Genomic DNA, 121,896 nt, shown 5'->3' on the forward strand with positions numbered 1-121,896 from the left:
ATAAATAATAATAATAAAAAAGCCTTCATATTAGCTACAGATATAATAACACTTAGTTCTTAGTCCTGAGACAGAGAATACAAATATCTGACAGCTACCGGCCACAACAGTGTCTGCAGTAGCAATAAAAAAAAGGGCTAATAAACAGGTTTCAATCGTTAGATAACAGATAAAAACAGTGCAGGGACACTACAGGGGCATTTTTGCCCCATAATGCAATTATGTGGCATTTTTGACCCAAGCTTTGGTTAATTTCTGACTGTGGTTCATTCACATATGGACTGTCACAAACACAGCACCCAATATGGGCAGTACTTTCCAGCAATACAGACTGGCATCTCTCCCGATGAGTGTGTAAATGCGTGCAAATGTGTCACATCTGTCATCATTAGCTATCTAAACACTGAATGCACTTGTCACCACTCAGTTCATGCAAAGCAACTCTTCTAAAACACAGAATGAGTGGCATTACAGTTAGGCTATTGACTCTCAGTCAAATTAATCAGCCAACTTCCTCTCTCAGCCCACTACATGAATCTCTAGCGCTTAACTTAATAGCAGGGCAGGTTGCAGGACATGCTGGGTTGCCATGGAGCTCTAATGATACGATATTGATGGGTGAAAACACAGCAGTGTGGTCTCATGAGCAATGGGATTAGTCCATTGATTGTCAGAGAGTAGCTTACGCCCTTCTCCATGGGTCACTCCGACATAAGGGGATGTTTGCGTGTGAGTTTTTGGATCTGAATGCATGTGAATAATCAAATAAATGTTTCAGGCCACTATACGTGATATTATCAACATATAAAATTAATTATTCTATGAACGTTTTGGAGGTTATTTCCTCCTCAAGGTCACCTTGTGTGTCGGTGGCTCTCTCCAGGCTTACAGAGTCGTTTGGAAAATTTATTTAGTCACCGGTATACCCCTAGTGTAATGCACCTGTTTAACCTGCGCGGACCCGGCGAGCTCTAGCAGTGTCAGCGATTGTAAAACAACTAAACTGTTGGGACAGTAGAGGAATACACAACAACAACATCCTTGTACTACTGAGCAACTGACAATGGACATTTGTTGGTTGTCTTTGTGTTTAAGAATCTTAAATGCTTAGCACAAACGCTAATGAATTTTTAAACACACCATCAGTCACAGAGCATAGCAAGATCAATGGAGAACATCGGTGGATTTCAGGGGAACTACAGCTCTTAACATCGCCATAGGCACATTTCACGGTTTGAGGCATTTCTTTTTTTGATTTGTCTTTGTTTACTCCCCGTTGGAGCTCAAGACTCGCGTCTGATGCCATGTGTTTCACAATTTGAGCTGGGCTTAATGAAAGCTGAAGTTGAGCATATGCTCAAAACAAACACCGTTAAACATCTGATAGCAAGAATAGGTGAATTATAGGGATGGTTGATAATATTTATTTTGTTTTCAATCGGACTTCAGGACAGGTACTATCAAGGTCAATTTCACAGATAGGTACAGATACCAAAACCAAGACTACAGTAATTTTGTTTTATTTATTTATTTCCATTTCTAAAGATTAAATAGGTAATTATTGAATGAAAGCCATCTTTATACTGTGAACATTAAAAGTGCATTCAGTAATTCACTAAATAAATAAATCTTGCCTGACTGTGAATACCACATTTCTCAGCCTGATCTCATGAAAATGATGTGGCTGTGATGACATTTTCACAAAATGATATTACGTGGTTCCTTACATGTATTACGGCAGTTCCGAGGTGAAATGTACATTGTGTGGTGCTAAAAGCTAGCTAAATTTTCTGCCAAACAGAGGAGGCTTTTAAAGGGACAGTTCACCCAAAAATAAACATTCCCTCCTCATTTACTCACCCTCATGCCATCCCAGATGTGAATGACTTTCTTTCTTCAGCAGAATTCTTCAGAGATTTTTTGAAGATTATGTCAGCTCTGTAGGTCCATACAATGCAAGTGGATGGTGATCAGACCTTTGTAGCTCCAAATATCACATAAAGGAATCTTAGAAGCAATCCATAAATCTCTAGTGGTTAAATCTATATCTTCCGAAGTAATATCATAGTTGTGGGTAAGAAACAGATTTTAAGTCAAAATTTAAGTCCTTTTTTTACTCTAAATCTCCACTTTTACTTTTACATCTGAAAGTAATTCTCCCTGTACCACTACCATCTCACAGGACCTGAAGTGGGAGACCCACACTGACACATTGTGAAAAAGGTCCAGCAGAGGTTGTACTTCCTTCACCAGCTGAGGAAGTTGAACCTGCCATAGGTGCTGCTGATACAGTTCTACTCAGCAGTCATTGAGTCTGTCCTCTGCACTTCAATAACTGTCTGGTTTGATTCAGCTACCAAGTCAGACATCAGAAAACTTCAAAGTATGGTTTGGACTGCTGAACGGATTATTGGTTCTCACCTTTCCACCGTCCAAGAACTGTACACCTCCAGAGTAAGGAAAAGGGCTGGAAAAATCACTTTGGACCCCATTCACCCAGCACACTACCTTTTTGAACTGTTGCCCTCTGGCCGGCACTACAGAGCACTGAGAACTAGAACAGTTTCTTCCCTCATGCCATTCACCTTATGAACATTTAAAACTGTCCCCAATACTCTCCATTGTGGCAGTACAATCATGTGCATATTCAACTATTCATTCATATTTATATTCCATTTATATTTATTTGACATATCCTACCTCTTCTGCACAATACATTAAATCACCTGCACATAACTGTATATCTATGTATAACATATTTGAACAACATTATTGCCCTACTGTAGTTTCCTCTATATAAACCTTTTTCAGGACACTGTATTTTAAAGATAATTTTTAAAAAATTCAAATAATTTTAAAGATCTTTATTGTAAAGGGTTTAAACAATGTTTTCCATGCTTGTTCAATGAATCATAAACAATTAATGAACATGCACCTGTGGAACGGTCATCAAGACACTAACAGCTTACAGACAGTTGGCACAGTTATAAAAACTTAGGACACTAAAGAGAAATTTCTACTGCCTCTGAAAAACACCAAAAGAAAGATGCCCAGGGTCCCTACTCATCTGCGTGAATGTGCCTTAGGCATGCTGCATGGAGGCATGAGGACTGCAGATGTGGCCAGGGCAATACATTTCAATGTCCATACTGTGAGACGCCTAAGACGGCGCTACAGGGAGACAGGAAGGACAGCTGATCGTCCACGCAGTGGCAGACCACGTGTAACAACACCTGCACAGGATCGGTACATCCGAATATCACACCTGCGGGACAGGTACAGGATGGCAGCAACAACTGACCGAGTTACACCAGGAACGCACAATCCCTCCATCAGTGCTCAGACTGTCTGCAATAGGCTGAGAGAGGCTGGACTGAGGGCTTGTTGGCCTTGTAGTCCTTACCAGACATCACCGGCAACAACGTTACTTTTGATAAAGTAACAGTCACTTTATCCCCCTCCCTTCTGAAAATATGGATTTAAACACTAGAGTCATATGTATTACTTTTATATTTTCTTGATGTGATTTTTGGAGCTACAAAGATCTGATCACCATTCAATTGCAGTGTATGGACCAACAGAGCTGAGATATTTTTCTAAAAATATTTGTTTGTGTTCTGCTAAAGTTAGAAAACATACACATCTGGGATGGCATGAGGGTGAGTAAATGATAAGAGAATTTTCATTTTTGGGTGAACTATTCCTTTAAGTTTAATACTCCACCGTGTTTTAAATCAACAAAACCTACACCGTACCATAAACCTTAAACCTAACAAAGGTATCATAAAATGAAAATGTGAGATGAAAAGTGCAACAGCTGAAGCAACCATGTAATTTTGTGGTGCTTCTATGACACTTTCGGCTTACGCGTTGAAGTGCATGCTCTGCAGGACTCGTACTCCGGTCCTTTGCATTGCAACTGCCACTGTGCAAATTGAACACTGAACACTCGCTAATAACTCTGCACACTGGTTAACTGATCTTAACTGACTGAACTGGAATTAGTTGTCATCCTCAAAGTAAGTGGAGCTCCAGGTCACACCTACCGATGACGTGGACCAACAACAGCAAGAAGGTGTTTAGGAGCCGTACAAAGTTTTCCTGAATGTTCGTCCTGGTGAGCTGTTACAAACCACCGAAACAAACTCAAAAACACTCTTTTGCCAGATTTTGTTCAAAATGACATCACACCCATTCGTTCTTTGATTTCGTGGGAAGTGTGCAGGGGTCTTTCCAAGTCATGCAGTATAGTAAAAGTGTTAAGATGTCATAATACAGCATTGTGTGAGGAACAGGGCAAAAAGTAAGTGTTCATGAACTGATAATCTGCTGTTTTACTCGTGATTTGTGTGAAAGTCATTGTTGTTGTTCCCCCTCTAGTGTTCATTTCATCAGGAAAGGGCCATGACACATATAATAAGCCATGTTAAATTCATTTAGCTAAAATTTTGGTATAGTAATGTGATTATATGAGACCAGGTTGACATTACAGGTAACTGTAACCGAAAACCATTGTTTTTGCATGATACATCTTACGTCTCAGTTAAACACAACGTCATTCGGCAAGCGCAACATAAAAAAAATATTGCAGCTTTAAACAAACTGCAAATTATGAGAATTTTTGTTTATCATTTATTAAAAGTTACAAAACATGATTGTAGGGGGACTGTGTGCCTTACGATTAGCGGAAAGAAATATAGCTCCAATCCTAAACAATTCTAGCTATTTGCAAACACAGTAAAAAAATAAATTTCACTTCAAAGTTATCATACACTTTCAATGTCATGGTAAACAAATAAAAAATCCCTTAAAAAAAAACACATTAATTTTGAGGATCAATCCTACTTTTAAAACATCAGTCTGGAATGTATCAATACTTCACGATTGCTCTGCCCATCCGTAGTGAATCATTTGCACTGTGACAACCAATGGCTTGATAAATTCAGGTCTTTGGTGGACAGTAGTTGTAACTGCCGTAAAAATAAAGAAATAAATACATTTTTTAAAAATGATTCGTAATCATCAGGTATGACTGAATTAAAGATAATTATAGGAGTAAATGACAACAGTCCCTCCTGCACAGCCTCGCCTAGCTTTCCTACATCTATTACAAGCCTTTTGCTTTCTGTCATCCATCTGCTGTTTAGCAGCTGAGCACGAGTGGGTTGAGTGGTGAGGAAGGAGGGTGTAGAGGGGTCAGAGGAGCCAGGTAAAGACTGAAAACACTCACACAATCAGTGGGAGAGATGATCAACAACACTTTATGAATCATTGTTTCCAGAATGCTCTCAGTGTTTATTATTCCCATGGAGTAAACACAGCGAGGGGTTCACACAGTGTCTTTCACCTCACAAGTGAATGGTGACTGAGACTGTCATTCTGCCTAAGATCTCATTTTGTGTTCTACAGAACAAAGTAAGTTATGGGTTTTGAATGACATTGAGTGAGTAAAATAATTTTCATTTTTGGGTTAACTTCCCCTTTAATGGGAGGAAAAGTGGAACACTGAACAATTTCCATTGAAATGATTTGTGTGTGAGTGTGTGAATACACATGGGAATTGTTAATTGAGTGGACTGTTTGACTTAATTATCTGCTGGTCCCAGAAGATTAGCGGAGTTGGTTAGCACTTCAGTGGGGAAAACTCAATTTGCTTTTATGGTGCGAGTCGTTGTAAACACACATTTCAACCACTATGCACTGCAGCCTAAAAAAAACAAAACAAAAAGGTTCAGATCGAAAAAACATCTTAAAATGTTCACATGTGCTAAGCTGGTCTACCTGACTGGCCGAGCTGGTGCTCAGCCTGTTTATCTATGAGGCCAGTTAAAAAGTACCTAAAACCCAAACTAAAACCAGGCCAAAAGACCAGCTTAGAGACCAGCAAACCAGCTTAAACTGGAATAAGTTGTTTTTCTCAGTGTTTGTCTCAGATGTTTTAGAGTGGAAATGATCAAATATCAAAAGGTCAAGAAACTTGAACTCGGCTACATGTGATGCATGTCATCAGTCGAACCGTTAATGAATGGTGTCACCAGTTTATCGTTCTCGGTCAGGGTGCATGGTATTGATCGAGTGTCTGGTTTGATTGGGTCAACTGAGCTCTCTGTTGAGTGGAAGTGGTTGTCAGTAAGGTCGATCTCTTGACTCGACTACTGTATCTTTATCCTGTTGACAGCTTTTACTGTCACACTTCACCACACAGGCTTCTGAACCCCCAGATCGACTGCAACGACTGCAACCAATTTGACAGCTGAGCACCCTTTTTATCTTAACACAATACCGGAGGAAAACAACACTGCCTTTCATCGTGGGACGCAGAACACATTCAACCTTTGAATGTACCAAATTCAGTGGCTGAGTGGCTGTCGGGAGCACCGGGCGCTTTCCCAGTGGGCAGCTTGGTAATTTGGGCCGGCCCGCAAGTACCGGCCTGTCCTACATGCGATATAAACGGCCACCCCGGGTTCCATAATGCCCGCGCAGACCCCATTACAGAGTGAATATTCAAAATGTATTTGTAAGGTAAAGCCAATAGAATAGCTTTTACTTTGAAAAACTGAAATTACTTTTATTTTGAAATTACTTTCAGAAAGTAGCGCGTTTCTGTATATGCGCAATAATTACATACCTCGAGTGGACCTCATTGTTTGACATACAAATCATACAAGACAACATATTAAGTATAATATGAGCTCTGAATAATCACAAAATAACAAATAACTGAAAATTACAAAAAATACAATAACAGCAGCATATATCAAATCTGCAAACAGTAAAGCTGTTTTTTGTAAAGCAGTGCATAGTCATTTGCATAATTTATTCATACCGCAAAGCATTAGTGGGAGCTGAAGTGCAGCTGGCTGAATAATGCTCACGCCTGATAAAAATTTAGAAAATAAGTCATGAAAAATATTACTTTGAGGCAATTTGAGTCTTTGAGGCTTATTTTGTTTAAAAGATAGCAGAAACAGCACTTGTCAATGTATAGGGCTTTTCTTTTTTTCTCAAGAATAATCTGGGGAAGGAATTAAAACACTGCAGATATAAAGATGCAACAAACTCACATAGAGTGAAATTATGACCAATTAATCTGAAAAATAACTTGGAGGTATGTTTATTTTGTTTTACATATATTTATATTTGTTTATATTTACATATTCTGGCCAACTTTGTTTTAATTTATTTATTTTTTAAATAAACATTTACACATAGTTATGTGTGTAATTGATATGAAATTTTAAGCATTGTCATCAGTGTCCTGCTGTGTAACACTTTCTTCATTTAACTATTTTAAACAACATTTTAAGATCTTGTATAGCTATATATACATATATAATATATTATTATTATACCTGTTGTTTCCACAACCTCATATTAACTAAGACAATAGTTTATTTGCACTTCTAGAAAAAAGTTGAAAGGTGATTAAGATCTTTAAAAACTTTTTAGAAATGCTGACTTGTCACAGCACCTAAAATACACACTTTCCCTTTTACTATCATGTACATTTTAACTGAACATCTATATGTTGGGAAAAAATTTTTTCGGACTTGTTATTTGTCTGAGCTATAAAGTACTTATTTTAGTGCTTTCTCTAAAAAATCCTCTCATCACATTTACAGTGGTTTTATTTTTAAAGTTATGACAATTTTTGGACTGTGGGGCCCGTTGTCATGATTACCATTGTTTTTTTTTCCAACACAGAAATTTGAAATTGAGCCAGAAAATCAAATCAATGAGCTGGTATTTTGTGTTATAGTGTGGTGTGTTGCGGGCCGGGTTTGGTGGGCCGCTCTGGGCCAGAAAGTCCAGGGCCACTTTTTAGTCCCAGTCTGCCCCAGACCAAAATGATCCCAAAACAACATCAGAATTTCTGTCTCAAAACTGTTTAAGATAAAAGACCTTTCTTAGGAGTGGGATGTCTGTTAAATATAATTTGAAATGTTCAAAATGTACTGTATACCACAAATGCACTCTAAGTCGCTCTGGATAAAAAGACAAATGCATTAATGTAAATGTTTTTTTGCTGCTCAAAGGTGTGCCCTTATGTGTATATTATTCTGATATTCTGATCAGTGGAGTTGGATCCACCCACACGAGTTTTGTTCTTTGGGCATTTTTAATAAGTATGAAGAGCTGTTTCAGTGTCATTATTAGGTCATTGAAAGCTTTGAATTACACCTCATTTTTAGTCTTCTCAAAGAGAAATTTGAGCACAAGGGGCACGTTCAGACAGAACACGTTCTTGCATTAAAAAAAAAATGCAAGACATGCTTTTAAAAGTTTAAGGGCCGTTCATACAGAGCGCGTTTTTGCTTCCATCTGTACTTTTTATTTTTTTTAAAGAAAAGCAGGGACGAGTTGAAATACATTTTAAATATTATGCCACAAATGCTGTCGACTGAGCTTAACTTGTCTTGAACCCGGAATATTCCATTAATGTTTAAATATTGTCCCCCATTCACTTCCATTGTAAGTGCCTCGCTATAACCAAGATTTTTGCTTTTTTTTGTTTTTTTAAAGAAAAGGAGGGGCAAGTAAAAAATGCTGTCATTTGAGCTTAACTTGTCTTGAACCCGGAATATTCCTTTAAGATGCTGTGTCAAGTTAAAAGAACTTGAACATTTAAAAACACATCTCTGTACTAGGGATGCACCGATATGACATTTGTTGGTAGATACCTAAACCGATTTTAACAAACATCTATAGGCCAATACTGACATTTTGCCACTCACCTTATTTTATCATCAGATCACTGTTTTGTTTTTTATGCCTTTAAAATGTACAAAGAGGTACAAATGTTTTTTTACTGTTCTAACAATAGTAATCTTTTTAATTGAACATGGATTGGTTCTTTTAAGGCATTTAAAATTTAGTTATCTCGCAAGGCCATATTGCGATTTCAATCTTAACTAAGCCAATCATGCAGCATTAATGGATATTACACCGATGTGTCAGAAGTCAAAGTCTGCTGGTTTTAAAGCATTTTGGATGGTTTTCCTCATCATGTATCCTATAGGTAAGTGCTGCTTTCACAACTGTCATGTCTGTTTATGATGGTTTTTCCACATTAACATGAGAATGAGAAAGGAGTGCCAACCCTTGTACATATTGTGAGTTTTTACAAAGTGTTTTACTAATTAATTATAAATAAACCATAATTTTTTCATACTGCCTTTTTCATGCTTTTAACCAATATGCCGAAGGTTTTCATTTGGTCAATAACTGGCAGATAAATATTGGCAGCCGAGACACTGGTGAATCCCTACTCTAGACACCTGCGTTCTGTTTCATTTGTTGTGATGAATCTAGCTGTTCGGTCTGAATGATACCTAACTTGACACAGTGTCTTGATGTGGCACTCCTGCGCAAGACTCTAGCTGCGTCCCAAATTGCATACTTCTGCACTATTCTACATCATTTTGTAGTGTAAGCAGTGCGAGTAGTGCATTCATGTTGGACACCTCATGTATTAAGCAGTCGGGCCTTCCCCTGTGTGGCGGAAGCGGCGGAGTTACCTGGCCGCGATGCTAGCCTGACAAAACACTTGTAATTAATAGGGAATATAACAACTACCGAAACTTCTGTGAAGGTAGCACCTTACAACTGTGTATTGAATGCTTTATTATTACCCCACACTGTGTACTGTGTGTATGTTATTTGAGATATTTAAGTGCTGGACTGGAGTTGGATAAAGCATTTTAGCTAGCGGCAACACATTGCATACGTTTGAAATGTCACATCCGTCAGCTGAAAAAAAGCGAATGCTTCTGTGAAGTAAAAATCCCCTAGTGTTCTATTTGAGATGATACTTCTCTTTGGAAGTTCATACACTGGATAGCCAACTACATAGTGTAAGTTCACAGTTTATAGTGCTTCATTTGGGACACAGCTGCTGAAAAAAACTGTGAGATGCGAGACTGGAGTTAGGGGCTTGAACACCATTCTTATCAACCTATCATTGATGTTAGGGTGGTTAGATTGTTTAAAGGAACACATCTTACTTGGCAAAATCACAGTGACCTCGCTACTTCAATACACACAGACACGCTTCTTATCACGGGCTCCATGAAATTCTTGCCAGTGGCTGTCTTTGAATTATAATGATGTACTGTTAAGACTCTTAAAGAGAGGCTTAGAAATCAGAAAATGCAAATGCTTTCCGTGACAATCAGGCTTAATGATTCTCTTTATGCTTGCCATTCTATATGTAATAAAAGGAATGCAAACAACCTTATAGAAGATAGTGCCTCTGGCAAAAGTAGTCAAAGTAATGAGGGGATTCATTCATTAAACTGGGAACTCACAGTGTGACAGCTTCATACCAACCGAGCTGTTTCCCCTTCTCCTCCATTTGCATGCAGAACATGAGCAGACTCTGTTGCTGGGTATCTCTGTGTATTCCCACACCATGGCATGCCTGTGCTGTAATACAACTGCTGCCAATGTGAAAAATCAGCTCTGAATTTGCAGGACTCGAGAAGGTGCATGAGATGTCTTTGTCCCTGCGGAAAAACACCAGCTTAAACAGCCTTGAATTTACTTGCTGGAAATCATAGCTGCTTATGCTTATTTTTGTTACTAGTTTTGGAAAATTACTACAGTCCAAGAACTGAATATAAATGGTACAAGAAAAAGAAAAAGTATGAGAAGCTGTTGATGGGTTAAAATGTTGAGCAGAGAGACACTACCAAGGCCTTTCACTATGTCTTAAATTTGATGTGCACCAACAAATTCAGTCTACCCAACAGCAGCACTGGCCAAAATGAAGAGTTATATAGAAAGACCAGTAAATACAATCATTACTAGGGCAGATTAACCCTCCCAAAAACCCTTGTGGTCTCGTTAAGCACTTTAACAAAAGCCTCTGCATCGCGCTCCAAGAGCCGCCATTCCAATCATGCATTTAACAGATTGAGCCATGTGTTAAAGTGTAGAGGAAGAGGAGGAGTAGAAATGGACACATTCACTATGACTTGTGTAATTTACTCCGCACAACATGCAGGCAATATCAAATATCAAGGAGAGGAGAAAAGCTTAAGACTGCAGCCTCAGCATGCAAGGCTTAGAGTAGAGCCACGCTTAATGTACCAGGAAAAACAACAGACACATGCAAAAACATGGATGAAGGACAGCAGATTTATCTGCAAACAAGAAAGGACAACCTTCGATTTGTGATGGTGAATGATCCATTACACAGCAGATTATACAAGCATGCACTCTGGCTAGTGATGCATCCAAGAGGTAAAACAAATAAATACAATGTAAATTAATGGTGACCAGAACTTTGAGGATCCAAAAAATCACATAAAGGCAGCTAAAAGTAATCCATAAGACTCCAGTGGTTAAATTCATATAGTCTTAAGCGATATGATAGATGTGGGTGAGAAACAGATCAATATTTAAGTCATTTTTTTTACTGAATATCTATACTTTCACTTCCACATTCTGCTGTGGAAGTGACTCACTTTCAGCCACCTACTGGTTGGGGCTGGTCAAAGGTGGATACTGATAGTAAAAAAGAACTTAAATATTGATCTGTTTCTCACCCACACCTATCATGTCACTTCTAACAGAGCTGAAATATTGTTCCAAAATTCTTAATTTGTGTTCTGTAGAAGAAAGAAAGTCATACACATCTGGGATAGCACAAGGGTGAGTAAATGATGAGAGAATTTTCATTTTTGTGTGAACTATCCCTTTAAGGCCGATTATAACTTATTTTACTTCTTGTGCTGTGTGGTTATGAAACCTCGTGGAAAACGTCCAAATGACTATGAAAGTAATAGCTTCTCATCAGGCAGCTTATAAGACCTCTTAATTGAGGAACATCATTTACAAAATCATTTATTGCGAAACTGCTAAAAAATGGATAAGATGGCTTAAAGATTCTCCAAAGAGGATGTAGCATTCAGTCTGCTTAATCCCTTTCCTTTTATGTAAACAGTAAACAAAGATGGCAGGAAATCCAGGGGTGCAAAGGCACAGCAGGTGGAAGACAGGTAAATAAAAACCAGGCTGAGAAAGAGGAACAGAGATGGTAGAATTGTGCATCAATCCTTCATTTTGTATTCCTGCCAGGATCAGGGCTCAATGTCACCATTGATTGTAGCTGTTTTATTGCACCTAACACCAGATGAGAGAGTATGTGTGACACCGGACAGCATGAAAGCACTTCTTCTCAAGAGTCGCACTTCAGTCTGATGGTCACGACGAGAACTGAGTTTCAATTTGCTGGTGGCCCTTGTACACAGCTGTGACCTTCAACTCTATATAATCCAATCCTTCTAGTCTTCAAAAAAACAACATGTCTAATGCACCTATTATTTTGAGGGAGCACAGGCACTAGTGGCAGTCCTGGTTCACTTTGTTGTAACCTACTTTGTGACCAAAGAAGGAAAAAGTGTTTTTAACATTAGGCCTAATTAGTTCTCAATTTAAGTGACAGGATAGACAGGATAGTTTCATGTTACAGTTTTTGTTTAGTGTGAAAAGTGTCAGGTTCAAACACAGACCTATATTTTAAGGAAACCAAGAGAAATTGCAACTGAAACTGACAGCCAGTGATCACCATGCATTTCCACTGTAGCTTTGACATTTTGTTCCAATGGGGGAAAAAAATAAAACTCATATGAGTTTTGAGCGACATGAAGATGACAGACATTTTCCGTATGAACAGAATGATCACTGCTTTTGTTGTGTGTATTGATGCTTTGCCAATTATGTGTAAAACAATCAGGCTGTGATTGAGAGCTAAGGAGCAGTGTCCTATCACAGAATTTAAATTGTGCAAGGATATATTTATTGTTTTAGTCACCTTTTCATTGGGGTTTGCTGTTAATTTCCTGTTTTTAGCGTAGAGTGGGCGTAATCATTAGTGAAGCGCACACCTAATGTGGAAGTGTTCATTTTAGCTATTTAATATGGTAACCGAGGTGCAAAACACAACCAAATTAGCAAAGAAAATAAAAAATGAAAACACAACAAAATTAAGCCACAACACAATGCAAAAGCCACAGCACAATGAAAATAAACCATAACACAATAGAAATGAGCCACAACACAATGAAATTAAAGGGATAGTTCACCCAAAAATGAAAATTCTCCCATCATTTACTCGCCCTCATGCTATCCCAGATGTGTATGGCTTTCTTTATTCTGCAGAACACAAACAAAGATTTTTAGAAGAATATCTCAGCTCTGTAGGTCCATACAATGCAAGTGAATGTTGAAGCTCCAAAATGCAAATAAACAGCATAAAAGTAATCCATAAGACTCCAGTGGTTAAATCCATATCTTCTGAAGAGATATGATAGGTGTGGGTGAGAAACAGATCAATATTTATGTCCTTCTTCTTTTGTTTTCGGTGATTTGCATTCTCTGTGCATATCGCCCCATACTGGGTGGTGGTGGTGCTGGTTATGGTAAAAACGGACTTAAATATTGATCTGTCTCACCCACACCTATCATATCACTTTAGAAGATATCGATTTAACCACTGGAGTCTTATATATTACTTTAATGCTGACTTAATGTGCATTTTTGAGCTTCAAAATTTTGGCACCCATTCACTTGTATTGTGTGGACCTACAGAGCAGAGATATTTTTCTAGGAAATGGTGATAAGGTTATCTGCAATAAGAGTATGCCCAACCAGGTATCTTGTCCAGAGCACTTCACGAAGTGAGCCAGTACGCACTGGCAACCATGCGAAAATGACGTCACAGTACTGATCAGACGCCAAAATTAACCCCCATCAACCCTCTAAAGCCCCCCACACTGACTTCAGGACAAATAAGTACTGAACATTTATCTTAAGATAATTTTGTTTTGTTGTGGCTTTCCATTGTTTTTGTGGCTTTTCTGTTGTGTTGTAGCTTAATTTCATTCTGTTATGGCTAAATTTATTTGGGTTTGTTTTCATATTATTTGTTGTGTTGTGCACCTCTTTTTGTTTGTGTCATCTTGGACTTACAGTGACACCTGGTGGTGTGGATGGAGCATCATTCAAAATCAATAGTTTTCAGTTACAGATGCCATTGTAGAAATTCACTATTCACAGTGAGCCATGATTAATTTAATCCAAGAGTGAAAGTGTCCAATAACAAGACGGTTACTGAGATTAAGCGAGCAGTATTCTAAAATGGCGGCCCCCATGAGGGCGCCCCTCTCCCATGTAGAATAAAACAGCTTTTATAAGGTTACTGATATGACTAGAGTCCTCATCTCATGTGAGTGGTCATGATTTTATACATATATTTCAAAATTACAATTCATTTCTTTAGAAGTCAACTTTTTTAATGGGGAAAAAATTACTTAGTGCACCTTTAACTGTTTGAATGTGCAAATAATATGTTCATTTCATCCATCCTGTTTATTGTTAATTGATTCTCATTTTAACTCTTGTTCTTAATCATTATTTATGTTCATATAATTTAATATAAGAATAAGGCAAGAGTTAAAAAACCATTTTATTTAATGGTTTGTTCCAATCAATAGAGGTGGCAGAATTGTTTATTTAAGCACACCCCACCCCAACTGCCCACCCTAAAGGTCAAAATGCCCCTTAGTACCAGCCCTGTGTAGAGCAATGAAAAAAAAAAAAAAAAACACACATTACAGTTTAAATATAAAAATTGACTTGGCTCATAAATCTTTGATGAACATGATTCTTATTCTGGTATGAACCCACAAAAGTAAAAACATGCTGAGGGTTGGAGAAATTATGTTTGTGTGTGTGTGTGTGTGTATCCACACTGTCAGAAACTCATTCAAGAGCTTCTGTAGTGGAGTTTTGATCACTTGCACATTAGATAGAGAGTCTCTCAAGAGGTTTAATTTAGTCTGCGCATGGTCCTTGAGGTCCAATATTCAGGGCTTATAATCAATACAGAATAAATTTCCTGAGTTTGGAGGCATTATTGATTAGACATTGAATTGTATGGAGCTATCCAGTCTCGCATTTTCACTGTCTTTTTCTCAAGCATACACAAGCACACTGAATGAGGCAGCAGCCCGAAGGCTATTCAGGGCTCGCTTTAATGCAGAACCCGTATTTTCCCTGAGGTTTTTTCCCCCCTTGTCCTTCTAAAAATGCCAACCTGCAATAATTAGTTAAACATTCTTAGTCAATTAGCACTTCAAGGACGGGACTGTATTTTTTAGTTTAGGCTGTATAGAATTCTCCTTTACCGTTTGTCATATCCACTCACTCAACAGTTACAGTATATAACACATTAAAGACAAAGAATTGAAGAAATAACAACTATCATAATGTTTTGTATTCAAAGCACTTGGCATGGCTTGGCAAACAGCGTGCTTTTGTTAATGTAGCCTTAGCGAGCATTGTGAAGCCATTCGTCTAGAAGAATACAGTATAAATACAAACAAATTCTTTCAGTCACATTCCTTGATTAATACTCACAGGGTCCTGCTCTCTACAAATGCATTGGTTTGTCACAAAGATCATGTGCAGCTCATGTCACAAAGATCCACAGTACTCTCGTAATTCTCCCTGTGAAGTTGTGCTTCTATAACGCTCTGAATTAAATAATTAAACTAAGGTTATCTTGTAAGCTGGTTCTCTGAGAGACAGACTCTACCATCTGTGGCGGTGATGAATTCACCTGTGTGTGTGAATGTGTGAAAAGGCTGTGACATGTTATGAGTGGAGGCTGCAAGGCAGTGCTGCCATTTACATCAATTCTTTACTTGGACACAACATAATAACTTAAATAACTCTTTACATGCTTAACCCTCTCATTCTGTTGAGATTGACTATACTGTTTTAACGGGGTCCCAGAGAACCCAATGCTATACATATAGAAATAATAATACAACTTTCAACGTTAACCTCTTATTTTCCCTTTAAAATGATTTAATATGTGCCTCTGACCTAATTCAAACCCATTAGGCAGATATTATTAAAGCTTTATCCCTGTGTTATCACAATGTAGACATGCACTTTCCAGAAATGTGACTGACATCCATTCTAGTAACTTTGTGTCAGTTTGGGGTCAATTTGACCCCCAGTAAAACACATTGTAGAAAAATTCAATAAATCTAAATGGCAGGACTGCAAGAGTGTGTACACCAGCCACAAATTAACTGGATTTATTCTTGTTTTATATCTGGGTCTCAGACTCAAAACAGCATTTTTCATGGAGGGCATTTCAGGCGTGTTATCAAGTATGGAACTTTGTTCATGATCAGTTCTCATATGATTAGGAAAAGTCACGAAATATCAAACAGATATTTTTCAAGCTATTAAAATGGTCTTGGGTCTCTCACATTTCAATACTCCACATATTAGCTATTAACAGGGTAGAAATAATCAAATCTTCCCCTAACATGACTAGATTTGATCAGTACTGCCTTACATCAGCAGTGTGTGGTTATTATTTTTTTCTCTCTAATTTTGTCAACCAATGTTCCAGTAAAGATCCAGTGGTGATTTTACATACCTCTGATTTTCCACTTCACTTGTTCCTTTCTCTGCCAAGAGCATTTCCTCCAGCTCCGCAATACTCACTGCCATTGATACACCACCCAGATAAACGTATCTTAAAACACAGGAACTGTGGAGCAATGGTGGTTTTAGAGATGCTTTTTAAAATCAGTAGATAAAAATAAGAAAAGTTGCTTTTGAATGGTGTCCTAAAGATGCCTTTGCTTCAAAAGTAAAAACATCCAAAGGCATGACACAAATAACAAATTTGCTTTACAAAAAATCTTTTTAGAATCATTAAAGTGTTGAAGTTATAATAACACCTGCAAAATACATTGAGGATGAAATACTGGGTGACCCATTTGAGGGACTTGTTCTGGTAAATATTTGTTGCATTATTTCACCACAGACTGGAGAAAAGACAGACTGACATCTTGTGGTTTAAGATTGAATGGCATGAATTTACTTTCAACCAAGAAATTCTAATGTTCTGGCAGCATATTACTATGGGACAAACACTACACATTCATACCTCTGAAAATACACGTGCATACATACATACACATTCATGTGTTATTTGTAATATTGTTGACAGCTCTTACTGTATAGTCACATGAAAGAGATCAGAATCACATAACACTGTATATTATTTATATGATGTACTGCCAGTGGCAGTAGTGCACTTAATATGTACACAAATTATCGCTTAATTAAAGAGCAATTCACTTTCCATGGTAAATCTTGCATTAACATAGCTCTGTGGACTTAGTGAAAGGCCTCCATTTGTTTCGACAGATACATGAAGTTTCACAATTAGTGTTTAAAGCATTATAAGATCATAGTTCGACAGCAATATGATTAAAACAATTAAAAAGAAAAAACATATTTATAATTCATGCTTACTGACATACTGATTTTTTTTTCTTCTATACTGTTCATGTTATTCCCAAACTGAACACTTCAGCATACTTTAAACATTTGTTTAACCAAAGGCTACTAAAGTATAAAGCATGAAATAGCTACTGCCTAGGTAGGGGTTTGTCTTTAAGAAATTTCAGACTGTACATATTAGTGTTATAAATATGACATTGAAATATAAAAAAAGGCTTCTTTAAAAAGTACAGGAAAAATACAAACATTTTTAGTAGATAATTACTGTAAGTGAATATACAGATTGCAGATGCAAGAGTTCTTTTTGTTTAGAAGAGGCCTTTGCTCTTTTTCAGATTAAGCTGTTTCCAGTTTGGGAGAGCATGAAATTCATCCCGTGTCATCTCCAAAACACTCTGCAAAAACAAATAAATCTGTCAGCTTCAATTATTTTAGCACTATGTTAACACAGAACTATGCCGACATCAGCAAACTCTTGCAGAGTCTGTTAAAATGAGTCCGTTTTCAGAAAGTGGGCCTAGGTTAATTTGGCTGGCTGACAATGAAAAGACACATTGGAAAACCATTAAACCAAATTGAGAGTTTGCTGGCCTTTATTGACAAACCGCTGGGTTTTATAGATTGAGCTCATGCAAGGGGACTCACTTTTTATGATGACCATTTCAGACTGAACTACTGACCCCTAGAATGGGTGACATGCATAAGGGATAATTACAGTCAGCCAGTCGTTATAGCAACATAAATCCTGACAGGGTGATCAGGACTCTGATGCAAAGCTTCTTATTTTCTTATTATTATGTGAGAAGAAAGAGGTCATGGACTGATTTGAGAGACATAAACTAGCAAAGCCATGTAGGAAAACATATACAGTTTAGCGGTCATTATACAAAATTATTTGACCGCACAATGCAGTGATTGAATCAAGTATTCTAGAGAACTGTGTAATATGTTTGTTTAGTAAAGGCCATGTATGAGCATACAGTAAGTAGGTGATGCTGGTACCTGGAAGTCTTTATCGGACAGGTAGTACTCAAGGTGCAGAGGATCCACTCCCTCTGGCAGGGGTTTGGAGGTGAGCTCCTCCGGGGTGTACTGTTGTCTGCTGAGTTTTGACAGAGCATCTTTAACCAGGATCACTTTATTACGGGGTCCCTCTACCTATTTAATCATATACAAGGGATAGGTCAATCATCCATAGATTTAGATAATATCTAAGAATTAGAGGTAGACAGATTGCCGATACTTAGAAGATAACGATAACTGAGGAGGATAGAAAAGGCTTTTAAAATCGATTTATAGAATGTTTTAAAAATTCTTAGCCATTCCTTACTATTATGGGCACAGACAGAGACTACAAGGACAAAATAATAAAATTCCAGATTCAGTTAATTGTGCAAAAGAAATACAAATAATAACTAGAAAAAAAATGAAGATTTGGCGAATAAAGCGGGACTTTTAACTATAAACGAGAAATACATGTACTTATTTTAAGGATTCTTATTTTAAAATGTTAGAGACTTGGCTCTGAAAAAAAAATTCTCTATATTTAAGTATTTACCAAATTAAGCTTTCTAAAGCCTAAATATTCACCAGATGAGGTTTTGTATGATTATTCACAAGGTGTAGAGTTGGAGATACGATGTGCTAAAAGGGCACGTTTACATATAGTCACATTTTTCTTTGCATTTCTTTTGCTCGCTGATTGTTTTTATTTCACCTCAAGTGGCCGCTGATATACTGTAAAACCAAGGAGTTCTAACTGTAGAATCATACGGAGGAATAAAAAAAAAATAAAAAAATATCGGCAACTATTGCCACAGAATTTTCCCAAAAAGCAACTATCGGCACCAATTCATTGGAAAAACCGATATATCGGTTTACCTCTACAAAGAATATTTAATCATGACTAATCTTTAATTTCTGATGTGCTTATTGTTGAAATGGATCATCAGAGTATTCATACATGATAATTTACCTGTACTTTAATATTTGGGTCTTTCTCCCAATAAGGGAATATGTTAGTAAAGGTGAGAGGTTCTGCTCCAGCCAGGATCAGGTAAGCCTGAGGAGGCCGTCTGGAGTTCTTCCCTGAAGCACAAACACAAAATGCTCATTATTATTCAACAAAGCATAAAATAGGCACTTAGATAAAAACTCTGCATGAACAAAGCTGACTGAAAGTCAGTCGATTATCATATAAACCCATAAAATAGGTTTTTTAAATGAGAAGCACTTAATTTGCTTTGCAGTCAGAGTTGGTTTAATTGTGTTGGCTTGACAAAGCCAAAATACCGTTATTCTACAAAATTTGTTTAGGTTTTTTTTTTTTGCTGGTTAGGCCTTGTCTCTTTGTTGACTTTGATTCGTCTACTCCAATTTGATGAATCTGCACTTCTTATCTTCAACGTAGTGTTTTTAAATTGTGATTAGCCAGTGAATGAAGAACATGTGGTAGTCACGTGCCAAACTCTGCCCTAACAATTCCAGTTTGTTCTTTGTAATTTACTAATTTACTTTACTTTTAATAACAGATTTTTCTTTGTACTATACCCCACGTGAGTGCCTTCGATTTGTTTTTCCTTCATGAATACTCCCAGAGCTTTCAAGCTACCTCCACCAAACTCGGCACAGACCTTCTGACTGTTCTGACTCGGTTTGCTACAATCCCAAATAGACTTACATTGGGCCAAAAATGGGCCAACAGAATGCTTGTTAATTCAAACTCCACCCATCAAAAATTCAAATGTAAACAAACCTACAAAAGGCCTTTGATCTGCTTCAAGTTGCGCGCGCGCTCTCTCTCTCTCTCTCTCTCATGGTTTACCTGACTATCTATAGCAACCTTTACACTGCAAAGGTGGCACAGAAGCTGCACCTAAAGTGGCATTTACAGTAGGTGTATATACACAGACAGTTTAATGCTGCTCAGAGCAGCCATACATGCATTTACACAGCATTTACAAATTTATAAATAATGTTATGAGATGAATATTTAAAATATACAATTATGAATATATGAAGTTATACTTTTAAATATGAAACTAAATTATGAAATATATGCTCTATCGTGACAACAACAAAGTTTAAGGCTGCTCTGATGCTGCACTTCATTTACACAGAACCAAAGCAGCATCAGAACTGCCTTTGATATTAGGGACTGAGGTGGGTCAGAGCAGGCATCATTTAGTCTGGCTTTTGCGTCTTAGAGCAGGCTTAACTCAGCTGTGTAAAGATGCTTTATGTGACAGTCTTTCTGACTATAATAAGTCTTGTCTTATTATAGTGTCTGTACAACCATCAAACTCAAAAATTTTAAAACTAGTTTAAACTTTCCGATAAGACTTTACCTAGCTAGACTTTATTTTCTTTCAAGCCAAGAGGGAAGTTTCTCAGGAAACCTTGGTGCAAACATTCGGTATTAAAAGGCAAAGCGGTAAAGAATTTTTGTACCACTAGCGATATCACCTGGAATTGAAAAAATAATGACTGTTGTTAAACAGGTTTCCTAAAGACTCCTCCCATCTGTCTTTGCTTGTCCAAACAGAACATCAACATCACAGCACTGGTTGAGTCAATGTTGCTGTCAGGCTGGTCAAGCAACTCAAACAAATCACAGAGCCAAAGTGTTTACACTTTTCAGGGAAATCAATCTATGAATAGCTTTCTTATAGTCGTCTCTGCATATTAAGCTGAGAAAGTATTTTAGCACAAAGTACACACTTTTACACTTTTTGTACTGTGTATAAAAGCAATTTGTGTGTGTGTGTGTATCTATATATTTATATATATATATAGAACAATAACTGAAGTAAAATAGGTGTGCATAAGTCAACTGGTGCTGGTGCAGTGTTCTGTAACTTTCAAGTGAACTGTGTGGCATTATTAAATATTTTACTGCTGTTAGGAACCTTCCAGCTGAAACACTTGATGTGACTGAATATCCTTTATTAAACTATCCCCGAGCACAGAACCCCATTCCCTGACCATTACCCTGCATGAAGAAGCCAATTTCTGACCTTGGCAATACTGTAGCACTGTCTCCATGGCACACTTCCTCTCACTGTCCCAGCGGATCTTGGCTGAGCCAGTACATTCTGCATCTTCTGGCTGCTGTCCTTGCCACAGGTACACTTCCATCCTGTTATCCACCAAGAACAGAGCTACAGAGAAAGACACAGAAAGCTGTAAAGAAAATACAAACAATCGGCACTGTAAGACCCCGTATATAGCTGATATAATAATGGGTTTCATGTGATCCGATCAATGGTGGACAGCGCTAAATACTGATGTAAACGGGGTCCCAAATGTTTTGTGATCGGTTCACAAAAAACACATACAAAGGTAGTCAAAAACGCATGTGAGTGTAAGCGCTAAACCATCCTGATGGGCCCGGACAGCAGAGAAGCACCACACACAAGCACATCTGAAGCTCAGTTAATACAGGTTATGTACTAAATTAACTAAAGATTCTGCTAGAAATGTCAATACATGTACATGTGTACACGTAATATAATTTGAATTCACATTATATGTGGTCAGTGTATATCTGTAAAAAGCCTATTTACCAGGCTGAGGGGCCAAATACAAGTTCTCCTGCAGGAATGGCATTGCCATGACAGCACCTGTCACTTGGGTGGGGCCGAACTGCTCCTCTCCCTGAAAAGTCCCACCGCTGGCACTCAGACCGAAAAGACGTGGCGTGAAATTATACTTCCCTGGATCTATAAGCACACACACGTGGTCTGTAATCACTTGTGGATATATGCTGAATCACATCACATCACAATCACACAAACACATGGACTCTGTTCCAAAACCTAGTGAGTTGCCTATGAAGGCAGTATTTTAGGGCAGCTCCCATTGCAAAGGCTGTTTTAGCAAGAGTTGCTGCTTATATAGAACGTTCCAAATTGGTCACTTGTGAGGTTCCATTGTGTCATTTGAGAGGCCGCTGCTTATGAAAGCAGTAGATTTTGGAACTGAGCCATGGTGTTACAATGACATACCCAAGTAAATAACATGCATTAATAAATATGTCCTATTTGTACCTTGTAGCATGCAGTCATAGGCTTTCCTGTCTAGCTTGCCAAGAGCATCCCAGAATTCCTTTGGCTCAGTTCCCTCCTCTATCTCATGCACCTTCAAACTGCTGTTACTGTTCAAACCCAGCTCACGAGGACACCTGTAATACACATATACAATCACCACATGCTCAGCAAGCCGCATTCTTTGTATTTAGGTAGTTAATGCAAAACATGTACAAGACATTTTTATTTTTATCAACATTTAGATTTAGGTTAAAACTTCTATGAATGCATTGCATTTTAGTTGCTGTGACAAGTTACCATTTATTTTAAGTTTTTCAATATTTGAATCAACTTCTTACAACTTGCCTTCACTAGTGCATTTAAATGGTCCTGCAGTGCCAATGAATTTCTAAAATTCTCTCAATTAATTTGGAGGTCATATAACTGTATGCATAATGATTATACAAGAATTAACAAAATGCTATTTAAAATAGATTAGGATGGAGTATAGCATGTTACGCCACAGGCCATGTCAACTTTTCAAAAGTGTTGGATGTGAACACTGCAAAAAAATCATTTTCTTAATTAGTATTTTTGTCTTGTTTTCCAGTAAAAATTTCTAAACATTCTTAAATCAAGATAAATGAACTTGACAAGCAGAATTTCATGATTGCCTTGTTTTCAGAGAAATCGAACTAAATTTTGTCACTATGCAAGTAAATGGTGACCAGAATCCATAAAACTCCAGTGGTTAAATCCATATCTTCTGAAGCAATATGATAGGTAAAGGTGAGAAACAGATCATATTTAAGTCCTTTTTTACTGAAAATACACACTTTCACTTCTACATTCTGGTGTGTAAGTGACTTTTACTTTTACCTACTGGTTGGGGGAGGTCAAAGGTAGAAATTGATAGTAAAAAAGGACTTAAACATTGATCTGTTTCTCACCCACGCCTATCATATCGCTTCAGAAGATATGGATTTAACCACCATATGGATTACTTTTAAGCTGCCTTTGTGTCCATTTTGAACCTTCTGATTTCTGGTCACCATTCACTTTTTTCACATTGTATGGACCAAGAGAGCGGAGATATTCTTCTAAAAACATTTTTTGGTGTTCTACAGAAGAAAAAGTCAAACACATCTGGGATGGCATGAGGGTAAGAAAATGATGAGAGAATTTTCATTTTTGGGTGAACTATCCCTTTAATTCATAGGGATAACATGTTTATTCTTCTTAACCCATTGGCAGATTTTTTTCTTTTCTTGTTTTAAGCATAAAGTTCATTTAATGTTGTCAGATTTCTCTGAAAACAAGACTTAATATCTTCTTGTCATTTTGCTTGTCAAGTAAATATATTTTGTTTTAAGAATATTTCGATATTTTACTGGAAAACAAGACAAAAATTCTAAGATTTTTTATTTTTTTTTGCAGTGAGCGACCCATACAGTACATAGAGAAAGTGTAGGTCTTTAAGGGTAAAACTACTCACGTTTGAGTGAGGCGCTCCACAGTCCTCTTGCCAACCTGTCGGGCACCGGGGTGAGACTTACAGCCATGCCACAGGTACAGCTGCCCTGCCTGTACCCCCAGCAGCACCAAACTGGCACGAGAACGCAGACTGGCACAACAGCACTCCACTTCAACCAGGGAGCCCTCCTCTGCTGCCTCTCCACGCACACAAAACAAATGCCATTCTCCTGAGGTAAACAACCACAGAAACAATCACACACAGCATTACTGTAAACTAAAAGTGGGCTGGTAAACAAAACATTACTCAATGCTGTTCATACTAGTGTATGTGTGCGAGTGTGGGTGTGTTACCTGCGTTGCTGGAGCTATCCTCCCTTGAGCCTCGATGGATGATTAGCCCTCCCTGGAAGAGTTGGAGGAAGCAGGGCGGCTCTTTTCCCTGCGTGACCAGCACTTGCGCCCCCCTGTGGTTGCCTAGCTCTACTGTCATCAGGGCAGATGTGCCCCGCCCACTGACACTGGAGTGACGCCCCTGCCAGAAGAAGCATGCAGTGCGCTCCCTGCCTGGGCCAGCTGTGCTCACTTCACCAGGCTTTAGCCTCTTACCAACTATACAAACATAAAATAACATATTAAGCATCTCTTAAAGCTTCTTCTGAATGATGTCACTTTCATACTTCATACTTTAAACCTATATTTGAATTCCTTGTTTTGGAGCAATGAAACAAGATGCTGGTCCTTTGATGTTGTCCAAGAAGCATCAAAAAAACATCAGCTACAACTGCAAATGCGGTGTGGTCACACACGTTTCTGACTACCTCTGAATGTGGTTTAACTGATCAGATCACAAAATGATTTAGACCCAGTTTACACCTGTATTCAGTTCTGTCCATCTGTGATTGGATCACCAGAGACGGATGTTAATACCAAATGTAAACAGCACCCTCGAGTGAATAAAGTTACAAGCACTCACTCACCAACATTAGTGACAGAGTATTTCCAACGGATGACGTAAGTGTCCCCCTCGTGCAGTTGCCCCACACTCTCCTGAGGGATCTCAAAGTCGTCAAACTCACGGATGTGCCATGCGTCCACAGCTATTGTGGCCAGCTCAGCTTGCCGCCCGTCCTCTGAACGGACCAATCCGTGACCTCTCTGCACATCCACACCCTCCAGCACCATCTTCACAGGACCTGCCCCGCCCGCCAGCATCTCACTCACATCACAGGGCTTCAGGTCGGAGTCACAGGTGGGAAGGTGCTGATACACTGGACTCTAAAGGAGAAAAACCCAAGAAAATCAGCAAAAACTTTAAAGTAATATTTCACCCCAAAATCATTTACTCACCCTCACTTTGTTCCAAACCCCTGCGACTTTCTTTCTACCTTTGGTTGTGTCATGTGAGGTTTGAATTCAATGCTGTTTTGTCATGAGACAAATGAGAACAAATTATTTTTGATGTCACTTGACACCATACCTGATCATGTGACACATCTAAAGACACTACATTTGATTTGAGGGCAAAAGTGGAAGGTAAGCTTTTCAGTGAATAACGACTTAAATGTATTTTTTTTTCCTCACACAAAGCTATCATATGGCTTCAGAAGACTTGGAATATACTGCACATGTTGTATGGACTAGTTTTATGATCCTTTTAGAGCATTTTTTATAATTTTAGAGCTTAACAGCCCCAGTGCCAGTCACTTTCATTAAATGGAAAAGAGCGACCACAATGTTCTTCAAAAATTAAACTTTTAGTGCTACACTGAAAAGAGAACCTCAGGTTGTTTCAAACATTTATGCTGTTTTAACTTTAAGATGAATAGCAGGGAGAAACCCAGCCTCCCTCTGTCTGTTACCTTCAGCTCCTCCACCACCGTCTCCTCTTTGATGGGTTTCCTTTCCGCCCAGTCTAGAAACTTCTCTCTGAACAAGGCGGTCTCATTGTGTTCTGACAGCCGTCCAAACAGGGCCCAACTCGGTCTGCCCTCACCTTGTCTACTCATCCACACACAAACGCAAAGAGAAACAGAGGTGGGGCAAAATGATTGGTGAACAATTATTGATTGACAGGCATAGAGTGCCTTCAAGTTCTTCCTTTCTTTCAGACAGACAGAGAGAGACAGACAGATATTACTATAAATTATGCACAAATCAAATGCAACCACTGGGGGGCAGTATTGTGCAGGTACGATGCAATCAGTGGTTGAAAATCTCAAAATAGATTTCTTTTTGTAAGACAATGGCATGTGTCTTAATTTGAATGGCTGTTCTGCCCCATACTATTGAGCTCAATGCCTTTGGAGAGGTAAATAAAGCTCTTTCAAAGCTAAAGACATAATCTACATAATCAGCAATGGTAGGAACTGCAAGATCTCTCCAGCTTTTATGCTTAGCGCCAACAGACAGCATAACTGGTTAGCATGAATGGTCTGTGGAGTGATCACTCACTTTGGGGTGTCTTTATTGGCTGAGGAGGAATCAAGAGGGTTGACCCTGCAAGTGCTGTAGTCGTAGGCTCCACTCCAGAGCTGTTTGCCCAGCTGCACTGCCACCTTTCTGTCACTCAGAGGAACATCCTTGCCTGTCCACACGTACACCTCGCTGCCAAAGTCAAACACCAGAGCCTGCCCCCACCCACCCACACACACACACACACTGATGAGTAAAGTTCACTAGCATGGGGTCAAGCAGAGTTTACAAAGTCAAACTTTGAACAGCCACAACAATTCAGAACAGTTTAAGAGAGGCTGCAAATGTCTGACCTCCTTCGAGTTAAGCAGAGAGACGCTGGGGATAGACGCCCAGGCCTCCTCGTAAGGAACCAGCTTATCCTCCACCAGCCTGTAGACACAGTTTGACTCCACTATACCACTCTCGTAAAGTTCATCTTCCTCTGGCTCTCCTGCTCCTGTAAAACAACACGCACGTGGAAACAGATGTAAAACTGGCATAATAAATACATATAACACAGTATGTTTACATGTACTGTATGTTAAAAGTTCGATTTCAGTCGGATGTAAAACAATAGTTTGTCTGTCATATAAATGCTTTAGTCTGATGGAAATCTCCCTATTTACTGGACAAGTCAGACTAACAGACCTGGATAATGCAATTGTAGCTTTGCTTCATCCAGCAACCTAACATATTTCAGACCGCAATTAGCCTCAGCATTTTGCACGTGCTCCGAAAGGCATGGGTGATGTGTTTTACCGGCACTTCCTCAGCTGATGTCCTTCCTTCAAATATTCGATTAAGCATTGCATCACATATACTTGAACCGCAAAAACCAGCTGTAGCTCAATTATAACGGTGCATGTAATCGTACATACTGTAACACACATTGACTTTTTAGGGTTTCTAAATTCTTCATTTTATAAATGACCTGAAGCAAAAAACTGAAGCAACATTTAGTTCATTGAAAAATACTTGAAGGCTACATGCAATTGTTTTAATTTTATTTGTTAATGTACCTTTTAAAAATAAAAGAGTGTGTTTGTTAACATATTAGTTTTTGCTATGTTAAAATTTGTATCGAGATGCGTGTATTTTCATTGGTATTGGTATCAACTACTGACATTTTGGTATCATGCCAACCTCATCCTGGTTATTAAATTTTGATGAAAGATTAAGAACAATTTTTTTTTTATTAGAATTATATGTACTGATTAATTTTGCATACTATGACCATAGATGTTTATTAAGAAAGTAAATAGGGTCAATTTTGATTTAATGTTGTTAAAAGCTATTGCTGTTTGACAATTACATGCTAACAATAAATAAAATAATTAAGTATCATGACATGCATTATGAGTAATCTCTGCTTGATTGCTTAACATGAGTGAATTCTGGCTTGAGGTCAGAGTGCGCCTGTGGTCTGTGTATACAAATGAATGAGTGTGTTTACTGTGTGTGAAATGTTGTGTTCATCTCAACATCTGTGCTGCATGTGCATGGCCAGGCAGTTTAAAAGAATGGTTCACCCAAAATATATAATTCAGTCATTATTTACTCACACTCATATTGTTTCAAATCCATATGATTTTCTTTCTTTTGTCAAACACCATAGGAGATGTTAGTCTCAGTCACCACTTACTTTCATTGAAAAAAAGATGCAATGAAAGTGAATGGTAACAGGCTAACATTCTACATAGCAACATCTCCTTTTGAGTTCCACAGAAGAAAGTCATACTGGTTTGGAACAACATGCTGGTAATTCTGGTGACAGAATGTTTCTTTTTGGATGAACTATCTTTTTACATGCACGTGTAGGTACCTCTGTACTCAGTCTTTCCTCCAAGCAGACTCCAGAACTCTTTGGCTGAACGGTTCTCAGTGTTGATACCTTCCTCCAGCAGCGTGACCTGAGGAGCCTTGCAGCCCAGATCTCTCTTAGTCTGGACATACTGGGCCATCTCTGAGCCCTGTCATGCACACAAACATAAATACACACATGTTTTTGACACAACATCAGTAACGGATCATCCTCAAATGTAAAAGAAAAAAAGATATGTGATATAGTCATGTCGGAGTGAAAATGCATGATGAAATGTGTTATATTTGTATATTCAGAAGGCATACCCTGAACCACTGTGTGCATATTTAACACAATAGAAAGTGCTTTCAAAAAAATGGCAAGCTTTACACATTTTTTAGGAAGTCACAATTCTCAGGTTTTTATCTGTCCACTAGGAAAATGGTATGTTATGAAAGTTATGTTTACAAGGTACTGGGTTGCTACAATGAGCACTTTCAGAACTATTCTTTGGATTTGACAGCATTTGTGAGGTTCATTGCATCAAGTTTTTGAAAGACGTTGAGAGATTTGCTTGAGGCATATGGTACCATGATAACTAGATATACATAAACATAATTGTATATTCTGCGTTGCTTTTGGAATACGTCTGTGTAGTAATAAGTACTTCTCACTTCTGGACGAACAAAATATTTTCCGGTAATATTTTAGGTTTTGACTGTTCAAATGTTTGTGGAAACTGTCGTGCCACTGACTTCATAAAATATTGTTTCATTGCATGGCAGTTTATTATCATGATACTGGCAGTTTCACATTTACCTGTCATGTAAATAACGGATTGTTAATTTTACATGTTACACAGACAACTGTCTCAGTGGGTGGTTCTTGGTAATAATAAGCTTCATAACGGAATAGTCTTAATGCTGATTGTCAAAAGTCTGATTCTGTGATACAACATAATGTGTAAGGAGCATTGTGCATGGATTGTGAATAATTTTGCTTTTTTTGGGTGTACCTTGGCTTTTTCGATGACATTGGCAAACTCTCCACTCCAGAAGAAGCAGTGTTTGGGTGTTATGAGCAGATAACAGTCTCCACTGTTCAAAGAGCGGGCTGTGGGTTCAACCAGACGCACTTGAACATGCCTGCGTCCTGTTCGTACACACAAATGTTAAAAGCAACGCACTCACAATTAGTATAACATGCAAATCATACAAACGGATTCAAGCAACGGATTGAACGGATTCGAGCCCAACCCTGTAAAGCCTAATATTAAACTGTTTTCAGTACCACTAGACAAACTATAAAATTATTTTTATAGGGAAAAATAATTTGGGAAAAAAATAAATAAATAAAATTGCACATTTTGAATGCATCATATTTGATACATTAGGCTTTAAAGGTCATTATCCTCCTGGACCCAGCAATTCATTTAATGTAGGACAACTGTTAAAGTTTTTCTTAGCCCATACATGCTACAGTGGTAAATCTTGGGGTATTATCAGAGGACTCCCTGGGCTTTTCAGAGACACCAAATGTTTGAGAGTTTGGCCATGACAACTTCCTCTCCTTGGTCCATAAATATGGATTGAAATGTATCACAGTTCAATTCAGCACATCAAATACAATATTAATAAAACATACTTTTTTCAATAAGCAATTATCATCATACAGTATGTACTTTATGCACCAAACACTATATTGACATTTAAAAAGGGAAATTCTAAAACTTTTTTCACTGGGTCTCAGGAACTTATGGTAAGATGACATCATCATAGCTTGTAATGTAAAATAATGAGATCTTTATAATGACAGAGCAGGCTGCATATATGAAAATACTCAGAAATATTAGTTCATATTTTAAATAGATCTTATAAAAGTATATGTCAGAAATTTCAAAGCTCTCAGATTTTTTTTTTTTTTTTTTTTTGGTGGTGGCCATGAATGTAATGTAATGGTGATTGAGAGATATACCTCAAAAGCCTGTTGTATCATATTTGATACATGTAATTTCATCTGGCTTTTTCAATAAAATAATATACAAAATTTTAACCAAGCACAAGTTGCTTATATTCAGCAAATACTCATTTTAAAATATCTGTAACAATATAATCATTACTATCACTATTAAAATAAGCTGTCATTTATCCCAATATAAGAGTCACTTTTCATGCAAGTCTGCCACCATTTTAAATGGATCAATATAAACATAGAAACCACTTTTTTCACAAATAACCACTAGATGGTGCCATAAACATGTGAAACTTACATACCATATGTTTTTTTGCTTGACAGCTTGAAAAGAGTGTGAAACGGGAGCCGTCAAACGATGTGAATAATATTTGATACATATGGCGTTATAGGGTTAAGTGACCAATGAGCTTCTTTTATTGAAGAACTGAAAAGACGTCAAGCTCATCTGAATGTTTTCATCGCACTCAACTGCATATCATAACAAATGCTGATTGTCCATTGTGGTTCTGTCACCAAGCGTTTTTCCTGCCTTTTTTCCCTACACTAAAATGACATCAGAAAGTGGAGCCACAACACTCTGTTCTTAACTTGCTGAAAGCTGCATATGAACATTTGTGTTCTATGGCAAGCCTCCAGGGGATAACTACATAATCATGCAGTTTTACAAGATGTGTTGCTCCATGAATCGCATCCTAAATCACTCTTTTACAATTGTTTATGCTCACGCTTTACTCTTGTTGTTGTTATTTTGGCAAGCTCCACGTGACAGGGGATCAGAGAGCGAGAGCTGCGGTAAGATGGTATGTCTGTCACCCCTCCACCATTTAGTATCGGCAAGTGTGTCATACCTCCGACTGAAGAGAGCAAGATCTTAGCAAAACAGTCTGCATGTTTCACACTCTCGGCCAAAATCAAGATGTTTGGAGTCTGCTAGTGTGGTGCCAGCTTTAAGGAACTATGCATTTAACCATCAAACAAAAGCCTTTATTTATGTCTCAGATACTAAACACAAACTTGTTTGTGACACAACTTTACCTTTAATGTGGATGAGCATAAGCTTGTGGAAAGGCACAGCGCTGTTGTTGGTCACCACCTCTGTAGACTTCACACTCCGTAGGTTGACTTTCCTAAAGTTCTCCTTGCTAGCCAGACCTGCCAGAGCCGCGTCAGCCAGATTAGAGTGCTTTGCCACTACAGACACAGCAAGAAAGAATTAAGACTAAATAACAGCATTCATAAATGGAATCACAATTTTAATAGCTACTTTAACGTAACAGGAGAAGGGAAGAGTGTGCACTATATTAGGCTCTTAATCACCACATTACTTAATTAAATCAAATAATGACTACATCTCCAGAAAGATGCATAAAAGTAATGTTCTACACAAAACACTGCCATTTCCATATTTTCTTTTAAAGGTAGTAAGTAGTAAGACATTCATAAATTGAACTCCCTGAATAGTGTAAACACTGTGATTCTGAGACACTTTCAAAACATTGCTCTGTTTAAATATCCCAACCAGCTCAACACAGCAACCAATGATGTGTCTGTGGGACAGGACTGTCTGTTTGACCGACCAATTGAGGACAGGGGGAGGGTTCAGGGAAAATTATTTTTGAATTCTTTTTGGTGTCAATAGTGGCACAGAAATTCTACACTTTAATTTAAACACAAAACAAAAAATGAAATAAATAAATAACAAGTGCAATCTTACTTCGCTCCATTTGTATCCTTTTGGTTTCTACGGACGCCACGTTGAGTCTCTGCTCAGTGTAAGCCTGTCTGAGGTCGTCTCGAGCTGCCAATGCACGGAGAGGGTTCTTTGAACCTTTTGTTTTCCTGGAAGGCCGCACTGCACGCTTGTGTTCCTCAACTGTTGATGTAAGTCTGGAATTTCAGCGGGAATCCATTCATGAGAGCAAGAACCGAGACCATAGAGAATATATCCTCATAATTCACATTTTGATATGTAATTTTACTTCCACAACATAGATGTGTCCTACAGAGGCCTGGTAAGCTGAAAATATTATTGAAGAGAGAATTACAAACTGCAGCATTTCCATGCAAGCTGATATCAGGTATACTGAAGAAGTTCTGTGAAGTTCTTGTGCATGCAAATGTACTGTATGCGGATGTGCAGATGTCTCAAGATGCAGTTTTAAAATTGGAAAACTTGCCAACCATGTTGAAAACACACCATCGATGCGCAAGATGCTGATGGTGCAATGGTAAAAGATGTCTGTCTAGCGCCTATTTATATAATAATATAATTGTAAAAACAGCACAGACAGATGCAAAAATGTGTTCCGTGTGAATGACTCCTAACACCTTCAAACGCTTAAGCATTTATACATGCATTTTCGACCACATCTGAATGTGGTTTAGTGGACATTCTCAAAACTTTAAGAACCCGTTTACACCTGTCTTTAGTGTCGTCCCGTTTAAAATTATTTGCCCAAAATGCATGTTAATGTCAGGTGTAAACAGGTCCTTAATACCAGAGTAATTAAAACAGTGTCTCACTTCGGTGTGTCTGACTGGATAGTGCTGAAGTCCTCTTCCACATCCAGCAGGAGACTGGAGCTCAGGGTAGTTGGTGATATGCAACTGTAGAACCGCCCAAATGTCTCCTCATCGTCCAGGGTCATCACCTCTTTCTCTTTCTCCTCAGTCACCTCAATTGTGGAGTTTTTAGTTCCTGGAATGCCTGCATGTTAAGTGGATTGAAGAGAGAAACATATATCACTCAACTATATTATGTATTAACACATATGTTATTAATATCTAGAGTAATTAAATAATACAAATAACCTTTATTATGAAGTCTGTCCAAGAAGGACTCCAATTTGTCAAGTCTTTTATCTCCCTCAGCATCAGGACAGGTGGAGATTTCTGTCAAAGAGAGACAATTTTAGACATGAGACATGGACACTCTGAAAAACACTCACAGACCTGAGAAACAGAGACAATTGATCTGCCAATACATCAACTGTTGTGTATATGTGCACAATATTTTCTGATTAAGGTCTATATTCTGTTTTTAAGTCTTTAATCTAAAAAAGATGTTTACATCTTTTCCTGTATCTATGTAAACAGCATATTTAAAAAAAATAAAAATAAACAAAAACTAAGACATTCTTGTCCATCAATTCTCTTGTGGAAATACTGAAGATCTTCTGGATATTTATAATGCTGCATTTAAAGGGATAGCTCACACAAAAATGAAAATTCTCTTATCATTTACTCACCTTCATGCCATCCCAGATGTGTATAACTTTTTTTTTTTCAGCAGAACACAAAGATTTTTAGAAAAATATTTCAGCTCTGTAGGTCCATACAATACAAGTGAATGGTGATCAGACCTTTGTAGCTCCAAAAATCACAAAGGAAACATAAAAGTATTCCATATGACTCCAGTGTTTAAATATCTTCAGAAGCGATATAATAGGCATGGGTGAGAAACAGAACAATACTTGAGTCCTTTTTGATTCTAAATCTCCACTTTAACTTTCAGATGTGAAATTGAAACTAAATAGGCACCACATGTGCCTTTCAGATGTAAAAGTGAAAGTGGAGATTTAGAGTAAAAAGGGACTTCAATTGGCCTGATCATCATTAACTTGCATCGTATGGTCCAACAGAGCTGAGATATTCTTCTAAAAATCTTCGTTTGTGTTCTGCTGAAGAAAAAAAGTCATACACATTTAGGATGGCATGAGAGTGAGTAAATGATGAGAGAATTTTAATTTTTGGGTGTACTATTCCTTTAAGTGATTTTGGACAGTAAATTAACCACCTCATTAATTCTCATGTATGTCTTTAAAATAACACAACAGAGCACAATTGCTGGGTTTCCATCCAAAATGTTTCGCATTTTTTAAGCGTATTTCTAAAAATTCGACATAAGAAAATACAAATTGTTGCGCGTTTCCATCCACTACGTAGTGCGCATTATTATGAGGGAGATGCCTCGTCATGGAGCATTTGAATTACCTCTCCCTGCTTTTGGGGACAGTTTTATAAACCATTTTCATCACCTTAATGTGCATTTTAACTAATGCAAAACTCTAGAAAATCCACCTCCTCCTAGCGCATTAAATTTTAAGCGAATGTACAAAGTTTATTCGCATATCAAGCGTTTCCATTTAGGATTTATAATGCACAATTTCTAAATGCGCATAAAAACAAAGATAAGCCATGACATTTCTTTTTAATGTTTGTAAAACACTATTCTTTTCTCCAAAAATGTGTTTGTTCAATTAAAAATTTCAAAACTGTATCTAATATCACCCAGAATTACCTTAGTTTAGACATGCACAGATTTAAATGAACATGGATATTCTGACTAAGGTGTTTACATGATCGAAATTCTGATTAGTACAGGCTGAGAAATTCTTCTAAAAATCTTCATTGTGTTCAGCAGATGAAAGAAAGTCATAAACATCTGGGATAGCATGAGGGTGAGTAAATAATGAGAGAATTTTTATGTTTGGGTGAACTATTCCTTTAACACCCCTTGAGTATTCAAACAGGATTACAGAAGATGTGTACCTTCTAATGGTTTGACTGGTGTGCTAATGATGGCCTTCTTGCTGAGGATGATGGGGACATCCTCTCTGTTAGGTGACACCAAGCCTAATGGGAAACAGATGTGCCAACATGAAAACATTCCACAGCAGCTTTATCACTGACAACAACCACATGATGGACACTAAAACCAGCATTCCAATAGTTTGCTTAGAACATGATTTGCAAACATTTAGCTTGGTTTGCTAGACCCATTTCCATTGTCCACTGAAATGGTTCACCTCTCTGAACAAGGTGAAAAACAAACCAAGTGAAAACATTTTCATTAAATTAAAATAAAAAACTAACATGGTAGGAAACACACATTTAAGTGACATCGGTTAACTCATTAACTTTGGCACCCCTAAAATAATAAAACTAAAATACACATACAGTGAAAAGTAAAAACAACTAAATTAAACTAGAACGACAACTCAAAAATAAACAGAAATAAAAGCTAAATTCTAAATTCTAAACTATAATAACCCTGAACCCAGGCAAATTTCTGTCCCCACCTCTCTTAGCCATTCGTCCAGCCACAGAGAACTGGGTGGAGTCATTAGAAGCTCCTTTGCCTTTAGTCTTCCATTGTTCCTCCTTCTCCTGCAAGATCTTCATCCGCTCAACCAGAGACATCTTCGGTTCTACATCTGCAGAAGACTTCTAAAGAGAGGAAGACAAAAACAGCATGACTCTTTTGGCAGTAAGCTGTTTCACTATAAAAAAGAGATTATGATACATCTCACACAAGCTCAGATCATGCTTTGAGAGTTTATGCCTTACAAGAGGGAACCCTTTCTTCTGCTCTATTGAACATAAGTACAGTGTTTACAATTAATCAGCAGTTTAAACATGCTTGCAACAAACTCTGAACGTTACACAGATGTTACTTCCCATAGCTGAGCATTCAACTGTGAGAAATTAATATTGCACACTTATCAAAGTCAAACTAAAAGCTCTGCATGTCAACAGAGGCTTTAGATTTATGGAAATCCTGCTCTTACGACTAAATTCAACTGAAATTAATTACCATGGATGTATTATATATATAAAAAATCTGTTCCCTGAGATTTAGCAGGGACATCTTACATTAATAATAATATATCTTCATATGAGCACTGGTGCACTTTACAGCCTTGGCTAAATGGACTGCAGTCCACTTGGCAAATGCAGATGCATTCATCTTTGTATTACTTATGCGGTCCCAGTCAAGTCATTGTAAATGTGATTGTGTTGACACACTTCAACAAATATCTTTCCCTGGAATTTACAGGCCCTAAAATGCCTGGATATATACAACAGGGAAACAGTTATTTGACTTAGCTGACATAGTCTGGAGGGAATTTTAATTAGAGGTACTACAGTCTGCATGTGGATCAATTGCAGTAGACCTTTAAATGTAGGTTAAACACAACTAAAGTGAAATATGAAGCCATTCGTTAAACTCAAATGGGTTTAACTGCTTTCAAATCAAATGGACTTCAAATTCACATGGCTCGCAGGCGGGACGGTTTCGACTGGACCCATGGCGGGCCAGTTTTCCACTGTGGAAGCCCAGAAAAGACACCCATCTTCAGATTGCCTCTGATTCGTTGTCCAGTGGTACATATTTGCAAGAAATATTTATGTTTCGTGTGCAGAAAACAGAACAAAACACCAAACGGAATTGCAAAAACAATGACTGGGAAATATTGCGAGGCAGAAATGGAACATGTGTTGCCTACATGTGCACCACAGCTCAACATGTCAACCATATGTGCCAATCACCAAGCCATGGCTGAAGATTATTTACCATAAGCATTGTAAGAATTAAAATGCAAAGTGAACTCAGCCATCTGTTATCACTCATCACCAGTCAGCCACTCTCACATTATGAATCAGACACTTCATGAATGAGCCCCATATGGAGTGTAATATCCACAGGTAATCTGTTATTGGAGTCCGTTACTCAGTCTGTGACTGTGAGAATGGGCCCTCAGGACTGAACAGGAAGAGGACTGAGTTACTAAACTGAAGGTTTAAGGCCTGCACTGCTTACTGTCTCCAAACATCTGGAACATGTGGTCATTGCAGGTGTCCCTTTCTACGCCAGAGTAGAAAAAGGCGCTTGTAAATTCCATGATTTAATGTTCAGAGCCTTGTGGATAAATAATACCTGACATGTTCCCGGTCCCTTCGACTGGATTTTGATTGTGCACACGTATGCACACAAATGTGCCAGAAACCATAAAGCTTAGGCAAGTCGTTACAGGGAAATTCCTGGTGCTGTGCGGAGGAAGGAGGTACAATACTTGCCCCAAAGCCTCACAGGAAGACCATTTTTCCTAGGAACTCTGTGTACCATACAGCTACAAAGCAATATCTTATTCAGGACCATCAGTTTTAGTTATAGCTGTCAATCTATTAAGAAACTGAATCAAGTTAATTACATATATGCCTCACAAACCATTTTTTTTTTTTTTTTATATTTGATGAGAAAGACCATCAAATTATAATAATTCAGAGACATAATTTTCTCAGATGAATAAAGCATTGAATAGAGATTATAAAAAGTGACTTTAGTAGTAAAGTCTGTAAACGGTCAATAGCTAGTTATATTGTTAGTTTTATTTCCATATCATTGAACATAAGCCTATCATTGGCCTTTCAGTCCACAGCAATCCATTTTGCAATAAAATTTGTGAATCTGTCTGAGGTAGACTTAGGGGTGTTCACACAGAACACATTCTTGTGTTTTGTCTGTTTTATTTTGTTAATTGTTAGTGCATGTGCACATAAGTCAGACTGTCGTCTTTGGCTGTTGCGTCACAGTTTTTCAGCGTTTTAAGACAATGATTCAAGTTAACAGTAGAACAACTTTTATAAAAACGTCTCGAGACTCCTCCACTGTTTCATACTGTTGTGTTCCATCCAGATATTTTTAATGCATCCAGTGTGAAAGGCAAAAAAGCATGTGCATTTAGGTGGTATTTCAAGCTTGATTGGTAATAAAATTCCTTATTAGGGAATTTACACACAGGTCAGGACGCATGATTAAACAAGTTATTGTTTAATTAACTGTACAAAATAACAAATTAAATTGACAGCCCTACTAATAAGGATATACGGAAAGTCCTGGAGAGCTGCCAATTTACCTTGGAACAGTTGTTCTTGTAACAAACAGGAGCCAAGTCTTTATGCATGAATTATTCAAAACAAAACAGCTAACATTAGGCTGCTCTCATGGGAAATGCAAAGAGTTAGTACCAACACGTATAAGGGGCATTCAGAAACATGCAGACAAAACAAATACCTATAATGCATAAAAAACTGAAAAACAACCACAGAAATCAATGTGCAGTGTTACTCACCTGGGAGTGGGGGACTACATACTATGCTGAGGCAGAGAGGGAAAGCAGAGGAGATAGAGCAGGTGCCTGAGGTGAAGAAGGGAGGAAACAGAAGGTAAAGACAGAAATCAAAAGGTCATTGTAATAAGGTTAGGTGAATTTTACGAAGAAATGTCTGGATCATCTAAAAAAAAAAAAAAAAAAAAAAAACAATTATGAAAAATGTTATTTTGCATAAAGAAATCTAAGGCTATTTTCAGGACCATTAAGATTTATAAAAAATGTTGCAGTGTGACATTATTTTCATGACATGACAATTAATGGAAATTTCCCCCGAAAGTTTTTTATGTATTATATCTTATAACTTTTTATATATAAAAATATTTTGTTTTTGTTTTTGTTTTTTTTATAAAACAGCATAAATAAAATTCAGTACAACTTCAAAATGTAAAATTTAAAATTTTTAAGCTGTTATTTTTTTCATAGAACACCTGAAAAATTAAATTTGTATTCCAGTTAACCCCTGTGGTAAACTTCAGTTAGATTTTACTGCAAATTATGTAAATAAAATACAATTAAATTAATAATAATTAAATAATTACCTATTCCTTAAATTGTCATGAAATGAATGTCACAATGCGAAAAATTTTAATGGTCCTAAAATTTGCCCAATTTTCTTTAGGCAAAATATAATTTCAATTTTATTTTACTTTTTTATTTACTTATTTATTTAGGGAAGAAATATGGCCTAGACATTTCTTGACAGTTTTCGTAAGATTCACCCAGTTAGGGAGGTATATCAGGGCAGAAAAATCGGAACAGACTGTAGAAGCTGCAGCATCTCAAAACCAATCAAAGTCTAAAAAAAAAAAAAAAACCCTGAACACTCAAATAAAAATCACCTAAAGCCAGCAGCTCACACTCCCCAAGCAAACCATTCATCATGTGATTCAATGATGGTCCAGCTGCTAGATTCAGAGGTTCAGAGGAGGGATTCAATGGTGTCAGCTGATGTCAGACTCATGGGCGAGAAGGTGCAAAGCTATGAGCCCCACCAGAGGAATAGAACAGAGAAAGAGAGGTTAAGAGAGTGTGAAACAGAGAGACTGGGCTGATGTCATTGTTATGGTTCCTAAGCTGGTTTTCCAAAGAATGGAATTACCTTTGTGTTTTTATAGGGATCTGTTTTAGCTGAGCTGACACTTCCCAAATCCCCCTCCAGTGAGTGAAGTGTAAGAGAAAAAAAAAAAAAAAGAAAGATCGAGAGAGAGAGATTGAGAGAGAGACATAGAAGGAAAGATAGAGGGAGATGGATGTTCTTTTCCAAAACCTAGAGTGCAGCCTATGCAGACAGCATTTTAAAGACCCCATGAAATTGCTTGACAAGCGCAAGGAGCTTTTGCAACAGGAACTTTGAGCGGAACATATCGAAGAGCTCATTCCTTTTTTAAATAGCCAATAGGGGAGGGACATTCTCATTGAAGAGAGCATTTGATTGGATAAAAATCTGATAAAAAATACGTTTTCAATATTTTTGGTCCGTCTTTACCAAAGAGAATGACTGTAAATATTAAATGCTGATAAATATGCTAAAAGACCATTTTGGCAGCATTTAGGAGAACACTAACATTGGATAGATGGCCTCAAAACAAACACACATAGACTATAAACCACAAAACTTTAAGGCATCATAAGAATGCAAATGCTGTTCCAAAAGGGAGGCAACTTAATGAGGGTAAGATGAAATGGTAAGCCAAATTCTGTGACAGCATTTCATATGTCCTTCATCAAGGAGGTCATTATAGAATACACTTCAAGCTCATTAACAAATAAAATCCAGTATGGAAATGTTGATTATAATAGATTTTACTTCAGTCACATAAAAATAAAAAAAATTGTTCAGTGTAATTAAAAATTTACTATTTTACCCAAAATTTGTTTGTAAAATTGGATCACTATTTGTGTGGCACACAGAGTTGCCGCCTATATAGAGCCTTCCAAATCAGTCACTTATGAGATTTTATTTTGAATATGATTCTGCCTCTAAACCAAACATGTTCTTCAGCAAAAAAATAAAGCTAGGTGTAGCACAATGAATAGAACAACACACAGTTGCGCATGACGTGTTTTTAAAAGTTGACCGTCCTTTTAACTCGACAGCATCTAAAAATGTGACGTTCATGCGCAAGACACTGAAAAACAGAGCGACACGCCACATCGGTCAAAAATGTCCATCTAGCACTGGGGTTTTCAAACTTTTTGATGCAGAGGACTCTCAAATATGACAATCACCTTGCAAGGGACCCCCTCCTAAAATATTTAAAGGTCAATATATATTTTTGTGTATGAAGACCAGAGAAAAATTAAGAAATATTTTAAGTGTGATATTATAAAGACACTTTAAATAATTAGATTTTATATTGTTATTGTACATAAGCCAAAATAAATTATTTAAATATTAACTGTACAGGGATGCACTGATGTATCGGCCAGTTATTGACCAAATTAAAACCTTCGGCTATAATCATCGACATAAACCACCAATATCAACCATAGTTTTTTCATATCGGCATTCTCGTGCTTATTATTGCAAATGCATACACATTAAAAATGTTCAATGCAATAAGTCACTATAAAAAAATTTAGTTTTAACGTCTCAATTTTTTTTAGTGTAAAAACGCTGATATGAAAAAAATGATGGTTCATTTATAATTATTTATGTGAATTTATTGTGTTGTATTAAGTTTATAATCATTTTCTATGTGCAATATAAAGAAATGCCTACCAAATTAATGAAATCTGAATGAGTAAAGTATAAAGTATATTGAATATAATAATAAATATTAAACATTTGTAATGTTCTATCATAATACATTAAATGTGAGTTCTATTGTTCAGGACTGCAAAAACAGAAATGCAATATATATATATATATATATATATATATATATATATATATATATATTAATTATTATTTATTTATTTGTATCTTTTTATCTTGTATTTATCTTGACTCTTAAAATTTTGGCCTGTATGTGTTCAAAAGATCCAATCCATGTTTAATGGAAATGATTTATTGTAAAAACAATAAAATGGCTTTTGTATGTCTTTGTACATTTTTAAAGCATAATCCCTAAGCAAAACAGTGATCTGATGACAAAATAAGGTGAGTAAGTGGCAAAGGATCAGTATCAGCCTATAGTTTTGTTAAAATTAGTACCGTCTCACCCAAAAATGTTCATATCAGTGCATTCCTAATTGTTTGGAAAATATTTAGCATTCTTTGTAGTATGTTGACCGCTTATCTTTTACCCAATAATGGAGTAATGTTAAATGTATAAACCTAAAGAGAAACATTTTTATTAAACTGGACTGTCAATAATGTGAAATTTGGCACAGAGTTTAAAACATTTTTTTTTTCTTTTTTACTTTTTTTTTTATATTCAAAAACACATTTTCTTTCTTGAATTTTTTCCATGGACGCCCTAGCACCCTCTCGTGGGCCCCGGAACCCAGTTTGAAAATCCTTGGTCTAGCATACACTTTTGAACACTTTTTGGTGGGTTTTTTGGACCTCAGTTTGAAAATCCTTGGTCTAGCACATGTAAACATAATAAAATAACTGAAAAACAGTGCAGATGGACTCAAAATGCGTTTGGTGCGAATGGCCCCTTATAAGGCAGCTACTGTACTTACGGTATGTTGGCAGCGAGACAGCTCACAAGGTTTAGGAACAGCGCTTGAGAAAGACTCAACATACTTGAGAAGATAAGGAAATGTGTCTCAAATCTTCAGCGTCCAGGTAGATTGTCCCTGTAATTTGATTTATCTGAAAAGGAGCAACACGATAACCCTAAAGAGACGATCCTCCACAGTGGTGATGCAACATTTGGCTGAATCATCAGACAAAGTGAGCAAATCACGTGTAAAATATTGCTCAGTGGGACATCTCAAGGATCCAGCAGACTGTAGTTTTCAACCCCAAGCTCCATTTCGTGTAAAAGGAATTATTGGTATAATCGGTAAGGTGGCAGAAGTGACCGATTCTGATGTCTGGTCAGTACATGACTGTCATAAATATGATGCATGACTGGTGGTAGGTTTGTCATGATACCAACATTTCAGTAGTAGATACTAATACCAGTGAAATGATACTACAGCAAAAACTAATATGATAATGAGCACACTCTTTTAGATCTTTAAATATATTTGCAAATTAAACTTAAAACAATTAGTTTTCACTTAATTCAAAATTGTTTCAAGTTTTTCCCTAAGTAATTGTTCAAGTAAACGGTGAGTAACAAAGAACAAGGAAATAAATTATGAGCAGTGAGTAGTTGTTATTAAGTCAATATTATTGTTTGATACCTGGATGTGGAGTTTTAAACATTAATTTATAAAGATTGCACTGACAAGATGCAATTTCTAGTCAATGGAACATTTAGAGTCATACATAGCTTGACAATTTTATATTCAGTACAGAAAGTTCAATGACTTTTCAGGGACTTTATAAGATTTTATTGATTTCCATGACTTTTCCAAGCATGTAATTCACAATTTTAAAATGTATTGATTTTACATTTTAAAAACAACTTAATACCTACTGTAAGTACTGGTACTTATCCCGAGTTGTGGCTTAGTGTGCCTTGGCTAACAGGAAGCAGCTGTAAGTGGAAAAGGGTGTCTGAAACAGGCGCCCCTGACACCAGAAGAACTGCATTTTTTCTTTTCAGGCCCACAGTGGGACAACATCTGCTCTGGCTCTGGTGTAAGCTGAGGATTTTTCTTTTCTTTCACAGAATCCATAGCAGATCTCATTACCAGCCTTCTCACAACTATAATTATGTTTCTGTACGTCTCACAGCGACTTCTCATGTCTTTCCCAATCTTTGTTATTGGCTCTTACATCTATATTCTGTGGTCCAACCACAATAACGCAGTGTTAAAAGCTTTTCATTTAGCTATGACTGTAAACATGTCACATTATATATCGATAGATCCACTAGATGGCCCACATGAAACTTAATTCGGGTTAGGTTTGATAACAAAAATACGTGTCGTCCCCTGTATTTTATTAAGTTGAGGAATTGGGAATGAGTCAGGTCAGTCCTAACCTCACTGACCAATCGTCTTGCTCAGTTCCTGATCTTCAGTCGGACAGACAGTGATTGCATCAGCAGAGGCCAGACCGAAGGAAGATTATCCAGAGAAATTTGGGATAAGTATGTCTTTCCGCCACACTGATTATGGGGATAGATTGAGGGGTATTTGTAGTGATGGAACTGGGCTTAAGTCATTTTTATCCAAGACACACTACGAGTCTGTTCCTGTCTCCTGTCTACATAAGCAGCTGTCTTCTACTGCAGCATCCTTACTGAAATGATGCCTCATAAGAAACCGATTTGGAACCCTCTACATAGGCGGCAGCTCCATGCATCCTTCAAATAGCGCTTCTCACACGCAGCGCACGGAACACTCAACTCGCAACTGATTTCAATATATGTGACTCAAGACAAAAGACGCAATTTTCTAATCAGCATAAATATGCACAGCACAAACACATTTAGGGTAAAATAGTCCGTTTTGTGTCATATTAAACTGTCATTTATCAATACTTTTCCGCAGTTAATGGATTATAAGTATATTTATTATCTAAATTTCTCTCACTTTGCCACCATCTTGGATTTATTTTTCCACCGAGCTCATCACAGTGCAGTCTGGGATCGCACACCCGGGGAACGATACGTATGATGCTACCTTAGCATTTGGCCAAAACGAGATATCTTAAGAGGCAGCATAATTAAGATACCTACGTTTTGGAACAGCCTTCACGTCGGGAGCGTGCCTATGATGTCTTAAAATACTGCCTCCAGAGGACGCTCACTAGGTTTTGGAACAGACCCTATAAGTCTTACTTAGAAATATGTTAAAATTATCTTAATGTGAGTGGTATTAAAAGGAATAGTTCACCCTGAAAGGAAAAGGCTGTCATTATTTACACACCCTTATTGTTCCAAATTTGTATGCTAATGTGTTTCTTCATGTAGCATAAAAAAATGCATTTTTGAAAAATCGTAAAGCAGCTTTTTCTATTCAGAGATGGTTTATAGGTTCATAGCGACCACTATGAGCAAATAATGTCTGAACTTTCATTTTTGCTGAACTATCCCTTTAAGAAGACCTTTTATCCGTTCAATTTAGTTTTATTTGTACAGTGCTTTTTACAATACATAGTTTCAAAGCAGTTTTACAGGAAAACAAAGAAAGAAAATGAGTGCCCAGTGAGCAAGCCAAAGGAAACAGTGTCAAGGAAAAAATAAACATATCCCTAATAAGTATATAGATGGTTGCATTGCGTTACTGGAAATATTTTTAAGAAAAAAAAATAATTTTAAGAACACAGGACCAAACTTATTTATACTCCTATATAATTGCATCTAAATAATTATTTTTTTAAATAGTCTGGGAGAGAGATGTGAGTGAGGATGTTTTGGAGAGAAACGAGATTACAACTGTGTGTCCCATAAAATAATATGTAGGATACTGTTGATTAAGTTGGGTGACCAGATCACAGGACTGCAGTGTGTTTTTGTTTGCCTCTTATGTATTATGATGGATGAGAATTCAAAAACTGGTAAATCAAAGCATTTTGGGAACCAATAGTTCATGATAAAAGCAAGAGAGCGAACACAATTGACCATCTTTATGTTTGGGTGTAACTGTATGTGTTTGTGCAGGGGACGCATGTAGCTGGAAATGCTGATCGGGTTTCAAGAATTAGTAAAGCTGAATGCAAATCCTCCTCTATCCATGCCCACAACCCCCTTCTCGGCAGGACGGCCCAGCAGGGGAACTTGCTGATTCAGCGCTGGAAACAAACTCTTACTGCCACACCCCACCCAGTGGAATACCCGTCCCACAAACAGCTCCTACCACAAGACCATTTTTCACACTGCCTCCACCCTACAGCCAAAAAGTCTGGTGCAGTGTTACACACAAAGAACAAAAGTGTACAGTGAAAAGTTTTATGCGAGTTCCAATTTAGCCCATTGTTGATTTAAAGTGTTTCGAGTGTGTGTATTGTGGGTACCTTCTTCTTCCAGGCATTCTCTTTTTCCTGCAGCTGGGAGTAGCGGTCAGACAGGGACGTCTGTACCACATTGGTGGCTTTATTCTTCTTCAGCTTGCTCCGCCAGTCATCATCACCACCCTTCAACTCTGCCAGTCTGCCAATCAGAGACCACATTTACATGCACTAAGAAAACAGGTTATTCCAGGGTTTTAGCAGAAAGCGGAGTTCTGAAACGTCATGTAAACAAGAATGCTGATTTCTTTATGCCGTTTAAGGGATTAAGAGAAAGTAGTTTAACACACCTAGGTTTCTTTCGGAGAACGTGGCTTAATGTGGTCATGAAAAAGCATAAGCAGCGTTCTGATGGGTGTTTGAAGAGTGCGTGTGTGTGGAGCAGACTGGGATAACAAACGTCATAGGATGGAGCCCAACAACATGTCAATATAGCGGAAAGAATTCAACATTTCTGTGAGTACAGCGGGAAAATCACATACAGTATAAACGATACCCATTTATACACACAAATGTAAAATAACTGTCCCTAATGTCTGCACATACGCACTTGTACACTGGGGGAATCCCGGAGTTTTATGTAAGAGGGAAACCCCCAATACTCCATTTCAATTCAGCTACAGGTCAGGATAGTAAGATAAGGAAACAAACACAGCAACAACTCTGGAATATCTGGAAATAAAGCGAATCAACAGAGAGTAACACAGTGAAGTCTTCCTCGGATACCATGTGTGTTTACACGAGCGTCATGGGAAAATTTAGTTGCTGTGGAGAAAGCTGCTTACTGACAGAGCCACATGTATCCACAGTTTCCCTGAGCAACCACTGGGCTGCGCCATGATGACTCTAATTGCCTGTTCTGTATTTCTGGTCTCGAGACACCAAGTAAAAACTGCCAAAATGAGCGATCCAGAGGACAACAACAACCATTAAAGTGTTACTTGGTGTAAAATTACATTTCAGGCTCAGCTTGTGCCATTTTGGCTGTCATAACCCAGAATAATTAATGATATCAACGTAACTAACCTCAAACCATCGCTTCATGTCATCAACACATTCAGATGAGGCACTGTCTGTAAGAAAATCGGTCATCTGTACTCGGTGAAGTATCAGCATGTTTTTTGACCATTTTTACAAATGTAATACCTTAAACATTACATTACCTGCTAAGAATATACACCGATGTGAGTGGAAACTCTGGAGACCGGAAACAGTCGAATCGTGGAACACTTCCACGTTCAGGAAGAAGGTGGATACGGGAGTAAAGAGTACGCCGCTTAAACTGTGCATGTAAACGGGAACGCTGTTTTCTCACAATAAACCGCTTTCTCGCAATAAGCTGCTTGCTGGTGTCCATGTAACCGTAGTCAGAAAGGGAAGGTGCTATAGAGACAGACAGAAGCTTTTGTGTTTAGATTGTGTTAGGGGTATTACAAATATTCCTCTAATGCTCTGGGTTCCTTCACTGTTGGGTAATTCTGGGTAATAGCACTCTTAATGAAGACATGCAAAGCCTTGATGCTCATGCAGGAGATGCAGGTTTGAATCTGGTCTGTGTCGATTCCTGATCCCATTCCCAGTCTCTTCTGCACCCACCCAGCCAAAAATACTGAAGCATCTACTAACTAACAACAACTGTCATTAAAAATTCAATTTCAATTACTACAATGCAAAAAAATTATTTTCCTACTCAGTATTTTTGTCTTGTTCTCCAGTAAAATTACCTGAACATACATAAAACAAGATAAAATAAACAACATTTATATTGGATCTGACTTGTTTTCAGAGAATATGTCTTAAATGACCCCAGCTTAGCTGGGATATGTGAAAAAAAGAATTTCACTGTATATGTGCAAACGTATAATGTGTGATAAATAAATATAATTATAATTATAAATTAGTTTTTTTTTTTTTTTTTTTTTTACCCACAAGCAAATAGGTTTTTTGTTGGTTTAATGCATAAATCATAAAACATTTTGAGGTTTACGCTGAAAACAAGAAACAATTTGTCAAAGTGTTGAGAAAAATAAACTCAATTTAAGATATACAGAACTTTCTAAAAACAAGTTTTATTATCTTACAAGGTAACAACTTGCTTAAGCAAATTTATCATGTTTTAAAGACATTTTTAGTAGAAAACAAGACTCTCATCATACCTCTCTTTGAGAGAAGAGCTCATGCTCCCATCTAAGCTGTCTAGCTCGTCCCCCTCTTCAGACTGGGAGATGGAGGGGGTTTTGTCCACAGAATCTGGGGAAGGAGTGCGAGGAGTCTCACTCGAGCTGCTTTCCTCTCTCTGCAGCCTCCTCTCCACAGTATCATCATCCTCTTCCTCCTCATTTCCATCAACAGCAATCAGCTCCTTGCTGGTTTTGGTGGCAAAATTAATGTTCCTCTCCAGCTCGGCAGGTTCTGCGTCCAGGCTAGTGGAGCGGCTCTTCTTCAGAATGCCTTTAATGCTGCGCTGAGATGAGTCTTGTCTCTGCAGGCCTGAAGTGGGGGCCTTCGGCTCTTCATCCATCTTCAGAGCTCCAGAAGAAGCCTTTGGCTCTTGGGAGCTTGCAGAATGCTGTTTCTCTCTCATTCTCTGTTTAATCTGTTTGACATAGAAGACATGTCAAAAAAAGAGGGGATCAGTTAGAGGTACTCTAGTCTTGGGTGGATCCAGTGTGATATTGTGGTCTTATCTGAAGCCCCTCAGAGCTCTCTGACATGTTTTGTTCTTTCTTTCTTTCCATCTATCTATCCATCTATCCATCCCTCTCCCGATACATGTTTGCAGGCTAGGGCTTTGTTTATGTATTGAATATATGCAATGTATTGTCAATGAATCGATTCAAAAATCTGATTAAAAGAGTCATTTGCATCACTCAAAACAGTTTACTGAAGTCTCTGTGCATCATTTTTCATTTACTTAAGTGTTTGAGTAAAAATATACTGTACGTAACACATGCCAAACATAAATTTTTACTTGATTTTTTATGTGATTCAGCTTTTATTTAAGACTTTTTTTTTTTTTTAGACTTTTTGAATCTCTCTATTAAAAACAAAAAATCTAGCAACAATGGCTCTTTGGTTGAAATGATATTTCCTGTTTAAAAAAAAAAAAAAGATATTTCCTGTTTAAGCAGACAACATATGTTGAAATATACACACAGAGCGCTTTAATAGGAACACCTGTACACCTACTTATTCATGTGATTATCTAACCAGCCAATTGTGTGGCAACAGTGCACTGCATAACATCATTCAGATATGGGTCAGGAGCTGTAGTTAATGTTCACATCAACCATCAGAATGGGGAAAAAATTTGATCTCAGTGATTTCGACCGTGGCATGATTTCTGTTGCCAGACGGGCTGGTTTGAGTATTTCTGTAACTGCTGATCTCCTGAGATTTTCACACACAACACTCTCTAGAATTTACTCAGAATAGTGCCAAAAACAAAAAAACATCCAGTGAGAGGCCGTTTTGCGGACAGAAACACCTTGATGAGAGAGGTCAACGGAGAATATCCAGACTGGTTTGAGCTGACAGAAAGGCTACAGTAATTCAGATAACCCCTCTGTACAATTGTAGTGAGCAGAACAGCATCCTAGAATGTACAACCCGTCGAACCTTGAGTCGGATGGGCTACAACAGCAGAAGACCACATTGGGCACTTTATTAGGACCATGGTGTTCCTAATAAAGTGCTCGGTGAGTATATGTGACTGGCTCCATCATTTTGTGTCACTTTTGACCTAGAAAAAACAGAGTTTTATAGTTAGAAGTCTAGGCTTTCAAATGATATAATTATTATGTTTCTTCTATAAATATAATCATTTAAATGTTGGTTGATATAATCATTTATATGCTTTCGTTCTTACATTAGTGCATAAAACTCAAAATGTGTTTCTGAGACAAAGTTACTCAAAATAATGGAGCAGGTCCCATACGTATATGTATGTGTATTTATTGAATATTGTAAAAATATCAGGATCTAATCTTTTAGCTATATCGTCCAGACAACTACTGGCTTATTTGGCTCAGAAGGATGCAGCGCTGCTTAAAGTTCTTGCCAACAATTACATATGGAGCAAATAACAGTCTGCAGCTCTCCTTTCAGGGTAAAAGAACATGCAAAACGTCACAAGTGCTAACCCTGAGACCTTTCATTTCCTTCTCCTGAATACAGGTGCCCAAATTCTCTCTACCAAAAAGAGAAAGAAAGGGAGAAAAAGAGAGAGAGAAACAGAGTGAGAGTGAAGGAGTGAAAAGCATTGCTGGTGGTCTGTTTAACAGCAACACAACTGCACACACACCCTCAGGGAAGGGAGGAATGCAGAGGCACAGTGACCCAGAGAGAGAGTGAGGGAGGTGGGTTCATCTGGCCGTCTGTTTTGTTGCAGAAACAGTCTTGTGTCATGAGGGAATTGAGAGGATGTCTAGAGCCACTGTAAATCAGCACTAATGAGGACACTACAGTACAGTAAGACATACAGACTCTGATGAATGAGGAGTGTTATGAAAATACATTATTGTAAAAGGAGTACAGTTTAAGCTCTGATAAAAAAAAATAATTAAAAAAAACATATAGAGCTGCCTACCTAGACGGCATTTTAAGGTTTTGTAAACTCACAATTCTGCTACCTTCTTTTGGTCAAATTTTAAGTTGCCATTATTGTGGAAGGGCAGAAGATTAAAGTTTTGATCAGGCAATATAAAAAGTGGCTTTAGAAGTATGTAATATATTGTTTACTTCTATATCATTAAACATACGCCTTTCATTGGCCTACAGTCTTTATTACAGATTTATTTATTACAGGGGCTTGAATAAGGACTTTGGTAAACATAATTTGGAACTATGAAATCTTGAGATCATTGCATTTGGAATTGCGCTCTGTCCAGCTGTGTCTGAACGCAAGAACGCCTTCTCATCGCTTGTGTCAAGAAAGTGTGGTTTGTGTGGTTCATTCTCTGTACAGCTGTGCCCATGCAGCTGGAGTTTTACTTACTGCCCCCTGCTGAAAACAGGTGGTACTCCAAGCTCGAATTCCTCAGATGGCACTGATTTTACGCATTAAATGCATACATTTTTAAGTTTAAAGTATACTTTGCTATCCATGTGCTGCTCTATGCCGCACATAGCGCATGACATAAATGCTGTCATCAGCTCTTCCACGTGCAGCCCAGTTTTGGTAACCTCGCGCACATGTATGCATCTTTGTGTCACAAAGCAGTCGTAGAGCATATGCACTGAACCCATCCATTCCGGTTCATGGTCAAAAAGGTAAACAGTACTTTGAAAGGCTAGAAGTAAGAACAGCCGACGTAAATGCACCAATTTCAAAATGTTGCAGCTAACAGTAAGCAAGTAATACTCTCAGCTCTGTTGAAAAGATTTTTATATCATGTTTAAATCCATTTGACAGAATTCCGGCAGAATGTTCTACAACTTATCAACAAAGCTTTGGTAAATGTGGTTTCTCTGGAACACAAACGCTTTCTGATGATCTGGAATACTGAAGCAGCATGGAGCAGACAAATCATGAACAGCGTGGAGCAGACAAATCATGAAATCATCCTCAGTCTTGGCTGTTGTACAGCACAGAATGCTTTACATTTTCTCTCTCACCTTCTCATCTTCCTTCCCTTTCTCCACATCCTCCTCTCCTGCAGTGAAGGCCTGAGAGAGGGAGATCTTCTCTTTATCGTGTCTCACATTCATGCTTTCTTCAGAACTTTGCTCACCCTCATCTGATAAGGAAAACTGGGATTGACTGCAGACAAAAAGATATATATAGTATGTGAGAAACACTTGCTAGTGATATACCTTTAAACATCATATCATCATACCAGTAATTCCCAAACAGAGGGTACTTAAGCAGAGCCCAATGGGTCTTTAAAGGTTTAAACTCTTTGTTTTTGTTAATCCTGTAAGTCTTTGTTACTGTACCTTTAAATCGTAACATAAAATGTGTACAAATGATTTGCTGAGCTTCTGTAAGTATTTAAATTCCACCATACAAAGAGTACAAATGGCTGTGTTTGAGTGGCTGAAGCTGAGTGGTTATCATTAGTGGGGATTAACCAATGCTTTATAGGTCAAATAAACAAATGAAAACAGCTGTTCTGATCATTCTCTGTAATGTTTTATGAAAATTCAGGCAGCTTTCCAAAGTTAATCATTGTGAATGTTATAGTGATGTTTGCAGCCAAAGAAGGAAAGTGAGGAAAAGCATTCGGTTCAAACTCCACCAAAGGGAAGACATACACTCAGCTCACACACACACACACACACACACACACACACACACACACACACACACACACACACACACACACAATACAATATACAATGCAATAAACAATAGTGGTTCTTAACTGGTTTTGCTTCAGGACACCAATTTTTTATATTTTACATCAATTGGACAATACAGTACCAAACTTAACTGTACAAAAGTAAACAAAAATCTCCTTAAATCAAACACTGAAATGTATTATTACAATTAACTGATTAGCCCAAATATATGCAAAATTGCATAGGCTGAAGTGGAAAATTGGCAATTTTGGTCAATTCAAATTACATTTATGTTTATTTGTACCTTGCATAATTGTTTATAGTTTTTGACTATGAAGGGAAGTCAGACAATTTTCAATATTGGCATCTACCTATTTTGGCTAGCTTCAACCGAATTTGCATCACAGTATCATACATTTGACATTTGATTGGACAAACAGCCTTTGATGTGAAAATATAGGAAGTGTTTTCTTCTTCCTTTTTAAAGGTTGATGAAACTAGTTATTTACAGTCCTCTGTCACCCTATTCGTACTAATATGATAAGGTGCCTTTTATTATTCTCCCTGCTGTCCATGACCCTATCAGAACAGACCTATGAACCACTTCTTATGGGTCACGACTCACGAACCACCAGTTGCGAACTACTGATCTACGCTATTAACTCACACTATCTGATAAGTGAGTGCACGAAGATCACACTGTAATTGATAACAACACACAAACCTAAAGCCACACACTCAAACATTCGCCCTTATGTTTTACACCTTCACTTCAAAGCAATCTGTGTGAGTCCAAAGCCTTTTCACCTAGGACTGTCAAGCTACACCCAGAAGATAAAAGCACACTGTTAGTGAACTGTATGTCAGTGAACCAGAAACATTCACACACACTCTCATATGTGTACATTGAGTGTAAAGGACCTGGATATTGCATTTTACATCACATCAGACTTAAATAATAAGAATAACTAGAAGACCCCTGCTAAGAGAATGAAGCCAGATCAGATGGGATCCAGACCCCAGAATATGAAGTTCCAACAAAAAGTTAAATTTATTGCAGATCTTTGTCTTAAATACAGCAGTACTCTATCAAAACCCTACAACCAGCCTGCCTGCGCTTAAGAACAGCCATTGTTGGTGAAATATCCATCCCAGAACCCCTCAGTTTGTGACTGCTTGAGACAGCCCAGACAGTGCAGAGGAAGGTTGGTAACGTGGAGCACTTGGGCATAACGCAACCAACCAGTGAAGGGTAGCAGAGATCTGTTCTTTAGTGTAATGAGAACCAGACCTACAATGGCCAATAAATTAGACTCCCTACATTCTAGAAACATGTGTGCAAGCCACCCACACAAACACACACGTTAACTTGGCTTTCTAAATGGGGACATACCATAGACCTCTTTGTTTTTATATAATATAAACAAATTATAATTACAATAGACCAACATTTATCCACACCCTAACCTTATGCCTACAGGTATTTTTTTTATTATTTTTCTTTTTTTTTGTTTACATTTTTAGAATAAAAAAAAGTGTTTATTTATAAATTAACTTTCCTATTGAGGAAGTCCTCAAATGTATCGGTAAAGGGAGGTTTTGTCAGATTTTGCTCATTTTGGAGACTAATTTGTCCTCAAACTACAGCCAAGAATGTACACACACACACACACACACACACACACACACACACATACACACACTAAGTTTTCTGTTTAGCTCTGCTCATACTGTACTTACTGAATGCACTGCATCATTTTATTTCTTATTCTTTTTCTTGTTTATTCATTTGAATAATTTTTACCTTTTTTTAAATGTATTTTATTACTTTTTATTCTCATTTCTTGTTCTTAATTGGTTTTAAAATTTATTTTATCTTGTATTGTCTTTATCATTTTTATGTAAAGCACTTCGAATTTCTTGCCTTGCCTAGCATGGTGACGACTTTCAATTGACTGCTATTGTCTGACTGCCTTTACAGCAACCATTTTGCATTTTCAGATTTTTATTAAAACACTTTTTAGATGTCTATAAGTCATTTTCCCTGAGTGCCTCCGAAGGCACTGAAGATTTAGCTCACTTTTAGGGACAATTTTGCTAAAGTATAGCTAAGTACGTACACAAACACACAGCTCATGCATCATATTGCAAGTATTCCGAAGGAATATTAAAGGTTTTGGTGAGAAACAACCTGCTTTTAGTTCTCGCATGAACATGTGAGCTATTGTGAACGAGCTTCGCTCATTGTGCTTTTAAACAAAATATTTTTTTGTTGATCTTCATTTAAAAAAAAAATCTACTTTGCATCAGAAATAAGTCACACAGGTTCGGAATGACATGAGGCTAAATTATGACTATGATTTTCATTTTTGGATGAACTATTCCTTTAATAACCTCTTACACATGCTATTGTTGAGCTACTGGTTTACCTTCTGGAAAGCTCATCACAAAAGAATGAAGACAGCCATACACTCAAAACAAAAACACATACACACACAGTCAGTAGGCTTCAGAGAGATGCTTATCTCACAGACAGGCATTTTGCATTCATTTACTGTGACTCACTGCCCTCCAGTGCCAAAACTCAACCAGCTCTGAGGATTATAAACTCCAAAGAACAAAGCTTGTGTGAACTGCATCAGAGGGACTGTACACAATTGAACTCAAAACTAGACGTAGGCTAAACAAACCAGCTGGCAATCCATTTTACCCCTGATTACCTGGTGGAAACGTTCCTGTTCTCCTTGTTGATTTGGTCTTTTTGTTGCTCACCATTGTGGGTAATGTCTTCTGCATGGTTCTCTGGGGTGGGCGAGATGTCGGTCTTCTCCAACCCCTGGTGGCCAAAGGGAAAAGAAAAGAAAAACTGTAAGAATACTGGCATGTAAAAACAAAGCAAGGAGCCATGGGTACTTTCCACATCAAACTAATCCTCCAGGGATGTGCCATTCAGAATCTCACAATTAGCCATTCAGAGCCATGCGTTTTTCTGAAGTCTTTTTACAAAGCCATGTTGGGCAAAGCAAGAGGGGCTATGCGGGGCTGCAGGGGTCCTGGCGCGCACGCATGCACACACACACACACACACACACACACACACACAGAAAGAGAGAGCCTGGGAAAAGCTGTTGTCTTAAGATTGAATGAGGCTGGTGGGAGAGAGGGACTTAAGGAAGTGCACAAAGGTCAGAGTGGTTTTGGCTGCTCTTGTTTCAATCACTCTGAGGGTGAGAGAGCGAGAAATGGGGGAACTGAGGTGTGACTCATTCAATAACTATTAAAGAAATATTTTGGGTTAAATACAAGTTAAGCTCTATTGACTGTATCTGTGGCTGTTTGAAAGAAAAAAAATCTAACAAATGCTAAAAAATATATACACGCCTTTCGAAACAAAGATTAAGAGTTATACAGTATGTGTCAACATGGGACTCGAGTGATAAAATTGCTAACCATGCTCTGCACAGTAAGGCCTATCCAATTTATCAATGCCTGTCATGACCACGAAAAGGTGGTAAACCCAGTAACTTCCGCGAGATATGTGCAAGGATACAGGAAAGGGACTGTTAATACTGAGAAAAATCCAACCACAGGTAGAGCTGACAAACTCATAATTTTTTTTTTTATGATTATAGACTATACTTTATTTTTAATTAACAATGTAACAATGTCACTAACAAAGTCTATTTTGTTCATGTCACTTACATAGTAAACTTAAAGCACCTTTGGCAGTGATTACAGCCTCAAGTCTTTTTGGGTATAATGTGACAAGCTTTGCACACCTGGATTTGGGGATTTTCTGCCATTTTTCTCTGCAGATCCTCTCAAGCTCTGTCAGGTTGGATGGGGACCATCGGTGGACAGCCATTTTCAGGTCTGTCCAGAGATGTTCGATTGGGTTCAAGTCTGGGCTCTGGCTGCGCCACTCAAGGACATTCACAGAGTTGTCCCTAAGCCACACTTGCATTGTCTTGGTTGTGTGCTTAGGGTCGTTGTCCTGTTGGAAAGTGAACCTTCGGCACAGTCTGAGGTCCTGAGTGCTCTGGACCAGGTTTTCATTAAGGATATCTCTGTATTTTGCTGCGTTCAGATTTCCTTTAACCCTGACCAGTCCCCCAGTCCCTGCAGCTGAAAAACACCCCCACAGCATGATGCTACCACCACCATGCTTCACCGTTGGGATGCTATTGCGCCGGTGATGAGCGGTGCCTGGTTTCCTCCAGACATGATGCTTGGAATTGAGGCCAAACGGTTCAATCTTCATTTCATCAGACCAGAGAATCTTGTTTCTCACAGTCTGAGAGTCCTTTAGGTGCTTTCATGTGTCCTGCACTGAGGAGAGGCTTCCGTCTGGCCACTCTGCCATAAAGCCCAGATCGGTGGATTGTTGAAGTGATGATTGTCCTTCTACAAGTTTCTCCCATCTCCACACATGATTTCTGGTGCTCAACCAGAGTGACCATCGAGTTCTTGGTCACCTCTCTTACCAAGGCCCTTCTCCTCCGATTGCTCAGTTTGGCTGGGCGGCCAGCTCTAGGAAGAGTCCTGGTTGTTCCAGACTTCTTCCATTTAAGAATTATGGAGGCAACTGTGCTCTTGGGAACCTTCAATGCAGCCGACATTTTTTGTAGCCTTCCCATGATCTGTACCTCGACGCAATCCTGCCTCTGAGCACTGCAGGCAGTTCTTTTGACCTCATGGCTTTGTTTTTGCTCTGATTTGCATTTTCATCTGTGAAACCTTATAAAGACAGGTGTGTGCTAGGGTTGCGTGGTACTAACGAAATATTGCGATACCAAAAAAATGTAAAGAAATAATATACAGTCCTATTCGCTGCGTGCTACAGAATGAGAGGTGCCACTCTCTATCTACTTCATACAGACACACAAACACAACACACACTACTGGTGCTTGATTTTCATGCAGTGTGTTTAGTGTATAAAAGGTTGTGAACACTCAAATCTCCTTCTCTGGTGCAGCTTGGATATTTTAGCTTGCAAGTTGCAATGGGAGTATTACAGCATTAATGGGAAGCTTGATGTAACTAACCCGTCACAAAAAGGAAGAACTCAAATGTCTGTCAAAATAAAAGTCCTGCTAAAATGAAAGCTCTATTTATGTCTGAAAATTGAAGATAACTAGTGTATAAAAATGTTATATTCAAAAAGTCGCAATAATACCCATAATAAAAGAAGTATAATATTAAATGGTTGTTTTATGATTATGATTATCATCTGTAAGCAATATCACAAAAGCGTTCTGAATATCAGCATGTTGTGATTCAGCCATAGCAGCCTTGTGCCTGAGGTAATCAGATTTTTTTTCATTAATGTTTCATTAAAGCTCTGTTGTGCAGCATTTTATTTTACCAATAGTAAAATACTTTTTTTTTGTGTTAAAAATGAATTATTATATTTTCATCTGATTAAAGCTGCATGTATTAATCATAAGCTTTAATTAAACATTTAACATGGAATCCAGAAATTTAAACTGAAAACACAGAATCTGTAAGACTTTATGCAGTTCTTTTAATTAAGTCATTTTCTATGTAATTTCATCAAAAATCTGAGGTTTTTATTTGTTGCTAAGTATCGATTCAATATCGATCCTGAGGTACCAGAACTGGAACCGTACTGAAGCCAAAATGTTGGTATCAGAGCAACCCTAGTGTGTGCCTTTCCAAATCATGCCCAATCAATTGAATTTGCCACAGGTAGACTCCAATCAAAGTGTAGAAAAATCTCAAAGATGATCCAGAGAAATGGGATGCACCTGAGCTAAATTTCAAGTGTCATAGTAAAGGGTCTGAATACTTATGTCAATGTGATATTTCAGTTTTTTCTTTTTAATAAATTTTGCAAATCTGTTTTTTGCTTTCTCAATATGGGGTATGGAATGTAGATTGATGTGAAAAAAATAAATAATTTAAAGCATTTTAGCATAAAGCTGCAACATAACAAAATGTGAAGAAAATGAAGGAGTCTGAATACTTTTTGAATGCACTGTATACATTACTATTAACATTGTTATTATTATAGAATATTAGAATTTTATTATGCAATTAATATGGAGAAAATAAATTGGATTTTTAGTTCCAGAACCGTTGCAATCTAGTGCAAAGCCGTTCATTCACCTAGAACAGTAATCCTACTACTTACTAGGGGTGTGCAGCGAAGCCATTATCTGTATTTGTATCTGTTCATATGACAAAATTATCTGTATCTGTCTCTGTATTCGGATAGAACCGGGTGTGGGTGGGGCTTAAACCGGAAGTGCTTCAAAACTAAATGAAATGCCCATTTTAAATGTTACTCTTACATTTATAGTTTCTGTTAATAAAATATGCTTTGTAAATGCCTTTTCTGAATAATAACTTAATAGTAATAATAATAATAATAATAATAATAATAATAATAATAATTATTATTATTATTACACAACTTTAATATAAAACTATTATTTTATTATAATTTTTTTCTTACCAGATGAAGCTGAATTTGTAGACTACATTAACTGTGGAACATGTTAACTGTGGTTTCTCCTGGTATTTCTGATATTAATATCTGCATCAGATATTTCTGCAACAGAATTTTCGTTTGTCTGTGCATGTATAACAACATTATTCTGAAGGCAGGAGGTGTCAAGCAAAATGTGAAATGTCAAGCACACATTTTGCAGTGAATAATAAATACAAATTCAAACATTAAAAGAAGTGAAAATAAAATCAATATAGCCTACAAACAGGTGAAAGTCCCATAAAACTATCAGGAATTTTTACGATAAGACCATTATTTAGTTAAATAATAATAATAATAATAATAATAATAATAATAATCATAACAACAACATTAAATGTATATAGCACCTTACCAGAGGTAGCACAGTTTAAAGAAGAAGAAAAAAGACAGATCAAGTTTCAGTTTCTTCATTTTACATAAGGAGGAATATTCCAAATAGATGAATACTATATGGAGCATTTAAACCTTTATGGAGCATTTTTACTTTTTTTTTCAGAATAAAGTCTTAACTAGATCATTTTATTAAATCGCTGATGTGGACATAAATGTGGTCAACTTTAAAAGATGGAGAGACGGGCTCTGATGTGAAATCATCACTTCAGTTCAGGAATTTAACATTGCGCTCAGGTTTAGGATATAAATGAATACATGGGAATCACGTGTGAATTGTGTGATACATAAATATAGGCTGGGTTTTCATCCAAAATGTTTCAAATTTTTAAAGCGCATTTCAACTTAAGAAAAAGCAAGTCGTTGCGTGTTTCCATTTACTGCGTCATGCGCATTGTTTTAAAGGAGTCCACCTTGTCATGAGGGGAGAGTTATATGCAGAATAGGAGCAAGTATAAATCATTTTATTAAATGCTGCCTGCCGGGAGACACCACAGAATGAGTGCTGAAATGGCTTTTACGCCGCCAGCCTCCGTATACCTGGTAGCGGCCGTGCACAAAACTGTTCTGGCTGATTGTGAGGACCAGTTGTGGGTTAAACACTTCTGAATGTCACGGGCTGTGTTCAAAGAATTGTGTGCTGATGTCTGAGCTTTCGTTTTGCTCTCGCACACCAACACCAACCTAAGAGCGGTTTGCCGTCGCGCTTTATGTGCATAAATGGTCAAAACACGTCATCGTTGTGCGAATAAACTGTTTCCATCACCTCAATGCACATTATGACTTATGCGAAACTCTAGAAAATCCACCTGTCTAGCGCATACATTTTTAAGCAAATTTAGACAATTTATGCGCATATCAAGCGTTTCCATTCAGGATTTCTTAGACGCAATTTCAAATGCGCATAAAAATAGTTGGATGGAAACCTAGACATTTCAAGAATTGGAAAGTGTATATGATGTCGTATCTTAGTTAACGATCCACTTGATAAGCTCCAGACGCGCACAATTAACAGAGACTGCAAACGGAGATGAGATCGTGCGCATCTGATCTGAAATCACAACATGATCATTTTCATTCATAAGGTTTACACTTTAGTAATATTGGTAATTTTGTATGTTTATTTAAAATGACACTTTATCCTTTATCCAAATATCTTTTTATATTATTCGAATGAATCCGTTATTCATTTTGAAGTCATTATTCGTGCCTTTCCGAATAAGGTATTCAGCTTCGGACACATCCCTACTATTTACAGTAAAAAACGTTTTAGAAATTTACAGCGCAAATAGCACAATAGGAAAAATACGAGACAATATTAACACAAGTATGAGTTGCATATTTCTGTGCATTTATTAAACCCTCTGTAATGCCTTTCCCCATAGACTTCCACTGTAAGTGCATTATTGTATATATTATTTTTGTTTGCTTTTACAAAATTGTAAAACTGACTGCATGCCACAGATGCTGTTGGGAGAGCTTAGCTTGTTTTGAACGCTGAACATTCCTCTTCCAGACTTCAGAATTCTCGTCACACATGCAGCTAGGAAAAATCTAGATTGTTCCCTTTTTCAAACAAGACTTTAATTAGACAAAAAAATATGATAATGTATTACATGTATTATTTAGTGCTAAAGAAGACATCTGAAGGGTTGTGAATCCACTCCTACGGTCTCTTGACAGCGAAAAGATATATTGAGCCTTGCGTGTGGAGCCAAAACATTCTGGGTACAAAATATATAGTGTTTTCTCTCAACTGTCCTTGAGCACACCTGGACATCTTCAAGTCAAGCTTTCAGACATTCTTATAACGATACACTGACACAGCTGAACGGCATTACAGACAGCTCCATTCAGGACATCTGCAGAGCTCAGCAGACAGCAATCCTTTTAATTCAGTGTAAAGCTACTCACAATTCATTTCCTGTCATGAAATTAGATGACCAGATGTCTTCTATAACGTGACGCCTACATCTTAATCATAACATGAAAGGAAAGACACAACTTTGTCTTTGGGTTGTGAAGCTGTGGCTCTCTGTCACGCAAATAAACTGTTTTTTTATTTATTTTTTTTTAAAGAGTTTTTATATGCTATCAGATCACTTAATGTTTTAAATATAAACTGCTTTACAGGTCAGGAATTAAAGAAAAAGTGTGTATTTTTTTTCCTTAATTTTTATTATCCCAATGTAATTTGCAGAGACAATCACTGTAAAACTAGGCCATTCATAGGTTGACTTACAATCAGTGTATACAGTATACACTGTGGCATTGTGATTGAGCTGTCTGGTCAATGTCTGGCTCAAACAATGGTGTGAATTTGTTTAAGAGAAAAAGAGAATGAGAGGAGAGATAACGCATGGTGGCAGCCGGATCAGATGTCTATTACAGCGTTTAAGGACAGAGAGCACTTACTTTTGAAAGAGACGTCTTGGCAGGCACACAGGTTTTGGCATCGTCATCTGCTTTCCTGTCATCTGTCAACACACACAAACACAAAGAAATGTCAGAGCGTGCACAAACACACATGTATACACGCAGCAGTTCAGGCCATCAGTTCATCTGAAGTCGTTGCCCATCTGTTTTTGTTTTGTTTTGTTTCAACATGCCTGGAATAAACTTTACTCGTACTGCATACAATATCAAATGCACTGATGAAGTCAGTCCCCCATGAGGATAGTTTCTCAGTTTGTTTTGGTTTTGCGATTCAATAGAAAAGTTGCCCTCTTACACAGAGACCTTCACACTCACACAAACACACATTAGCTTATGCTCTTCTATAAACACTTATCGTTACTACTCTTGACACCAGCACACTGATTAGACCCCAAAGAAATACCACGAAATATGCCATACGAAAACCACCTGTTCAGTGAAAGGATAAGATCAGTTCTCTGGGAAAAAGCAAATGTTTGAAAATGAGTTTGAGAGATATGGTCCTTTATGAGCACACATGCACTGGTAATGCATGAACGATTGCGACACAACCAGTCGAAAACGGTTGTTTGATCCAAGCCTAAAAACGTTATGGAGTGGCACAGTTTGCATGTTCAGTAAAATGTTTAACTAAACATTATGTTGGAAGGCAAACGTTACATCACCTCTGTAAAAGCCAAAATGGTAAAAATATATTGACAACTTGGAAGCTAACATAACCACGCTTGCACACTTACAGTACACTTGCTTTGGCTCTCTTCATACTGTTAAATAGTTCGGAGCATCAAACAGACGTTTGTGATATTAAAAGTGAAGTGTGTAATTTTTTCGATATTATAATGCTTAATATGCCAAATATAAGCAAGTCATTGGTAGGTTGTTTCCCCCGAAAAGTGTAAACACTGTGGCGCCATCAAAAGCTGTTTGTTTGTGTATCCCGACAAGCCCGAAAAGTAACATTGGCTCAACCAATTGCGTGAGTTTGGGACGGGACTATCTGTTTGGCTTCCCAATGGAAGATGGTGGGAGTGTTTGGGAATCAGCAATTGTTTATGCATTTCCATTTGGTGCCACTAGAGTCACAGAAATTACACACTTCAGCTTTAAGCAAAGGGAAGCCAGAAATGGGCCTGTTGTTTAGCTATTGCAACCATTTGTCAACCATGATCTGCAACACTGCCGTTAGGTTTGTATCACACATAACTGAGAAAATCCACTCCTTTTTCCTTCTCTCTCTCTCTGTGAGTGAAAACGCATGAACTGCATGAGCATTCGTCTTTCTCTAGCTGATACTTTACATCATTCTGAGGGAAAACCTCCTATGCTACTTTGGTGGATTAGATGAGCCACTTTGGGTCTCCGATGAGCTTCCAAGAAGGTTATCAGCACTAAATGGGAAACCCCAAACCCCCTATAAGCCCTGTCACCCATGCAAAAGAATATGGTCCAGAACACCTCTGAAAATGTAAGCATCAATTTCACTTTGCAATTAACAATTCCTGTTGTTTTCCCACTCAGAACTCTGCCTTTTATAAGAACCAGTTTTCACCTAAGTTTATTCCCTTGAACTGCTCTCTGTGCAGCAGGTTAAGTGTCTGAGTTATATGTGCAGAGTGATTATGTATTTTCTGTGTCTGTTTTAATAATGCAGTACAACAATTGGAGGTGGTCCATGAGTCAGCTCTGTTAAAACCGATGACAATATTGGCCTTTGTCAGTTTGACCTTCCTGTTTTTGACTGTATTGTCAATCAGATTGCTTTTGATCCTCAAGGGGTGGGTTGATTTTACATAGAAATGCAAGCTGAATAGAGCTTTCAGTGATGTGGACAAATCCTTAAATTTGCTGAGTTCACACATTCAAACAAATGACTTCATCTCATTGTACTCTCTGAGGAACATGTCATAAAGGAGAGAAATATAATACAGCACAGAAACTCAAACAACCCCTTAAATCAAGGATACTCAAATTACTTTGCATAGGGGCCACTTTTAGAAAATGCTGGGTGACCAAGGGCCAAAAAAAATTACCTGGTAAGAGAAGTCATACTTCACTTTTAATTCGTTTTAAAATGTGCAGTAACCAACAACCAAAGACAACAAACAGCTACATTTGTATCACCTAATTTATCAAAACCTTCATAAGTACTGATTAAAATTTATTTAAAAAGTCTTTAAAAAATTCTATATTTTCCAGAACAAAATATTCAATCTGAGGGTATGTTTACACGACAACGATGTACTAAAAACGGAAAAGTTTTTCCTTTGCGTTTTTGAAAAGTTTCGCGTACAGACGACAACGTTGTCAAAACAATCCCCGTTCACACAGATCCATGAAAACAACTAAAAACGCTGTATTATGCATGCCTGGCCAGTAGCTGGCGATGTCACTTCGTAAAGAAACACTACGCGCCTGCGCACATAAGCATTCTTCCACAGAGCGGTGAATACAAACAATGAAGATGGCGATCGCTGGTCGTAGTAGTGATGCAGTAAATCTACACTTTGCTGGAGAAGCGTCAATAAACTCAAAATCTTGAGCAGCACAAACACAGTCCTGTAGTCCACTGTAGTTTTGAATGTCTTGCGCATTGTTTTGAAGTATTCGCGTGCATGCCTATAGACTGAACACGTAATGCACGTGCGTATGACGTCATCGCTTTCACAAATTCGCGTTTCTGTATGTTTACACGGAGACGATAACGGCATCATTTTCAAAAACTTGCACTTTGAAACCCGTTTTTAAAAGTTTGCGTTTTCAGGCCCCAAAACGCCGTTGTTGTGTAAACAAACAGCCAAAACGAATAAAAAGTTTTCCGTTTTTAGTTGAAAACGTTGTCGTGTAAACGGCCCCTGAATTTAAATATTTAAACCTTATTTGCACTTACAATAAATGGATTAAAAAATGCATAGTGCTTCCAATATGTTAACTTCGCAAGTCACAGCCATGGTTGCAAACATTCTTCAAACACAATCTTGTATGCTTCAGATTTAAGAAAACAGTTTCACTATAGTTCTTCTGTAAAGTCAAGGACAGTGCTCTTTTCATAGTAATTCGATTCAACACCCTTTGAGTTATAATCAAGGTTTTTGCATAGTCAAGCTACAGTCTTCATCTGTTTGTTCAAGTAAACATGGTGCAATACATAATCAAATATGATGGAAGAAATACAGTATATGCAGCAAGTTACCTCTGTCTTTGTGGAGCAAAGCCGAGGCCAACTGTGGTTCGATTACAAGCTGGACGAAGCCAAGCTACAAACGCATTATTTAGGCCTACTGTATATTCCGACTACACAAGGATTGGACTGGTATGATTTCAGTCAGACTAAAGCATTTACATGACGTTTTAAAAACACAAATTATTGTTTTAGTACTGTACACTAAGCGAGCATGCAACAAAACTTGAATGCTCCCATTAAAATTAACGAGGCTGTCCACACTGTCCAACAACACAATGCTCGTTTGCGATAGGGATAGTTCTAGTTTTCTGCATCGCATCGCTACAATGTAGACAAGGTGTTAACATGGAAATTCCCCACCTGGGGCCCCGACATTAAGTATGACTGCCCTCGAAAAATGGCTATCTTGGATCTGACCAAGCTCATTGAATAAGCGCACATCTGTGTTGTGAGCCTGTTTGTGTGTTTCACAAGATTCTCTCCAGCTGTATGTGTGAAAAGCAATGTCTTTCCACTCTTTTAAAAAGGAAGAGTGTGACACAATGGAGCCACAAGAAAGGAGCTCTGTGTTTCACAAAGAGGTTCTTTGAAGCGAATGAAAGGGACGAGACTTACCCTTTGGCTTCTGGGCTTCCTCTGCTTCCAACGGACTGTAAGACAGACAGAGAGAAAGGCAAAGATTAATGAGCTCATAGATTAATATGTGGCAACAACACAAAAGATGACACGGCTTCACCTGAAACCCTTATCCCTGCTTAGCCACCCCCTCACAACACTTCCATTGTCCTCTATAAGTCAGATAAGGACAGTGCACAGTGGTAGATAAACGCATGAGAAAGTGTACACTACACATGATAAATGCAGCCCATCAGTAAAGCATTATTCAAGCATTGCGATGAGGTATGCGGTTTCTGAAAAAGTCTAACTACAGGGCAATCTAGACCTTGTGAAGTCACGCTTGATTCCTTTATCGTTGTGTTGGCTCCACGACTCCTCGTAGCTGACTGTTTGATCAGCCTATAGGGACTTTGTTAGGCTATGAAAAATAAACTATGATGGAGAATGGCGGTCTACAGCATAATTAAAATGTTCTTGGTCCATAACGCTGCCAAATTTAAGCAAGTAGAACAAAAGAAGTGAAAACATCTAAAATCAAGGAAAGGCATACATTAGAGAGACAACTGCTCTGTTCAAAAACATAGGGAGCTGCCTACAGACACAGCATTTTAAGGCATCATAAAAATGCTCTTAATGCAAAATTTGTTCCACAAGGTAGGAATCTTAATTATGTTGCCTCCTAAGATACCTAATTTTGGACAAATACTAACGCAGCATCGCATGTATCCTTTGCTGAGAAAGCAATCAGAGGATTGTAAAAAAATTCATCCAAGATGACGGATGAGGCGAGATTCTAAAAATCAACAGTGCTGTGTAAACAAGCTCTGATCTTTTTGCACTGCATTCTTGAATATTTTTCTCTAGCACCGAACATGCTTCATTTAATGCCCTGTCCCACTCCCCATGTGTTGCCTCATTTCCCCTTATGTGAGTAGACATGAGGCGCCGCTTAAGTTAACATGGTTCCAAATCGCCTTTAGACCATAATGGTTTTTCCTTCTAAATAAAGCTTTATTAATCATTAAGTTACGAGCCTTCAATAATAAACAAATATATTTCTGTTCTAATTTTGTGAAAATTAATCATATCTGGCATGGATGACAAGGAAAGACAATAAAATTACTAGTTGGTGGCCTAATCTGTCTCAATTCAATAAAAATATAAAAACAGTCCATTCAGACTTTTGTATTTTCTAAATTTTCTCTCAGGGGATACCCCTGAACCCCCATACAGTATCATTCCTCAGTCACAAGGGCTTCTATACCCCCATATTTGGGTTTCTGAATTTAAAGAAATATTAAAATATATAATTTGAATATAAAAATATTCAAACAAATACTGGACTACTGACATTATGCTTCAAAACGAACAGATGATCTTTTAACATTCATATCCAACTGCACTCAATTGACAAACACTAAAATATGTTAATATTTTAAAATCCCTCAGACCTGGGTAGCTCAGCGAGTATTGATGCTGACTACCACCCCTGGAGTCGTGAGTTCGAATCCCGGGCGTGCTGAACGACTCCAGCCAGGTCTCCTAAGCAACCAAATTGGCCCAGTTGCTAGGGAGGGTAGAGTCACATGGGGTAACCTCCTCATGGTCACTATAATGTGGTTCTCGCTCTCGGTGGGGCACGTGGCGAGTTGTGCGTGGATGCCTCAGAGAATAGCCTGAAGCCTCCACACGCGCTATGTCTCCACGGTAACGTGCTCAACAAGCCACGTGATAAGACGCGTGGATTGACAGTCTCAGATGCGGAGGCAACTGAGATTCGCCCTCCCCCACCCGGATTGAAGCGAGTTACTACGCCACCATGAGGATTTAGAGTGCATTGGAAATTGGACATTCCAAATTGGGGAGAAAAAAAAAAAAAAAGATCCCTCAGACCCCACTGTTTTGGCTGTCACTGGGTCCCCAATGTAAAAAAACTATTTTGAAAAAATGTGCAATATGTAAATGTGAATGTATTTTGTGATAAATATCGATATCGAACGGTATGAAAAAGAATATCGTGATAATATTTTTGGCCATATAGCCCAGCCCTACTGAACATCAATTTTCTAGTCGAGTATCCCATGTAGCGTGTTATTGGGATGGCACACAAAGTTACTGCCTTATGTAGATTATTCCAAATCGTACACACCGAATGCATTTTTTTGTGCATGTTGTTTTTCTATATAAACATGCACTAGAAGGACGTATTTCAGTGTCATCTCTGACTTACAGTGACACTTAACAGCATGGATGCAGCATCATTCAAAATCAATAGTTTTTATTTACCAATGCCATTGTTTATATTTACTAAAAATTGTCCAATAACAGGGTGATTACTAAAATTAAGCGAGTATTTTTATTCTGGTCATGTGATCCTAACATAGCATCCCCCATGAGGGGAACCTCTCCATGTAGAATAAAATAGCTTTTATAAGATTACTTATATGACTGGTGTCTTCATCTGATGAGAGTTGTCATGAATTTTTACATGTTTCAAAATAACAATTTCTTCTGGAGTAAAACTTTTTTAATGAGGAATGCACTTAAATATGCATCTCGCAACACCTGCGTTCTGTTCCACTTGTTGTGGCGTCTAGCTTTTTTAACATAAGGACCCATTCTGTAGCTTCCTATGTAGGCAGTAGGCACACTAGGTTTAGGAGCAGAGCTTATATGTTTATTGTCTGTGTAAAGGTGGCCAGCTGATCGATAGCTGTGCAATGTGTATAAACCTCACTCTCCTGACCTCAAGAGGTGCACTAGCGACTGACGCTAGAGGCTGTAGCCTTTAGCCTCCTTGTTAGCACACCCGCCTCCCATGCCGGAGATGCCGGTTCCAGTCCCGTACGGAGCGGGTAGAACAGGAGCGTCACAATGGTGCCATGACCCGGATGGGAGTGAGGTTTAGGGGGGTGAGTGTAACGGTGACCAGCTGATCAATAGCTGTGCAATGTGTATAAACCTCACTCTCCTGACCTCAAGAGGTGCACTAGCGACTGACGCTAGAGGCTGTATCCTTTAGCCTCCTTGTTAGTGCACCCGCTTCCCATGCCGGAGATGCCGGTTCCAGTCCCGTATGGAGCGGGTAGAACAGAAGCGTCACAATGGTGCCGTGACCCGGACGGGAGTGGGGTTTAGGGGGGTGAGTGTAATGGTGGCCAGCTGATCGATAGCTGTGCAATGTGTATAAACCTCACTCTCCTGACCTCAAGAGGTGCACTAGCGACTGATGCTAGAGGCTGTAGCCTTTAGCCTCCTTGTTAGCGCACCCGCCTCCCATGCCGGAGACGCCAGTTCAAGTCCCGTACGGAGTGGGTAGAACAGGAGCATCACATCTGCATCTCAGGAAAATAACAGCACAATGATGTTCAAAATAGATCATTTAAAAAATAAAAAAACAGTATAAAGCTCCTAGATCGCATCTAATTTTTCTATAATTCATGTTTTTTGGAGTTTTTTGAAAATTTTGGATTTCATCAGCAGAACGATCCAAAACACTTTAAACAAAAATACAACCCATTGAAGACGCTGCATGGTGGGAATTCACTAAGAATTAATTTCGCCCGGTAAATGCGCTATTTATTAGCACATGCTCTCTGCACTGGTTTAGCGCCCCATTCACTAAAGGAATTATGCAGATCAGCCAACAGCGCAAATGCAATTTGCACACGTAATTCCGATTTTGCGGGCCGATTCTGAGCACTATATTTCTGAGGATGCAGCAGACCACCATATTTGACACATTCTGCCGGGACTGTACATGATCACTGCACTACTGTGATCCAGAAGACTAAATCATCTCTTAAACTTGGCGAAAGTGCGCTTGACTACACCACGCATCTGGATATATGCCAGGCTATAACGCTCTTCTCCATCATTTGATCATTATTTTATGAATTACTACTGATATCATTGGTTGAAAATGTACACTAACATCACTTTTAAATTAAATTCATTTTACCGCCTTGTTTCATTCACTGTATTAGCACAATCTGCACCAGGCAATTTTTGTGAATGAAGCGCAATCTACAATGTGCCTAATTTACATAGGAATGAGGCATGATTGCACGGAATTACAATGACTTCATTTAAATACTCAAGATGCAGAGCAATTTCAGTGCTGATTGCGCCTGCTAAGATTGCGGATGGTTAGTGAATAAGACGCAGGTTTTCGCACTGAAATACCATGTGAAAACTGGCGCAACTATTTAGTGAATCTGCCCCTATAGGTCTATCCCTCACAGCCTCATTGTCATTCCTGTCAAAAATAAAAGATGGTTTAACTGTAAAATGAGGTCCATCAGAGCTCATACAGTTTCCTTTTCCCAGGGAGACTAGACTGTGTTGTGTTACAATGAGTCTACAGAAGATCATTTCTAAGAAACAGACAAAATGCCTTCTGTGTAAAGATTATTGCTAGAGAAGCATGACATAAATGTTTAAGAGATGCTTCACTGGGGGAAAGGCTTCTAACTATCATAACCATGTAGGCAAATGCAATTGCCAAATTTACAGTAAGTGCATATTCAAACCAAAATTTTTGGTCCGAACATTTTTAAAATACATCTCTTTGAACTCCCTCACACCAAGTTTGAATTTCGTACAGTGACTTTTTTTCCTATTTGGAGGTCTGGTTCAATCCTTGATTGTACAAATTAAATTTGTATTCAAAGTTTCTTCAAATAATGACAGAAAGTCTGCATTAGACTCAATGTTATTAGTTGTTGCAAAATATTGTTAGCAAAGTTTTTATACTTCAATGTCGTATTTAGTCATTTCAGACATATCAGAACAAGCACAGGGACAAGATTGTCTAGCCAAATCATGGGGTCTTTAAGGCTTTATACTACACGTTTACATTTTTACAATGTTTCTGACTCAATAACACTGACTCTCCTCAATGTTGATTGGATGAATGTGACAAGAAGTTCTAGAATTGTGGGAACTATCCACTGGACATCCAGCCATGACCAAAAAATGCCTTAAAATGACCCAATAGATAGATCGACGTGGACAAATTCATTCTGTTCAACAGAAAACCAAGGAAGAATGAAAGAAAAAAGATGGAATAGAAAGAATAAAAAAAGGTAATACAACAAAAGTGGAACTGGAAGGAGGGAAAAGAGAAAACCAAAGAGATTAGATCTAAGTGATATATCAAATGTTCACAAAATATTTGTGATGACTTCACTGTCGATTATGCAACACTGTGATTATCTTTATGATTTCAATGTGCTTTTTATTAAGTTTCCTAAAGAACGTGCCATTAGACTAACTGCACAACCTATCCCTGTCTCCAACTTGCAAGTGTAAGAATATGAGGAAAGAAATGTTTAAATAGCATCTCTGATTTAAACTTTATCAGCAAAAACTGTTAGAGTTGATTGAATGAAAATGAATACGTATTCTTCTATGTGCTCATTTAGTGATTAATGTTCAGTTGATTTTTACAGCATCTGCTTGCATTAAACATTTTTGAATCTACTTGCCTATAACGGGTGTTAGGTTGATATGATGGTTCCTCTTCAAACCAAAAAAAACAAAAACAAAAAACCACACACCCTTTTAAGCCATTTCAGAGAATATAAAATATAAACAGAGCCCAGCCTAAATATAAAAAAGGTATAGACCTTCCATCAAATTGGGTGAAAAGGCTGAAAAATGTTTATATAATATTTTTTTTTTAAATGTCACCGAGCCCTATATGAGAGGGCAGAGGAAATAAAAACATTTGATAAAAGAGTAGGCGATACAGTATAGAAGTGCAGAGTTCTCTAACTCATTCATTCATAAAGAACAGCACTGACAGCACAGGCAACCTGCAGCTGAGCCCTATTAGACATGCTGGATATATTTACAAAGGGCAGAGTTACATAGGTACACATAAATCTCTGTCGTGCTGCTTCCAGCTCCTCAAATATATGCTGGCTTCGGCAACTCTCTCTTGGAGTCCCCTTTGAAGTGATTCTTTCATTTTTTTCATTTCTGGAGGGAATCAAAACATCTAATTTCATCCATCTCATACATTTATCAATCTCTAGAACAGTGCGGGGTGGTTTGAGCTATGTAATAACCCCAAATATTAAAGCAATGCAACATTCTTGTATTTGTAACTTTACCTAGGGGGGTTTATGGCATGACCACATGATTTGTTGTATAACGGTGAACAGATGAGAAGTAAACAAAAATTCCCTATTCGAATTTCTTTGTTTACACCATCTGTTCACTTACGTAGCGCTGCTATGCACTGCTTGGAAGATTTCCACAGGATCGCAAATTACAAGTGTTTACTGCAAACGCTGTAGGGGAGCTAAAAGGAAGCAAACACCTCAAAAGATTACTCACTCTTTAATGACTCTCATCTGTTGTATTTCTCTTTATTTTGCTTCTTTCTTTGTCATTCTTCAACGCAAGCACTTTATGATGGCTGTAACATTTCGTCAATTACTAGCTGTCGTTGCGCACCACGTAACAGCGAGGGAAAAACATCGAGTTTACAGCTGATGATTATTTTTTTCTATGTTAAAATTTACCCTTTGCTAAGCCATGCCTTAAAAGCGCTTCTGACAAATCCTGTCTTAGCAACTGTTACCCTGCTGCCATTACTCTGACATACGTTTGCTATTATCCAATGACAGCCTATGGGGTAATGTGTTTTGAGTGCTTTTAAACTGGATTTAATCGAAATAATAATAATAATAATAATAATAATAATAAAAAAATTAAAACACGTTGTTGCTGGGTCATTTGAAATAGTGACACAAGTAACCCAGAGAGGATACATGCAATTTATTTTTTTTATTTTTTATTTTTTTTTTACCCTTTTTCACCCAATTCGGAATGCCCGATTCCCAGTGCGCTTTTAAGTCCTCGTGGTTGATTATGCTTGATTCGCCTCAATCCGGGTGGCGGAGGATGAATCCCAGTTGCACGCATCTTATCACGTGGCTTGTTGAGCGCGTTACCACGGAGACATAGCGCGTGTGGAGGCTTCACACAACCCACCACAGCATCCGCGCTCAACTCACCAGGCGCCCCACCGAGAAGGAACCACATTATAGCGACCACGAGGAGGTTACCCATGTGACTCCACCCTCCCTAGCAACCGGGCCAATTCGGTTGCTTAGGAGACCTGGCTGGAGTCACTCAGCACGCCCTGGGATTCGAACTAGCGAACTCCAGGGGTGATAGCCAGCGTATTTTACCAATCTGGAGAATAGTATGTTATGGACTAAACTGTGTCAGCCCTCATTCCCAAATGAACAAATAACATCTGCAACAACACCTACATTTGCTCCAAGGTAAATTAAAGCTAATAACTAAACGTTAATTAATTTATGTATTGATTCAAGTCTTAGTAAAAGCGATAGTAAATAAACAGTTCACAGCATCAAAATGAGTGTATTATGAGACCTTATAAACAGCTCTGTTCACTTAAGCTAATGTTATTAGATGTGTAATCGCTATTAAATTAAAGTTTCTCTTTTCAAGTGACCGTAATAATCGTTTGCCTTGATTCTGATTCACAGTCTCGACAGTTTTTAATCAAATTACTGTGTAATTTAACCATTTCTTTTACAAAACTTCAGATAAATATGCATTACAATGTCACTCTTCACGCCAGTCCATGTATAAATATTATCCATTCCCTTTATGAGAATATTTAGCCAAAAACCACATCGATCACGACAATCTCCAATTCATTCCAATGGGGAGTTCTGCAGAGCTAATCAGAGCGAGCAACGGTAACCAAGGAGGGCGGAGCTTAGCGAAGGGTCAATTCTTTCTCATATCCCAACTTAATATGCAGAGATAACTATAAGTAAGCCTTTTATAGCTTGATTACACCTGAAAGTGTAACACTGTGGTGCTATTAAAACACTGCTCTGTTTGTTTTGAGCGGTCAGTCTAGTCCGAGTTTGACACAGAAACACTGACTCGACCAATAGCATGAGTTTGGGGTGGGACTGTCTGTTTGTAACACTAATGCAAGACAGGGGAAGTTCCCTAGAATCTGTTTGATAACAGTGATTATGTTTGCAATTCCATTTGGTGATGCTGTGGCACAGAAATTACACACTTCAGCTATAAACTCTGTGTTTCTGTGTAAGCAGACAAGACTAGCACATTGTCACATCAACCACACCGCCATTGTGTCTACTGTACGCAATCCAGTTGCCCAAGAACATACCTGGGTAAATAACTAAGATCTACCTGGCATCACCTCATAAAAATATCCTATTTGGCCCGTGTCAACAATTTTCAACCTTACTTTCACTTTGTCACAACCTTTACCTATACAACACAGACAATAAAAGATAAAATGGTGACGTGCCAGGGCAGGACTGGCTGGTTTGACGTGTCATAGTTGAGTCTGAGAATGAATAAAGTCAACATGCCATGCTCATGTTCATGCTTTCAATCTTAATCTTTGCAAAGGCAATGATCAACTCGGACAAAAGCCAGACACCAAACTCGTGTAGGTGAGAAATACCCACATTTCCCTCTATTAAAGCACAACATACTTCAGTATAGAGAATTAGTGCCAAACAAGAAAGAGAAAGTTTTGCTCTGTTCTTCATACAAGAACAATTCCCAACTGGCAAATTTATGCTGCCTATCCATCCTTTCTCCTCCGGATCCCCCACACATTCGCTTATGATATCTATGTTTGTAATTTCCCCAGAAATGTGAAACTCAACTTTTTTATCTGAGATTCTTTAAGTTCAAACCAAAACAAAAAGCTCAGATGTCAAAACAGCAGGATGTGTGCTGGCATTGACTCTCTGTACAGCCTAATCTCCCTGACCCTGAAGTTCTCAAACATCCAAGGCTGTTTCCACATTGCTTGATTTGAACCATAGTTTGATGTCAAATATACATCTGTCTGCACTAAAATACAGATAGGAACCGAGAACACGTTCTTAATAAGAATTGGTTCCATTTTTAAACACCTTTAACATTTGGTTCTGTTAACGGATCTTGAATGCGCATTCTTCCTCTGATGTGGAGAAAACACAGTTTTACTCTACTCAGCAGCGTGACTACTGTAGTCCAATTCCTGAAAGAATGACTCTTATGAAACTGTTCTTTTTGGTGAATCAAAAACATACAGCATGCCCAATACAGTTCGATTCCTAAAAGAACAACTCATGAAAAGTTTTTTTTGGTGAACCATAAACATACAGCACGACCAGTAGGGCTGAAACGATTAGTTGACGTTATCGAACAAAAAACACTTGTTGTCGAATAGTCGTGTAATCTCATTTAATGCAACATTAGATCAACTGAAACTCTTAATGATGACGTGCAAGAGGAGCATTTCAGCTCTAGTGCATGACAGAGGACAGAAAGAAAATAAAGCTCAGCCCAGACACACTCCAAACTTTCCAAACAGCTTAAGGTGATGTAGATCGCAAAGTATGAGGGAATTATAATACAAAAATACAAAATAAGTTAATACAGAAGCAGTGTCATTGTGAAATAATGACTGCTGGCGTTCTGCTGAAGTAAAACTTGCATGTCAGAGCATCTTTAAAGGAAACACCCCAGCATTATATCTGTAATGAATCCTTTATTAAAAGTTCAAATAATAAGAAAGCAGGTCATGTTAATAAGCACAAACTCTGAAACTGGTATTTCTCTGTGCCGTCAGTCACGTGAAAAACAGGTAGAGGTAGTTTCAAACTTCTCCTGGCTGCACGGAAACGCTTGTGCCTCATGCACGCTTGCTGCAACTTGAGATGAAAATGTGATGCTCACGATGTATTGAATCATAATATACAGTACGTAACGTGTCGCAGTGTGTACAGTTGAAGTCAGAAGTTTACATACACCTTAGCCAAATACAGTGGATATAAAAAGTCTAGACACCCCTGTTAAAACAGCAGGTTTTTGTGATGTAAAAAATTAAACAAAGATAAATCATATAAGAATTTTTGCACCTTTAATGTAAAAATTACAACCTATGCAATGCCACTAAAAATCAAAGTGACATAACCTAACTGCATAAGTGTGCACATCCCTGAACTAATACTTAGTTGAAGCACCCTTTGATTTTATTACAGCACTCAGTCTGTTTGGATAAGAGTCTATTAGCTTGGCACATCTTGACTTGGAAATATTTTCCCACTCTTCTTTGCAAAAACTTTCCAGATCTGTCAAATTGCGAGGGCATCTCCTGTGTACGGCCCTCTTTAAATCTCCCCACAGATTTTCTATAGGGTTCAGGTCTGGGCTCTGGCTGGGCCATTCCAAAACTTTACTCTTTTTTTGCTGAAGCCATTCTTTTGTTGATTTGGATGTGTGCTTTGGATCATTGTCATGCTGAAAGGTGAAAGATCTCTTAATTTTCAGCTTTCTAGCAGACGCCAGAAGGTTCTGTGCCAAAACTGACTGGTACTTGGAGCTATTCAGGATTCCCTCCACCTTCATTAAAGCCCCAGTTCCAGCTGAAGAAAAGCAGCCCCAAAGCATGATGCTGCCACCACCATGCTTCACCGTGGGTATGGTGTTCTTTTGCTGATGTGCTGTGTTGTTTTTGTGCCAAACATACCTTTTACAATTTTGGGCAAAAAGTTAAATCTTGGTCTCATCAGACCATAAAACATTTTTCCACATGGTTTTGGGAGACTGGATATAGGTTTTTGAGGGCTTGGATGTTTTTTGTTTTTTTTGTCAGAAAAGGCTTGTGCCTTGCTACCCTGCCCCATAGCCCAGAGAGATGAAGAATACAGGAGATAGTTGTCACATGTAGGGAGCAACCAGTACTTGCCAGAAAGAGCTGTAGCTCCTTCAATGTTGCTATAGGCCTCTTGACAGCCTCCATGACCAGTTTTCTCTTTGTCTTCTCATCAATTCTGGAGGGACATCCTGTTCTTGATAATGTTACTGTTGTGCCATACTTTCTCCTCTTGTTGATGACTGTCTTCACTGTGTCCATGGTATATCTAATGCCTTGGAAATGATTTTGTTGCCCTCACCTGAGCGATACCTTTCAACAATGAGATCCCGTTGATGCTCTGTAAGCTCTTTGTGGCCCATGGCTCTAGTAGTAGCATGCAACCAAGAAGATGTCAGAAAAATCCTACAAGAACAGCTGAGATTTATTTGGAGTTAATCAGAGTCACTTCAGGTGAAGACAGGTGTGTACTATTTCACATGAGCTTGATGATTGGTTGATTCTGAACACAGCCACGTACCCAATTATAAAAGGATGTGCACACTTATGCGGTTACGTTTTTTTATTTTAATTTTTTTTCTCTGAAATGTGTCACTTTGGTTTTCAGTGGCATTGCATAGGCTGTAATTTTTACATTAAAAGGTGAAAAAAGTCTGATATGATTCATCATTGTTTTTTACATCACAAAAACCTGCTGTTTTAACAGGGGTGTGTAGACTTTTTATATCAACTGTACATTTAAACTCAGTTTTTCACAATTCCTGACATTTAATCGTAGAAAACATTCCCTGTCTTAGGTCAGTTAGGATCACTACTTTATTTTAAGAATGTGAAATGTCAGAATAATAGTAGAGAGAATTATTTATTTTAGCTTTTATTTCTTTCATCACATTCCCAGTGGGTCAGAAGTTTACATACAATTTGTTAGCATTTGGTAGCATTACCTTTAAATGGTTTAACTTGGGTCAAACTTTTTGGTAGCCTCCCACAAGCTTCTCACAATAAGTTGCTGGAATTTTGGCCCATTCCTCCAGACAGAACTGGTGTAACTGAGTCAGGTTTGTAGGCCTCCTTGCTCGCACACGCTTTTTCAGTTCTGCCCAAACATTTTCAGATTGAGGAATCCGACTGAGGTCAGGGCTTTGTGATGGCCACTCCAATACCTTGACTTTGCTGTCCTTATGCCGTTATGCCACAACTTTGGAGGTATGCTTGGGGTCATTGTCCATTTGGAAGACCCATTTGGGACCGAGATTTAATTTCATGGCTGGTGTCTTGAGATGTTGCTTAAATATATCCACATAATTTTCCTTCCTCATGATGCAATCTATTTTGTGAAGTGTACCAGTCCCTCCTGCAGCAAAGCACCCCCACAACATGATGCTTCCACCCCCATGCTTCACGGCTGGGATGGTGTTCTTCGGCTTGCAAGCCTCACCCTTTTTCCTCCAAACATAACGATGGTCATTATGGCCAAAAAGTTCCATTTTTGTTTCATCAGACCAGAGGACATTTCTCCAAAAAGTAAGATCTTTGTCCCCATATGCACTTGCAAACTGTAGTCTGGCTTTTTTATGGCAGTTTTGGAGCAGTGGCTTCTTCCTTGCTGAGCAGCCTTTCAGGTTATGTCAATCTAGGACTTGTTTTACTGTGGATATAGATACTTGTCTACCTGTTTCCTCCAGCATCTTCACAAGGTCCTTTGCTATTGTTCTGGGATTGATTTGTACTTTTTGCACAAAACTACGTTCATCTCTAGGAGACAGAATGCATCTCCTTCCTGAGCGGTATGATGGCTGCGTGGTCCCATGGTGTTTATACTTGCGTACTATTGTTTGTACAGATGAACGTGGTTCCTTCAGGCTCCCAAGGATGAACCAGACTTGTGGAGGTCCACAATTTTCTTTTTTCTTTGCAGACTTCTTTTGATTTTCACATGTCAAAAAGAGACACTGAGTTTGAAGATACGTCTTAAAATACATCCAAATCAGTACACCTCCTATCAGAAGCTAATTGTCTAATTGTCTAAAGGCTTGTCATCATTTTCTGGAATTTTCCAAGCTGCTTAAAAGGCACAGTTAACTTCTGACCCGCTGGAATTGCGATATAGTCAATTAAAATTGAAACAATCTGTCTGTAAACAATTGTTGGAAAAATTACTTGTGTCTTGCAGAAAGTAGATGTCCTAAACAACTTGCCAAAACTATAGATTGCTAATATGAAATCTGTGGAGTGGTTAAAAAATGAGTTTTAATGACTTCAACCTAAGTGTATGCAAACTTCTGACTTCAACTGTATCTTATTGTGAACAAAATCAGCGATAAGCAGCTCTATTAAGAGGAGAGAGTTTGTTGTTTGTGATGGATCGAAATCAAGTGAACAAAAAGGTAAGAAAGGGTAGTCTTAGCTGCAACACTGCAACAAAATACTTTTTTTAATTAGTCTTTTTTTGGCTTGTTTTCCAATATAAATATTTAAAAATCCTTTAAAACAACGTTCATTTACTTTAGAAAAGTTTGTTATCGGAGAACGTTTAATATAATATTTCATGTTTAAATATTTTAAAGTATCTCAAACCCCTTAAAACAAGATACATTTACCTGAGAAGCAACATATAAGATATTAAGACTTGCTTTCAGAGAATATATCTTGAATATATTTTGTCTTTACTGCTCTGGCAGAAGAATAAGCAAGTGAAAAAAAATACACTTATATTTAAGATACATTCTCTAAAAAGCCAGACTAAATATCTTTTCTGTTGCTTCTCAAGTAAATGTATCTTGTTTTAGGATTTTTAGATATTTAAAAAACAACAAGAAAAAACACTTGATAACAATAGGAATTTTGCAGTGATTTTTTTACTGAATTGTAAAAAAAATCTTAATAAAAAGTATTTTTTTCACCATTATTCAACGAATGCTATTTAGAGGTATTTTTAAAAGATGATTGTGTCCTCTTTATTGTTAGTAAGCATGTTTAATGCAACCTTTTAACCTGAGGCACAAGCTAAATTGTTGGTTAATTGCAAATGAATAATTGTTGCAATAATCACCCGAATAATCATTTTAATAATCATTAGATTAGTCGATTATCAAAATAATTGTTCGTTGCTGCCCTAACGACCAGTGTGGTCTGATTCCCAGAAGAATGACTCTTATGACCCAGTTATTTTTAATGCATCATAAATCGAATCAGTCGAAGTGGTTACTGAATCAATCTGACTCACAAATATGCAAGCCAATAGTTTTGTCCTGTCCGACTGCAGATGAAACTGAAGATCTGTTACTGTGTTATGTGTTCTCTAATTATTTGAAAAAAGACTGTTGAGGGCACTAAATGCAATAAAAACTGCATTCTTTTTCCAGATATTTATAGTACTTAGAGTACTAAAAGAATCATAATGGAACCATTAAGGAACCAGAATAATTAAGAGAAGTCAGAATCTGAACCAGAACTGTTAAATTCCTTATGATTCCCATGCCAGCACCAAAAGCTCTAGCGTAAAAGTGTCTTAAACTTTTATCTCTATCTGAACTTACTGAGCTGTGAAATGCGAGACCTGTGATACTTCTCTTAAAAAGGTCAAATTGGACTTTAGTGTATCACCTTGAGAATCAAACTTACCTGTGCTGTTGGTGTGATCTTGTTACTTGCTTGTTCTCATCACTGTGAGCAATGGAGATCTTGGAGGTCATTGTGGAATCCGTTTTGGACTTTTCTTCATAATTGTTCCCTTCTCCTTTCTCACTCAAAGCACCACCGTCTTTATCGGACTTAAGGTTTGGTTCAGAGGAAACATCGGAGTTCTTCTGCTCAGAGCTTGGCACTGCATCAGATTTGTCTGTTGTTTCCCAATGTCTCTTTGTATACTTGGATGAACTTTCCTCTAGGTTGGCATACCGTTCAGCCAGCTCCCGCCTTCTTTCCGCCTTGTAGCGGGCGATACGTTCAGCTTTGGAGTCCAGAGAAGATGAGCCTTGCAAAGAGTCCAGAGCATCCATCATCTCTCACTCCTGAAAGGCGATTACACTTCCTTTGGTTGTGATATAAGCTACAACACGGAAGAGTCCACAGCTCCAACGACTGATGGCGACAGTGGGCGTTCCTGTTTACTTCTCAGTGGACAATGAGCTTGCTGGTACCATTGCACTGTTGAGAGAGACAAACAGAGTTCATGCTACTGAGGTGGGGGATCTTGAATTTAAAAAAGCTTTTGTTTAATCAATGAATGGAATAGAATAGAATAAAAAGAGAAAACAGGATGTTTCTCTGAAAATTGAATAAAAAACACTGACGCAATCACAAACACACCTATACTCTAATCCTTCCTATGGCAAGTTTTTTGTCAGCCAAGTTCTTTGAAAGAAAGCCTGCAAAGAAGTGCAGTGATCCAGCTACAAGAAAACACACAGGGCTCCAACACCCAGCCCACATTGCTCTGATTCTCATATTACCCTGAATAGCCCCAGAGAAAGACAGAGAGAGATAGATGAGAAAGACAGAGAGATTAGCACCAGAGTGAACTCAGCACATAGTCAGTGAAATCCATTCTTACAGAACACCACCATGACCAAATTATTGTACTGCACAAGAAATCTTTTGCCATAGATATTTGGGCATCTCTTTTTATTCCTTTTCATTCTACATGCATCCAAATGCACACTGTACAAGCACGACCAAGTCAGCATAAATAGTCTACTTCGGACGAGTTGAGCATCTACAGTAGCATCATAAGAACATGTGTGAGTGTGTGCATGTCATAAAAAATATTAATATATTTTTATCAAATGTTTCAGCCTTTTTTGACAATATATTATATAAATCCATAATTAAAAAGAATGTTTCCACCCCGTTTTCACTAAGGCCACGTATACACTACAAAGGTTTGGGAGTGACAACCACATTTAAACACAGGAGTATATCCCCTAAATTTTCATCCATGTGTGAATTTATGAAAATGTGGTAGTCACTATCTGAAATTTCCAGGAGTTAATAATAGGGTAGTAATGTGAATGTGGTTGTCACTCCCGTAAATTAGTAAACTGTGTTTGTAAAGAACAGGATTAAGCACTAAAAAGTCAACTGACAACCGTATTTAGCTGCAGTGTATACGTGGCCTAAATGAACACTAGAATGAAAATGTACAGTATAATTTTCATTTATATGTATCAATAAAACAATATATAGTAATTATAAAGAAAAATATTTCCCTACATATATTTTTCCTAAAACTGTTTTATACATCCAAGATGCCATGCGGGTGTGATGATGCAAACAATGTGATGCATGATGTTTGAAAATGCATTAATTTTGCTATGTTTACACCTCTCATCCACACTGTAACACCATTTTCTTCCACCGAATATAGAACGTTTCGAATACGCTCTCCATTACCGCATACTTTTTAAAACAATGACTTTAGCAAACTGAAAACGTTTTCAATTGTAAACGGATTAGTGTGGATCTGACCTAAATCAGACATGCAATTAAAACATCTGTCCTAACACTTTTATACTCACGACGCGTGCGAAAAATCACGAAACAAGTTGATGACACACTCTTTAGTAGAGCTGTGCCGATACAAAATATCAATATATTATCAACATACTTTTTCTAACGATACTGGATCGACACTTTAGATCCCTGTATTGATATTTTTATTAATCTTGTTGTGTATTCACTCCATGTCCAACAATTCAATAACAACGAAGCAGGTTGTCTAAATAGGAGTACACATCTGAGGCGGCGTTTCTCGGTCAGAATTGCTTCTATGATGCAAGAGAGCAAAACTGAACCGGTAGGTTCACTCACTTTGCAGACATGCTGGGTTTTTCTTACTGGTTTGGGTTTCAATCACTATACAATTATGATAATGTAATGTATTGAATTGTGACATAAGTATCGAATTCGTATTTTACCGTGAGGTGGGTGGCAATACCCAGCCATTCTCTAGCAAACTTAAGGTCAACTAAAAAGTGCATTAAAATCATCATGATTTTCACTACGTTGCTTTATTTTAACTCACCAACCAAATCAATGCAAACATACTGAAAAGCCCAACCCTAGTCTGTAAACACTACAATGTGTGATTAAGTTTAGACGTAGCTGAGAAACAGAAAGAATTATGAGCTGGTGAGGGTGTGTTTGTGTTAGTGGGGATTGGGGGCAATAAGGGAACTTAGCACTGCTCTTCTGGATTCCTGCTGCGGGGTGCAGGGGTTAATGGGTCACATCTGGGACCTCACATTTAACAGCTTCCACATTGGGAGAAACAGAGAGAGAGAGAGCAGGAGGATGAGATGGAGAAAGTCAGGGAGAAACAACATGAATGAAATTGGGCAAAGATAATTGGAAGGGAAAGACTGAGTTAATAATTGGGAGAATACTGATGTGGACTGAGTATTGCAGGTGAGATCATAAAATGATCATGAGAAGGGATGACAGATAGTAGTAGGGGGTGGAATGCTGGGGAACGAGGTAATAGTGGAGTCACAGATGAGATGACATCACCCTCAGAGGAGCTGTAATAACCAGTGACCTGGAGAGGGTCGCAAATATGTCCTGGTGTGGCCATAGCCTACTGCATAGCAGAAAAATTTTTAAGAGCACCACTGGAGAGACAGAGAGCATCATCACAGGGACCTTTAGCTCAAACCAGTATGTATTTACATGGACATAAATCAAGGTCTGGTTACAGATATTCTTTAATATGTGGGGTTTTTTTATTACAGAAGGTACAATGGAAAGTTGAAAATGGGATTATCTGAAGAGCTTTACCAGTAACGGGGCCCAGGAGACATCATAAAACCATGGTGCTTTCACAAAAATTAGCAAAAATGCTAAAAACAACCAAAACCATAGCACACAATCCTCTTTCCAAGGGAGTAAATCCCACAAGAGGCAAAACTGCTCACTTTGACTCTATGATTAGAAGAATACACAATTCGACAAGCCATACTGGGGTCCACTGTGTGCTCTTTGCCATTACATATAAAGCAGTGTGAAAACCAAGCTACTCCATCAGAGTCCGAAAAAAGGAAAAAAGAAGCTATGTTTGGAAACATACATTGTTGTTTTTTTACCAGATTAAGGGGAGAACAATTTGAGATATGTAAATGTATGAGTCACTTGCAAAGACATTGGCCATATCAGCAGAACAGAGATTTAAAGGGTCCATTCTGTGCAATTTTATATTAAGTGTTTGTGTACTACAACTTTCAAAACTTCCTCCCCAGTCCAAAACAACCAAAAAAAAACATTTACTTATATTTTTATTGATTATTGAAAGTTGCAAAAAAACTTTGTTCCAATCTTCTGCAACTTCCAGGCATCACACAGATGAATCCATTCACATGCTCACATTTACATGTAAACTACAACTTTTCAAAATTGAGCAACTTGACGACCTGCCCAGTCAGGTCCATTTCAGTCTGATCTTAACAGTTTAAGTGGCACATGTTTTGTGAATCTGTCACAATGTAATGCATGCTGTGCAAAGAGGCTGTAATTGAAGGATGGAGCAGTGCAAACTATACTGGATCTGACTGAGCAAAACAAAGTGCAGTTTTTCATCTCATGCGAAGAGAGCATTCATGTAGAAATCTTAAAGGAACAGCAGCAAGCAAAAAAAAAAAAAAACCTGCCTGTTTAATTCTAAAGAGTTAGAGAGGAGGTGGAAAATAGTCATGAAATAATCAATTATGACTAATTTATGAACAAAAACCTTGACAAACAATAGAAGATGCAATAAGATAATATGATAGGATTCATTTAACAGCAAAATGCTTCTAAATAACTGTAAGCTCTGTATTCTTTTGTTACGCAATTAAGCAATCACTGCTTGTACAGACAAGCGATGCCAAAGGCATTAAAAAAAAAAAAAAAAAAAAAAAAAAAGGGGTGAAAGGGTTAAAATAACTTTCTGAAAACAAAAACTTTGAGCTTTTAAAAGAACCTAGTGGTGGGAAACCTATTTATCCGAATGTCCAGAGCCTTATTAATACATCACAAATTGACACATTATGTTTGATTCCTAGCCAAAACTCTAATAGTAACAATCCTCAAGGACTGTCCGGATGTTTTGGCCTTTGATCTCTCAAGTCACAATGGGAGAGGAAGTGTTGTCTGAAAAGCAGCTTCCTTTGTAATATTCTGAAATCAAACTGTAACCCACATCCTCCCTAAGTACAGTCATCAGGCCTGCATGTCTTGTATAGTATTAGAATATATAGCATTTATGGCATTGGATAACCAGCTTCTGTATATGACAGAAAACTAACAGTTAAGCCTTGCCCAGCATTTCCCAGAGAATAAGGGGGTAGGGAAGAGTTTTGGACCGCTTTCAACACCAGATGTTCCCTAAAACTGAATCCTCGGGCACAGGCAACATTTTCCCGTCAACTCTACAATGGAGAACAATTTTGTTTCATACATCTCTGGACCACCAGCATCCTGTCCTGCACTTTTGAAGACCTCATGAAATTGCTTGACTAGTGCAGTTCTCTTTCTTGTGTTGACATATTTCCTGTTGAAACAGGAAGTTTGGGTGGGGCATATCAACCTTTGTTTTTTTTAAAGGAACAGTTCACCCCAAAATTCTCTCATCATTTATTCACCCTCATGCCATCCCAGATATGTATTAGGGCTGCAACTAATGATTATTTTGATAATCGATTAATCTAATGATTATTAGAACAATTATTCAACTATTCTGTGATTACTGCAACGAGTAATCTTTAGCTCTTAACCGATTATTCAGCTAGTGCCCCAACTTAAAAGGTTGTATTAAACATGCTTACTAACAATAAAGAGGACAAAATCATCTCTAAATACCTCTAAATGATATTCACTGAATTAAAGGAAAAAAGATACTTTGTTTAATTCAGTAAAGAAATACACTGCAAAAAATCAGTGTTATCAAGTGTTTTTATCTTGTTTTCCATTTAAAATTGTCTACAAATCCTTAAAACAAGATACATTTACTTGAGAAGCCACATATAAGATATTTAGACTTGCTTTGAGAGAATGTATCTTAAATATAAGTGTATTTTGTATATAAGTGTATTTTTTCACTTGGTTATACATCTGTGAGTACAGTAAAGACAAAATATACTTATATTTAAGAACTATTTTCTAAAAGCAAGTCTAAATATCTGATATGCTGCTTCTCAGGCGAAAACTTTTTTTTAGATATTTTAAAATATTTGTATTTTTAATATTATATTCAATATTCTCAGATAACAATTTTTTTCTTGTGCAGTATAGCTGCTAAAGAAAATGTACATTGTTTTAAAGGAGTTTTAGATATTTATATTGAAAACAAGCCAAAACAAAAACAGATCAAAAACGTATTTTGTTGCAGTGTATAACGGGGCGAAGACGACCTCTCTCACCTTTCTGTTCACTTCAATCCATCTTTAACTCAAAAAAAAAAAAAAAAAAAACTCTCTCTTATTAATAAAGCTGCGTATTGCCAATTTTCTTCATGATAAGAAATGCACAGTGACATATATTATGATTCAATAAGTCACGAGCCATCATGTTATAATCTAGCTGCATTAAGCATGCGCGCTTGAGGGATGAGCGTCCCCGCGACAGAGTGTGCATCAGCCGGGTGCAGTTTCAATCTCTCTCCTTTAGATCGGGACATATAATTCCCTCATACTTTGCAATCTACATCACCTGAAACTGTTTGGAAAGTTTAGAGTGTATCTGGACTGTGAGCATTGTAATTCTTCCTTTCCTCAGGCAGGCGTGAGCTGCAGTGCTGCTTTCGCGCATCGTCGTCGCCATCATCATCATCGTCATCGTCATCATCAGAGTTTAATGTGATCTCATGTTACATTAAATGAGATCAAACGACTATTCCACAACGCACATTTTTGTCTGCAATTTTTTTTTATTGTCGACGTTGTAGATGAAGTTAATAGTTTCAGCCCTAATATGTATTACTTTTTTTCTTCTGCAGAAAACAAACAAAGATTTTAAGAAGAATATCTCAGCTTTGTTGGTCCATACAATGCAAGTGAATGGTGACAAAACCTTTGAAGGTGCAAAAGCACATAAGGCAGCATATAAGCAATCCATAAGGCTTCAGCTACATCACATCTATGAACCACAATTTGCAACTTGCTAGTAACTAGTCTTTTGACATTCTAGTTCAGGAGAACCTTTAATTGGATGTGCGTAGTGCAAGATGAGTCAACAATATTTTTCGTCAATTTCCCAAGAGGAGAAACACAGCAAACTTTGAATGCATATTTATCTGCTCAGAATTAAAGGATTAGTTCACTTAAAAATGAAAATTCTCTCATCATTTACTCACCCTCATGCCATCCCAAATGTGTATGACTTTCTTTCTTCAGCAGAACACAAATGAAGATTTTTGGAAGAATATTTCAGCTCTGTAGGTCCAATAAATGCAAATGCATTTAAAAAGCACATATAGCCATCATAAAATTAATCCATACAACTCCAGTGGATTAATTAATGTCTTCTGAAGCAAAACGCCAGGTGTAAGAAATAGATTGATATTTAAAACCTTTTTGACGAGGGTGGATTTCAAACTGCCTCGTGTGATGCAAGCATGTAAGCCTAAGCGCTGAAGTGCAGTGTTGTTTACAACAGAGGAGCATAGATAATCAAACATAGATGCCCCATTTGGCTGGTTTGGATATGTCAACTGCGGCGCCATCTTGGAACGGTGAACAAGGAGAGCTCTTTGAATCAATTTGAATGCAAGTGAATGGAGGAGATGCCTCAGAACGAGCTTCTTGCTCAGACCGCTGCATAAACTGCTTTTGTGTGGAAACAGCTGTTAATAAGGGATCTACAAAAGAATATATCTGTGCAATAAGGTTAATAAGGGATCTACGTAGGCCTCCACTTACGTGCTTACTTCACATCTCATCAAGGAGATGGCCGGAAACTAACATTTTTAGTAAAAAAGTTTTAAATATTGATCTATTTCTTACACCTAGCATTTCGCTTCAGAAGACATTAATGAATCCACTTGAGTCGAATGGATTTCATTTTATGATGGCTATATGTGCTTTTTGGAGTTTCAAAAATGTGGCACCCATTCACTTGTATTTTATGGACCTACAGAGCTAAACTATTCCTCCAAAAATCTTCATTTCTGTTCTGCAGAAGAAAGAAAGTCATACACATCTGGGATGGCATGAGGGTGAGTAAATGGTGAGAATTTTCATTTTTGGGTGAACTATTCCTTTAACGTTTAGTTGTACACTAGCACAGTGTTGTCATAATACCAAAACTTCAGCAGTCTGTACAGATAACACTGAAATTTCACTCTCGATACCAATTTCGATACCACACCAATAATATGCTTTAACATGCTACTGAACACACTCAATTAGCCTTTTTAAAGTTGAATTTCAATGTTAATAATAGATTAAAAGAAATGAATGTGTCCTTCAAGTGTTTCTCAATTAAGTATGCACTGCTTATGTGTTTTTATGTAGAGCCCTAATGAAATCCATTTGTTTTCCTCAAAATTTCTTCAAAATGTAAGTTTGATTTAATTTCATCACCAAAATGGTGTCTAATCAAATTAATTCTTAAAACTTTTAATAAGTGAAAATAGAACAATAAATAAAAAAAAGTTTAACAAGTGAACATAGAACAATTACTTTTCATCATACCATTGCATTTTTTTTAACAAACTTTTCAGTATGACAGCACTCTTGCTTGTGACATATTGTTTAATTTTTAATATTAGTCATTATTTATTATTACTATTACATCAGTGAATGTTACATTTTACTATGCAGCTGCAATTTATTATTGTACTTCCATTTCAGGCATCTAGCTTTTATTTTGAATTGAGATTTTTTTTTTTTATATATGTTTTTGATGGAAGCTTCATACTACCAGATAAACAGTTTGCAACATGGCCCAATGTTATCATTAAAACTTGCTGTGATTTAATTATATAAATATACAGTATAGTCTACATGTGCTGTGTGCTTTACAGTGTATTAGTGCTCTACTCTGTCATCTCATACAATGCGAATGATTCTCAATGTCTGTGGAGTTTCCAGTGTATGAGCAGTCAGCTTCACACATTCAATAAAAGTACACACCTTTTCATGGTTTAATAATCACACAAGGACACATCACGATTTTAATTTGATTAATTGTGCATTTCAGTATAAAAGGAGTAACAGAGCACATAACTCAGACACTTAAAAACTCAAAAACCATTCCTGTAACCTGTACTGCTAAAATTACCTTCTCAGTGTCCATCTGGACTAATCTATTTGACCTGAGGCTAAATCCACTGTCTGACCTGCTTGGCTGGAGGTGCCTTTGGGTGTAATGATTTGCTTGGAACAGTGAGAGCACCATAGTGATTCATAATGATTCATGTTTATATGTATATGCTGGCAGCAAGACATTTGCCTGAACTGTTTTGAAGATTAAATCCACACATGCCCAGCGGTTGTACATGAATGATAAATGGCTATCATTAGTAAACACCGCAAAGGCACAACAGGAGTGTCAGTTATCATGCTGACAGAATAATATTGCTCTCAAACCTCAATGCTGTGGGTGTGATTTAATGTGATAATGTATTCTGCAACAACAAAACTTTTTTTCTTAAATGTGATTGGCTGGTGTCAATAGCATTGCTATAATCATTGTTCGTTGTTCAAATTCTGTACACAAAAAAGCTAACAATGTTGGCTAAACAGTAAAGCATAAAAAAAAGATTGTTAAGTTTAGATATCAGACTTCCACAAAGTTTTTAAAGAGTGAATGTGTAGCTGTGGAGTGAGCATGTGATAATGTGTATTCGCTGTGGGTCAGGTGAGAGGAGGCTCAGCATGCATCATCAGCCTGTAATCCAATAACATTATCTGACAACTACATGTTCTAGGCTGTATCTTAAGCCCAAAACAATTCACAATGAAAGCCAGCACCAGCACTGTGCCTCACCTTGTACTCATTACACTGATATATTGGGAGTGTTGGAACTATACACACCAGCCACTCAATGGAGGAGAAAAAATATGTCTCTCATTAAACACACCTTCTGATTGAAGGTCTGCACAGGGCCTGTACTCCAAGAAAGAGCTTACTGTATGTAACCTGCAGTTAAACACATATATTATCTGTTAGTAATGGGAGATGGCAATACAATATCCTATATACAGGTTGACCGATATATTGGTCTTGCTGGTTAATCGGCAACGATGACAGGTTTCTGGAACTATCGTTATAGGCAAAAATCCCCACCGACCCCTGGAGTCGTGAGTTCGAATCCCGGGCGTGCTGAGTGACTCCAGCCAGATCTCCTAAGCAACCAAATTGGCCCGGTTGCTAGGAAGGGTAGAGTCACATGGGGTAACCTCCTCGTGGTCGCTATAATGAGTTTCTCGCTCTCGGTGGGGTGCGTGGTGAGTTGTGCGTGGATGCCGCGGAGAATAGCGTTAAGCCTCCACGTGTGCTACGTCTCCGCGGTAATGCGCTCAACAAGCCACGTGATAAGATGCGTGGATTGATGGAGGCAACTGAGAATCGCCCTCTGCCACCCGGATTGAGGCGAGTCACTACGCCACCACGAGGACTTAGAGCGCACTGGGAATTCCAAATTGGGGAGGAAAAAAAAATTCCCCACTGATAGTTTTTCCCTGTTGCGTCTGGTACTTGAGCGGCTGGGAAGGGTCCGCTGTTGATATACAGTATGAGAGCCTCTAGAGGTGAAATAAAAACTATCACTTCACTGATGCCTTGTGGTGTTTGTTTTGACATGTGAGACTACACTCTGCATGGAGAGGAACACTTCAGATGCGGATTTAAAACATCAACAGCGAAAAGGTATGTATACAGTACACGTTGTCATATCATTATAAAGTAATTAATTTGTTGACTAGATGCTGCATTAGTGGAGAACAGCAGTATGTTTGCCGACAAGGCTGAGAGGATGCTAACATTAAAGCTAACCTCAAGCGGTTAGAACAATGTGACAAAAATACATGCAATTTATACCCAAATGTTTACATTTGAAGTCAGAAGTTTACATACACCTTAGCCAAATACATTTAAACTCAGTTTTTCACAATTCCTGACATTTAATTGAAGAAAACATTCCCTGTCTTAGGTCAGTTAGGATCACTACTTTATTTTAAGAATGTGAAATGTCAGAATAATAGTCGTGAGAATGATTTATTTCAGCTTTTCTTTCTTTCATCACATTCCCAGTGGGTCAGAAGTTTACATACACTTTGTTAGTATTTGGCAGCAATGCCTTTAAATTGTTTAACTTGGGTCAAACGTTTTGGGTAGCTTTCCACAAGCTTCTCACAATAAGTTGCTGGAATTTTGGCCCATTCCTCCAGACAGGACTGGTGTAACTGAGTCAGATTTTTAGGGCTTCTTTCTCACACACACTTTTTCAGTTCTGCCCACAGATTTTCTATTGGATTGAGGTCAGAGCTTTGTGATGGGCACTCCAATACCTTGACTTTGTTGTCCTTAAGCCATTTTGCCACAACTTTGGGGGTATGCTTGGGGTCATTGTTCATTTGGAAGACCCATTTGCGACTGAGCTTTAACTTCCTGGCTGATGTCTTGAGATGTTGCTTCAATATATCCACATAATTTTACTTCCTGATTTTCTATTTTTGAAGTGCACCAGTCCCTCCTGCAGCAAAGCAAACATGATGCTGCCACCCCCATGCTTCACGGTTGGGATGGTGTTCTTCGGCTTGCAAGCCTCACCCTTTTTCCTCCAAACATAACGATGGTCATTATGGCCAAACAGTTCAATTTTTGTTTCATCAGACCAGAGGACAACAAAGTAAGGTCTTTGTCCCCATGTGCACTTGCAAACTGTAGTCTGGCTTTTTTATGGCAGTTTTGAAGCAGTGGCTTCTTCCTTGCTGAGCAGCCTTTCAGGTTATGTCGATATAGGACTCGTTTTACTGTGGATATAGACACTGTTTCCTCCAGCATCTTTACAAGGTCCTTTGCTGTTGTTCTGGGATTGATTTGCACTTTTCACACCAAACTACGTTAATCTCTAGGAGACAGAATACGTCTTCCTGAGCGGTATGATGGCTGTGTGGTCCCATGGTGTTTATACTTGCGTACTATTGTTTGTAGAGATGAACATGGTACCTTCAGGCATTTGAAAATTGCTCCCAAGTATGAACCAGACTCGTGGAGGTCCATAATTTTTTTTTTCTGAGTTCTTGGCTGATTTATTTTGATCTTCCCATTATGTCAAGCAAAGAGGCACTGAGTTTGAAGGTAGGCCTTAAAATACATCCACAGTGACACCTCAAATTGACGCCAATTAGCCTATCAGAAGCTAATTGGCTAATTGCCTAAAGGCTTGACATCATTTTCCAAGCTGCTTAAAAGGCACATCACCTAAAAAACAGCACTCCTGCATGAGATGCTGAATAAACAAAAACAAAGATGTTCGTCTATTGCACGTTTACATACAAAAACAAATGGATGGTTGCAAACGAGTTCGGTTTGAACCGCCCCTTACAGTTGGTGGAGGTCTTTGGCAATTGCATCTTGCTCTCTTATAAGCATTTCTCAGATTAAGCAATGAGTTGTTTAAATGCTTTGTAAAGAAAGATGTTCAACTTGGAAATGTGTGTCTTGAGATCCTTGCGTTCAGTTCCAGTCTGTTGTGTTCCATCTGTTTGAACAGCCCCTGGCCTGGGCTCATAGTCAGCACCGCTTCACCACAGAGTTCAGCCGAATACCAGCTATCTGTGAATATTGCTACTCTACATACAACTGTACTGAATGAAAAAAATTATGTGGTATTTCACTGTTATTATGAAGCTTGAGTCTGGAGTAGTAGGAATCAGTGCAAGTGTAACACCAAGTGAACTGTCTATTGAAGCATTTTCCCCCCTAACTTTAATTTTGACTTATCATTTGAGAATATGGACAGACTAAAACTTTATTTATTTTATGCACATTAGTTTAAAATTAAATGCTCTTTTTTAACAGCCAGGATAGGAATGTTCTGTGCAATAATATAACGGTGCTGAATGGTTTATGTATTTATTGCACCCTCTTGTGGACTAAGGAAACAACGTCAATTTAAAACTCAGCTGACTTTAAAATTTGAATATTAGTTGAATATTTATTTCATTTAAAAAAGTACAATACATTTTCATGGTTCTGTCATGTCTCCTCCCCGAAGTTTGCACACTTTTACTCCTGATTTCTCGCAATACAGGGACAGTAGATGTGTACAAAAGCAACACGTTACTTTATTTAAAAAGTAATTCCGATATTATGGTCTAAAATAAAAAATATTGTGTAACTTTACTCGTTACTCAAAAAAAAGTAATCCGATTACGTAACACGCGTTACCCCCAACACTGTTCATCACTCTCTGTAACATTTCTGTCATGATCTATTTTTATCAGTCATACTTGTTTCCATTTTATAAGTACAAGAGCATTGAGGGACATAGCATCCATTACAATGGCATATAAATGAGAGTAGATAGGCTTTAACGATAGATTTTTTGATTCCCCTTGTTTGAGCCCAGTGAAATAAATGAGTTCTAGTGTGAAACTTCTACATGTCAATCAACCGCTGTGCTAACATGAGGTTTTTTAACTTTGCCGGTTAAAGCACATACACACATGCACAAGTTCACAGAACTTCATAGTCCATAATGTGAACAAAGTGTAACATTAGAAGCACATCTGTGACAGAATTTGGAATTATTATCAGATAGAGAGATTTTGATGTTTGACGGGTCATTTCATTTATGATCACATGGACAGAACACAATGTCGCAAATTTCGAAATATCAAGTTTTGCCTCCTAGCTACCTCCCTACAAGATCAGACAACAACACCGGTGAAAAAAATTCCTGAGACTTACATTAAATTAGAGACCAGATCAATATCACAATTTGGGATTATTTGACTTGGGCCAGTAAGCAACCATCTAGCAACCATTCAGAACACCTTAGGAACTACATAGCAATAATTGAGCAACCACCCACAACACCCGTAGTATATTGGTAATGAATTTTGCATGGGAAAGCACCACTCATGTCTTCTTCAGATGTAAAAATCTAGTTTGAGAAGTACTTTCCACTCACAGTTTCTCAAAGAAAAGACTGTGGCATGATTAAGCATTGTCCCTGGACCGATGTAAACACAGGGAGAATGAAAGAGTAATACTTTTCTGAACAGAAGCTGGTGTTTATTCTTTTGTCTTCACTTTCCTGCATTGTTTTCCAGCCCTGCAGGATTTACTCTCGGTAAGGGGAAGAGCAAACTCATGCAGCACAAACGGTACTAACCTGCCAGTTTTCCCTCTCACATTTACTTGCAGGACCTTACAATGATTATGCTTAATAAGCCGATAACATATATGGTAATTTAAACACCTTAAACTTTGTTCTTTTATCGGGGAAAGGTTATAAAAGGCTTAAACAAAACCCAATGGGCACACCTAGATTTTTGCCCATTACCCCCATTTTTCTAGGTATTGTGTTATTCAATTTGCACAGGTGTCACAACACATTTATGTTTTCATGTCAAGACTGGAGAAAAAACTATTGATTTTCAGTCTCATGTAAACACGTTTTTCTTGCATTGTCAGGTTTTTATAACGAGCTGATTTCTGATAGTTATCAGCATTTTGTACATGTACCTCATGCACTCTGGTGCCAACTATGGCTGTAAAAGTTCACAAATATGCAGAAAGTGTTTTTGTTTTTTTATAATTGAACACTGAACACCAAAAAAAAAGAAGTTGAATACATTAACAAGACACGCTTTTCCCCATCAAGCTAGGGATAATAAACATGCTTGTCCACCTATGACACATCCTTTACACCCCCGAGGGGCTAAGATCACTCAATACAGAGGAAGGCAGGGGGAGAGGAGCCCCTATCTGGCCAGCTCACTAGCTGACCAGACTTTCTTGTCCTTGTAGGGAACTGTCATGTTCACTACAAACCCTAAAGCTTTCTGGGATGACAAGTCAGCCATGGAAAATAATCTACTTTTTTATGCCAAAGTACAAAGTCAACTTGGCAAACACCTCATTAGGGCAAATTGCCTTGGTGTTCCTGCTAATATCTCAGAGCAAACTCAAACATATCCTTGTCAGAGCATTTTCCAGTGGGTAAGTACACAGGCAAGCCATAATGAATAATGACAGGCCACGAGAGCAGGGAGAAAGATAACAGGCCTAGTTTTAATGTGATGCTCAGCTGATACAATACAGGGCTGATCAGAGATGTTTCCCCCCAACCCGAGCCAGACCGATTCATCCAGGCACTCCAGCTCATTAGTTTTATTGATGGGGATCCCAGCTGACTCAGCAAAGACTTCATTTTTCCAAGGCCGAGAACTGGAGACTCGGGAAGGGAAAACACACAGAGACAGAAGGAGAAAGCGTGTAAGACAGAGAAACAGGAGCAGTGGAGAAAGAAATGTAATGCTTCGGAAGATTTTTTTTTTCCCTTTGCAGTTAAGGGGTGTCCAAAGACCTCACGCCATCTGGAAGCTGGAGCCTGATGGACTGCTGAGAGAGAGAGAGCACTATAAAACTGATGTATTTCTGAAATGGGAATTCCATACGCAAGTGTAGCAGCTGTGGTACTGTGTAATTTGGTAATCGTGCAAGTAAATACTCCCAGGCATTTAGTAGGTTATAGGGGTGGGTGGGGTACCAAAAACCCATTATGTACGAGTAATTTATAACCATGGTAAAGGAATATATCATGATATAATTATTTTTTATGGAAATTCAATGAAAAAAAATTTGTATTTTAATAAGCATGTGGTTACTATGTCTGGATAATCTAGAAAATTAAAATAATTTACAAATTAAAAGGACTTAATCTCATTTCATTATTCAAACAAAATAAATTGAAAACAATTAAACTCTGCTTTGTATTAAAACCCTTAAAAAACTATTCCTTATCTTACTTTGGACAATCCTGATTTGAATTTTAGCATTTAGCTACTTTTGCAGCCCTGCCCACTGCTGTAAAAATGTATTACCTGGCTCACTGGAATACTCATTGCTGATTGGTCAATAAATATGGTCCCTTTATGTGGATTTTGGAGCTTCAAAATTTTGCCACCCATTCACTTGCATTGTATGGACCTACAGAGCTAAAAAAAAAATCTTCATTTGTGTTCTGCAAAAGAATGGTGAGTAAATCATGAGAGAATTTTCATTTTTATGTGAACTATCCCTTTAGATTGAGAATGTGTGGCACATTATGAAGCGCACAACATGGCGATGAAAGCCCTGTACAATTGTGCAGCTGAGGACTTGCATAATGGTTGAATGGGGGGAAATTCTGCTTGCTAAACTTAAACTTGTGTCTTGAAAGAAGAAATGATGTTACACAGTGGTAAACACTTGGAATTGGGTTTGTTGATTACATGGGCTATCTACCACTGTTTAACAGTACACAAAAACATTTACTGGATGACACATTTCTATCATCATTGGGGGGGGGGGTGCAATTACAACACCCCAATATTTATACCATTATCAATGGAAACAAATGCTTCACGCTGCAACCCAGCATAAAAATAAATAAAAATAAATAAAAACATTATGACATCAGAATGCAGATCATGTTTCATATACAGTATAGGGCAGTGTTGAAGTACTCGAGATCAGTCTTGGCCTCGAGACCACTTTTTGAAAGTCTCGGCCACGTCTTGTCTCGTTAAATCGACCGCATTTTTACTCGTTTCTGTCTCGGTCTCAGACAAAGAGGACTCTGTATTTTTTTTCAAGACCGGTCAAGACCACAACTGCGGGGATATCACTAAATTGCCTATGCATTGTCTGATTTATTTGTTAACATCATTACTGTGATTGGATGTAAAAACCTGCTTCAAATGCAAGCAATAAATTGACTCATTTCTAATTTGAAATTTTTGTTACTGTTAACGGCTGTCACCCCTCCCCGCCTCCCTTCACACGCACTCCAAGAAAGTGAATGCGGGAGACAGGAGAAGAAACTGTGGCTGTCTGAGAGATGTCAGACAAATCTTCTGCAATACAATTTGGCTACCTAAACCAGTGTTTCCCAACCACTGTGCCCACAAGTGTGCCTTGAAAGATTGTCAGGTGTGCCATGGAAAATTATCAAATTCCTAAAAATATATAAATACCGCTTTTTTCCGGTATTTTAGTGAAGGCATAGAGACGGTAGAAGAGTTTTAAAGTTGCCAATTCAGCATATTTTCCATTACAAAGTATTTTATGCAGCCAGTTTAAATATTTTGTCCATCATAAGATTATTGTTCTAACAAACTCTTGTCCGCTGTCAAACGCAACTCCTCACATGCAGACTTAAAGCTGTTTATTTGTGCACAGCATAGTTACAGATGTTATGAACAGATGTGGCTTACTTGTCGCGTTTCTCTCATGAAACATAAAAAGAATATGAGAAACTGTTACATATGATTACTAAAAGCAAATTATCCTGTTTTAAACAAGTCCAAAAACACCATGATACGATGTGTAGATTCTGAGGTACTGTAATCTTCACAGAGTGGGTTTGACATCTGAACCAGTGAATGGAGGCTAGGTGGTTGCTCTCGGGTCCTAGTGCCTGCAGGATCCAACCTCTGTCAGAGCGACTTACGTGTTATTTTCTCTCTCTATCAACAATGCAATTTTGACCTGGTGCGACTTATAGTCAGGTGCGACGTTATTTCCCGAAAATACAGTAAATAAATAAATAAAAATATATTTGCTGTGCGGTTGCAAGAATTAATTTGCAGGAACAAATCCACAAACTGGAAAAGACACAAATTTGTTGGTTTTTCATTAGCGCTCTTGGCATCTGTGACCTCATTATACAGCATACCTATGTTACTTGCGTTTTCTGCATAATTTCAAACATTACGAGTTCATGCTACTAAGACAGACAGAAAACATGGACAAGTTCTTGAAAAGTAAAATTATAGACGATGGTTATGTGGGATAGTGGTGTGCCATGGGATTTTCTAATCGTAAAAAGTGTGCCGTGGTAGAAAGAGGTTGGGAGACACAGCTAAACCACAAAGAGTTAATCTGCAAAAAAGTGTACAAAAGAAAACACACAGCAGTATGTAAATTCTGCAATGCAATGCTTACCGAGATGGCTGGGAACATGCCAAACTTTTATCGGCACTTAGAAAGGAAGCATAAAGAAATGTAAGCTAAATGTAAGTGATGCTAGCAAAGCTAGCCAGCTAACGTTAGCAATCTACCTCTTGCTGCATTCCATTCAACTCAGAAAGTCGGATTTTCCAACTTCCTACTGGGAAAACTGAAATGGAACACCAGTTGAAGTCGTAATTACAACTTCGAAAGTTGTGTGGAAATGTATAAATAAGTGATAAACATTTACTTTTATTAAATAATATCATTAAATAAGTCAAAGTTTCAACATTACATGATATTAAAGCTTGTTTAACAAATGTTAGCAGAGTAGCAGGTGTTCAAAACATGGTAAATTATACTCTCTTTTGATAATCGTACACCTGTAGCACAAATGCTAGCATTGCAGATTGTTTATGAATTGGGTAGATGGGAGATATCTCTGGTGACAGTCAAACACCTGCTATGCTAACTGGAGCATTGCAGTTTTGTTTCCTTTATCGTCATCTTCTGAGCATCTGGCAATGGAATGCCTTTAGTTGAAGATCTGAGATATTAAGTGGAATATCAGCATCTGTACCTAAACTCATCTTCACCCCTCATCCAAAGAGATTTAGCAAATATTAGCTATACATATTAGCAACCTATGTATTTACTGTTTTTTAGAGCGCTAGTTTGTTGTTTGCCAGCTATTTGCCACCTAGCTAGGTGCGCAATCTACCTAATTTAGTTAACATATTGAGGAATGTAGCTAATGAGGGGACAGGGCATGTAGTGACAAATTGTTGTTCCCAAGTTATGTTTTTGCTTGTGATAAACAATGACGAGACAGGCCACATAAAGCTATGTAGCTAATGTATATAAAGTTGCGTTACATCAACGTTAGCTAATGTCAGCTCCGACATACACGCCGCGGTAGCGCTCCCTCACTTGGGTGAGTGAGCTAGAGATGTGACAGCAGTAATGTGCCTCCACTTATATGAAATATTTACATTGTAAATAGGCTGCTTTGCTTAGTTTTGGCATTCTTTGTTCTATGTTCTAGATTTAGCAATGTGGTTAACAAATTGCACACATTTATACAAGGCTTGTTGTTGGTTAAAAAAACTAAAACAAAAAAAAACTATTTTGTTTAAGAAAAGACAGAGAAAAGTGAAGACTTAAGTATTGAATAATTGTTTGATATATTCTGTACTTAATGATGGTGTGTTGAATAAAGATGGTTTAGTTGATTTCAGCTCCTTAGTGTTTGTTTGTATTTGTTGCTCATAGAAAACAAAGGAAAATTCACACATAATATTCACCTCTGCAATGCCTTTTGATTATTTTAACAAGACATTTCTTATGGTATACTGATACATACACACACACACACATATATTTCAATAAAAGAGGTGAATGAAGAGGAATCTTCATTTGTTTTCTGTGGGAGTTTTTATAGGAATGTGGATCTTTCAGATCAATTTGAGGAGTGCCTATGGTTTGCATGTTCCACATTTTATCGTAAGTGTGTCATGCAGTGTGGGACTCGCACTGGTCTGATCTTGGTCTTGACTCGGTCTCACCCTGCCTTGGTCTTCACTTGGTCTCGATACACTCTGGTCTTGGCTTGGTCTCGATTTAGGTGGTCTTGACTACAACACTGGTACAGGGAAACAAAATCATCTGCTGCATGTTACAATTACAAATTATTGTGGAGTCTTCTCATATTTTTACAACCATGAAAAAAAAAAGAACACATAGGGAAGTGTAATTGTGTCACGAGAAACTACAGTACAAATATTACGACATTTCCTGCATTTCATAATTACACTCATTGGCTGTGAATGTCTGGTGTGCTGTGATGCTCAAGACCCACAACCACCTCTGAGATCCAGTCCACTCCACAGGAATCCCATTATTCTAGGGCAACAACTAACGATTATTTTAATAATCGATTAATCTAAAAATAATTAGAACGCATATTTGGGTATTATTGCAACGATTAATCATTAGATCTTAATAGATGTAATACATCAATGGAAAGGAGGAGGCGAGAACCGCCTTGATAATATAAATAATAGTTTAATTATTAACTGAACTCAAATTTTATTTTATTTTTTCTCCCAATTTTGGAATGCCCAATTCCCAATGTGCTTTTAAGTCCTCATGGTCACTTATTGATTCGCCTCAATCCAGGTGGCGGAGGACGAATCCCAGTTGCCTATGCATCTGAGACCGTCAACCTGTGCATCATATCACGTGGCTCATCACACGCCCCACCACATTATAGTGACCACGAGGAGGTTACCCCATATGACTCTACCCTCCCTAGCAACCGGGCCAATTTGGTTGCTTAGGAGACCTGGCTGGTGTCACTCAGCATGCCCTGGGATTCAAACTAGCGAACTCCAGGGGTGATAGCCAGCGTCTTTACCACTGAGCTACCCAGGCCCCCAAACTCTCTCTTATTAATAAATCTGTGAATTGCCAATTTTCTTCACGATAAGAAATGCACAGTGACATATATTATGATTCAATAAGTCACGAGCCATCACGTTATAATCTAGCTGCATTAAGCATGCGTGCTCAAGGGATGAGCATCCCTGCGACAGAGTGTGCATCAGCCGGGTGCAGTTTCAATCTCTCTCCCTTAGATCGGGACATTCATGCAAATCATAGAAGAGCTGCTGACCGCACAGAGAAATGCCAGTTTCGGAGTTTGTAGTTATTTACATAATCTGCTTCCAAATTTTGCTTCAGCGGAGTGGCAGCTCCAGCTCCACTTATTCCACAAAAAAAAAAGTAAAAAAAAAAGAGAGTGATTCTGTATTTACTTATTTGGTATTTTTTCATTGTAATTCCCTCATACTTTGTGATCTACATCACCTAAAGCTGTGAAAGTTTAGAGTGCATCTGGACTGTGAGCTGCGTAATTCTTTCTCTCCTCAGTCAGGCGCAAACTGCAGTGCTGCTCTCGTGCATCATCATTAGAGTTCAATGTGATCTCATGTTACATTAAATGAGATCAAGCGACTATTCGGCAACGAACATTTTTGTCAACAATTTGTTATTGTCGACACTGTCGATACCGTTGTCTAATCGTTTCAGCCCTACATTATTCACACAAAGTGTTTAGCTATTAGTAGAACCGCTCTGCTTAATGCAGCCCAGGCTGTAAATACAAGATCTTTCAATCCTAAACAGTGTCAAACCCCCGCTTCAGTCTATGTAAATATTTAAGGTCGGGGGCTTCCCAACCAAATGCACATTACTGTCACTGGCCAGGAAATGGAGAGGTGGGACGTGGAGGACGAGCAGATAGACAGAGAGATAGAAAGAGATGTCAAGACACAGCTGAATGCCTTTCCCTTTGCATGCCTGGAAGTTGACATTTGACCTGTCCATACTACAGTTGTGCTCAAAAGTTTGCACACCCTGGCAGAAATTGTGAAATTTTGGCATTGATTTTGAAAATATAACTCATGCAAAAAAAAAAAAACTGTCTTTTATTTAAGGATAGTGATCATATGAAGCCATTTATCATCACATAGTTGTTTGGCTCCTTTTTAAATCATAATGATAAAAAAAAATTAATTTTGACTTGCCCCTTCTTTAAAATAAATGAACAAAATCTGGGTTACAGTGAGGCACTTACAATGGAAGTGAATGGGGGACAATATTTGAACGTTAAAATACTCACTTTTTCAAAAGTATAGCCACAAGACATAAAGGATATGCGTGCAAACATGATTTTTAGTGTGATAAAAATCACTAACTAACCTATTCCGTGTAAAGTTAGAGCAATGAAGTTATGACAACAAACCTTAAAACCCTAAAATGACTTTAAAAATTACAATTTAAAAAAATTTACAGCTCAAATAATACATTAGGTTTAACAGAAGAATTAATGTAAGTGCTTTTAGAAAATTATAAGCTTCAAATTTCTGCCTTTAAACCCTCCAAAAATTGGCCCCATTCACTTCCATTGTAAGTGCCTCACTGTAACTGTTTTAAAGAAAAGGAGGGATGAGTCAAAGTAAATTTTGTGGTATTCAACATTATGCCACAAATGCTGTCGATTGAGCTTAACTTGTATCGAACCCGGAACATTCCTTTAAAGTTAAAATTAATTGTTCATTTTATTCATATAAGATCATGCATTAACTTTAAACTTCTGTTTGTTCATGTTATCAAATGCTGTTAACTAATGTAAATTAATACAACCTCATTGTAAAATGTTACCAAGATGTTTGACCAATTGAGGAGGATCTAAACTTCACAGATGATTTTGTGGTTTGTAGTATAAGCAAAGTGGAGCTAATGGCATGTTAACATTTTGAATGTATTATTTGTTATTTGTGATTAATAATTTCTTAAAAACTGAAGCCTTAGAGTGAAGCATCATATCCTGTTTCCAATATTCTTAGCAGGGTCAAATGTAATTTTGCATGCTAAAAGTCTAGTTTGACTGCACATATAGTCTTGTCTTAGTGGTTGTGCTTACCTTATACCAGTTTATAAATGTAAGAGCCTAAATTCTATCAACCCGTGTTCTCCTGGTCAGACACACCTGCAGATGAAAGCTGACCCTACCCAAAGTCACACATTGCATTGCGAGACAACACTTCAACTGGCCCGCAACACCGACTTCACCACCTTGCAACAATAAGGCTACTGTCCACCTTAGTTTCACATGGATCAAAATAAATGAGTCCGGAGAGAAGAATTATGAGCACTCTGAGGCTCTGCTGTAACTTGTTTGAGCTTCACTATTCTCCTCAGGCATTTTAAACTGTGAATTACCTCACAGGCAACAGGTCTTAATGGGATGTTAAAGTGTGTGTGTGCGCTTTTTTGTGTTTTTTTATTTTTTTCCTCTCTATCACTGAGCTACATGTCCTAAGCTTCATCTATTCAGCTTTGTGTCAGCTGTAATAAGTTTTGTACTGATGCCTTGATAAGGTTTAGTCTAGTCTTGGCAAGAGGCCATGTGAGGCCTGACTGGTTCCTGATGTTGCACTGAACTCAGGGACAAATGTTTGAGTGACAAACAGAATGACAGTCCGACTAGAGCTGAGCGATATATAGAATTTTCACGAGACGTGATGATTTTGCTGATGTTATTAAATTTTGGGGTTGATTTCATGCTTGTATTTGACCATTAATTTCACTAAATATGTCATCCGACTATTTTGCAATACTTGCTTGTCTCGCAAGTATGAGAGTGTTAAGAAAAATGTTTTAACAGCACCTCTGATTTTTTTTTATATTATTATTTTATCCCCTTTTCTTTACTTTAGTAGTAAAAACAGAGTTGGTAAGTTTGATTCATTTCCATTCATTAGTTCAAACTCTGTTTCAATGCATTCATTCTGAACTTTACTTTTGTAACCCTTCCTTGTCTCACAAGTACAAGAGCATTAGAAAAGAGATGTTTTAACAGTGCTGCTGATTTGAACTTTAGCTGTAAAAAATGATTTGGTAAGCTTGATTAATTTCCGTTACTCAATTCAAACGGATCACTTCAAACTGCACCAATTGAAAACTCTGCACGAATAGTTTGCATCATCTTTTTAAAATGCTCACAGATTTTTACAGAATTACTGTTTAATACTATCCATTGCTATATTTGTGAATATAAATATAAATTATTCGATTTCGTTCTTGCATTCATTCAGTAAAAACAATGTGGAGAACAGCTTTGATTATTTTTTAACAAGATTTTCACTTTTAGTTCTTACATTAAATTAACATTAATTTCTAATCTTGGCTACAATGTTTGGTTAAAGTGACGGTTCTTCTGATTAAAAAAAGAAATCACCCTTTTAAGCCATTTCAGAGCTAATACATAAATATCAAGATTTATACTGAAAAACAAAGTCTGAAACATTTAGATTTTTATTTTTTTATATAGCTAAAGAACCCAATCCGACTCATGTCTACTCATCCGACTTACCACCTATGAGTTCAATTAATTCAGGCATGAAATCTGTATGACTGCTCTATCTGACACTCCATCGGCATTCCTGTTCTTCATTGCTGTTCATCCTGTTCAACTCAATCTCCCCTCAGGGATCAATATCTACCCATTTCAGAATGCATTCCAGTTGAGTCTTATCACTATCTTTTACACTTATTTAGCACAATATCATCGTCAATTCATAAAGGCAGATGTAAATGTGTAAAAGGTGCACTCATAGTTTTGAGCTGGCTCGTCCCATTAGTACCAGTGGTTTTGGGCTCTATACTGACACCTATGCACAAAGTTTGTTTACTAATTGCTGCCGCTTCATACTAGGGATATGCGAGACTATCGACTAGATGACTAATGTAATTACCAACCCGACCTCATGAAAAGTCTACATAATTTACGAGTTGGTTATTTCGTATGGTCTCGCACAATGTCGTTCGCATAAACTCATACGACTTTATCGCGTGCAAATTGTGTAATGCAGAAGCATGAGTTCTGCACACAAGGCGTTAAGGACATACGATTAATGTTATGCCCTTACCCAAACCCCTTATCTAAACTTAACCAATCAGTAGAGTGTGTAAACATGATAGGAAGCTGATGTGTGTGACAGAAGCAAGTAACTGTTCCAGATTAGATGGAAACGATGTCCAGCAATGTCATTGGCTGTAGTGAAAGTCGTAGGAATTCAAACGAGTGCAGTCTCACAATATCATACAAATTAGACAAATTTAGAAAAGTCGTTCGAAACCTGACGATTTCACTGTGAGAGTGTGTTGGAATTACTTGTGGGTACATTTTTTCCCCATTAAACTATTCAACATTTTTACACATTTAACTTTGGCTTTATATTTTTACAGAGGCTGCGCTTAAATTACTGTCATATTATTGTTACACATTTTAAAAATAATTAATAATACAAATAAAATATCATTTAAAAAAAGGGGATATATGGAGCAAATACAAAGTTTCATTTCACCTCAGGCTGTGCATGCTTCTTCCCTCTCTCACTTGCGGCATGCAGGAAAATGTCCTCTCACTAGATAAGAAAACTCAGCAAAGTAATTATGAAATCACTTCGGTGGTGGTGCAGGAAGTAGATTTTCTAAATGTTGGCATGAAAGTCCCTATGGATGTTTTCACATTTGAGTCTTCTTTAAATCTGCGCATGTTTGTAAGTTATTTTCCCTCTGAGCAGTCTTTTTCAAGCACAGAATAATCGGCTCAGGTGAGTCAGGTCCCGTCTTTCACGAGACCGTTTTGATGTGTTAATTATGCTCATCCAAAAAATATATGTTTTTGAGTAAGTAGCCTAGAAAATTACTGTTTTAGGCTAAGAATGCCGTCATTTTAATCTGCTGATTAAGAAGGCTATTTTCAATGAGTTGCTGGCTGCTTAACAGATTAAACTATCTTTTATTCTGTGTACACGTCAAATTTAGAATACATTAGGTTTATTGTAGGCAACATCACAGGCCTATTTTCTTCAATCCAATAGTAATTTTTTTTTTTTTTTACATCGTAACTGTTATTGGTTAACATTCTTTACCGAACAGTCATTAGAACAATAGTTAATGCACAACTGCACGTCGTAAAACATGCACAACTTCTCTGTGTCAAGTAAAGTTTAATGTAGTTTGAAACTTAGAAAAAAATGTCTTAAGATCTCTGCATTCAGATTTGCGTTCCATCAAGCTGTGAGACTCATCTTGTGCTGTCTGCTGTGGGTAAGTGTGGTTTGTTCCCTGCACAGCTGCGCGTTGCCTAAACAGCTGGAGTTTTGCTTACTGCCCCCTGGAGAAAACAGGTGGAACTTGAACTGCTCCAATGGTAGGAATATTTGTTATTACTTTCCGGGGACATGATTAATTGCGGTAAAAAAAACAAAAAAAAAAAACACACTGAATTAATGCGTTAAAACAACAGCCCTTTATTATTGTCATTATTAGTGGTAGTAACTCGATCAATTGCATGATATAGGATGTCATGTGATGTCAACATGGCAGCGCCCTTGAGGGGGCAACCCGCTCCATGTAAAATAATACAGCTTTGATTGAGTTACTGATATGAGTCTTCATCTAATGTGTGTACATCAGTCAACATATTTCTAAAAAGTGCTATTCATGTCTCTGAGTAAAACTGATTGCACTTTTAACCATACGGTGACAACAATTGTTTAAGTAACACATGTTTAAAGGACCTTTGTATGGGTCATTCTGTCCTGTATTGTTGATTTTATATGTCTGAACACCGTTAAAAGAGGAAGGGGAACGTTAGTGGTCTTTTTGGTCTGTGAGAAAGCCTGTGTTAGGTGCAAGCTCCAAAAACTGGATTAATCATTAAACAGCTGCAAAGAGGAATTAAGTGGGAAATAGCCTAAAATCATTCACAACACATTTATTTAATTGCCCATTTGTTTCGTATAATAGCACTGAGTTGCAAAGCACACACCCACGGCTCTTACTGAAGCTTTGCTAGGAAGGCCCAGTGGGACCTCACAAAAAAAGATATCACACTATACATAGACAGCAACATAAATGTGCACACACTCACGCATGACTCAAACAAAGGGATCAGCCATAGCATTTGAGCATTGAAACTATTTTTTACTGTTTATATGAGTTTACTAGTGGCTCTGATTTCAAAGAATTCCCTTATCCACAATTATTAAATTCCATAACCCTTAAATCATTCTTCTTTGCCACCGTTGCTCTGTGAAATAGTAAAAGCATTCTTCATGTTCGCTTTTCCTGAATTGCATTTGTTTTTGCAGATGTTAAACGGTTTGCTCTACTCATGCTCTAGAGTTGAGTTGCATCTAGTTACATTGTTAAGGGCTGAATACAAAAGGAAATTGCACATTAAACAGAGGAGGAGCATCTCATCTACTCTCTTAAAAAACTGCCATACAGATCAGATTTAAAATAAATTAAATAACTTTAAAAAAAAATGCAAAATAAAAATAAACAACTGAATTTGGAAAGAAAGAAACTCCACATTTTAACCAGAACGTAAAGGGACTGTTTCATCAGAGACTTTTGGTGTTTCAGTTGAATTAAGCAACTCACTCACTCACTCACTCACACACAATACACGTATCACAAAACATCTCTGACATTTCCACATCTTTTTAAACAAACACTGAAATCCAGCTCTAGATGGCATAGTTACGAGAACAAAATATGAATATGTAACTTTGTAGCAACATGTTATAGTGAGATTCATCAATGAGAAATGTAACACATTTCAGATGAGACACTGAAGGCTACTCACGTACTTTTTCATAATTTCGCTGACGCTGAATCGAGACAAGTGCAACAGGGCTATCCGATGAGCAGAATACCTCTCTGCCGACAGCAGAGATCCGGAGTGTTTTACCAATGTCTGTTCCAGGTCATAAACAACGCATGAATGATGAAATCATAGACAAATACAAAAGCACCTGAAACCTCACAGCAGTCTTTGTGTTTAGGGCTGAGTCAACGGGAGAGAGTGAGCTCTGTCTATCGGGATCACCGCATGTCCCTCCGAGCAGAAGCGGTGGGAAACTAAAACACAATTTCACACTGCTCCTGGAGAATTCGTATAACACACACGGACTAGCACACTGTGCGAAGGAAAGCTGCAGATGCGAATACGAGAGCGCGTTTACCAACCTTGTTTGAAAGTTCAAATCCCGCCCCTGTTCACGCCAGCCCGCGTGCTGTATCTTTTCCGTGTTGGCCAGTGCGTTATACAGAACACACTATGTTTGAAATTGTATGCGTATGAATATGTGTTCCACACAGTTTGAATGTTGAATAATATGTAATATTTCTCATGGTACCAAAAAATTATTCAAATAACAGATACACCAAAATGATTTGTGACTGAGTACCTACAAGAGAGCGAAAGTGTGTTTTAAAATTACATAGAGAGACACTGAACAATATGAATAATTGCTCTGTAAGTTTTAAATCGTTGTATTTGATGACGCTGACTGTTGTTGTATCCATAGTGTTAAATGTCTTGCACGGTATCGCTGTTATGACGCCACCTGGTGTTACCATGTGACCATTGCACAGAACATTACTGTTCACTTCAAATCGTGATTCCATTTCATTTACGACATTCGTTTATATGACGCAATAATGGTAATGTATATTCTAACTGCTTAAATGTTTGGACTGTGAACTGAAGCCCAGAATAATCCAGAAACCACGAACAGCTAGCATGGAGCGAAGAGCTGATTATTTGGCTTTCCCAGCAATTGTTGGGACGTATAACAAGTACAGCAGTTCGAGAAAAATGTGGGATGACCGCTATCACAATTCCCATTTGGATAGATTGGAGACAGGTTAAAAGAGCAGTGCTGGAAACTGAATATTTCACTAATGAAATTACAATAACTGTACACTTGAAGTTAAGCATAACAGTGCAGTCTACACCTACAATAAGCTATCGAATCTTACCAATATAGTTTTTATATTAACCTTCTTTTTATTGCACTTCACAGTAAAACCAGTTGTGGACAACAAGCCGCCAAGAACATATCTCCACTGTCATGTTAACATGAAAAAAATTCAGGTGACCTTTATTTAGATACTCTTTGTTCAGGCTTTGGTTGCTCGAGACTGGACTCGGATGAAGGAATTGATGGTCTCTCTCGAGTACATTCATAAATAGATAGTAGCAACCCTGATATTGACACTTGTTTTTCTTGTGAAGGTTCAAATAAGCTTAAAATATTGATGTCATTGCTTAGTGTTGAGTTTACAGTTGTAATTCAGATTCAAAGTGTATTGTCACTAAGGGTATTTTCTTAAATTAAGGGATTTCTTAGTCTTGACTCGGACTGGACTAAAGTGGACTCGAACCCAACAGTACTTTCTTTAGTAATGCTTTGATTGGCAAAGGTGAGATCAACTGAGACAATGTCTGTTTCTATATTTTAGATGGAGCAGGAGCGGCAGATGGACATAGAGAGAGACAACAGGCTGCTGGCTTCAAGAATTGCAATGCCCAGAAACGTTTGGAGAACCTCAAAGCACTACCAGCCCAAACCAAGGTGTGTGCACGTTCATGTTTTTATATAAAGACCCACGATTTGTATGTGTACAGAGTGTTTTTAATTTTTTTCTTTGATGTGAATTTGTCTGATCAGTATGAATGCATATATTCGCAATCGGGAGCTGGTGAGGATCTCTCTGGAGAATCAAGCAATTCTCATGAAGATCAACATGAGCAAGCCTGTCTATGATCACAAAAAGTATCAGAAAGATTTTGAGGTATGTCTGAGAAACTGAGGTGCTTTATATTTTTTATGCCCCCCCTTCTTGAGCTTCTTGAAATTAGTACCAGGCGGCTAGAAAAATGTAAACGGCTAAATATCATATCATACTTGACGCATCATATCTGACACTCCAGAAACGACTTTATTGCTATTAACTTTGTACTAACACTTTGTACCCAACTAAAAATTCTCCTCTTGCTTTTGTTTTACTTGACTGGGTATAGATTACACAAGAATACATGTCCCGACTTTAAAAGTATCCTCCAAATACTGGGGAAATTAAAAGGGCAAGTATTACTATTACTTCATTAGTGTTATGTATGTTTAAATCACACAGTCACATGCAAAGATATGAGATTTGTTTTGAATGAGAAGAACTGAGTAAATCTGTTACTAATGACATCTGCTTTGTCTCTTCTTTTATCACCAGGTGTAACTCCCAGCACTGGTTCGCTAACTGAATCAAAATATTAAAAGAATAAACCAATCTGCAGACAAATTCCGTATTTATTTAATTATTAGCTGAGAGAATGTGTGTTATATGAGCAAATGATTTTGAGCAAATGTGAACATGCAGACTCTCCTCTGAGTATTTATGTGGCACAAAAAAGCCATTACTTCAGCACAATGCCCACCTGAAATATGGAATAACATCAGTTTTTAGCAATTTCATTGCTTTCTTTTCCATTCTGCCATCAAAACCTGTATGTTTAAACTATAATATACTGTTTGATCACCTTGTCTGAGGCAATGACAGGGCATCTCCAGTTGTAGAGGTAATAATGCTTGCATACATCTCCCATTCTGAACTTAAGTGGCTCAAAAAAAGCTTTATTATCCATTATATCCAGCGCAGAGAACACATCAAACCCCACCTGAACAGATTGAGAGCAAGAAAAAGAGACAGAGAGAGACAAACACACAATATATTTAAAAGAAGGATTAATAAGATACAAGTCAGGGTAATTTAGATGTGACAGATGGGCAGTAGACAGAGCCGGCCCTGCCTAATAAGCGACATATGCAACTGCATAGGGCCCCCACTGCCACCAGGGGCCCCCTACCACTGGTTCAGTATAGCCATGTAATTATTTGCAATAAGTGAAAATAGCACTGGGCACACAGACCAGCTATTTGCATGCCAATAGTCCGATGGAACCTGTCAGAACTATTACAAATATTGCATATGCTTTGAAGAAAAGACATGGAGAGATAAGTACGTTAATTTGATATTCCTTAGCTTAAGATCTGATGTGGCGACATTAGTAAGACAGCTGGTTAGTTGTGTCGGGGTTCTGGTTCGAGTCCACCTTTTACCAATTTCAGTATTTCCCCTTATCGATCTATGTAAGCAAAGACTTGCAGTACACACCATTGGAAAGTTACTTATTTTAATTAAAAATGGACACAAAATGTAAAAAAAAAAGTGTCTAAGGGGACTGTGATAAACGTGGCATTTCCTTTGTGATCACTAAAGGTTAGGCAGTGCGGGGGGGCGGGGGGAGATGGGCTTTCCTGGGCTGAAACGTGTGGTTGGCGTCTTTTTCTAGCAGCTCAGCACCTAACAGGCCAGCGGAACAAGGGTCAGTAACACGTTTCCTGGACCTGAAGAAACTGCTCTCTCAAAAGTCGCTCTCGGCATTTGAAGACAACAGTGACGAGGTACCATTATGTGACACATCAGGTGCGTTTCTTCCAGCTGCCAGCGATGTAGTTAAGTCTGTCACAATAACCTACTTATTAGATTATATACTGTTTTATTATACACTAGGGTGAAAATACAATATGCCACTATTTACAGCAAGTGTTCTGTACCTTACCTTAATTTGGAAATGTAATTCTTTCTTATCCATTTATACAGAATTTCAATAAATATATTTATTAATTTGTGCATGTGATGTGTGTTTGGTAAATTTAAAAAAATTGTGTTCTTTCTTTTTTTGTACTTCTGAAGTTGTTATACTTGTTCTGATAAACTACAGTTGATAATCTTGCCTTTTTAAGCGTTACACTTTTAAATAAACAGACTTGTTTATTTGCACAATTTAAAGGTGTACTTGAAGGTAGGGGGACCCCATTTTGAAAATCTGTTTAGGGCCCCCAAAATGCTAGGGCCGGCCCTGGCAGTAGATGTCAGCAAATGAGCAGTGTTGGTTAGATTGCTTCTGAAATGTAGCCTGGTTCTGATTACAAATTGAATGAAAATTGTAATCAGAAATGTCATATTTTAGATTACACTTTTTAGGTAATCTAACCTGATAATTGTTCTGATAGACTGATAATTACTTCTGGATTATTTATGATCCAACTCCTATTTAATCTAACTCTTATTTATTTTGTGTCACATAATGTGCTTACAGGGCTGGGTAGATTACTTCAGAATTGCAGTCCAATACTGATTACAGATTACATGAGTAAAATTGCAATCAGTAATGTAATCTCTTGGATTATATTTTTTAGTTAATCTAATCGTACTATTTTTGGATTACCTCTGGTTACCTCTTGTTTATTTGATGTCACATGCATTTGACATTTTCTAGATTTTTACATAATTTTGCTTACATGCATTTAAGAAAATGAATGAATCAAAATATGAGAATTTATATGATTTTTTGGTGTTTTACTCACTATTTTTGGCAAAGTTGGCAGAAAGAGATGGTGTGAATTGTTTTTATTTATAAGAGGATTAGTGAAGTGGGCCTGGGGAGCTCAGCAAGTAAAGACGCTGACTACCACACCTGGAGTCGCAAGTTCGAATCCAGGGCGTGCTGAGTGACTCCATTCAGGCTTCCTAAGCAACCAACTGGCCCGGTTGCTAGGGTAGGTAGAGTCAAGTTGGGTTAACTTCCTCGTGGTCGCTATAATGTGAGTTAACCTCCTTGTCGCTCTCGGTGGGGTGAGTTGTGCGTGGATGCCACTGAGAATAGCGTGAGCCTCCACACGCTAGGTCTCTGCGGTAACGCGCTCAACAAGTCACGTGATAAAATGTGCGGACTGACCATCTCAGACGCGGAGGCAACTGAGATTCGTCCTCCGCCACCCAGATTGAGGCAAGTCATTACGCTACCACGAGGACCTAGAGCGCATTGGGAATTGGGCATGCCAAATTGGGGAGAAAAAAAAGAAGAGGATTAGTGAAGGTGGCAAGATAAGATGTTAAACATTTTATTTCACAGATATACATCAGCAGTGTTTAGTAACTTGCATAATTATTCATCATGAGAAGGCATAGACCAAAGTATATCAGCATTTATTCTGATGTAGGATGAAAAATGTAAAAGATTAAAAAAAAAGAATAATTGGGGGGATCAATTAATCATTACAATTTACTGTCATTGCCTGATTATTATATATAATCTTGTAATCCATAAAAAGTAACTTATCTAATAGTGAGTATTTTTAAATGTAATTTAATCTAATTGCAAGTACTTGTTTTGTTGTAATCTGATTACGTATTCCATTACTACCCAGCCCTGTGTACTTATAATTTCATGATTTTAGGAATATTTAGCCATTAACTTGGTGGAATATTGAGTGTTTTTGGTACTAATTAACTCCTTTAATTAAATATTATTACTATTAAATATTAACTATTTGACAGTCGGAAAACAAAGGTGCTTAAAGGGTCACGAAAACCTAACACTGATATGTTTCCCAAGATGGAAGATATTGATTCATTATTTTAAAATAGTATTGCAAAAACAGTGTATTGCATTTTGATACATGGAAATGAAAGGATGAGCTCTTTCTAGTGACATAATTGGACACATGACTAGATGATACATAGAATGATCTATATATATATATATATATATATATATCATCCTCTTATGCTATTCTTCTCACCACAATTGTACAGAACGGTTATCCGAGTTACCATAGACTTTGTCAGTTCGAACCAGTCTGGCCATTCTCTGTTGACCTCTCTCATCAACAAGGCATTTCCATCCACAGAACTGCCGCTCGCTGGCACCAACTGGTCCCTCTACCCGTCTGGCACCAACTATCATCCATGCGATTATCTAATCAGCCAATCGTGTGGCAGCAGTACAGTGCATTTAATCATGCAGATACGGCTCAGGAGCTTTAGTTAATGTTCACATCAACCATCAGAATTGGGAAATAATGTGACCTCAGTGATTTGGACCGTGGTGTGATTGTTGGTGCCAGACGGGCTGGTTTGAGTATTTCTGTAACTGCTGATCTCCTGGGATTTTCACACACAACAGCCTGTAGAGTTTACTCCGAATGGTGCCAAACACAAAAACATCCAGTGAGCAGCAGTTCTGTGGACGGAAATGCCTTGTTGATGAGAGAGGTCAACAGAGAATGTCCAGACTGGTTCGAATTGACAAAGTCTACGGTAACTCAGATAACCGCCTGTAAAATTGTGGTGAGAAGAATATCATCTCGGAATGCCATTCTGAGATGTGGGTTGGCGCTGTTTTGGCGGCACAAGGGGGACCTTCACAATATTAGGCCGGTGATTTTAATGTTGTGGCTGACTACCGGTCAAAAGTTTTGAAACACTTGACTGAAATGTTTCTCATGATCTTAAAAATCTTTTGATCTGAAGTGTATGCTTAAATGTTTGAAATTAGTTTTGTAGACAAAAATATAATTGTGCCACCATATTAATTTATTTTATTATAAATCTAAAATTGATGACTTGGACCAAATAATAAAGAAAAGCAGCCAATAAGTGCCTAACATATAGATGGGAACTCCTTCAATACTGTTTAAAAAGTATCCCAGGGTGATACCTCAAGAAGTTGGTTGAGAAAATGTTAAGAGTACATGTCTGCAAATTCTAGACAAAGGGTGAGTACTTTGAAGATGCTAAAATATAACAGAGTTTTGATTTATTTTGGATTTTGTTTAGTGACAACTTAATTCCCATAGTTCCATTTATGTTATTCCATAGTTTTAATGTTTTTACTATTATTTTAAAATGTGAAAAAAAATTATAATAAAGAATGAGTAAGTGTTTCAAAACTTTTGACTGGTAGTATATATATATATATATATATATATATACATATATATATATACAGTGGTGTGAAAAAGTGTTTACCCCCTTCCTGATTTCATATTTTTTTGCATGTTTGTCACACTTAAATGATTCAGATCATCAAACAAGTTTAAATATTAGTCAAAGATAACACAAAATGCAGTTTTTAAATGAAGGTTGTTATTATTAAGGGAAAACAAAATCCAAACCTACATGGCCCTGTGTGAAAAAGTGATTGCCCCCTAAACCTAATAACTGGTTGGGCCACCCTTAGCAGCAACAACTGCAATCAAGCGTTTGCGATAACTTGCAATGAGTCTTTTACAGCGCTGTGGAGGAATTTTGGCCCACTCATCTTTGCAGAATTGTTGTAATTCAGCCATATTGGAGGGTTTTTGAGCATGAACTGCCTTTTTAAGGTCATGCCACAGCATCTCAATAGGATTCAGGTCAGGACTTTGACTAGGCCACTCCAAAGTCTTCATTTTGTTTTTCTTCAGCCATTCAGAGGTGGACTTGCTGTTGTGTTTTGGATCATTGTCCTGCTGCAGAACCCAAGTTCGCTTCAGCTTGAGGTCACGAACAGATGGCCGGACATTCTCCTTCAGGATTTTTTGGTAGACAGCAGAATTCATGGTTCCATTTATCACAGCAAGTCTTCCAGGTCCTGAAGCAGCAAAACAGCCCCAGACCATCACACTACCACCACCATATTTTACTGTTGGTATGATGTTCTTTTTCTGAAATGCGGTGTTACTTTTACGCCAGATGTAATGGGACACACACCTTCCAAAATGTTCAACTTTTGTCTCGTCAGTCCACAGGAGTATTTTCCCAAAAGTCTTGGGGATCATCAAGATGTTTTCTGGCAAAAATGAGACGAGCCTTAATGTTCTTTTTGCTCAGCAGTGGTTTTCGTCTTGGAACTCTGCCATGCAGGCCATTTTTGCCCAGTCTCTTTCTTATGGTGGAGTCATGAACACTGACCTTAACTGAGGCAAGTGAGGCCTGCAGTTCTTTGGATGTTGTTGTGGGGTCTTTTGTGACCTCTTGGATGAGTCGTCGCTGCGCTCTTGGGGTAATTTTGGTTGGCCAGCCACTCCTGGGAAGGTTCACCACTGTTCCATGTTTTCGCCATTTGTGGATAATGGCTCTCACTGTGGTTCTCTGGAGTCCCAAAGCTTTAGAAATGGCTTTATAACCTTTTCCAGACTGATAGATCTCAATTACTTTCTTTCTCATTTGTTCCTGAATTTCTTTGGATCTCGGCATGCTTTTGAAGCTCTTTTGGTCTACTTCACTTTGTCAGGCAGGTCCTATTTAAGTGATTTCTTGATTGAGAACAGGTGTGGCAGTAATCAGGCCTGGGTGTGGCTAGAGAAATTGAACTCAGGTGTGATAAACCACAGTTAAGTTATGTTTTAACAGGTGGGGAAAACACTTTTTCACACAGGGCCATGTAGGTTTGGATTTTGTTTTCCCTTAAGAATAACAACCTTCATTTAAAAACTGCATTTTGTGTTTACTTGTGTTATCTTTGACTAATATTTAAACTTGTTTGATGATCTGAAACATTTAAGTGTGACAAACATGCAAAAAAATAAGAAATCAGGAAGGGGGCAAACACTTTTTCACACCACTGTGTATATATATATATATATATATATATATATATATATATATATATATATATATATAAAATCACGTAATCCATAAAAAGTAACTGTAATCTGATGTATATTTTAAACTGTGATGTAGCCTAATTACAAGTACTTGCCTTTTGTAATCTGATTACGGTATGTAATCCACAATATATGTAGTCTATTACTACCCAACACTGCATATGAGGCACAGTCCAGCATTGGAGTACTACAGTCAGCCGTATTATTTTGATACACAATGTCCTTTGACTTACTGCTTTACAGATGATAAGGATGTCCTCCGTTAACTGCAGCAGTGGGGTGGCTGTGCTGACGCAGAAGAGAACACAGGCTGCTTTCAGGCTCTTGTGCACAGGGTGGTTTAGAACCGTCGAGGGAAGTGTGTAGAAACTAACCATGTCAGTAACAGTACCATCCTTGCTCTGCTACAGACATATAGGAAGCATTATTGATAGATATGTAAACGAGATATCGAAATGATACAGATGCGTCCTCTCCAGCAAAGTTTAAACATCCCATCTACACTACCTGTTTTTTTTTTTTGTTTTGTTTTTTCACTTTTAGAAAATGTCTATGCCGTGTAGTGGCCCACATTTCACAATGTCACAATTAAAACTGAATGAATCTCTTTGCATTCAACTAGCAAAATATCAAACCAAGTGGCATTTATTTTTAAGAAATATATTACAGCACACTTTTCAAGTACATTAAAAGTAATTCCATCTATAGTTCTTATGTAGGGTTGCAGGAGGTGCTGGAGCCTATCCATCTACCTTGGGCCAAATGCAGGGAAACACCCTGATCAGGTTATTAAAAGTAATTGAAAATTATCAAATATTTTGTTATCTAATGCAATGAAATGTATCCATTTTTAAGTGTTCAATGCAAGTGAATGGTGGCCAGAACCTTGAAGCTCAAAAAAGCACATAAAAGCAGCATAAAAGTAATCCATAAGACTCCAGTGGTTATATCCATGTCTTCAGAAGCTATATGGTAGGTGTGGGTGAGAAACAGATCAATATTTAAGTCCGTTTTTACAATATATTTTCAATTTCACTTCCACATTCTTCTCTTTTTTTTTTTTTTTTTTTGACAATTCGCATTCTTTGTGCATATCTCCACATACTGGGAAGGGTGGACAATTTCTAGTAAAAAAAAAAAAAAAGGACTTACGTAAATATTGATCTGTTTCATAACAACACCTATAATATCACTTCAAAAAACATTGATTTAACCAATGGAGTCGTATAGATTAATTTTATGTTGCTGTCATGTGCTTTTTGGAACTTCAAAGTTCTGGCCACCATTCAATGAATGGGCCAACAGAGGGAAGATATTCTTCTGAAAGCTTTGTTTGTGTTCTGCAGAAGAAAGAAAGTCATATACATCTGGGATGGAATGAGGGTAAGTAAATGATGAGAGAATTTTCATTTTTGTGTGAACTACCCCTTTAAGTGTCCAGAAGTATCCAGCTACTTTATGGGACAATTGTACTTATAGTTCCATTAACACTTAGTGACAGTGGTCCAATCAGATAAAGACAGACAGATCGGAAGGGGTTTAATAATTTTATCCATCAATTTGGCTTGCTGGATTGTGTGATCTCATCATACTGACCTCCACCGCAAATGTGTCAATTACACCATCTTGTGGCAAAAGCCAGTGCTGGACGTCCTCCTGGGTCAGAAGAGGAGAGAGATGAAATGTCTGTAGATGTTCTCTCAGAAGACCATGAACTATGGGCACATCCTGCACAGTCATGGAGCGAAGACCTATGATTTTTGTTGTCTGTTGTTATAAAGAGAATAGGAGAGAGATGACATAAGTAGCAGTAAAAAAGCCTTAAACTAGCTCTCTATGAGAATGTGTCATTCTACATTTGGCCCATGGGAGGGCGCTCTGACCTCAGGAAGCCTGTTTAGCTTGAGGGCCCGATGCAGGGTCATGTTACCAGTGAGAGATGAGAAATTCAGCTCAATCAGCTTGCGTGGGTTCAGAGATCTTTGCCAGTACCTTGAAACAGCCATAGAGACAAATAGGGCATTTAATTTGAATGAAACACTCGTAGGTAGATTGACTGATTACGGACTGACATATAGAAAGATAGATGTGGGGTTTGGCAGAGTGAGACAGATTGCCTTATATGTTCCATCATACCTACAGTTTGCAATAGGTTTTGGGAACAATGCACTGGCACTGTAGACTGCTTGAAATACACCCTGTTGGTGGACGCGTCTGGTGATCTCCTTGATCAGGACTGGTGCCATTCTCTTCAAGCGTAGTTTTTTGTGCACACACATGAAGTTCACCTCCACCATCCTTATCGCTCTGTGGAAAACTTGAATTTCTAATTTGCATCATCCAAAAATGCATTTAAATAATTGTAACCAACTGAAAAATATTATGCACTCACATGTCAAATAGTTTAATTGTTGCAGGAATGGCACTTATGAATCCCACTAGTTTTTGACTGGCGTTTACCCGGATTCCACAATACCATTTTGATTGCCAACCAGGGGGGCACAGAGCCCTGCAATAAGTGTATGAAAGATAAAGAGGAATGATAGGGGTCAAATGTATGATTGATTGTCCCATAATTGGTTCACACTGAATTATGTGGCTGTGTCAATTATTAGAGCTGCACTCTGTTCTCTTTTGGCTAAACACACCAGAGCAAGAACTGTGGAGAGTAGTGCAAACGAAGTGTGTTGTCATCTTCCTCTGTATAATTTTCATTCAGCAATTCACACAGTTCACTCAGCTACACATGCATAGAAGAGACATATAAGGAGAAAGTTAGAGAGTTGAAGATAAAGATAAGACAGTCTTTTACTACATACACCTTGAAACCTTGAATTGTCAGTTTGAGTGAGGCATCATCAAATGAAAATGTCATCATTTACTCCCCCAAATGTTGTTCCAATCCCATATGACTTTCTTTTCTTTTCTTTTTTTTTTTTCATGCAACACAAAAGAAGATGTAAGGTAGATGGACAGCCTCAGTCACCATTTACTTTTATTGGATCTTGGTGACTCTCATTGACTGGTGACCGCAACAGAACAATAGGTCTAACATCTCCTTTTATGTTCTGCATAAGAAGTATGGTTTGGAAAAACATGAGGGTCAGTAAATGATGACTATATCCTCTCTTTAATAAGTCCTCCCACTCACCTGCTCCTGGTTGTACAGGTCGAGCGTGTCCCAGATGAAGCCCTTTGGAAGCGAGTATGGCTCCTCTCGAACACTGGGCCTCTCCGATTCTATGGGCCCTTGTGATGTCACTTCCTCATCTTAAAAAGATCGAATGTTGTTTGTAAAGACAGTCCTGAGCCATGTGAACATTGTAATTTGAATGTTCCTCTAAAAAAGCTGATACTGGACCACTGGCATAGTGTAGCAACCACTATAATGGGGGGAGAAATTTCTATGTTGGCACCAGAGTCAGAAATGAACTTTTATTTATTTATTTTTATTAATTGTCAATATTTGCCCCCTGGAATTGATTTTCAGGGGCATTTTTACCTTTAGATGATTTTTTTTTCTAACCATACTGTATGTAGAACAAAGTATGTTGTCCATTCATGTCAAATATATTACATTTTTAATCTGAACAATCAGCCCTTTTACCCATGAAATACAAAAGCAGATGTAAATGCACAAGTTATTATAACACAATAAAATCACTGCAAGAACATACAGAATATTACCCCCATATTATATAATATACAGTATATACGTATTATATCAGGGGCATTTTTGTCCCTTTCTGTACCGTTTTAGCCTTTACCCCTCATTCATTTCTGACTGTAGTTGGCACCTTTGGGAAACTGTTGTATTAAAGTCCCCAGTTTTCTTCTGTTGACATATTTCTTACTGAAACATGAAGTTAGGGCAAGACATGGCAGACTTCTTGTGCCTTTTAAAAAATATCCAATTCAGTTTACAAAGCCAGAAACACACCCTTTTCACCATGATGCTTTTTCGTGCCAGAGCTGGTGTGCAGCCGGTGAAACTGAGAAGTGATCTTAATACCGGGTCTGACTACTTTTCCACTGACTTTAGAACCAAACGATGATCTAACTGACCAAGTTACTCATGCAGCCCACAAACACAGGGTAGCTCAGTGAGTAAAGATGCTGACTACCACCCCTGGAGTCACGAGTTCGAATCCAGGGCATGCTGAGTGACTCCAGCCAGGTCTCCTAAGCAATCAAATTGGCCGGTTGCTAGGGAGGGTAGAGTCATGTTGGATTAACCTCCTCGTGGTCGCTATAATGCGGTTCGCTCTTGGTGGGGTGCGTAGATGCCATAGAGAATAGCGTGAGCCTCCACACATGCTATGTCTCTGCGGTAACACGCTCAACAAGCCACGTGATAAGATGCGCAGATTTATGGTCTCAGATGCGGAGGCAACTGAGATTCATCCTCCACCACTCAGATTGAGGGGAGTCACTACGCCACCATGAGGACTTTGGAAATTGGGCATTCCAAATTGGGGAGAAAAGGGGAGAAAAAGATCACAATCTATTAATGTTTTGAATCATAATACACTAAACATAAAGAATACAGAACACTCCCTGAAAGCACATGTACATCACCCAGACATCTATTTGATGTGTGTGTTTTCATCTGGAAGATGTATTTTTTAGGTTCTGTGCTTATCTGCAATACGTCAGTAAGATGTTTGATAACACTTTACAATAAGGTTCCATTTGTTAACATGAGTTAACAACATTAGTTAGAACTAACAATGAACAATACTTCTTAGTTAATGTTAATTAAAACATATACTAATACATTTGTAAACATTAATGTACTATGAACTAACATGAACTAACAATGAACAATTGTATTTTTATTAACTAATGTTAGGCTAACAAATGGAACCTTATTGTAAAGTGTTACCAGATGTTTCCTCTCAGATGTCAAAAAGATATTCAGCAAATATTTATTATGTTAATTAGATGTTAATTAGAATGCAATGATTTCCAGATTAAATGCTCTTAAACAGACATCTCGGAAATGTATGTATGCTATCTGGGCTTACTTGTGCTGTACATCCCAAGATACCTGCATTAAGAATATGAATAAACTCCAGCCACTTTCCTCCCGCATTCAGTTCAGAAGTCATCATCCCCATGCCCTATTCCTTTCAAGGACAATTACCCTCCACTGTGAGAGCTTCAGAAGGCTGAAAGGCAATAATGGCCCTGCGAAGGTATCATCAGTAGCGGTTAGGACACAGACGGATGTGCTAAACAGATGTAGGGGGATACATGTAGTGCGTTCTTGTTCTAGAAAGCATTTGTTTGGGCAAAGTTTCTTAGCAACGTTTTGGCATCATCTTTTTACCCGGAAGAGAGACATTGCTGATTTTAAATGCGTATATTTGCTGAAAGCACATTTTTTTCGACCTTAAGAAGTAAATTATCATATAGATGACCTTAAAGGTAATAGACATGGGCTAAAAGTAACAAAACATTACATTTAATTTCATGGGGTCTTTAAATGTACAGTCAAGAGTCAAGATCTCAACTCTCTGAATCAACATTCACAGTTTACTTTGTTTCTGGTAGCGCACTATGCGGCATACCTATCTTAGGGACTGGCTGGGTATCCCAAAAGCGGTATATGTATCTACGGGCCTCCTGAAGGTTCCTCGGAGGCCCCTGGCCCAGAGAAAAGAGGTGCAGGGCTTTCTGAATCTCCTGTTGCTTCTCCTCTGGAAGAGAGTCCAGCTGGGAATAGAGGAGATCAGAAGACAGACATGCTCAGCTGATAGGAAACTGATTCAGTGGCAATTTTATGCAGCTAACGTTTTATCTTACATAACATTGTATATTGATATGTATAAAGTAATGGGACACCAAAGCATACAGTCTTCCTTACCATTTCAACAGGGTCCCGTGGCCCCTCTTTGGCCCATGTTTGGCCTTTATTTTTCTTTGCTTTCTTCTTCTTGCCTTCAGCGGCCCTGTCTTCCTCTAAGCTCTTTTCACTGTATGAAAGCAATGCAACATAACAAATTCAACAAAAACACAGATGAACAAAACGGACAAAGTGAGAATGAATAAATGGATCACTTACAGGCTTTTCTGCTCAGCCATATAATAAGTGTTTTCTGGCATTGGAGCAGCCAGTGGTGCAACTCTTCAGCTTTGTAATTGGTGGTGTAGGAGCTTATCTTAATGTGCAGTGAGGGCAGGAGGGAGATACCAAACCGCCCTCCACACCCTTACACACTGATCCTTTATCTCTGCATACCAAAATTCAGAATTTAAGAATTGGCTCCCTTTTTTATGTTTGATAATAAAGTTAAATAGGCCAAGTGGTTTATATATATATAGTGTGTTACGATATGGCCTAAACAAATCCCTACAACACTTCCTTCATTTTGTTTCAAACCCACTTGACTGAATTTCTTCTGCGGAACACAAAAAGAGATCATAGGCAGAATATTAGCCTCAGTTACATTCATAATAAGAACAATGCAATGAAAGTGAATGGTGACTGAGGCTGTCATTTTGCTTAAAATCTCCTTTTGTTTTCTAGGAAAGAAATTCAGCAGGTTTGAAACAAAATGATGTTGAGTAGTTGGTGACAGAATTTTTCTTTTGGGGTGAACTATCCTTTAAATACAGACAAGAAACCATTCCAACCACTTGGGGGCAGTGCTTCCATCACAACATAAGTGAGTTAACCCACACAGAAAAAAAACAACAACAACAAACAATTAGTTGGCTCAACAACCATAAATCACGTTCTCAGAAACGTACATAATTATAAAAAATGTTGCTTCACTTAATTTGCATTAATGTGTACAACACAAAATATCAATGAGAAGGTGAACTTAGAATGATACATAAAGAAATAATTCTGTGTTCCATGAACTTCTTAAGCTTAAAAATACATGAAAGTCAGTTTGTAAGTACTACTAACTCACATGATCAAGTAAAGAACTGAGGTCATGGGGAATACCCATAAGCCCTTGTGCTTGAATGATTTAAGCATGTTCGTTTTGTCAAAAGGAACTTATTTGGGCATTAATTGGTTGTTATTAACAATTTATAGAGACTTTAGCTTTTAGTGTTATTGATGTTGTTTTACTGTTATTAGTTATTTCATGTAAAGTCACCATTGTAATGTTGGATTCTGTTCAACTCATGAGTGCTCCAACCATGGGATTGTGCATAGTTCTAGTGCATCTTTATGTGCACTTTTGGGCATGAAGTTTATTTACTGCTTGAAACACTTTTTTGTTATGAGCCAATTATATTAACACTGCAGTATGGTACATAACATCTTCAACACTAGCACCACCGAATGGCAAAAATAAAAAAAAAAATTCAAAACAGTCTCAATATGACTCTCCTCTGCAGTTGTTCAAACAGTCAGATAGTCCCGCCCACAACTCACACCACTGGTTGAGTAGCATTGTTGGGGCGGGTCTAAGTGGGTAGCTCAAAACAAACAAAGCAATTTTTATAGCACCACAGAGAAAGTGTTTACAGTTTTTAAGAAATCATGCCAATGTGATTACATCACACACGCATACTGCTGCTGACCAGAAGCGATGGTTTATAGTTAAAAAGTACTTAATTATTGATATTTTTCACACCAAATGTGTTTGTGTCGCTTTACAAGACATTAATTTAACCACTTGTAGGGATTCATTTATGCTGAGTGACTGTTTTTTTGGAGCT

At 37.8% G+C, this 121,896-nt stretch overlaps 3 protein-coding genes across 13 annotated transcripts; 1 reads left to right on the forward strand and 2 right to left on the reverse strand.

The window, feature by feature from the left end:
* Positions 1-16,684: 16,684 nt before the first annotated feature.
* On the reverse strand, positions 16,685-105,922 carry LOC127426797 (supervillin-like). 7 transcript variants are annotated; one of them, XM_051673830.1, is made up of 29 exons: positions 105,526-105,922; positions 97,861-97,937; positions 78,779-79,303; positions 64,471-64,505; positions 60,654-60,715; positions 54,054-54,169; positions 50,668-50,812; positions 47,208-47,647; positions 45,058-45,193; positions 35,154-35,301; positions 34,624-34,707; positions 32,884-32,964; positions 32,596-32,779; positions 31,787-31,959; positions 31,108-31,263; positions 29,114-29,250; positions 28,120-28,267; positions 26,609-26,754; positions 26,295-26,470; positions 25,703-25,841; positions 24,821-25,118; positions 24,195-24,452; positions 23,863-24,070; positions 22,389-22,522; positions 21,906-22,061; positions 21,357-21,500; positions 19,316-19,428; positions 18,343-18,498; positions 16,735-17,735 (listed from the first exon to the last, which is right to left on the reverse strand). In XM_051673830.1, the coding sequence occupies exons 3-29, from the start codon at positions 79,156-79,158 to the stop codon at positions 17,649-17,651; spliced, it is 4,440 nt and encodes a 1,479-aa protein (XP_051529790.1). In that variant the 5' UTR covers positions 79,159-79,303; positions 97,861-97,937; positions 105,526-105,922; the 3' UTR covers positions 16,735-17,648. The 7 variants fall into 7 exon arrangements, with proteins under 7 accessions (XP_051529796.1, XP_051529790.1, XP_051529792.1 ...); XM_051673832.1 differs by having other exon boundaries at positions 97,830-97,937; XM_051673834.1 differs by having other exon boundaries at positions 97,861-97,960.
* On the forward strand, positions 103,316-107,786 carry LOC127426802 (sperm axonemal maintenance protein CFAP97D1-like). Of its 2 annotated transcripts, XM_051673846.1 has the most exons (5): positions 103,316-103,476; positions 106,744-106,814; positions 107,183-107,295; positions 107,392-107,515; positions 107,745-107,786. In XM_051673846.1, the coding sequence occupies exons 2-5, from the start codon at positions 106,800-106,802 to the stop codon at positions 107,772-107,774; spliced, it is 282 nt and encodes a 93-aa protein (XP_051529806.1). In that variant the 5' UTR covers positions 103,316-103,476; positions 106,744-106,799; the 3' UTR covers positions 107,775-107,786. The 2 variants fall into 2 exon arrangements, with proteins under 2 accessions (XP_051529806.1, XP_051529805.1); XM_051673845.1 differs by lacking the exon at positions 103,316-103,476 and having other exon boundaries at positions 106,437-106,814.
* Positions 107,725-120,418, reverse strand: LOC127426801 (glycylpeptide N-tetradecanoyltransferase 1-like). 4 transcript variants are annotated; one of them, XM_051673840.1, is made up of 12 exons: positions 120,281-120,418; positions 120,083-120,191; positions 119,787-119,931; positions 117,365-117,483; positions 116,862-116,953; positions 116,606-116,722; positions 116,350-116,520; positions 116,097-116,205; positions 115,810-115,980; positions 114,447-114,617; positions 108,258-108,395; positions 107,731-108,155 (listed from the first exon to the last, which is right to left on the reverse strand). In XM_051673840.1, exons 1-12 carry the CDS (start codon positions 120,319-120,321, stop codon positions 108,135-108,137), a joined length of 1,404 nt encoding a protein of 467 aa, XP_051529800.1. In that variant the 5' UTR covers positions 120,322-120,418; the 3' UTR covers positions 107,731-108,134. The 4 variants fall into 4 exon arrangements, with proteins under 4 accessions (XP_051529804.1, XP_051529803.1, XP_051529800.1 ...); XM_051673842.1 differs by having other exon boundaries at positions 107,733-108,155; positions 114,447-114,614; XM_051673844.1 differs by lacking the exons at positions 120,083-120,191; positions 120,281-120,418 and adding an exon at positions 119,264-119,403 and having other exon boundaries at positions 107,725-108,155; positions 119,787-119,916.
* Positions 120,419-121,896: the final 1,478 nt, after the last annotated feature.

Source organism: Myxocyprinus asiaticus, chromosome 36 (genome assembly GCF_019703515.2).
Source record: "Myxocyprinus asiaticus isolate MX2 ecotype Aquarium Trade chromosome 36, UBuf_Myxa_2, whole genome shotgun sequence".
In the NCBI taxonomy this organism is placed as follows: domain Eukaryota; kingdom Metazoa; phylum Chordata; class Actinopteri; order Cypriniformes; family Catostomidae; genus Myxocyprinus; species Myxocyprinus asiaticus.

Coding starts and splice junctions, on each gene's coding strand:
- LOC127426797 (XM_051673829.1), bottom strand. CDS start 79,158: ATGATGGATGCTCTGGACTCTTTGCAAGGCTCATCTTCTCTGGACTCC. Junction 64,506..78,778: donor AGATCACACCAACAGCACAG/GTAAGTTTGATT, acceptor TCTGTCTTACAG/TCCGTTGGAAGCAGAGGAAG. Junction 25,842..26,294: donor GCCAATAAAGACACCCCAAA/GTGAGTGATCAC, acceptor GTGGATGAGTAG/ACAAGGTGAGGGCAGACCGA.
- LOC127426802 (XM_051673846.1), top strand. Junction 107,296..107,391: donor CACTACCAGCCCAAACCAAG/GTGTGTGCACGT, acceptor TTGTCTGATCAG/TATGAATGCATATATTCGCA. Junction 107,516..107,744: donor AGTATCAGAAAGATTTTGAG/GTATGTCTGAGA, acceptor GACTGGGTATAG/ATTACACAAGAATACATGTC.
- LOC127426801 (XM_051673840.1), bottom strand. CDS start 120,321: ATGCCAGAAAACACTTATTATATGGCTGAGCAGAAAAGCCT. Junction 116,723..116,861: donor TCTCCACAGTTCTTGCTCTG/GTGTGTTTAGCC, acceptor CACTTATTGCAG/GGCTCTGTGCCCCCCTGGTT. Junction 116,521..116,605: donor ACAATTAAACTATTTGACAT/GTGAGTGCATAA, acceptor AGTTTTCCACAG/AGCGATAAGGATGGTGGAGG.